The sequence below is a fragment of the Salvelinus fontinalis genome, chromosome 26 (genome assembly GCF_029448725.1).
Source record: "Salvelinus fontinalis isolate EN_2023a chromosome 26, ASM2944872v1, whole genome shotgun sequence".
NCBI classification, from domain to species: domain Eukaryota; kingdom Metazoa; phylum Chordata; class Actinopteri; order Salmoniformes; family Salmonidae; genus Salvelinus; species Salvelinus fontinalis.
In genome coordinates this window covers 41,088,607-41,232,785 of record NC_074690.1, presented here as the reverse complement: position 1 = coordinate 41,232,785, position 144,179 = coordinate 41,088,607, and the positions used below count along the sequence as shown (strand labels likewise).

The following is a 144,179-nucleotide window of genomic DNA, read 5'->3' as shown; positions in this document are numbered from 1 at the left end:
CAGTACCGTTATCTAGCTAGCTAACGTTATGTCCCAACTAGGCAGAACTAGGTTTGGATTATTTCCCTGAACTATATTATTTCCCATATATTGTATATCGTTTCCATAAAGCCAACATGGCTTTACACTCATTAACGTACGTTTCCAATCTAGAGCAGTTCTCACTTTTGTGATAATGAACTAGCTAACGTTAACTAACTAACGAACTAAGGACGGTGACCTGTCCAGACGAGATGTTACAACGAACTGAATCGTCAATGGAGGGCTTCCTCTTTATATAGCCTGCTACAGCATGCAATACTATTAACACACAAGGGGGCATAACGTTACATGTACCATACTGTAATGAAACAGCAGGGAGCAGGTCTCGAGCCCTCGACCTTCTAGCCCGAAGTCCAGCGCGCTATCGACTGTGCCGCAAAAGCAAGCTAGTGCGGTAGAGTCGATTTCCGCGCTTATAAACCCAGGGTCGTTACACTACTCCCTCCTTTCAAAGAGTGCGTCCTCGCGCTAGCCTGCGACTCTACGTCTTACAGGAATGCGCTCACCGGCCAAGCACACGCACTGTCGTGGATGCAAGGTTTGATCACTTCTGACACCAATGTAATGAAACAGCAGGGAGCAGGTCTCGAACCTTCGACCTTCTAGCCCGAAGTCCAGCGAGCTATCGACTGTACCGCAAAAGCATGCTCGTGGGGTAGAGTCGATTTCCGCGCTTATAAACCCAGGGTCATTACAATACTATCCCATTTTGGAAACGTTACATGTACAATACTATCCCATTTTGGAAAAGTTACATGCACAATACTATCCCATTTTGGAAACGTTACATGTACAATACTATCCCATTTTGGAAACGTTACATGTACAATACTATCCCATTTTGGAAACGTTACATGTACAATACTATCCCATTTTGGAAACGTTACATGTACAATACTCTGCGATTTTGGAAACATTACATGGACAATACTATCCCATTTTGGAAACGTTACATGTACAATACTATCCCATTTTGGAAACGTTACATGTACAATACTATCCCATTTTGGAAACTTTACATGGACAATACTATCCCATTTTGGAAACGTTACATGTACGCCCCCTTGTGGAGGGAAATTAATATCTTAGATGGTAGCAGTAGATGGGATTCAAATGCATAATGGTATTAATACAGTGTCTAGACTACCTCTTTTGTATAAATGCCTTTTAGAATTCAAACACAGTATTGCCACGCATCAAAGTGTTGCGTATAATCTTTCAAGTCAGCCTGATAAAATATTGAACAATTTGTGTACAAAGATATCTTGAAATGTGATATTAGGCCTGTATGGCAGAATTGTGTTGGCTAGTGCTTTCTCCAATATGTTGTTCTATTTTGCATTCAATTGTATGTCGATGCCATTTATCTGTTAATATTTATTTAATATATATTTTTTAATGCTTGTAAGACTATTCTTTGACACATTTTCTCTTCCTTTGAAATTCTTATCGGACAGAACATGGACACAATGCAATTGGGATCAAGAAGAAGGTACAGATATGTTGTAGGACAGCTGCCTTTATGTCCGTGACATGGTATGCCTATGCACCAATCATCTGTTTCTTCATAAACATAGGTGTGCATGCTTATATAAAACTACAGCTGAACAGTTGTTCTGTTCTTTGTTAATTGTATGTGTATTAATCTTTTCTTACTTTTGTTGACACAGATTTCACCGCTCTTCACTCCTTTACTGCACATCGGCGGAAATCCATTTCACGATGAGAGTGAAATCCCGCTGGTCTTTGATGGGGAGAACATCCACACTCTCGAGGACGTCCCCATGGGACTTGGGGCTCTGCTAGGGAAGTATTTTTTATTTTCCCTTAAATTTCCCCAAAATGTCAGAAAAACACAAACAAAAAATAATTTAGTCAGCCACCAATTGTGCAAGTTCTCCCACTTAAAAAGATGAGAGAGGCCTGTAATTTTCATCATAGGTACACTTCAACTATGACAGACAAAATGAGAAAAAAAATCCAGAAAATCACATTGTAGGATTTTTAATGAATTTATTTGCAAATTATGGTGGAAAATAAGTATTTGGTCACCTACAAACAAGCAAGATTTCTGGGTCTCACAGACCTGTAACTTCTTCTTTAAGAGGCTCCTCTGTCCTCCACTCGTTACCTGTATTAATGGCACCTGCTTGAACTTGTTATCAGTATAAAAGACACCTGTCCACAACCTCAAACAGTTACACTCCAAACTCCACTATGGCCAAGACCAAAGAGCTGTCAAAGGACACCAGAAACAAAATTGTAGACCTGCACCAGGCTGGGAAGACTGAATCTGCAATAGGTAAGCAGCTTGGTTTGAAAAAATCAACTGTGGGAGCAATTATTAGGAAATGGAAGACATATAAGACCACTGATAATCTCCCTCGATCTGGGGCTCCACACAAGATCTCACCCCGTGGGGTCAAAATGATCACAAGAACGGTGAGCAAAAATCCCAGAACCACACGGGGGGACCTAGTGAATGACCTGCAGAGAGCTGGGACCAAAGTAACAAAGCCTACCATCAGTAACACACTACGCCGCCAGGGACTCAAATCCTGCAGTGGCAGACATGTCCCCCTGCTTAAGCCAGTACATGTCCAGGCCCGTCTGAAGTTTGCTAGAGAGCATTTGGATGATCCAGAAGAAGATTGGGAGAATGTCATATGGTCAGATGAAACCAAAATAGAACTTTTTGGTAAAAACTCAACTCGTCGTGTTTGGAAGACAAAGAATGCTGAGTTGCATCCAAAGAACACCATACCTACTGTGAAGCATGGGGGTGGAAACATCATGCTTTGAGGCTGTTTTTCTGCAAAGGGACCAGGACAACTGATCCGTGTAAAGGAAAGAATGAATGGGGCTATGTATTGTGACATTTTAAATGAAAACCTCCTTCCATCAGCAAGGGCATTGAAGATGAAACGTGGCTGGGTCTTTCAGCATGACAATGATCCCAAACACACTGCCCGGGCAACGAAAGAGTGGCCTCGTAAGAAGCATTTCAAGGTCCTGGAGTGGCCTAGCCAGTCTCCAGATCTCAACCCCATAGAAAATCTTTGGAGGGAGTTGAAAGTCTGTGTTGCCCAGCAACAGCTCCAAAACATCACTGCTCTAGAGGAGATCTGCATGGAGGAATGGGCCAAAATACCAGCAACAGTGTGTGAACCTTGTGAAGACTTACAGAAAACGTTTGACCTCTGTCATTGCCAACAAAGGGTATATAACAAAGTATTGAGAAACTTTTGTTATTGACCAAATACTTATTTTCCACCCTAATTTGCAAATACATTTATTAAAAATCCTACAATGTGATTTTCTGGATTTGTTTTTCTCATTTTGTCTGTCATAGTTGAAGTGTACCTATGATGAAAATTACAGGCCTCTCTCATCTTTTTAAGTAGGAGAACTTGCACAATTGGTGGCTGACTAAATACTTTTTTGCCCCACTGTATGTTCTTAAGTTACTGTGTTCTGGGGATAAGAGAAGTTGGGGTGAAGTTACCAGGGCCGGTCATAAAGATGGCAAACTTCCTAACATAACTAAGTGGATAAAATAAATCTGTATTTAGCTTCACATCTACAATATTGTTAGTTTACCTTTGATTCATTTATAATGTATGTTGTTTTTATTGTACATCATTTTTTATTTGTTTTAAATGTCATGAAAAGCACTATACAAAGTAAATGTATTATTTATTATGGTCTGACATTTCTACAGAAATATTGCAATTTTGTAATGTGTTTTGTTTGGTAAATATTAATTCACATTTGTGGTGCCACTAAATAAACAATTCATTATTTAAATCAAAATTGTTGTTATTATTAAAATATGTTTTTATGATGGGGGGAGGGTAGACAGGGTTCCCCCACAGTTTCAATTTGAAGAACCCTTCAGATTCTCCGGAACCTTTACTTTTTAGAGTGTATATTGATGAAAGTCACCTTGTCCGAGAGACATTTACATAGTTATACACAGCCCAATTTGTGTTGACTATTTTGGGGCGAAATAGCGACCACAACAGACAGACCTGATATCGCCCAAAATTCGACGTCCTTGGACGTCATGTGCTGAGTGGGTATGACCAAAGTTATTCTATTTAGCTACACTTTGTAGTACATTTTTACACTATATTAAATGTTTCTGATGCCACATCGCCCGTTTTCAAAGGGAGTCGTTGCTTTTTAGGGGCAGTCGCTTTTAGGTTTTTGAATGAAAGTATTTTCTCAACTGCGATACCAACTCCAGTCAGCAGATGGCGATGTGCGTCTCAGGTGATTCTGCCACTGTGACCTATAATCTAGTGGACGGGACGCTTCTTCAACATCAACAGCTAGTCAGCCACCTGGGTTCACTCTAACTTTATGGAAAAAGGTTTATTCAATAAATCTAGCAACTCCTCTCATACTGGGAAAATACAGGAATACACACTTAGAGCCTCCTCAATGGGCCGTTTACACCTCCAAGGTGCCCCCCTCACACAGGAATACACACTCAGAGCCTACGAGGCTTTTCTAAAAACGACACTTTACGTGTTTAGCTCACCTCTTTTTTAAAAACTAGGTTTGAGATTTGGTATCCACTCGTATCGCTGCCTCTCAGATCAAAGGTGGGTCCATCTGCTCCATTCCCAAAGTGTGGTCTCCGAGATCCCAAGTTTGAGGGATCCCTGGTGCACCATTTCCCAGGTCGTCAGGAGCGGTCACCAAGTGAAGATTAACATCCCCAAATGTGGTTAATTTCTTTCATATCAAATGAGGAGAGAAACTTATAACTCACACAAGTCTGAGTTATTCTTAAACTAAATCTATATTCATTTATTTATAAGGGAGCAGGTCAATACAACACACACACACATATAAAGTGAATTGAGTGCTCTACAATAATGATGGCTGGTCGATGAATCACCCCCAGATGATTCGTTGAGAGCCACGAGTCAAAAGTACAAAGGTCTTTCAACTTACATGATGAACAACAGATGTATAGAACAGGTCACAAGTTTAGGATTTGTATGAGAGATATTTATAATTCTCAGCAGACAGTATCTGCTGTAAAAACAGTACTCTTTGTGTAGAGATCAGGGCCTGGCCCTGGGGTCATCTCTCCCTGGTACCATATAGAACAGAAACATTAACTCATGCTCTGGAATGCGGTCTCTTTAGGTTTTGTAACCCAAAAGACATTGTAAATCTCCTGTCAGTGTGATATCCCAGAGGCCAATCCTCAGTAGAACACAGACACAATAGTTTGAAGAACCCTCTATTCTGTTGCATAAAACAACCATTTGATGCAATAAAAGTATTATAAAATAATCTTGCAGTTTTGCTCTCACAGTGTCCACTGAAAGTTGACTAGTAACAACAACTGGGAGATAAAAGACACCCACCATGAGACCCACTAAATCTGCTCAAGAAGAGGCAAACAAAAGAAAAACCCACAACAAACTTAAAAAAGAGAAGCAAATAAAAACGATAGCGCAACTAAAGGTGTTGACTCTCCACATCTATCAACACAACTGGAGCACTGGGCCAGACACTCTTCAATAGAACCTGGACCAGCTCAGGTGAAACACCTTTCCTCTAACGAGATGGACAAGCCAGCACAGGTGTAACACATACTGACTAACGAGGTGACACCAATCAGTGCACCCTACGTGCTAACAAGCTATACGTGCTAACGAGCTATACGTGCTAAAGTCCAACCTAAAAATATAAATGGAAAAACCAAAGACTGTAACACCTTCCCCCTTAAGAGAATGCTTAACAGAAAACAACTTCAATTTCACATTATAATCAACTACAATGCTTCACCTTCACCAATATAAACATGGTGACTACTGGCTGTGAACAATTAAAAACAAGAAAAATATATATTTTTTCCCCCCACTAGATTCTAGAACTCTCGTCTTAACTCACTTGTGATATATTGAAAACCTAAACATAAAATGTGCTATATACACAAACATCTGCCACAATAATCATGTTACTTGTATTTTTTAAACAAGCACCTTATAAACTGCACAAGCACCAGCAACGCTGTTGTTTTGACAAGTAGCCATAAATCACTGATATTGATTAGGTTGTACGTGCTGTTGAAACTAACACAACTAAAAAAACACATGGAAATGGGAGATATCTTTTACCTCACTGGTTAGAGGACAGTCAGCTACATTTTGGAGTGATGCATTTAAATGTAGGGGCCGCTAAAGAAAGAAATGCAACACTTATTTGTCATCTCTCATCGATATCATGTTGAAATCATTTGTGCGAGAGGAGGGAGGTGAAGTTCCACATCCTGTTAAAACTAACAGCTCAAAAACCACACGGAATCTGGGAATAATGTAAACATCACTGGTTAGAGGACAATTTGTAGAAAACAGCTAGCTACAATTTGAAGTGTTGCATTTTGATTCCAGTGGGTCACCAACATGTTAAGTGTAACACAACACAACTTTCAATTCAGAGCCTGGATTTTCCCCCTGAGGCTAATATCCATATCATGTTGAAATCAATTGATAAAGGGGCAAACATTTAGGCTTCTACATTGTGACATTATTAAAACACTCCTACAATGTTAAAACATTCTACATTGTGACATTAATTAATTGATATCATGAAACAACTCTTTCATGTACGTACTTTCTGATATTTGATCTGAGATCTTTTATCAGATTATCTCTGGTCACAGCGAAGAGATTTCTCTCCTGTGTGTGTTCTCTGGTGTTGTACCAGGCTGTTTGACTGAGGAAAACTCTTCACACATCAATTAGAGCTATACGATTTCTATTCTGTGTGTGTTCTCTGGTGTACAGTCAGCTGCCCAGATGTAGCAAAACTCTTCACACATTGATGACAGCTATAAGGTTTCTCTCCTGTGTGTGTTCTCTGGTGTACTGTCAGACCCGTAGATGAAACAAAACTCTTTCCACATTGATTACAGCTATAAGGTTTCTCTCCTGTGTGTGTTCTCTGGTGTACTGTCAGAAGGCTAGATGTAACAAAACTCTTCCCACATTGATCACAGCTAAAATACTTCTCTCCTGTGTGTGTTCTCTGGTGTACTGTCAGATCACCAGATTGAACAAAACTCTTCCCACATTGATCACAGCTAAAAGGTTTCTCTCCTGTGTGTGTTCTCTGGTGTATCTTCAGATGGCTAGATTGAACAAAACTCTTCCCACATTGATCACAGCTATATGGTTTCTCTCCTGTGTGTGTTCTCTGGTGTGATATCAGGTTGCTTAGCTGAGTAAAACTCTTCCCACATTGAGTACAGCTAAAAGGTTTCTCTCCAGTGTGTATTCTCTGGTGTAGAGTCAGATTGCTGGACCTAGCAAAAATCTTTCCACATTCATCACAGCTATATGGTTTCTCTCCTGTGTGTGATCTCTGGTGTGATATCAGGCTGCTTAGCTGAGTAAAACTCTTCCCACATTGAGTACAGCTAAAAGGTTTCTCACCTGTGTGTGTTCTCTGGTGTGATATCAGGCTGCTTAGCTGAGTAAAACTCTTCCCACATTGAGTACAGCTAAAAGGTTTCTCTCCTGTGTGTATTCTCTGGTGTAGAGTCAGATTGCTAGACCTTGTAAAAATCTTCCCACATTCATCACAGCTATATAGATTCTCTCCTGTGTGTATTCTCTGGTGTACAGTCAGAAGGCAAGATAAAACAAAACTCTTCCCACATTGATCACAGCTAAAAGGTTTCTCTCCTGTGTGTATTCTCTGGTGTCGAGCAAGATTGCTAGATCTAGTAAAAATCTTCCCACATTCATCACAGTTATATGGTTTCTCTCCTGTGTGTGTTCTCTGGTGTGATGTCAGGCTGCTTAGCTGAGTAAAACTCTTCCCACATTGATCACAGCTATATGGCTTCTCTCCTGTGTGTGTTCTCTTGTGTAGAGTCAGATTTCTAGATGTAGTAAAAATCTTCCCACATTCATCACAGCTATAAGGTTTCTCTCCTGTGTGTATTCTCTGGTGTGATATCAGGCTGGTTGAATGACTAAAACTCTTCCCACATTGAGTACAGCTATAAGGTTTCTCTCCTGTGTGTGTTCTCTGGTGTATCTTCAGATGGCTATATTGAACAAAACTCTTCCCACATTGAGTACAGCTGTAAGGTTTCTCTCCTGTGTGGATTCTCTGGTGAATTTTAATGCCTGATGAGGTGAATCTCTTCCCACAGTCAGAGCAGCAGTGAGTTCTCTTCCCTGTGGATATCTGCTGGTGTTTCTTGATGTGTTCTGATCTGGAGAGACTCTTCTCTGCTTCGTCAGCATCATGAGGTTGTTGAGGCTCCCCAGAGGATCCACAGTAGTCCCGTCTATCTCCTGTGTGAACAACAAAGTCAGACAGATGGTTAAAGGCCCACAACAGCAGAATCCACTGTAAAAGGTGATGCCAACAGCGTAGCCATGATGTTGTACAACAATTGACATCTGATGAATGTTACAATTATTTGACAATTGTCTTAAAATGAGCAACAATATTCAAATTTAGTCTTGTTTTCACATTAGTAGTAAAATCGATGATGGTAGGCTAGAAATAATTTAAAGTTGTTGAAACCCTAAGCAATGAGCCATACGACTTTTGGTCTCCAATATAGGACAATTTCTGTGTTTGCTAAAATTGCGGCACATTGTCAAAGCACACACAATTTGAAACTCCTCCCTGCTAATGAGGAAACCGCTAGTTATGGATGTACTATATCTGGTAATGAGGAAACCACTAGTTATGGATGTAGTATATCTGGTAATGAGAAAACCACTAGTTATGGATGTAGTATATCTGGTAATGAGGAAACCGCTAGTTATGAATATAGTATATCTAGTTGTAGAAACTCCTCCCTGCTAATGAGGAAACCATTAGTTATGGATGTAGTATATCTGGTAATGAGGAAACCACTAGTTATGGATGCAGTATATCTGGTAATGAGGACACCGCTAGTTATGGATGTAGTATATGTGGTAATGAGGAAACCGCTAGTTATGGATGTAGTATATCTAGTTGTAGAAACTCCTCCCTGCTAATGAGGAAACCGCTAGTTATGGATGTAGTATATCTAGTTGTAGAAACTCCTCCCTGCTAATGAGGAAACCACTAGTTATGGATGCAGTATATCTGGTAATGAGGACACCGCTAGTTATGGATGTAGTATATGTGGTAATGAGGAAACCGCTAGTTATGGATGTAGTATATCTAGTTGTAGAAACTCCTCCCTGCTAATGAGGAAACCGCTAGTTATGGATGTAGTATATCTAGTTGTAGAAACTCCTCCCTGCTAATGAGGAAACCACTAGTTATGGATGTAGTATATCTGCCTGGAACAGAAATGGTGAGCGAAGAATTTCGTTTTCACAATGTATTCTGAATATTACAGAGCAAGATCAGGAGTGCTACTCAAGGAAACTCACATTAAGCTCTGTCGCTATTTACTAATTCACCACCGTGGGAGAAAACTCAGGGGAGTTCTCATAGGCTGACAGCAAAAATAGCCTCCATTTACAGGTTGCTTATGAGTGAGAATTTCACACTACCTTTAGATTTAAATTGTAAGGCTCGTTTGAATCTCCAACTTAACTTTGTGTTATTGTCACAAATCAACTGCTTTATACTTAAAACACTTCAACCAGTAAAATGCTCTTTGGCGTTGCCATCGCCCTGACAATGAGGGTTTGTACACTAAGTGTTTAACAAATTGGCCCATAACTTCACCTAACAACAACATAGACCTACTGTAGAACCCATAACATCACCGAACAACAACATAGACCTAGGATTATATATAATTTAATATTTCGGGTGAAACATGGAAACGAAAATGTATTTGTCATGACATTCAATAACCTGATCACCAGATAATTTTGTGAATGTTGATGGAATTTATATGAATGACTAGAATAATCCACTCTGAACCTTGAAGCCGTATAATCGTATGAGTATGAAATTGATTAGAATTATGTATGACCATAGTCTGTACAATATGTCTATAAACCTTATTTGAATAACAGACAGACAGTCTGAGCAAGATTCAGTGCCGACCTTGGCTGGGCCCACAGAGTACTTCCCAGTCTCCCTATCTTGAAGGAGGAGGGGGAGTAAGTCTCACAGAATCCCCTAATCTTTGTCGGCTGGGTAGCAGGACATTGTGTGCTAAGACTGGTGAGAAAGTGTGTGTGTATGGCTGTGTTAGTGTGAATGTGTGTGCGTGAGAAGCCAGTATAAAATGAATTGTTTTGTACAATAGAGCAGTGCGCAATACATTTTCTAACTATTGTAGCTGGGCCTCCGTCTGATTCATTTCAACCAGTTTCCTACAAATTCTGTGTTTCAGGCTGAGTAGTTCATTGAATTGGGTTTATGAACATTGAGAACATAATTCTCGTGACAGTGAATAATCCCACTAGGCTACTCTGTAATGGTTGTCATTCTAAATGTCCTGAATAAAGGAAAATAGCTCTGTGTGTTTTACAACAGCCTATCCATCAAGGAACAGTTCTCTACACAATATGAGCTAAGTATCTCTGTGTCCAAACAGACTAACGAGACCCTACTGTAAATCAAGCAGACAATAACACACTATAAACATCAATTTGTTAGGGATGTTGGATTCAACATGGAGCATGGCATAACTGTCTTTACCAGAGTAATGAATGAAGAAGCACTTTGGTTGTTGTTGCATGTCGTGATATTTGTCATTTGACTGTCATTCAGAAAATGATTTCCTGGATCAGCTGATGATAGTTGAACATGTGACTAACAAAACAGCTACAGTATTAAGTATTATGTGTAATTATTGAAAACCGCGTAAATGAGAGTATCCATTTGGGTGTTGTCAATAAAGTTAAGGTGACTCTCGGTTAGAACCATTGGATTTTGCAGACTGAAATGATTTAGTATTTCTGTGCCCATGAAAACTGTTTTCCCAGCGTAACATAAGGAGACACTAAATGATACATAGTTCGAGTGCATTTCAGAATACAAAAAACTGTCTGACAGCAAGATCCAGTATTTAAGTTGAAGTTCATCATATGACAAGCTTAACGTTATGACTATAACTACTGCTCACTGAAAGAGGGAAACTAGGTACAACATACTATTAAATCCACATGTTATGCCTATAACTACTGTTCCCTGAAGGAGGGAAACTAGGTACAACTTACTACTAAATCCGTGCCTCACTGGAAGCCCTACCTTCCACAGGTGATGAGCGTGAGGCTCAGATTTATTCCTTCAATTTAATACCGCTCTTCACGGACCCAGGAAAGGGGCGGGAACAAACAGGTGTTGTACCTTGTTTCCCTCCTTCAGGGAAGAGTAATTATAGTCATAAAGTTACACTCCCTTTCAGTTGGTCAACTTCGGTACAACATACTATGGGGAAATACAATCATTCCCCATGCCGACCCAAACGGATACTAAAGGAAACGGCCCGTGGCAGATCACCCAGACCTTACCCCGCAAGATGCGTCAGTTTTGTCAATTTATTAATTGTCTTTTGTTTGAAACACTCCTGTCAATGTTGAGTAAGGACGCACACCTGATTACGCATATAGAAGTAGGATTAGTCTACCTGTTCTGCGTGCAAATGTAGGCCTATGAATGTGCCCATTTGGGGATGTCTGATAGTATTTCTGATTGTCTTAACGCACCACCACTAATGAGTTGTGGAGCTTCTCAAAGTAATTTTTGCTTCACCTCAAACAGCAAGTAAAAGTCTAATCAAAATAATTGCGAATGACAATAGTTCCTCAAAGTATTTTCATAAAATATTTCCAGCTCTCCCCCTTTCGATAACCCCTCGGCATAAAAAGGAAAAATGTAATGTTCTGATCCAGTGGAAATGTCATAAAAAAAACGGATTACTTCTTATCCTTTGCACAAATAGCCAACAGCTGTGTCTGTCCCGAACTCACTGGCCGGGAAACTCTGAGGGCCCAGAATATTTTATACAATATTGCAAGCTTGCTATCTCGAGTTTTGGGCCGACCCAGTTGATAGTTGATACAATGTTTCAAGTTCGTTGTAGACAGGCCATGTGCAGCAAATGTGATTTATAGGATATTTTCTACCTGCAGGCTGCAATGTTTTTATTTGTTGACTTTATGTAGACTATTTTTACATAGTTGGCAATGGCAACAGAAGTTACTTTTAGATTTGTATAATTTTCTTTTAGATTTAGATAGAATGTAGATTAATCACAGACAATGATTTTGAGATACTATTATAAATTAAATGAAACTGTTCCAGTAAAATGTATCTATGAAAATCGTAACTGGCACACAGATCAGTAGAAATGGTAAGATAACTTGGCACTCCAAATGGAGGTTGCAGACCGCTGGTGTAGTCCATTACCGGAAACTTCAGGCGCATAACGGCAGAATTGTTCTCCTTCTGGTTAGGTTATCTTGATCTCTGGCTCCCTCGAGTCATTTGTGTGTCTTAATTATTTGATCAAACAGCGTGCTTAAAGCATCAGACCAGTTCAGTACATATAGTTGATTTTATTAAAACACATGGGTTGTGTCTATATATGGAAACATACACATAACATTTCAACCAATCGATTGGTAAAAAGAACAGACGACTCTTGTTTGACCAATATTTATTTTAGTTGTGGACAGCACTATAACACGATTATGGGGCTACTGAGTGGTGCAGCGGACTAAGACACTGCATCTCAGTGCTTAAGGTGTCACTACCAGACACCCTGGTTCGAGTCCAGGCTGTGTCACAACCGGCCGTAATTGGGAGTTAAATAAAGGTAACGTTTTTAAAATGAAATAAAACAGTTCATTCAGGAAGTTCAGACCCCCTCCACATTTTGTTATGTTACAGCTTTATTTTTAAATGGATTTAAACAAATAGATTAATGAGGATTCTACACACAATAATGAAAAACTGAAAACAGGTAAAAAACAGAAATAACTTATTTACATAAGTATTCAGACCCTTTGCTATGAGACTCGAAATTGCTTTCAGGTGCATCCTGTTTCCATTAATCATCTTTGAGATGCATCTACAACTTGTTCGGAGTCCACCTGTAGTAAATTCAATTGATTGGACATGATTTGGAAGGCACACACCTGTATATATAAGGTCCCAGAGTTGACAGTGCATGTCAGAGAAAAAAACAAGCAATGAGGTCGAAGGAATTGTCTGTATAGCTCCAAGACAGGATTGTGTCGAGGCACAGATCTGGAGAAGGGTACCAACAAAACAAATGCTGCAGCATTGAATGTCCCTAAGAACACAGTGGCCTCCATTATTCTTAAATGTAATACTCTTCCTAGAGCTGGTCACCTGGCCAAACTGAGCAATTGGGGGAGAAGGGCCTTGGTCAGGGAGGTGACCAAAAACATGATGGTCACTCTGACAGAGCTCCAGAGTTCCTCTGTGGAGATGGGAGAACCTTCCAGAAGGACAACCATCTCTGCAGCACTCCACCAATCAGACCTTTATAGTAGAGTGGCCAGACGGAAACCACTCCTCAGTAAAAGGCACATGACAGCCTGCTTGGAGTTTGACAAAAGGCAAACTGGCTTGATGAAACAAAGATAGAACTCTTCGGCCTGAATGCCAAGCGCCACGTCTGGAGGAAAACTGGCCCCATCTCCACAGTGAAGCATGGTGGTGGCAGCATGATGCAGTGGGGATGTTTTTCAGCAGCAGGGACTGGGAGACTAGTCAGGATCGAGGGAAATATTAACGGAGCAAAGTGCAGAGAGATCCTTGATGAAAGACCTGCTCCAGAGCACTCAGGACCTCAGACTGGGGGCAAAGGTTCACCGTCCAACAGGACCACGACCCTAAGCACACAGCCAAGACAACGCAGGAGTGGCTTCGGGATAAGTCTCAATGTCCTTGAGTGACATAGCCAGAGCCCGGGCTTGAGCCTGATCTAACATCTCTGGAGAGACCTGAAATAGGTGTGCGGTGATGTTCCCCATCCAACTTGACAGAGCTAGAGAGGATCTGCAGAGAAGGATGGGAGAAACTCCCCTAATGCAGATGTGCCAAATAAATTAGCAAAATGAAAGGGGGAAAAAAATAATCAATTTTAGAGTAAGGCTTTAACGTAACAAAATGTGGAAAAAGTCAAGGGGTCTGAATAGTTTCAGAATGTACTGTATACAGCAACACCTCCCCCATAACCTTTCCTGTCTTTTCTGTAGATGTTATATCCCTGTATTGCTACTGCTGTATCAAAGGAATTATCTCAGTGAGTTTCAGAGATGAACAATACAGTGCAGCCAAGTAAACAAAAACGTTTTCAAAGAAAAACTATTCCAGAAAATGTCAAAGCGTATATAACGCCCGTCCAAGAGACTATCGACCAATCGAGTTCACATTGTCATGCTGTGACAAGCAGTTCCTAAGCAAATTCTCACAAAAATCCCTTCTTTAAGCTGTTTTGGCTGCAAGGGGCAGTATTGAGTAGCCAGATAAAATGGGCCCATTTCAAACGGCCTCGTACTCAATTATTGCTCGTACAATATGCATATTATTATTACTATTGGATAGAAAACACTCTCTAGTTTCTAAAACCGTTTGAATTATTTATCTGGGTGAAACAGAACTCATTCTGCAGCACATTTCCTGACCCGGAAGTGGAAAGTCTGAAATCGATGCTCTGTTCTTCTTCCTGCCTGTAAATGGGCACAAGACCTATTAGTATACATGCACATACACATGTCATACACCTTCCTCTGGGTGTCAAGAGGCTGTGAGAGAAGAAATTAGTTGATTATCTTGGTCTGAGATGGAACACATCATCTTGGAATGACGTGTCCACCATTTTCGGTACTCTGAAGAGCGCGAGCTGGACAGTCGGATTGCCTTTTGTTTAGCTGCCGTTATAGGCGACTACAATCTCCGGCTTTGATTTTATTTGATACATGTCACCATATCATCGTAAAGTATGTTTTTTCAATATGGTTTCATCAGATTATTGAATTTTTTTTCGGGAGTTTTGCCGTGTTCCGTTCTCTTCCGTTTGTTGACACGGAGAGTGTCGTGCCACCCGGCTAGCGCGCTTGCTAAATGAAGAGGGAAAGTGTCTGTTCTGAATCCAAACAACGACTGTTCTGGACAAAGGACACCTTGTCCAACATTCTGATGAAAGATCAGCAAAAGTAAGACCCAATTTATGATGTTATTTCATATATCTGTCGTAGTCGCCGGCGCCCAAGTGTTTCTGGCTATTGTGCTAAGCTAATATAACGCTACATTTATTCCCCGCTGTAAAACACTTATTAAATCGGAAATATTGTCTGGAATCACAAGATGCCTGTCTTTCAATTGCTGTACACTATGTATTTTTCAGAAATGTTTTATGATGAGTAATTAGGTATTTGATGTTGGTGTCTAAGTTTTATGGCTGCTTTCGGTGCAATTTCTGACTGTAGCTGCAATGTAAACTATGATTTATACCTGAAATATGCACATTTTTCTAACAAAACATATGCTATACAATAAATATGTTATCAGACTGTCATCTGATGAAGTTGTTTCTTGGTTAGTGGCTATTTATATCTTTATTTGGTCGAATTTGTGATAGCTACTGATGGAGTAAAAAACTGTTGGAGTAAAAAAAGTGGTGTCTTTTGCTAACGTGGTTAGCTAATAGATTTACATATTGTGTCTTCCCTGCAAAACATTTTAAAAATCGGACATGTTGGATGGATTCACAAGATGTGTACCTTTCATATGCTGTATTGGACTTGTTAATGTGTGAAAGTTAAATATTTAAAAAATATATATTTTGAATTTCGCGCCCTCCACTTGAGCTGGCTGTTGTCAAAAGTGTACCGGCGTCGGGCTGCAGCCATAAGAAGTTAAAGTCAGGGTATGAGTCGAAAAACATGCCTATTTTCCTACGTATGTATTATCATGATTGCAAAGCCATACGATATTACAGAGAACAAGTTAATTATCTCACATCTTTGAAAATATTTATAATGTGGTGCTTCTTGTTCACAGAGGGTAATTCATGCCAATGTTCTTTTCCTTAAGCTGTTAATACGAATCGAAAGAAGTTTCCAATATCATCATTTCTTAAAGTATTTCTGATGATAGCAAGTGAGTGATACACAAGCTAGGTCTATTTGAAACATTGCCATCCCATTGCAGCATTTACCAGCCACCAGGTTCAGAAGCTTTAAAACCACATAAAAAATATTTAAAACCCAATTCTATTTTTGCCCAACGTTAAGATATAAATTATTCAAACTGAACATAATTCATGCTGGTTATTTTTGTATGCTATTTTAATTTTGGAGTCATAGTTTTGGAATAGTTTTCATTTTTCAGGTTTGTTGTTTTATTTCAGTTTACTAAATAGTTTTCCCCTAATTACTTTTTCTATAATAAGCATGGAGGTTTCCCCTATCAACCAGTCATAGGCACTGGCAAAAAAGCGCCTCGTAACCTAGCTGGGAACGGGAGAGACGGAACCCTTTTGTGGAAACAGACAGGGGCGATTTACAATCAAATCTAATTCCCAGGAATGGGGTTCATATGAACCACAGAGACTGTGTGTGGAATAATAACATGGCCGTGTCCAACCCTGCTTGTTCCCTCAACTCCGCTACCAACCACCAATCTCCAACAGGGCCCTTAACCTGTATCACTAGACACCTCATAGTGAGCTACAGGTAGGAATCAGCAATGAATCCCAATAATGAGACACCTCTGGGGAGGGGTGTCAGCAACATGAAAACAAATATATATATAGTGTTTTTTACAAATCCGTCAAGACACCAACTTCGACTTTACCTTGAAATGCTTTACTTACAAGCCCTTAACCAACAGTGCAGTTCAAGAAGAAAATATTTACCAAGTAGACTAAAATAAAAAGTAATAATAAAAAGTAATATACACAGGGGGCACCGGTACCGAGTCAGTGTGGAGGCTATATACAGAGGGCACCGGTACTGAGTCAGTGTGCGGGGGTACAGGCTAGTTGGGGTAATCTGTACACGTAGTGACTATGCATTGGTAACAAACAACCAGTGAGTAGCATCAGTGCACAAAAGGGGGGGGGTGGGGGGGTCAATGTAAATTGTCCGGTGGCGATTTTATGAATTGTTCAGCAGTCTTATGGCTTGGGGGTAGAAGCTGTTGAGGAGGCTTTAGGTCCTAGACTTGGCGCTCCGGTACTAGTTACCGTGTGGTAGCAGAAAAAACAGTCTATGACTTGGGTGACTGGAGTCTCTGATAATTTTGTGGGCTTTCCTCTGACACCGCATATTATATATGTCCTGGATGGCAGGAAGCTTGGCCACAGTGATGTACTGGGCCGTTCGCACTACCCTCTGTAGTGCCATACGGTCAGATGCCGAATAGTTGCCAAACCAGGTGGTGATGCAACCGGTCAGGATGCTCTCCATGGTGCAGCTGTATTACATTTTGAGGATCGGTGGACCCATGACAAATCTTTTCAGACTCCTGAGGGGCAAAAGGTTTTGTTGTGCCCTCTTCACGACTGTCTTGGTATATACCCACGTGTGTGATTTAAAGATAAACTGAGGTCCACACTCCAGTCCAGTTGATGGTAGTAATGCACCTTAAAGTTGGTTGCCAACTGCCATATAAAGTCCAAAGAAGAAAAAGAAGCCTGAAGGAAAGAGAAATGACGAGAAACTAATTATGTTTACCTTTTGGGGCGTCGCGACTGGTTACCGATTTTGATGTGATATGAAAGTATTGTGTGAAATTATTTTGATGTGATATGAAAGTATTGTTTGAATTATTTTGATGTGATATGAAAGTACAGCAATTTATGTTTCTAGAAACGTATCGCAATTGAGAATCGATTCACATTTAGATGTAATATTTGACTATTTTACCTGCCAGAGCCAGTCTACCTCTGAAAATAACATACAGTCCTTGGACCTTGAGGGGGGCAGCAATCAGCAGTAGAAACAATAACAAAGCGTACTCCCTGTTTCGGTAAAAAGCTGAGGGATGGGGATGGAGAATTGCAACCATCCATGATATCAACATTATAGTTTTAACCATGTTTTGAGAAGATACAGTGTTGTTTATATTTACTGACAAACATTGGAGTAAAGAAAAACTTATATTTTGGGTTGATGGGGTACAACAGTTGAACTAAGCTCATGAGGCATTTCTAAGTGATTTCTACAAGAAACAATGGGTACATATCATTAATGTACAAGTCCCAAAATGGATGTAAAAACTGCTGATTGCCCCTTTAAGACTACATAATGGGCTAATCTAATAGGAGATATTGAGGACTACAGTATTTCAGGCATTGTCATTGGATGCATTTGATCAATTGTTAAGGTTTTGTTGATGGTCCACTCATAATGTTCTACACGTTACAGTGTAGCTTCAGCCATTCCTACATAACAACATTAAAGTGTAGAACCCCTTTACTGCATATTGGTTCGACGACTGCAGAGACGGTACTTACTGGTGTTAAACAGATCTCCAACCTCCTCTTCTTCCTCCTTCTCCTCTTTCAATGTGACAGTCATCTCCCCCACCTCCTCTTTCACTCCAAAAACGGCATCCCCCTCTTCTTTTACTGTAACATCCTCCTCCTCTTTCACTCTGAACGTGTCTTCCTCTTCTTTCACTGAAACGGCTTTCTCTTCTTCATTCACAGTAACATCCTCCTCTTCCTCCTCCTCTTTCACGAAAGCTTCTATCTCCGTCCAGCAGACCCCCTCTTCTTTAGCAGGAGAGTAACTTAGTGAACTCATGGTCGGGGATGTTAGCTAGCTAGCATTAGCGACTAGCCTAGTTCTAAGCTAATTTAGCAAACCAGCTAGCTGACAAACAACGTAAATATATAATTAAATGGGCCAACAAGTACATACGACAGAAGTGTGTTTAAAACACATCGACTAATATACACCAAAACAGTGTAAAGAGCGTGAATGTTGTAACTATGTTTGCTAGAAAACTACCGAGGTGTCTGACTAGCTGTTGTTGTTGAAGGAGCGTCCCGTTCACTAGATTACACGTTACACTAGCAGAATCGCCTGAACCTAAAATACGCACATCGCCATCTGCTGATTGGAGTGGGCAACGCAGTTGAGGAACCAAAAGTTAATTTTTTATTTATTTCATAAAAGTTTAATATTATATTAAGTCATTCAAAGAGAAGCATGTGTTGATTGATTCATTTTTAATGAGTGAGAATTTAAAACAAACTTTACACTCATTTACACTCATTTGCACATTTGCATTGAACCATACTTCGGACATGGATCATTTTGACCCCAGAGGCATATCTTTTATCATAGCCAAAATGTGGTTTATTCAATTCTTCCAATCTTTCATGACTTTGTCAATCAACTTGTTCTTAATAAATCTAAATCATGGTTTAGTGTTTCTGTATCAATATGGTTGTTTAACAAATTCAAATCCTTTGGAGTCATTTTGACCCCAGCCAAAAGCACCTTTGATAAATAGGATGTTTATTTCAAATCAAAATCAAACAACATTTTATTGGTCACATACACGTGTTCAGCAGATGTTATTGCAGGTTTAGCAAAATGCTTGTGGTTCTAGCTCCGACAGTGCAGTAATATCTAAAGTAATATCTAACAATTTCACAACATATACCCAATACACACAAATCTAAGTATTTGAATCTAGGTTTCTCTGTAGACGTGATCCATCCCAACAGAGGGAGGAGGGGCACCTGTATCAGTGGTTTTGACCAGACACCTGCAGACACACAGTATAGTGCCTCTCATGTACTCTCCTAAGATTGGACTTTTCTATATCACATGACTGTGTACAAAACTGCCAGAGGTAGAAAACTCTGCCCATGGTATACAGTGCATTCATTAAGCATTCAGACCCCTTCACTTTTTCCACATTTTGTTACGTTACAGCCTTATTCTAAAATTGAATAATGTTTCCCCCTCATCAATCTACACACAATACCCCATAATGACAAACCAAAAACAGTTATTTTTAAAAACATTTTTGCAAAAGTATTTACTTAAGTATTCAGACCCTTTGTTATGAGACTTGACATTGATCTCAGAAGCATCCTGTTTCCATTGATCTTCCTTGAGATGTTTCTACAACTTAATTGGAGCCCACGGGTGGTAAATTCAATTGATTGGACATGATTTGGAAAGGCACACACCTGTCTATATAAGGTCACACAGTTGACAATGCATGTCAGAGCATTAACCAAGCCCCGAGGTCAAAGGAATTGTCCATAGAGCTCTGAGACAGGATTGTGTCGAGGCACAGATCTGGGGAAAGGTTCCAAAAAATGTCTGCAGAATTGAAGGTCCCCAAGAACACAGTGGCCTCCATCATTCTTAAATGGAAGAAGTTTGGAACCACCAAGACTCTTCCTAGAGCTGGCTGCCTATCCAAACTGAGAAATCGGGGGAGAAGGGCCTTGGTCAGGGAGGTGAACAAGAACCCGATGTTCACTCTGACAGAGCTCTAGAGCTCCTCTGTGGAGATGGGAGAACCTTCCAGAAGACCTTCCACAATCATCTCTGCAGTACTCCACCAATCAGGCCTTAATGTAACAATGATTAAATTGTCAAAAAATTTATTTCAATGGACAATTCTGTGAACTGTTTTGTGAAAGGTGTCGGCTAGAGATGACATGCAGGAGCTTGCAGGGATTATTAGTCTTGCACGTCGTCTACTTTGATGCTAATTAGCATTTTAGAATCCGAGAGTAAAGAGACACAAATATATTGATACAAGTATTTGTATTTATTATGGATCACCATTAGTTCCTGCCAAGGCAGCAGCTACTCTTCCTGGGGTTTATTAAGGATCCCCATTAGATCCTGCCAAGGCAGCAGCTACTCTTCCTGGGGTTTATTATAGATCCCCATTGGTTCCTGCCAAGGCAGCAGCTACTCTTCCTGGGGATATTATGGATCCTCATTAGTTCCTATCAAGGCAGCAGCTACTCTTCCTGTGGTTTATTATGGATCCCCATTGGTTCCTGCCAAGGCAGCAGCTACTCTTCCTGGGGTTTATTATGGATCCTCATTAGTTCCTATCAAGGCAGCAGCTACTCTTCCTGGGGTTTATTATGGATCCCCATTGGTTCCTGCCAAGGCAGCAGCTACTCTTCCTGGGGTTTATTATGGATCCCCATTGGTTCCTGCCAAGGCAGCAGCTACTCTTCCTGGGGTTTATCATGGATCCCCATTAGTTCCTGCCAAGGCAGCAGCTACTCTTCCTGGGGTTTATTATGGATCCCCATTGGTTCCTGCCAAGGCAGCAGCTGCTCTTCCTGGGGTTTATTATGGATCCCCATTAGTTCCTGCCAAGGCAGCAGCTACTCTTCCTGGGGTTTATTATGGATCCCCATTGGTTCCTGCCAAGGCAGCAGCTACTCTTTCTGGGGTTTATTATGGATCCCCATTAGTTCCTGCCAATGGAGCAGCTACTCTTCCTGGGGTCCAGCAAAAATAAAGGCAGTTATACCATTTTAAAAACATTACAATGTCATATTCTTTTTACATGGCATTGTAGATTTTAGCGGTATACAGGATGTATTTTGGATGTTTTCAGTGTCTTTTTAACCCTTTCAGACAATGGATTAATCGCACAGACTAGGTTTATACACAATGCTGGCTGAGGAACGAGTAAAACATAACATATTATTTCCTAACCATTCACAATGCTGGCTGAGGTACGAGTAAAACATGACATATTATTTCCTAACCATTCACAATGCAGGCTGAGGTACAAGTAAAACATGACATATTATTTCCTAATTGTTATAAAATCCCCACTCCTTTATCAACTAGTCTCCCACTGTTTAACCAGAATAACATGAGTTGTGTCCTTTAAACTGTTAGACTGTTAGTCCATAATCATATTCAGCTACTTATATGTCATGTATTGTCATGTTATGTTCTCTATAATGAAACATCTCCAAGTGAAATAAAGTTAATAAGATACTCTTAATAGACATTAAATAAAAAATGGTTGTTCAGAAATCATTAATTATCATGTTGCTCTCATGAAATGAACAAAATATTTCACAATCATTACCACTGCTGCTATTCACATAGAATAATTACAAGGATCATATTTCTCAGTTGCATTGACCTGCAGACATCAGATACCACCTCTCCCTTATGCACATGTGACTGAAAAGTAACCAATCACAAAAATCTCATTGTCCTATGCTATTGGTTACAGTAAGACATGGACCTATGTTATTGGTAGGTCTTATTTGATCAAATAAGTTACTTCTCCACAAAATGTTGTTCAGATCAATAACTTTCAGCCAGTAGGTCCAGCCTCTTTCTTTCCACTCTAAAAGTAGAGGGATGGAAAAGTGTTTTACCAGTGAACAGAGCTAGTAAAGGGAACCAATGAGGCCTGATAAAAACACATTTATTGTTTCAGCCAAAACATCAGAGCTAGAAATCATCCATTTTCTTGGTATTTATTATGGATCCCCATTAGCTGGGCTCCTGTATTTATCCCCATTAGCTGGGCTCCTGTATTTATTATGGATCCCCATTAGCTGGGCTCCTGTATTTATCCCCATTAGCTGGGCTCCTGTATTTATTATAGATCCCCATTAGCTGGGCTCCTGTATTTATTTTGGATCCTCATTAGCTGGACTCCTGTATTTATTATGGATCCCCATTAGCTGGGCTCCTGTATTTATTATGGATCCTCATTAGCTGGGCTCCTGTATTTATTATGGATCCTCATTAGCTGGGCTCCTGTATTTATTATGGATCCCAATTAGCTGGGCTCCTGTATTTATTATGGATCCCCATTAGCTGGGCTCCTGTATTTATTATGGATCCCCATTAGCTGGGCTCCTGTATTTATCCCCATTAGCTGGGCTCCTGTATTTACCCCCATTAGCTGGGCTCCTGTATTTATTATGGATCCCCATTAGCTGGGCTCCTGTATTTATTATGGATCCCCATTAGCTGGGCTCCTGTATTTATTATGGATCCCCATTAGCTGGGCTCCTGTATTTATTATGGATCCCAATTAGCTGGGCTCCTGTATTTATTATGGTTCCCCGTGAGCTGGACTCCTGTATTTATTATGGATCCCCATTAGCTGGGCTCCTGTATTTATTATGGATCCCCATTAGCTGGGCTCCTGTATTTATTATGGATCCCCATTAGCTGGACTACTGTATTTATTATGGATCCCCATTAGCTGGGCTCCTGTATTTATTATGGATCCCCATTAGCTGGGCTCCTGTATGGATCCCCATTAGCTGGGCTTCTGTATTTATTATGGATCCCCGTTTGCTGGACTCCTGTATTTATTATGGATCCCCATTAGCTGGGCTCCTGTATTTATTATGGATCCCCATTAGCTGGGCTCCTGTATTTATTATGGATCCCCGTTTGCTGGACTCCTGTATTTATTATGGATCCCCATTAGCTGGGCTCCTGTATTTATTATGGATCCCCATTAGCTAGGCTCCTGTATGTATTATGGATCCCCATTAGCTGGGCTCCTGTATTTACTATGGATCCCCATTAGCTGGGCTCCTGTATTTATTATGGATCCCTATTAGCTGGGCTCCTGTATTTATTATGGATCCCCATTGGCTGGGCTCCTGAGTGTAGCAGCGGTCTAAGGCACTGCATCTCACTGCAAGAGGCGTCACTACAGTACCTGGTTTGAATACAGGCTGTATCACATCCGGCCGTGATTGGGAGTCCGAGAGGAGTCGCAAGGCAGCAGCTACTCTTCTTGGGGTCCAGCAAAGTTAAGGCAGTTTATACCAATTTTAAAAACATTACAAAACATTCACCGATTTCAGAACTCACTGCGTGAGTACCAACCAATGAGGTATATAAACCCTGGATTGTGCATGCTATGTATTGGCCAATGAGAGGCTCTGAAGCCACCGGTCGGCCATATTGGTCCTCCCCAGTAGAAGCTTCAGTACTCCAGAGGAATTCTACAGGACAAAATTACATTTAAAAAAAAATTATAGTGGTAAAAGTAACAGTACTTTCTAAAAAATTATAAACATTAAAGCAATATATATTTTTTAAATGTTAAATGTTTATGCTGTACACCCACACACACAGTCCCCCCCCCACACACACACACACACAACCCAGCAAACTCCTTTTCACATTTTCTAAATGTCCGATATGGAACGCTCTGTGTGCATGTGCTATATAAGAACCTTTTGCAATGATGAATACTGTGTTCTACTACCCAGGTCTGGTGTTGGAGATCATTCTACACTCTGTGGATCTCCTGCATGTATTTTCTGATGTTTAATCAGACCACTTGAATGAGAGTATCTCTTGTCACATTGATCACAGCTATAAGGCTTCTCTCCTGTGTGTGTTCTCTGGTGTTGTGTCAGGTTTCTTAGGGAAGCAAAGTTCTTCCAACAGTCAGAGCAGTGGTAAGATTTGTCTCCTGTGTGTGTTTGTTTATGTTCAGTCAGATAAGAAGTTCTACCAAAGCTTTTCCCACATTGATCACAGCTATAAGGTTTCTCTCCTGTGTGTATTCTCTGGTGTCTATTGAGGCTGCTTGACTGAGTAAAACTCTTCCCACACTGATTACAGCTATAAGTTCTCTCTCCTGTGTGTACTCGCTGGTGTATAATCAGTTGATCAGCTTGACTAAAGCTTTTCCCACACAGATCACAGCTTATGAGACTTATCTCCTTTGTGTGATGTCTGATGTAGCTTCAAAGTCTGTGATGTTGAAAAGCTTTTCCCACAATCTGAACAGTGGTGAAGCTTCTCTCCTGTGTGTGTCCGCTGGTGTGTTTTCAGATCACTTGAATGAGTAAACCTCTTCCCACATTGATCACAGCTATAAGTTTTTTCACCTGTGTGTACTCGCTGATGTATTTTCAATTCTTATGAAGATTTGCAACGTTTCCCACAGTGAGAGCAGCAGTGAGGTTTCTTCCCTGTGGGTCTCTGATGGTGTTTCTTGAGGTGTTCTGATGTGGAGAGACTCCTCTCTGCCTCGTCAGCATCATGTTGTTGTTGAGGCTCCCCAGAGGATCCAAGATAGTCACGTCTCTCTCCTGAGTGAACGACAAAGTCACACAGTCATTGTAGTGAATGTCTAAATGCTTTTACAAACTTTTTTGACAATTATCTTCTACCATTAATAAGATAGTCAAGAGAGCAACAATAGTCATTATTTGGTCTCTGTGTCCAGTCTGAAGGACGTTAGAGGTAGTTTTAACAGTAGTCATTATTTGGTCTCTGTGTCCAGTATGAAGGACATTAGAGGAAGTTTCAACAATAGTCAATATTTGTCTTATTTTTCACATTAGTAGTCGATGACTTTAGGCTTAATTAATTTTAATTAATTTTAGGCCTACAATAAGTTATTACAGTTGCTGAAACCTTCAGCAGTGATCCAGACGACTTTAGGTCACCAATATTATTAATGGTATTATTTGATTGAGATTTAAAACAGAGTAAAACCACAGCAAATAAAACCACATCAAATATGGATCAATCAACTATATTATGTTATACTAATACAAGTTGCTCAGAGAAAGAGATTTAGTTTAACAAGTAATACAAAAATATCTCCAATAGGAGTCAAAATGATTGGCACCTCTGTTTTCAATACTCCGGCAGCACCCTCCCGATTTCAATATTACAGCACACACACCCCCCACGCCCCCTTGCCAGAATAATGACAGCCTTTTTCTAACATGTTTTATGATTTGGAGAACACATTGGGATCTTAGACCATTCCTCCATACAGAATCCTTCCAGATGTTTGATGGGTTCTAGAACACATTGGGATCTTAGACCATTCCTCCATACAGAATCCTTCCAGATGTTTGATGGGTTCTAGAACACATTGGGATCTTAGACCATTCCTCCATACAGAATCCTTCCAGATGTTTGATGGGTTCTAGAACACATTGGGATCTTAGACCATTCCTCCATACAGAATCCTTCCAGATGTTTGATGGGTTCTAGAACACATTGGGATCTTAGACCATTCCTCCATACAGAATCCTACCAGATCCTTCATATCCTTCATCTGTGATTATGGACTGACCTATTCAATTCAACCCACAGGTTTTCATTGGGGTTCAAGGCCCCAGAGACTGAGATGGCCATTGGAATATTTAGATTTTGAATGCTTAGCAGGACAGGAAAATGGTCCAATTCCCACACTTATCAAAAGAACATTCCTGGTCATCCCTACTGCCTCTGATCTGACAGACTCAATGAACACAAGTACTCAGTTTGTAAATTATGGCTATCCATAACTTTAAAAAAGAAAAAGTAAATGGTGCCTTCTGGTTTGCTAAATATAAGGAATTTGAAATAACATACTTTTACTTTTGATATTTAAGAATATTTAAAAACAAATACTTTTAGACTTTTACTCAAGTAGCATTTTACTGGGTGACTTTCACTTGAGAAATGTTCTATTAAAATGTATCTTTACTTTTACTCAAGTATGACAATTAGGGCCTCCCGGGTGGCGCAGTGGTCTAGGGCACTGCATCGCAGTGCTAACTGCGCCACCAGAGTCTCTGGGTTCGCGCCCAGGCTCTGTCGCAGCCGGCCGCGACCGGGAGGTCCGTGGGGCGACGCACAATTGGCATAGCGTCGTCCGGGGTAGGGAGGGTTTGGCCGGTAGGGATATCCTTGTCTCATCGCGCTCCAGCGACTCCTGTGGCGGGCCGGGCGCAGTGCGCGCCAACCAAGGGGGCCAGGTACACGGTGTTTCCTCCGACACATTGGTGCGGCTGGCTTCCGGGTTGGAGGCGCGCTGTGTTAAGAAGCAGTACGGCTGGTTGGGTTGTGCTTCGGAGGACGCATTCGACCTTCGTCTCTCCCGAGCCCGTACGGGAGTTGTAGCGATGAGACAAGGTAGTAATTACTAGCGATTGGATACCACTAAAATTGGGAGAAAATGGGATAAAAAAAAATAAATAAAAAAAGTATGACAATTAGGTACTTTTCCCACCACCATAGCACCGCCTGGTGGGCGTGGTCAAAGAGCTCTATTTTCATGTCATCTGACCATAGCAGCGCCTGATGGGCGTGGTCAAAGAGCTCTATTTTCATGTCATCTGACTATAGCACCGCCTGGTGGGCGTGGTCAAAGAGCTCTATTTTCATGTCACCTGACCATAGCACCGCCTGGAGTTTGATAAATGGCACTCGGATTGGAACCAGTGCTTTTGGTCAGATGACATGAAAATAGAGGTCTTTGACCACGCCACCAGGGCAACACATCCGCCCGATTCACCTGCCTCTACCTCAAGACCTCTGCTTCACAACGTGACCTCCCTCCTTCACAACGTTCCAATGGGTTGAGCCACCCAAAAGGTACCTCTTGAATGGCTCCATCTGAGACATTTCGAGCTAAATGTGGAGTGAGTTCACTGCACGTTCTAAACTCACTTACAGATTGGATCATAACCCTAAAAGTAGCAGAGATCCCACTCTCTAAACGGAGCAGAGATTCCCCTCTCCGGACGGAGCAGAGATTCCCCTCTCCGGACGGAGCAGAGATTCCCCTCTCCGGACGGAGCAGAGATCCCACCCTCCGAACGGAGCAGAGATCTCACCCTCCGAACGGAGCAGAGCTCCCACCCTCTAAACGGAGCAGAGCTCCCACTCTCGAAACAGAGCAGAGATCCCACTCCTCTCAACGGAGCAGAGATCCCACTCCTCTCAACGGAGCAGAGATCCCACTCCTCTCAACGGAGCAGAGATCCCACTCCTCTCAACGGAGCAGAGATCCCACTCCTCTCAACGGAGCAGAGATCCCACTCCTCTCAACGGAGCAGAGATCCCACTCCTCTCAACGGAGCAGAGATCCCACTCCTCTCAACGGAGCAGAGATCCCACCCTCTCAACGGAGCAGAGATCCCACCCTCTCAACGGAGCAGAGATCCCACCCTCTCAACGGAGCAGAGATCCCACCCTCTCAACAGAGCAGAGATCCCACCCTCTAAACGGAGCAGAGATCCCACCCTCTAAACGGAGCAGAGATCCCACTCTCTAAACGGAGCAGAGATCCCACTCTCTAAACGGAGCAGAGATCCCACTCTCTAAACGGAGCAGAGATCCCACTCTCTAAACGGAGCAGAGATCCCACTCTCTAAACGGAGCAGAGATCCCACTCTCTAAACGGAGCAGAGATCCCACTCTCTAAACGGAGCAGAGATCCCACTCTCTAAACGGAGCAGAGATCCCACTCCTCTCAACGGAGCAGAGATCCCACTCCTCTCAACGGAGTAGAGATCCCACTCTCTCAACGGAGCAGAGATCCCACTCTCTCAACGGAGCAGAGATCCCACTCTCTCAACGGAGCAGAGATCCCACTCTCTCAACGGAGCAGAGATCCCACTCTCTAAACAGAGCAGAGATCCCACCCTCTAAACGGAGCAGAGATCCCACTCTCTCAACGGAGCAGAGATCCCTCTCTCTCAACGAAGCAGAGATCCCTCTCTCTAAACGAAGCAGAGATCCCTCTCTCTAAACGAAGCAGAGATCCCTCTCTCTAACTTTGATATGCCGTAGAGTATTTTATGTTTAAAACATTTTTAAAATGTTACTAATAAACACACAAAATATCAATATTCATGTTTAGATATTTCTGTATTCTACAGACAAAACATTATGGAGTCTTAAAGGAAGCGTAGGTAAGGCCAAAATGTCATAAATATGCCAACTTTGATTAATTATTTCTAAAATAAACTTTTAAATACAAAATGTCGAATATACACTGCTCAAAAAAATAAAGGGAACACTTAAACAACACAATGTAACTCCAAGTCAATCACACTTCTGTGAAATCAAACTGTCCACTTAGGAAGCAACACTGATTGACAATAAATTTCACATGCTGTTGTGCAAATGGAATAGACAAAAGGTGGAAATTATAGGCAATTACCAAGACACCCCCAAAAACAGGAGTGATTCTGCAGGTGGTGACCACAGACCACTTCTCAGTTCCTATGCTTCCTGGCTGATGTTTTGGTCACTTTTGAATGCTGGCGGTGCTCTCACTCTAGTGGTAGCATGAGACGGAGTCTACAACCCACACAAGTGGCTCAGGTAGTGCAGTTCATCCAGGATGGCACATCAATGCGAGCTGTGGCAAAAAGGTTTGCTGTGTCTGTCAGCGTAGTGTCCAGAGCATGGAGGCGCTACCTGGAGACAGGCCAGTACATCAGGAGACGTGGAGGAGGCCGTAGGAGGGCAACAACCCAGCAGCAGGACCGCTACCTCCGCCTTTGTGCAAGGAGGTGCACTGCCAGCGCCCTGCAAAATGACCTCCAGACCTCGACCTCCTTCTTTCACAGTAACATCCACCTCCTCTTTCACTCTGAATGCGTCTTCCTCTTCTTTCAAGGTAACAGCCTCACCCCCAACTTCTTTTTTTTACGATAACAGACACTTCTTCCTCCTCCTCTTTCACGACAATGTTCAGCCCCAGAGCTTATTTCTCCGTCCAGCAGACCTCCTCTTCTTTAGCAGGAGGAGAGTAGCTTAGTGAACTCAAGTTCGCAGGTGTTAGCTAGCTAGGCTAATGCTAACTTAACCAGCCCGCTAGCTGAATAATAACAACAACACCGTAAATATGCAATTAAATCTGATAACTAACTAAACGACAGAAGAGGGTTTAAAACACAGTGGCTAATATACACGAAATAGTCTAAAGAGCTTTATTGGTTCGGCTATTTTGGCTAGCAAGCTACCGAGGTGGCTGACTAACTGTTGCTGCTGTTGAAAGAAGCGTTCCGTCCATGTCACGTTCTGACCATAGTTCTTTTGTGTTTTCTTTGTTTTAGTGTTGGTCAGGACGTGAGCTGAGTGGGCATTTTATGTCGTGTGTCTAGTTTTCACGTTTCTATGTTTAGCTTGATATGGTTCTCAATCAGAGGCAGGTGTTAGTCATTGTCTCTGATTGGGAACCATATTTAGGTAGCCTGTTTTGTGTTGGGTTTTGTGGGTGGTTGTCTTCATGTCTTCGTGTGTCTGCATCAGACTGAACTGTTTCGGTTTTTCAAATTTGTTGTTTTGTATTTTGTAGTGTTTTTCGTCTTTATTAAACATGTTGAACACTAACCACGCTGCGCTTTGGTCCGATCCTTTCTCCACAGAAGAAAGCCGTTACAGTCCACTAGATTATACGTCACATTAGCAGCATCGCCATAAAGTCCTATACCGCCATTCGTTGACTGGAGTGGGTAACGTAGTTGAGTAAAATCTCTATTTAATTTTCAGACAAAAACTTAAAGGGTAGGAAGCATTAGTTTTTACTCACCAGTGTAACAACACAGTGTGGTTACAGACTTAGTAACTTTGTTGTAGTCATTCTTACTGACATCTGGAATCTATCTATTATGGATGTTGGGGATTTTCCCTGATATCATTCTGTATGTCTCTGCTCTTTTGATCTGCAGTCACGTTTTAGTTGGGTTTTGTTAGTTGGCTTCTAACTGGTCTCCATTAGTTGGGCTCCAGCTCGCTGACCATAGCTAGTTGGCTAAATAGCTAATGTTATCTGGCTGGCTAAGATAACTGCATATAATAACATTCTTTGATATTTGGTTATATGGTGTTATGTACTTCCAAAACTGTGAATTAGTTTAATCACTCAAGTGATGAGTGCAAACGATTTGAAGTTATTTCTGTTGCAGTTTACATCATAGGGAATAGGCTGGTCCTCCATATTACATCACACCTGACTTTGGCATTCTTTGGAATTCTGATTGGTTTTATGTAAAAGCTGTAACTTTGCATTGGGACTTAAAAAATATTTCATTTGATATTTTATAAACAATACAAAACATACACATACAAATTACAATATCATACAAACATTAACTACATCACACCTGCCCAGACCCACTAGAACACACCCCCATCTCCATTAACTACATCACACCTGCCCAGACCCACTAGAACACACCCCCATCTCCATTAACTACATCACACCTGCCCAGACCCACTAGAACACACCTTCATCTCCATTAACTACATCAAACCTGCCCAAACCCACTAGAACACACCCCCATCTTCATTAACTACATCACACCTGCCCAGACCCACTAGAACACACCTCCATCTCCAGCGCCTGCATCACTCTCCGCCACACATCAAAATACACCATTTGATTTCTCTCTATCCCCCAGACACTAGACTAGTCTCCCACTCCCTGCCGCTGAAAAACATCCCTACAGCATGATGCTGCCACCACTCTACCATAAAGGCCTAATTGGTGGAGTGCTGCATAGATGGTTGTCCTTCTGGAAGGTTCTGTTTCGCGTTGTCTTTATGGGCTATTGTGTGTAGATTAATGACGATTATTGTTCCTTTTTTCACTGGCTGCATTTACTGGCTACATTCACTAGCACCATTGTTCTTATGTAATATAACCATATACAATGTCTTAAAGTGATGGACTGTGCCATCCCCACGGCCTCCGCAATGGATCAGTCCACTATGACAGACCTCCGCAATGAATCAGTCCACTCAGACAGGAGCCTCCCAATGGATCAGTCCACTCAGGCAGGAGCCTCCCAATGGATCAGTCCATTCAGACATGAGCCTCCCAATGGATCAATCCACTCAGACAGGACCCTCCCAATGGATCAGTCCACTCAGACAGGAGCCTCCCAATGGATCAGTCCAATCAGACAGGAGCCAATCAGACAGGAGCCAATCAGACAGGTGCCAATCAGACAGGAGCCAGTGTCTTGCGCACCTCTATTTTTTTCTTTGTATACATTTGAGAATCTCAGTTGACCAACAGCCTTTCAACCAAACAAACAACCAGTCCACTAAATGGGGCCAGTTCCAGAACAGTCTACTAAATGGGGTCAGTCCTAGTACAGTCTAGTAAATGGGGTCAGTCCTAGTACAGTCTACTAAATGGGGTCAGTCCCAGTACAGTCTACTAAATGGGGTCAGTCCTAGTACAGTCTACTAAATGGGGTCAGTCCTAGTACAGTCTACTAAATGGGGTTAGTCCCAGTACAGTCTACTAAATGGGGTCAGTCCTAGTACAGTCTACTAAATGGGGTCAGTCCTAGTACAGTCTACTAAATGGGGTCAGTCCTAGTACAGTCTACTAAATGGGGTTAGTCCCAGTACAGTCCACTAAATGGGATCAGTCCCAGTACAGTGTAGTCTACTAAATGGGGTCAATCCTAGTACAGTCTACTAAATGGGGTCAGTCCCAGTACAGTCTACTAAATGGGGTCAGTCCCAGTACAGTGTAGTCCACTAAATGGGGTCAGTCCCCGTACAGTCGACCAACAGCCAAACAACCAGTCTACTAAATAGGGTCAGTCCTAGTACAGTGTAGTCTACTAAATGGGGTCAGTCCCAGAACAGTCCACTAAATGGGGTCAGTCCCAGTACAGTCGACCAACAGCCAGTCAGCCAAACAAACAAACAGTCTACTAAATGGGGTCAGTCCCAGTACAGTCTACTAAATGGGTTCAGTCCTAGTACATCTACTAAATGGGGTCAGTCCCAGTACAGATACCTATATGGGGTCAGTCCCAGTACAGTCTACTAAATGGGTTCAGTCCTAGTACATCTACTAAACGGTGTCAGTCCCAGAACAGTCCACTATATGGGGTCAGTCCCAGTACAGTCGACCAACAGCCAATCAACCAAACAAACCACCAGTCTACTAAATGTGGTCAGACCCAGAGCAATCTACTAAATGGGGTCAGTCCTAGTACAGTCTACTAAATGGGGTCAATCCTATTACAGTGTAGTCTACTAAATGGGGTCAGTCCTAGTACAGTGTAGTCTACTAAATGGGGTCAGTCCTAGAACGGTGTGGGAGGTTCCGTCGGGCCCTAGGACTTCCCAGGGGATTTACTGACTGCATTCGCTAGTTCCATCGGGCCCTAGGACTTCCCAGGGGATTTACTGGCTGCATTCACTAGTTCCATCGGGCCCTAGGAGTTCCCAGGGAATTTACTGGCTGCATTCGCTAGTTCCATCAGGCCCTAGGGGTCTGAATACTTTCTGAAGGCTCTGTAGATACATGTGGTGTAAATCAAGGGGTCTGAATACTTTCTGAAGGCTCTGTAGATACATGTGGAGTAAGTCAAGGGGTCTGAATAGTTAACATGTCAAAAGGCCATCCCCAAGCCAAGCTGGGTAACGTGTCAAATGGCCATCCCCAAACCAAGCTGGGTAACGTGTCAAATGGCCATCCCCAAGCCATCTCTACAGATCGTGTCCCACCCAAGGGACGGTTGAGCTAATGTGCGCTAATGCGATTGGCATGAGGTTGTAAGTAACAAGAACATTTCCCAGGACATAGACATATCTGATATTGGCAGAAAGCTTAAATTCTTGTTAATCTAACTGCACTGTCCAATTTACAGTAGCTATTACAGTAAAAGAATACCATGCGATTGTTTGAGGTATTCACAGTTATGTACTTGAAAAGTTATTAATATTCCAATTAGGTACATTTGGGCAGTCTTGATACAACATTTTGAACAGAAATACAATGGTTCATTGGATCAGTCTAAAACTTTTCACATACATGGCTGCCATCTAGTGGCCAAAATCTAAATTGCGCCTGGGCTGGAATAATACATTATGGCCTTTCTCTTGCATTTCAAAGATGATGGTACAAAAAAAATACAAAATAACGGTTGTTTTTTTCTTTGTATTATCTTTTACCAGATCTAATGTGTTATATTCTCCTACATTGATTTCACATTTCCACAAACTTCAAAGTGTTTCCTTTCAAAAGGTATCAAGAATATGCATATCCCTGCTTTGAGTCCTGAGCTACAGGCAGTTAGGCAAAAAATTGGGCGGCTCCTTAAGAGTTAACTGTTGAAATTAAAGATCCCAGAATATGTCAATACACACAAAAAGCTTAATTATCTCAAATGTTGTGAACACATTTGTTTATATCCCTGTTAGTGAGCATTTCTCATTTTCCAATATAATCCATCCACCTGACAGGTGTGGCATATCAAGAAGCTAATTGAACAGCATGATCCTTACACAGGTGTACCTTGTGCTGGGGACAATAAAAGGCCACTCTAAAATGTGCAGTTTTTTCACACAACACAATGCCACATAAGTTTTGAGGGAGCGTGCAATTGGCATGCTGACTGCAAGAATGTCCACTAGAGCTTTTGCCAGAGAATTGAATGTTAATTTCTCTACCATAAGCCACCTCCAACAGAGGATTTGGCAATAAATCCAACCGGCCTCACAACCTCAGACCATGTGTAACCACGCCAGCCCAGGACCTCCACATTCGGCTTCTTCATCTCCTGGATCGTCTGAGACCAGCCCCCCATACAGCTGTTGAAACTGAGGAGTATTTATGTTTGTAATAAAGCCCTTTTGTGGGAGAAAACGAATTCTGATTGGCTAGACCTGGCTCCCCAGTGGGTGGGCCTATGCCCTCCCAGGCCCACCTATTGCTGTGCCCCTGACCAGTCATGTGAAACCCATAGGTTAGGGCCTAATGAATGTGTTTTAATTGACTCATTTCCTTCTATGAACTGTAACTCAGTAAAATATGTGAAATTGTTCCATGTTGCGTTTATTTTTGTATATATATTCCAAACTCTGACATTGCTCAATCTGATATTTATTTTTATATTTAATTTTATATTTTGTTACGTTTTACTGCATTGACTGTTGGATCTATGAACGTAAGCATTTCATTTCGCTGCAGGTGCGATAACATGCGCTAAATATGTGTAGATGACAAAGACCATTTGATTTGATTGATGTGCTTGTTTTCATTACGTAAATGCTTCAGAATTCACAAAAAGTGACGTTATAGAATCTCATAGAACACAACGTATCCGATCTCCTAAGCCTGTGTTCACCACAGACCTTATTTTCCGTGTTTTTCCAAAAACTATTAATTTCCCCATAGGCTTTGTCCAACGAACCATGGCAGAGTTAGTGCCTACAAAAAGACGCCATTAATATTTGTCTCTGTTAGCGTCTTTCAGCGATGCCTTCAGGTTGACTGAACGTTTGCTACGTTGTGGAACGGTTTGTGCTGAACAACACGGTTTGCCAAAACGTTATTGTACGTTCTTGAACAGACTTTGAGATACGTTTGCTCCATTCGATGGGTGTGCGACTTTAATCAATGAGTGATGTATTTAAAAGGAGCTGTGCATTTTAACACACAACCCAACACCTCCCCGTTTTTCCAACTGATCGTTCAATATAGTACCGTTTTTGTTCGATTGAACGTTGTTTTACGTTTGTATGTACTGAACGCAGCCCCGTCGACGTTGCCAGTGTGACGTGTAATCTAGTGGACGGGACGCTTCTTCGAGAACAACAGTTAGTCAGACACCTGGTTAGCGTGCTAGCCAACATCGCAGAAACATTGAGGCCCTTCAGACCATTTCAGTGTCTATTTGCCACTGTGTTTAGAACACACTTCTGTCGTATCTACTTGTTACCCCATTTAATGGCTAAATTAGCCTAGTCCTAAGCTAATGCTAACTAACACCCCCGACCACGAGTTCACTAAGTTACTCTCCTCCTGTTAAAGAAGAGGATGTCTGCTGGACGGAGAAATAGGGTCTTTGGCTGAACGTTGTTGAGGAGGATATCACAGTAAAACAAGAAGTAGAGTATGAACCTGTTAGTGAAAGAAGAAGAGAAAGACGCGTTCAGAGTAAAAGAGGAGGAAGTGAACGAGGAGGATGCAGTTTTTGGAGTGAAGGAGGAAGAGGAGGAGACTGAAGATCGGATTAACACCAGTAAATACAGTCTTAAACATAACGTTAACAATGGATCAATGCATCCAATCTAGAGGCGAAAGAAACACACACTTGTTTAGGTGAGGTGCTGGCTAGCAGAGTATAACACCTGTTTAGGATAGCTGTTTAGGAGAGGTGCTGTACTGCGCCGCTGTAACTCGGCGTTGTGTGTGGTTGATTGAGACTATAGACGTGGACTTTGGAGATCAGGTAGTTTTAATTAAGCAGAATTCACTCTGCATCCAAAAGAAAATAAAACATTTGTATAGCACATATGTTCGGCGAATCGTCGCCTCTTTCTCTCATAGTGCATCAAAATGATTTTCGAATACAAAAATTAGTACAGCCTCTCCTTATTATACATCAACACAAAACATATATTTTACATAGATAAAACCACATACCTGCATCCAAAAGAAAATAAAACATTTGTAGAGCACATATGTTCTGCGGCAGGGTACCTAGTGGTTAGAGCGTTGGACTAGTAACCGAAAGGTTGCAAGTTCAAATCCCCGAGCTGACAAGGTACAAATCTGTCGTTCTGCCCCTGAACAGGCAGTTAACCCACTGTTCCTAGGCCGTCATTGAAAATAAGAATTCGTTCTTAACTGACTTGCCTAGTTAAATAAAGGTAAAATAAAAAATCGTCGCCTCTTTCTACAACAGATGCACAATACAAGGGACTGGGATCATTCGAGGAGCTAACCATCGTTCACACATACAATAGCCTGCTAATACCTTAGCTAGCTATTAACCACATGTTGAATTCAGAATGTTGATATCATCCTAAAAAGTACAATTACAAGTACATCTTAACAATAGCATCCACTTATGAGTAACCTCTAAATATACAACATTATACATGAACAAAACACTGTGTGGATGACTTGGTGCTTAAAAGAATCAAACTTTTCTGAAGACGACAGAAAGTGTGCCTACCTCTCATAGTGCATCTAAATGATTTGAGCACGAGCACGCAGGGCAAAACGTAAGTACACACTCCCCTACTCCCAGGATGCAGACATGCATAATAACAAATCAACATGCCATTTTAATATATGAACCTGGTGAAATTCACACAGTACTTTAACAACTGTTAAATGAAGGCTACCTGTGTCCTGCGTAACTTCATGAGGATGGACACTAGGACCAGGAGGGGATCTGCAGCTCGCCGCCGTGTCCCAGAGGAGGAGTCTGCTGCTCTGCAGGATGTTTCAAGGATGGAGTCCAACAACGCAGCAAGAGAGGCAATCCGTGTGCAGGAGATCTTCACCTCCTACTTCATCAAAGAGGGTGCTGTTCCCGGGCAACACCATAGACTACACTATGCACAACCAAAGGCTCTTTTAATTCACATTGCCATAAGAGTATTCTTCCATTTACTTAGCTATGTCAACTGCAGTTATTCAATCCACAGTTTCTCTCCTTTTGATTTCTACTTCTCAGGTGAGTGCTGTTTAGGTAAGGGTGTGATGTCTGTGCAAAAACAAAACAGGCTATTTTAAATCACCCATATTGAAAACATTTAGAACAATTAGACACCCTATAACCCACACCTACACACTCATGTATCAATCTGATTGATGGATTGTGTTGTGCAGGTTCAGGTGTATAACTGCGGCTCCTTCCATTTTCAAAGAATATGCAAGAGGGCCAACCATGGAGAATAGTAAGACACTTCATTATTTCTATAACTACACTATGTTGTTTGTCCTTGTGTGTCTGTTTTTCAGCATAAAGTACTCTGTACTCTGTAGCCACTTAGTGTGGCCTCACACCAGGTGAGGCCACACACAGATTCCTGTTGAACACTGTCGCTTTAACTTCTCTAGGATAGGGGGCAGCATTTTCACGTTTGGGTGAAAAGCATACCCAAATTCAACTGCCGGCTACTCATCCCCAGAAGATAAGATTTGCATATTATTAGTATATTTTGATAGAAAACACTCTGAAGTTTCTAAAACTATTTGAGTCATGTCTGTGAGTATAACATAACTTATTTAGCAGGCGAAACCCCGAGGACAAACCATTTTTATTTTTATTTTTTAGGTCATTTTTCTTTCTGCGTTTTGTTTCGTGCCTGCGGTGTTGAAATATGCTTCTCTCTCTTTGTTTACTATGGTGCTAGCTCAGATAATAGCATCGTTTGCTTTCACCGAAAAGCCTATTTGAATTCTGACATGTTGGCTGGACTCACAACCGATGTAGCTTTAATTTTGTATCTTTCATGTGTGATTTAATGAAAGTTTGATTTTATAGTAATTTATTTGAATTTGGCGCTCTGCATTTTCTCTGGCTTTTGGCCATAGAAAATGGCCAGATTTTTTTTTTTTATATATATATATATAGCTTTTGGCCAGATTTTCGGATATAAATATGAACTTTACCGAACAAAACATATATGTATTGTGTAACATGAAGTCCTATGAGTGTCATCTGATGAAGATCATCAAAGGTTAGTGATTCATTTTATCTCTGTTTCTGCTTTTTGTTACTCAACTGTCTTTGACTGGAAAAATGGCTGTGTTTTTCTGTGGCTATGTACTGACCTAACATATTCGCAAGATGTGCTTTCGCCGTAAATCCTTTTTGAAATCAGACATGTTGGCTGGATTCACAACCAATATAGCTTTAATTTGGTATCTTTCATGTGTGATTTAATGAAAGTTTGATTTTTATAGTAATATATTTGAATTTGGCGCTCTGCATTTTTACTGGCTTTTGGCCAAGTGGGACGTTAGCGTCCCACATATCCCAGAGAAGTTTTAACTACCTTATTTTCTCAATAACAGTCTCTCTTCTTCACTTCATCCCTCTCTCCCTAAATCCTCTAGGTCACAGGTGTCAAACTCATTCCACGGGGGGCCGAGTGTCTGCGGGTTTTCGCTCCTCCCTTATACTTGATTGATGAATTAACATCACTAATTAGTTAGGAACTCCCCACACCTGGTTGTCTAGGGCTTTATTGAAAGGAAAAAACAAAAACCTGCAGACACTAGGCCCTCCGTGGAATGAGTTTGACACCCCTGCTCTAGGTTCTATCAGCTGTGTCGGTGAACCCCTCCTGTATCTGAACTGGCTACAAAGAGGGCACAGCATGATCAGAGGTGAGAGGTCTCTTTGTCAGGTCAACATGAAGTATTATTAAAGAGATGCTTTACATTGAAATACAGATAGATGCAGTAGTCCCATAGATAATGATCCCAGGTCAGTTTATATTATACATGAAGTATTATTAAAGAGATGCTTTACATTGAAATACAGATAGATGCAGTAGTCCCAGAGTTAATGATCCCAGGTCAGTTTATATTATACAGGAAGTATTATTAAAGATGTGATTTACATTGAAATACAGATAGATGCAGTAGTCCCAGAGTTAATGATCCAAGGTCAGTTTTGCATTTCACCTCCTGATTGATGAAAACACAAGGCTTAAACATGCTCTCTCTCTCCATCTGTCTCTCATCTGCAGGTATGTTTGGATGTTAGAGGATGCCAACCCGCAGTCCCATCATCGCCACCTACCCCGCTTTTAAGATAACCTTTGGGCCGACTAGAGACACTATTATGTAATTGTGATGAACTGTGAGAATATTTAGGTAGCACTGTGATTCATTAATCATGTGCTGCCTTCCCTGCTCCTATGTGCTTACCTCTTTCCCTTTCTGTCTTTTACACCTCTCCCGCCACCTCTTTCTTCCTCTGTTTTTATAATGCACAACAGATGTGCATTGAAGTACAGATTAAACTTGTATTTATAACACTTGGATACTGAGCTTTTCAATAAAGTGTTTCACATTCTCTACTGGTTGAAATGAAGTGTAATTTGATGAAATACTCCATACTCCTGTGTTTATCAGATGAATGCAGATGAAGGGCATTAGATGTTGAGATGAACCGGTGTTATTTACATGATGCATAGGAAGTGTAGTGTACTGTTTTTTAAATTCTATTTCTGTATACATGAATTAACTAGTAAAATCCTGTTTCTAGTCTATTAGTTACAATGTGTAAACATTGATGTCCCAGAACCAAGATTGGTAAACTCTGTTAAAGTGTATAATTGTAATACATACATGCAGACACAGCGTCATTCAAAGAATGGAATTTGATACTCCTGGTATTGGATATGACTGAAAAATAATCTCAAAGACATTCATACCTAAACAGCACCTTTATTTGCCAAGGTAGAGTACGTGATCAGTGAATATATTAAATGTACAGGCTACAATGTGGGGATCTCATGCATGGTAATAACTACATGTATATACGACTTGCATCCTTGGTACAACATGATATTATATTCTACTCAATCCATAGGCTTCATTAATGTCATTCAGGCTGTTTTGAAGTTGATACAACTGGCTATGATAGCTGAGGTTCATAGCTAGGTTCTGAACTAATATGTATACCAAACGTTTGGGTCCATACACAGATCGGCTAGATAGCTAGCTACACATCCATAGGCATACAGGGATTTTAATTATCCACTGCACAATAAGCAAGAACATAGCTAGCTACGTTATTTCATCTATCTGCATGGCAAATATCAACAAGGCAAGCTTACAAAATTGTACATTCAATTTGCAGTAAATTCTTCAGCTAGCTAGATTCTATACATCCACTGTTTCACAAAACGACAGCCTGGTTTGCTGGTTGTTTCAGGAGTCCCTAAAACAACCAGAATTACAATTTCAAACTCATGTCACAACACCCATAAAGATAGCCAGCTAGCTGGCTAATGTTAGACAGCTGAGGGATGGGGGCTGGAGAAATGTAACCACTCTCAAATTCATAGAGAAAGCTATTGTATCAACCTTAACCCAAAACCTAGGGACCTCATCAAGAAGTTTCCAACATCTTGGTGTAACAGTTATAAGGTGTTGGCTTGACAGTCAGTGGACCCAGGTTTGAGTTCAGCTCAGGGCTACCCCCTGAATTCACTACACTCTGAATACAAGGACTGGCCATCCATGATATCATAATGATAGTTTAACCAGGTTTCTAGGCTATATAGTATGTTCTAGAATTCATCCATGATATCATAATGATAGTGATAAGAGAATTATGTTCTCCAGGTACATAACCCAATTTAATATATTACTCAGTCTGCAAACCAGAATTTGTAAGATCCTGGTCGTATGAAACAGACGTAGGCTCAGCTAAAATAGTCAAAAAGGTTTATACACGGGAATGTTCTAAAGTCAAGAATACAAAACAATACATTTTATACTGACTTCTCACACCCACACATTCACACAACCATACGCACACACATACACACAACCAGACGCACACACACGTCCTGCTACCCAGCCGCCAAAGATTAGTGACCTTGTCCTTGAGTCATACTCCCTGTTCTCTCCCAAATCTCTAGTCAGGTCGGCACCAAGCTCAGACAGTCTGTGTTTAAAATACCATTTTGTCTTTAACCTAATTCTGACGAGGACTACACATTTATTGAGTATGATTTTATACATTCTAATCAATTCCATAGAATTATATGTTTCAGGGCGGAATATTCTAATCATTCAATTAACAGATCATTTTCACCTAACAGAGAGTTTAACCAGGTTTCTAGGCTATATAGTATATTCTAGAATTCATCCATGATGTCATAATGATAGTTTAACCAGGTTTCTAGGATATATAGTATATTCTAGAATCCATCCATGATGTCATAATGATAGTTTAACCAGATTGAGGCTATATAGTATATTCTAGAATTGCCGGTGAAGATTTCCTGTGGGGGCAAATTGTTAGAGCTTTTAAGTTATTGTATAATTTTCAGCCTATTTTTTTCACTCCATTACATTAAAGGCGAAACATACCCTAGATTCAATGACATTAATGAATTGGTTTGAAATTTTTGTTTTAAACCCTTCTCAAAGTTGGTGCCTTGACGGATTTGTAAAAAAACGGTGTATTATAAAACTTTATATTATTGAACCTTTATTTAACTAGGCAAGTCAGTTAAGAACAAATTCTTATTTACAATGACGGCCTACCCCAGACGATGCTGGGCCAATTGTGCGACGCCGTATTGGACTCCCAATCACGGCCGGTTGTGATACAGCCTGGAATTGAACCAGGGTCAGTAGTGACACCTCAAGCACTGAGATGCAGTGCCTTAGACCGCTGCACCACTCTGGAGCCCAACATTGACTAACGTTGGTTAGCATGCATAACTTCTGGTGATTGAAGCTTACTTGTGTTCCCCCGGTGTTAGGGCAACACCTTTCTTATTTTATATTCATGTTGTAGAGAGAAGCGGGGGCATCTGTCCTCCTCAGATGAGGAAGCAAACCCCCGAGCATCTGGCGATGGGTATCCCCGGAGTGAGGAATCTTAGCACGGGTCTGAGCAACCAGTGAGTTGCTCCACAAAAACATTACTGTGACGATATTTTGTTTTATTATGGCAAATGGAGTACTACGTCAGCCTTTGCCAGAACCCCCTGTGCCAAGTTTTCTTGACTCATACCCTGACTTTTTAAAAGGGATTTCGTGGCAATTAGCTTAGGAACCGCATGACAACTTGAACACTATTGTTCGACTGTCTCTTGGACAGGCGTTATATGTTTTTACATTTTCTGGAAAAGTTTTTATTTGAAAGTGTTTTTGTTTACTTGCCTGCCTATTGAATTTGGAAGGCACTGTACTGTTCATCTCTGAAACTCACTAAGATAATTCCTTTTGATACAGCAGTAGCAATACAGGGATATAACATCTACAGAAAAGACAGGAATGCTTATGGGGGAGGTGTTGCTGTATGCAGCACATTCGGAAAGTATTCAGACCCCTTGACTTTTTCCATATTTTGTTACGTTAGTCTTATACTAAAATGTATTAAATTGTTGTTTTTCCCCAATATACACAATACCCCATAATGAGAAAGCAAAAACAGGATTTTAGAAAATGTTGCTAATTATTCATAGTGTTCATAAGTATTCAGACCCTTTACTCAGTACTTTGTTGAAGCACTTTTCGTAACGATTACCGCCTTAAGTCTTCTTGGGTATGAACAAGCTTGGTACACCTGCATTTGGGGAGTTTCTCCCATTTCTTCTCTGCAGATCCTTTCAACCTCTGTCATGTTGGATGGGGAGTTTCACTGCATGGATTTTTTCAGAGATGTTTGATTGGGTTCAAGTCTGGGCTCTGGCTGGGCAACTGAAGGTTATTCAGAGACTTGTCCCAAAGCCACTCCTACGCTGTCTGGGCTGTGTGCTTAGGGTTGTTGTCCTGTTGGAAGGTGAACCTTCGCCCTAGTCTGAGGTCCTGAGCGCTCTGGAGCAGGTTTTCATCAAGGATCTCTCTGCACTTTGCTCCGTTCGTCTTTCCCTTGATCCTGACTAGTCTCCCAGTCACTGCTGGTGAAAAACATCCACACAGCATCATGCTACCACAACCATGCTTCACCTTTTGGATGGTGCCAGGTTTCCTACAGATGTGTGTCTTGGCATTCAGGCCAAGGAGTTCAATCTTGGTTTCATCAGACCAGAGAATCTTTCTCACAAATCTAAAAGTAACTATTATTGCCATTGCCAACTGTCTAAAAAATAGCCTACATAAAGCCAACAAATAAAAACATTGCAGCCTGCAGGTAGAAAATATCCTGATTTAAAAAATAAATCACATTAGCTAAGCATGGCCTGTTGACAACGAACTTGAAACATTGTATCAACTATCAACTGGGTTGGCCCGAAACTCCTGATAGCAAGCTTGCAACATTGTATAAAATAATCTCGGCCGTCAGAGTTTCCCACGCCAGTGAGTTTGGGACAGACGCAACTGTCGGCTATTTGTGCAAAGGATAAGAGCATTACATTTTTCCCTTTTATGCCGAGTGGTCATCGAAAGTGTGAGAGCTGGTAATCTTTTACTAAAATACTTTGAGAAACTATTGTCATACTCAATTGAATTTGATTAGACTTTGTTTACTTGCTGTTTGAGGTGAAGAAAAATTACTTTGAGAAGCTCCACAACTCATTAGTGGTGCAGCGTTAAGACAATCAGAAATACTATCAGACATCCCCAAATGGGCACATTTATAGGCCTACATTTGTGTGCAGGCCAGGTAGACTAGTCCTACTTCTATATGCGTAATCAGGTGTGTGTCCTTACTCAACATTGACAGGAGTGTTTCAAACAAAAGACAATTAATAAATTGACAAAAATTGACAAAACGCATCTTGCGGGGTCAGGTCTGGGTGGTCTGCCACGGGTCGTTTCCTTTAGTATCCGTTTGGGTCGGCATGGGGAATGATTGTATTTCCCCATAGTATGTTGTACCGAAGTTGACCAACTGAAAGGGAGTGTAACTTTATGACTATAATTACTGTTCCCCATGCTAATTTAAGGAATAAATTGAGCCTCACCCTCATCACCTGTGGAAGGCGGGGCTTCCAGCGATGCACCGATTTAATAGTATGTTGTACCTAGTTTCCCTCCTTCGGGGAACAGTAGTTATAGTCATATGTGTGGATTTAATTGTATGTTGTACGTAGTTTCCCACCTTCAGGGAACAGTAGTTATAGTCATAACGTTATGCTTGTCATATGATGAACTTCAACTTAAACACTCGATCTTGCTGTGGGACAGTTTTTTGTATTCAGATCTCTGAAATGCTCTCTAACAACGTAACATTTAGTGTCTCCTTATGTTACGCTGGAAAAACAGTTTTCATGGGCACAGAAATCCTAAATCATTTCAGAGTTTGCTAAATCCAATGGTTCTAACTGAGAGTCACCTTAACTTTATTGACAACACCCGAATCGTTACTGTCATTAACGCGGGTCTTCAATAATTACACAATACTTAACACTGTAGCTGTTTAGTTAGTCACATGTTCAGCTATCATAAGCTGATCCAGGAAATCATTTTCTGAATGCCAGTCAAATGACAAACATCACGACATGCAACAACAACCAAAGTGCTTCTTCATTCATTACTCTGGTAAAGGCAGTTATGCCGTGCTCCACGTTGGATCCAACATCCCTAACAAATTGATGTTTATATTGTGTTAGTGTTTGCTTGATTTACAGTAGGGTCTCATAAGTCTGTTTGGACACAGAGATATTTAGCTCATAATGTGTAGAGAACTGTTCCTTGATGGATAGGCTATTGTACAACACACACAACTATTTTCCTTTATTCAGGACATTTAGAATGACAACACATTACAGAGTAGCCTAGTGGGATTATTCACAAAATTATCTGGTTATGAAATGTCATGACAAAGCCATTTTAGTTTCCATGTTTCACCTGAAAAATTAAATGATGTATAGTTCTAGGTCTGTGTTATTGCTAGGTGAAGTTATGGGTCCTACAGTAGGTCTATATTGTTGTTTGTTGAAGTTATGGGTCCTACAGTAGGTCTATGGTATTGGTATAACTAGTGGTTTCCGTATTAGCATGGAGGAGTTTCTGCAACCAATTCGCGTGTGCATCGCCCTCATGCGCCAATTTTAGCAAACACAGAAAGGAGGCCAAAAGTCGTCTGGCACACTGCTAAGGATTTCAACAACTTGAATAACTTATTTCTAGCCTACAATCATCGATGTTACTACTAATGTGAAAACAAGACAAAATATGACTTGTTGCTCACTTGACTGTCTTAAGATAATTGTAACATTCATTACAGATGTCAATTGTTGTACAACATCATCTATCATGTTGGCATCACCTTTTACAGTGGATTTCTACTGTTGTGGCCCTTCAACCATCTGTCTGGCTTTAGGAGAGAGACGGGACTACCATGGATCCTCTAGGGAGTCTCTACAACATCATGAAGCTGACGAGGCAGAGAAGAGTCTCTCCACATCAGAGCCCCTCAAGAAACACCAGGGATGTTCATCTGCCATTGTGCTGATTATTTGGATTAGACACTATTCAACTATTCAATCATGTCTTGTTTTGGAGTCAGATGGATGTCTAAATCCACTGCCCATTTCCACAGGTGTTCTTTATAAAATATGAAATAAAGTGCTGATTCTTTGAATGAAGTATAGTGTCTTTTTGGGTCAATGAACATTCCCTGTTTGTCTTTTTATTTGGTTGTTACTCTAAGTTAGTCTGATTTTGCACAATCACTGTCTGGCTGACAGTCTGTGAACTGAGTCAATCTAATACCCACAGAATGAAAGTTGTGGGTATTTAATTCTGCAAAAATTATTTTATTTAACCATGTTGAAGGAGACCAGATTAGACTCATAATGAGGCTGACCACGTTGAAGGAGACCAGATTAGACTCATAATGAGGCTGCCCATGTTGAAGGAGGCCAGATTAGACTCATAATGAGGCTAACCATGTCGAAGGAGACCAGATTAGACTCATGATCAGTGGTGGAAAAAGTACCCAATTGTCATATTTGAGTAAAAGTATAGATACCTTAATAGAAAGTTACCCAGTAAAATACTACTTGAGTAAAAGTCTAAAAGTATTTGGTTTTAAATATACTTAAGTATCACAAGTCAAATTCCATATATTAAGCAAACCAGACAGCATCATTTTCTTGTTTTTTTATTTACGGATAGCCAGGGGCACACTCCAACACTCAGCCATCATTTACAAACGAAGCATTTGTGTTTAGTGAGTCCATCAGATCAGAGGCAGCTGTCACACCCTGGCCATCTTTGTTATCATTATTATTTTAGTTAGGTCAGGGTGTGACATGGGGAAGTTTGTGTGTTTTTGTATTGTCTAGGGTGTTGTATGTTTTAGGGGGTTTAGTAGAGTAGATGGTTTAGTGTTCAGTGTAGGTATCTAGGAAAGTCTATGGTTGCCTGAATTGGGTCTCAATTAGAGACAGCTGGTTATTGTTGTCTCTGATTGGGAGCCATATTTAAGGCAACCATAGGCTTTAGCTGTTTTGTGGGGAATTGTCTATGTCAGAGTGTTTAGTGTCAGCACTTATGTTTGTATAGCTTCACGGTCGTCTGTTTTGTTGGTTTGTTTTGTTTTTCCTTCTTATAATAAAAAGAAGATGTTTTTTTCACGCGCTGCGCCTTGGTCCTCTCTCTCTCCCATTGACGATCGTGACAGCAGTAGGGACGACCAGGGATGTTCTCTGTTTAGTGAGTCTGTCAGATCAGAGGCAGTAGGGATGACCAGGGATGTTCTCTGTTTAGTGAGTCTGTCAGATCAGAGGCAGTAGGGATTATCGGGGATGTTCTCTGTTTAGTGAGTCCGTCAGGTCAGAGGCAGTAGGGACGACCAGGGATGTTCTCTGTTTAGTGAGTCCATCAGATCAGAGGCAGTAGAGACGACCAGGGATGTTCTCTGTTTAGTGAGTCTGTCAGATCATAAGGCAGTAGGGATGACCAGGGATGTTCTCTGTTTAGTGAGTCTGTCAGATCAGAGGCAGTAGGGATGACCAGGGATGTTCTCTGTTTAGTGAGTCTGTCAGATCAGAGGCAGTAGGGATGACCAGGGATGTTCTCTGTTTAGTGAGTCCGTCAGGTCAGAGGCAGTAGGGATGACCAGGAATGTTCTCTGTTTAGTGAGTCCGTCAGGTCAGAGGCAGTAGGGATGACCAGGGATGTTCTCTGTTTAGTGAGTCCGTCAGGTCAGAGGCAGTAGGGATGACCAGGGATGTTCTCTGTTTAGTGAGTCTGTCAGATCAGAGGCAGTAGGGATGACCAGGAATGTTCTCTGTTTAGTGAGTCTGTCAGATCAGAGGCAGTAGGGATGACCAGGGATGTTCTCTGTTTAGTGAGTCTGTCAGATCAGAGGCAGTAGGGATGACCAGGAATGTTCTCTGTTTAGTGAGTCCGTCAGGTCAGAGGCAGTAGGGATGACCAGGAATGTTCTCTGTTAAGTGAGTCTGTCAGATCAGAGGCAGTAGGGATGGCCAGGGATGTTCTCTGTTTAGTGAGTCTGTCAGATCAGAGGCAGTAGGGATTACTGGGGATGTTCTCTGTTTAGTGAGTCCGTCAGGTCAGAGGCAGTAGGGACGACCAGGGATGTTCTCTGTTTAGTGAGTCCATCAGATCAGAGGCAGTAGAGACGACCAGGGATGTTCTCTGTTTAGTGAGTCCGTCAGATCATTGGCAGTAGGGATGACCAGGGATGTTCTCTGTTTAGTGAGTCTGTCAGATCAGAGGCAGTAGGGATGACCAGGGATGTTCTCTGTTTAGTGAGTCTGTCAGATCATAAGGCAGTAGGGATGACCAGGGATGTTCTCTGTTTAGTGAGTCTGTCAGATCATAAGGCAGTAGGGATGACCAGGAATGTTCTCTGTTTAGTGAGTCTGTCAGATCAGAGGCAGTAGGGATGACCAGGGATGTTCTCTGTTTAGTGAGTCTGTCAGATCAGAGGCAGTAGGGATGACCAGGGATGTTCTCTGTTTAGTGAGTCTGTCAGATCATAAGGCAGTAGGGATGACCAGGGATGTTCTCTGTTTAGTGAGTCTGTCAGGTCAGAGACAGTAGGGATGACCAGGAATGTTCTCTGTTTAGTGAGTCTGTCAGATCAGAGGCAGTAGGGATGACCAGGGATGTTTTCTGTTTAGTAAGTCTGTCAGATCAGAGGCAGTAGGGATGACCAGGGATGTTCTCTGTTTAGTGAGTCTGTCAGATCATAAGGCAGTAGGGATGACCAGGGATATTCTCTGTTTAGTGAGTCTGTCAGGTCAGAGACAGTAGGGATGACCAGGGATGTTCTCTGTTTAGTGAGTCTGTCAGGTCAGAGGCAGTAGGGACGACCAGGGATGTTCTCTGTTTAGTGAGTCTGTCAGGTCAGAGGCAGTAGGGACGACCAGTGATGTTCTCTGTTTAGTGAGTCTGTCAGGTCAGAGGCAGTAGGGATGACCAGGGATGTTCTCTGTTTAGTGAGTCTGTCAGATCATAAGGCAGTAGGGATGACCAGGGATGTTCTCTGTTTAGTGAGTCCATCAGGTCAGAGGCAGTAGGGATGACCAGGAATGTTCTCTGTTTAGTTTGTCCGTCAGGTCAGAGGCAGTAGGGACGACCAGGGATGTTCTCTGTTTAGTGAGTCCATCAGGTCAGAGGCAGTAGGGATGACCAGGAATGTTCTCTGTTTAGTTAGTCCGTCAGGTCAGAGGCAGTAGGGATGACCAGGGATGTTCTCTGTTTAGTGAGTCCATCAGGTCAGAGGCAGTAGGGATGACCAGGAATGTTCTCTGTTTAGTGAGTCTGTCAGACCAGAGGCAGTAGGGATGACCAGGGATGTTCTCTTGATACGTGCTGAATTGAACCATTTTCCTGTCCTGCTAAGCATTCAAAATGTAACGAGTACTTTTGGGTGTCATGGAAAATGTATGGATTTAAAAGTACATTATTTTCTTTTAGGAATGTAGTGAAGTAAAAGTAAAAGTTGTCAAAAATAAAAATGTTAAAATAAAGTACAGATATACCAAAACAAGTACTTGAAAGTACTTTTACTTAAGTACTTTACACCACTGGTACTGTGTTACATATGCTCTCTCCTCCTCAATGCCATTTACTAGACCAGGTACTGTGTTACAGCTGCTCTCTCCTCAATGCCATGAACTAGATCCAAAGCCCTCTCCTCCACGGTTTCCCCAACCTAAACTCACTGAGATGAGGTCCAAGGCCCTCTCCTCCACGGTTTCCCCAACCTAAACTCACTGAGATGAGGTCCAAGGAGGTGAAGTCTAATAGAGGTGGTTTGGTTAACCACATGAGTAACCTTGCCTGAAGACATGTTAGGTTCCCAAGCACTTTAAGTTGGTGTCCATGTTTCATGGAAAGAGACAGTAAAGTTAAGCCCAGAGTGTGCCAGGTGGACATTGGGTTGATTCTGAGCCTGCCAATGTGCCAGGTGGACATTGGGTTTGATTCAAATCCTGCCAGTGTACCAGGTGGACATTGGGTTTGATTCAGACCCTGCCAGCATGGCCATAAATGTATTCCAGGGTCAGTAACTTATAAGCACTGAACCACCCCAGACCTTTCATGCATGACTAAAAACACCTAAGTATTAGATTTACTGCCATGGTCTAGTTTGTCACTGCATCAGACACCATTCACAATGCTGGCTGAGGTACGAGTAAAACATTACATATTATTTCCTAATTGTAAAAATTCCCCACTCTTAAAAAAAAAGATCTGAAATGGCAAGGCTTTAGTTCAGTGGGCTACTCCATTGTTGAGGAAAGCAGGGGAAGCTACTCCATTGTTGATGAAAGCAGGGGAAACTACTCAATTGTTGATGAAAGCAGGGGAAGCTACTCCATTGTTGAGGAAAGCAGGGGAAGCTACTCCATTGTTGATGAAAGCAGGGGAAGCTACTCCATTGTTGAGGAAAGCAGGGGAAGCTACTCCATTGTTGAGGAAAGCAGGGGAAGCTACTCCCTTGTTGATGAAAGCAGGGGAAGCTACTCCATTGTTGAGGAAAGCAGGGGAAGCTACTCCCTTGTTGATGAAAGCAGGGGAAGCTATTCCATTGTTGAGGAAAGCAGGGGAAGCTACTCCATTGTTGAGGAAAGCAGGGGAAACTACTCAATTGTTGATGAAAGCAGGGGAAACTACTCAATTGTTGATGAAAGCAGGGGAAGCTACTCCCTTGTTGATGAAAGCAGGGGAAGCTACTCCATTGTTTATGAAAGCAGGGGAAGCTACTCCCTTGTTGATGAAAGCAGGGGAAGCTACTCCATTGTTGATGAAAGCAGGGGGAGCTACTCCATTGTTGAGGAAAGCAGGGGAAGCTACTCCATTGTTGATGAAAGCAGGGGAAGTGTTGTGAGTTACAGAACTGCCTGAGATGTGGGGGAAGGGAAGCAGCTCACTGATTGGCTGTAGTGACAAGGGTCCCTCCAAAAATCTATCACTATTCCCCCAAATCTACCACTAATAAGCCAAGCCTCCACAGACCCTGTCTTGTATTGACAAACAGAACAAATATTTAGACATTCAAATGTCATTTTAAATAGCTCAATTCAATCCAGCTGGGCCTTTTTAACACCGCCAGTTGTTCCTGCTGTAGATGTTATGCCTTTGTACAGATCTAGGATCAGTTCTCCTCCACAATACATATTCAGTACCGGTCAATTGTTTGGACACACCTACAAATTCAATGTTTTTTCTTTATTTTAACTATTGTCTACATTGTAGAATAATAGTGAAGACAACGCAACTGTGGAATAACTCATATGGAATCATGTAGTAACCAAAAAAGTGTTAAACAAATCAAAATATGTTTTATATTTGAAATTCTTCAAAGTAGCCACCCTTTGCCTTGATGACAGCTTTGCACACTCTTTGCATTCTCTCAACCAGCTTCACCTGGAATGCTCTTCCAACAGTCTTGAAGGAGTTCCCACATATGCTGAGCACTTGTTGGCTGCATTTTCTTCCGTTCTGATTCATCCCAATCCCATCTCATAGGCATAGTTGTGTTGTCTTCACAATTAACTCTAATTAACTTTTCTTCTGCAGCAGAGGTAACTGGGTCTTCCTTTCCTGTGGCAATCCTCATGAGAGCCAGCTTCATCATAGCGATTGATGGTTTTTGCGACTGCACTTGAAGAATCTTTCAAAGTTCTTGAAAGTTTCCGCATTGACTGACCTTCATGTGTTAAAGTAATGATGGACTGTCATTTCTTTTTGCTTAGTTGAGCTGTTCTTGCCATGATATGGACTTAGTCTTTCAGCAAATAGGGCTATCTTCTGTATACCACCCCTACCTTGTCACAATACAACTGATTGGCTCAAATGCATTAAGAAAGAAAGAAATTCCGCAAATGAACATTTAACAAGGCGCACCTGTTAATTGAAATGCATTCCAGGTGACTACCTCATGATAGATAGATGATAGGAGATAGAATGATGGTCAAAAGATAAAAGTCAAAATAAAACATAATAAAAAGTACATTTGAATGACACTAAGTGGCAACTAATGCTGGTTTGCCTGAGGCTGATGCCGTGCAGGTGTTGGTACACATGCATATACACACACTCACTCAAATAAACACATACAAGAACACACACATACATGTAATAGTGCCAGACATGCACTCAAACATATACAGTTGGCATTGCTGTTATGATTTTAGTTGTCCTTGTTTTAAATTTATTATTTTGTTTTATAATTTTTTTGCATTGTTGTTTGCTGTTTTCTTCTGTCTTTTCCTTTTTTCTCTTTAGCTCATTCTCTTGGTTGTTGGTGCATTGTGGGGTTCTTGGGGTGGGGAATGGAATTAATTGTTTTTTCTTCCTGAGGGGGGACTGTGGGAGGGGTCTCGAATGGTTGGGGATCTTGGAGGGTACGGGTTCACGTTTTTTGGCCTGGTGGTAGATTGGTCAACGTGCCCTTGAGCAGGTGCATTGACCCTGGATGCTTCTGTGTGTCGCTCTGAATGGGAATCTTTTGGGTGACTGGTATGATGTAGTTGTTGAGCGGCTTCACTGCAAGTATATTATATGTTTAGAATATTCAATAAATATTCAATAAATAAAATAATTAAAAAAAACGTTTGCAAGCTTGAGCTAGATATCGACCTACCGTGACCTTCCTGGTCCCGTCTCTCAAGTCAGTGAGTCAACACAGGAAGGAGCAATGGATGGATAGTTAATTTATTTCCAAAGCTGCAATGATGGGACACACACAGTATGGATGAATGATCAGTAGTGACGGGATATAAATAGCACTCCCACAGCAATTCTCCATAAATCTGCGCTATAAAATACTAACAAAAAAACAGTTGAAATGTCTATCAAAGTCATTGTGATCGTATAGTGGATTTAACAATTCCTACTAATTCATAATTTACTATAATAAAATGAACACATTGTTTCCATGTGTCTCATATTCACTACATCCATTTTAGTATCAAAATATATCAAATTAACCTGAAAATTACTCAATGTCTCCCTCTGGTGGTGAAGAAGTATAATACACCTAAACTAACAAAACCGGGCTAATAAACTGAATGGTGTTCATGGGTTTTTAAAACATATACTTTATTAATTTGTCATAAATTACCTGCATTGATGAGACACACAGTGTGGATGAATGATCAGTAGTCGACAGGATAAAAATAGCACTCCTAAAGAATATACATTTTCCAGTTTGCTACCAACTTGAAAGAGGGAACTTTAGCATAAAACCCACATGGAAAACTGAGATTCAGCAAATAACATATAAAGAGAGGCTTATTTGAAACTTAACCAACAACAGTAGTTACTAAAATATAAATTGCTAACGTATGATTTAAAAGGTGGATTTTATGATGTAATGTCAACTTTATACATTTCTATCCCAGGACCACTCAATTTTCAAATTCTCCAAAAGCATGCTGTGGATTACCCAGAATCCCATACCTTTATCACTGAGTGTATTACACTGGGTGTAATGTAAACACACGAGCAGCGCAGCGGTCTAAGATACTGCATCTCAGTGCTAGAGGCGTCACTACAGACCCTAGTTCAAATCCAGGCTGTATCATAACAGGCCGTTATTGGGAGTCCCATAGGGCAGCGCACAATTGGCCCAGCATCGTTTGAGTTAGGGTTTGGCCAGGGTAGGCCGTCATTGTAAATAAGAATTTGTTCTTAACCGACTTCCCTAGTTAAATAAATGTTAAATATATATACAAAATGATAAGTTAATAAATATGCAATAACGCAAAAACATAACTGTTTGTACTTACAGGTAACCACATCGTGACTACAACTAGCTTAGTAAGTCTTTATCCACACTGTAGTTTTACACTGGTGAGAAAAAACGAATGCTTCCTTTGACTTGTTGTCTGAAATTAAATATACATTTTATTCAACTGCGTTACCCACTCCAGTCAGCGGATGGCGGTGTGGGAATTTAAGGCAACGCTGTGTGACGTATAATCTAGTGGACGGAATGCTTCTTTCAACAGCAGCAAAAGTTAGTCAACCACCTCGGTGGCTTGCTAGACAAAATAGCCGAACCAATAAAGCTCTTTAGGCGCTTTAGTGTTTATTAGCCACTGTGTTTTAAACACACTTCTGTCGTCCGTTTTAATTTCATATTTACGGTTGTTGTTATTAGTCAGCTAGCGGGCTGGTTAAGTTAGCATTAGCCTATCTAGCTAACATTCCCGACCATGAGCTCACTAAGCAACTCTCCTCCTGCAAAAGAAGAGGGGATCTGCTGGACGGAGAAAACGGGGCTGTGGCTGAACATTGTGGTGAAAGAGGAAGAGGAGGATGTCACAATAGAAAAACAAGTAGAGGTTGAGGCCGTTACAGTGAAAGAAGAAGATAAAGACGTTACAGTTAAAGAAGAGGAAGACTCGTTCAGAGTAAAAGAGGAGGAGGATGTTACAGTAAAAGAAGAGGAAGAGAAAGAGGAGGATGCATGTTTTGGAGTGAAAGAGGAGGATGGGGAGATGACTGTCACAGTGGAAGAAGAGGAGGAAACTGAATATCTGGGCTCGGTTTCACAAAGGCATGTTAAAGCGTCCAATGGTTCTAACGATGAACGGGCCCTGATTAACACTAGTAAGTACTGCCTTAAATACAGAGGCATAAACTCTGCAGTTGTGGAACTGATGTGCGGTGTTAAAGGGGAACTATGCAATTGCTACATCCATATTTAGACTTTTTAAATGTGTTTATTTATAGCCATTGATTCTTCAAGAATATAACACATGCCTCATGAGCTTAGTTCAACTGTTGTACCCCATCAGAACCCCAAATAAGCTTTTTTTACTCCAATGTTTAGAAACAATGTAAACCAACACTGTAGCCTCAACATGGTTAAAACTATAATGTTGATATCATGGATGGTCAATCCTTGCATCCATAGGTCTGTCTATGAATTTGAGAGTAGTTACATTTCTCCAGCCCTTTCTCCCTCCATCTTATTACCAAAACAGTGGTGGAATGACAGCTTTGTTATTGTTTGAACTGCAGATTGGTTGGTTGATTGTGTGGCTTTTTTAAAGGGGAAACCTAGGATTTAAGCAGCTGATGGATGGGGGCTGGAGAAATGTAACCACTCTCACATTCATAGAGAAAGCTATTTTAGCAACCGTAACCCAAAACCTAGCGACCTCGTCAAGAAGTTCAGACAGCTTGGCGTAACAGTTATAAGGTGTTGGCTTGACAGTGGACCCAGGTTTGAGTCCAGCTCAGGGCTACCCCCTGATTTGACTACACTATAAATACAAGGACTGACCATCCAAAAGGTCAAAATGATCGTTTTAGACAAGATTTCAAGGCTATACAGTGCTTTTTTACAAACAATGGTGTTTTACGAGCTTATGCTTTGGTTTCTGATGGGGTAATACAGTTGAAACATTTGAGGCATTTACAAGTTATATTCTTCAAGAATCAATGGTTATATAGTAAATGGGTCTTTCTATAACTGCCAGTGTAGATTTCCTGTGGGGGTCAAATTGTTAGAGCTGTTAAGTCATTAGCTGTGTTAGAATACTCACACTAACCATACTATTTGTGATGTTAATTGAGTATATAGTATGCTTATTGGTCATAGTATGATATACTTAGTATGCCAAAAGTTCCCGGATGTCGTACTAAATTCGGCAAAATATGACGTATACACACAGTACGTTATGGCCCATAATGCAATTCTTCAGGAAATGGGCGTGGCTTCACATCGTTTTCAGATTTGAAGAAAATGTCGGAAAATATGCAGCCGAAGTCCAACGAGAGTCGATACAAATTCATTACTTTATCTGATTATGACAAATGTTAAGAAAATGCTGAGCAATGTAATAAAGTAACGACTTTTCAAGTAAGTTACCTTACACGATATGCTGGCTGACAATTTGTTAGCATGTTATTACAGCAGTATGTACCGGTATGTTAACTAGCAACCTAACGTTAGTTGGCTACTTATACATCAAACTTGCCAGTATATGAACTATATTCTAACTAACTACCCAACCTTTATTTACTTGATTATTCACGTCATTCTTAGCTTAGCTAAATGGTATAGTCGTTGTGCTTTCTCAATGGACTTTTGGGTGCTTTCATAAATTCACTCTGGCTATCTACTCCGATTTCAGAGCTCTCTCGTCTGTGTACCAGATCAAATCAAAAAAAAAATGTTCCATACACATGGTTAGCAGATGTTAATGCGAGTGTAGCGAAATGCTTGTGCTTCTAGTTCCGACCAAGCAGTAATATCTAACAAGTAATCTAACAATTTCACAACAACTACCTTATACACATAAGTGTGAAAGAATGAATAAGAATATGTACATATATATATATGGATGAGCGATGGCCGAACGGCATAGGCAAGATGCAGTAGATGGTAGAGTACAGTATATACATATGAGATGAGTAATGTAGGGTATGTAAACATTATATAAAGCGCGGCATTGATTAAAGTGACTAGTGATACATTTATCACATCCAATTATTAATTATTAAAGTGGCTAGAGATTTGAGTCAGTATGTTGGCATCAGCCACTCAATGTTAGTGATGGCTGTATAACAGTCTGATGGCCTTGAGACAGAAACTCTCAGTCCCAGCTTTGATGCACCTGTACTGACCTCGCCTTCTGGATGATAGCGGGGTGAACAGGCAGTGGCTCGGGTGGTTGTTGTCCTTGATGATCTTTTTGGCCTTCCTGTGACATCGGGTGGTGTAGGTGTCCTGGAGCGCAGCAAGCAAAGAAGTTGTTTAGTTTGTCTGGGAGCAAGACATCGAGGTCCGCGACGGGGCTGGTTTTCTTTTTGTGGTCTGTGATTGACTGTAGACCCTGCCACATACCTCTGTTTTCTGAGCCGTTGAATTGCGACTCTACTTTGTCTCTATACTGATGCTTAGCTTGTTTGATTGCCTTGAGGGGGGAATAGCTACACTGTTTGTATTCGGTCATGTTTCCGGGTCGCCTTGCCCTGATTAAAAGCAGTGGTTCGCGCTTTCAGTTTTGCGCGAATGCTGCCACCAATCCACGGTTTATGGTTGGGGAATGTTTTAATAGTCGCCGTGGGTACAACATCACAGATGCACTTGCTAATTGTTTTTTTTCACCTTTATTTAACCAGGTAAGCTAGTTGAGAACAAGTTGTCATTTACAACTGTGACCTGGCCAAGATAAAGCAAAGCAGTTCGACACATACAACAACACAGAGTTATACATGGAATAAACAAACATACAGTCAATAATACAGTAGAAAAGTCTATATACACTGTGTGCAAACGAGGTAAGGCAATAAATAGGCCATGGTGGCGAAGTAATTACATTTATAGCAATTAAACACTGGAATGGTAGATGTACAGAAGATGAATGTGCAAGTAGAGATACTGGGGTGCATTGGAGCAAAATAAATAAATACAGTATGGGGATGAGGTAGTTGGATGGGCTATTTACAGATGAGCTATGTACAGGTGCAGTGTTCTGTGAGCTGCTCTGACAGCTGGTGCTTAAAACCTGTTTGGGATAGGGGGCAGCATTTTCACTTTTGGATGAAATGCGTGCCCAGAGTAAACTGCCTGCTACTCTGTCCCAGATGCTAATGTATGCATATTATTAGTATTATTGGATAGAAAACACTCTGAAGTTTCTAAAACTGTTTGAATGATGTCTGTGAGTGTAACAGAACTCATATGGCAGGCGAAAACCTGAGAAAAATCCAACCAGGAAGTAGGAAATCTGAGGTTTGTAGTTTTTCAAAGCTTGGCCTACCGAATACACATTGTCTATGGGGTCAAGTTGCACTTCAAGGCTTCCACTAGATGTCAACTTTCTTTAGAAACTTGTTTCAGGCTTCTGCTATAAAGGAGGGGGGAATGGGAGCTGAATGAGTCAGGTGTCTGGCAGAGTGTCTCAGGCTCATGACGCGCGGTCCCGACAGAGGATTTTCTCATTCCAGTGCTTTTCTACAGACAATGGAATTCTCCAGTTGGAACATTATTGAAGTTTCATGTTAAAAACACCCTAAAGATTGATTCCATACATCGTTTGACATGTTTCTACGACCTGTAACGGAACTTTTCGAGTTTTTGTCTGGACGTAGTGCTCGCGCCTCATGAAGATGAACAACAAGTGGCTATTTGGACATAAATGATGGACTTTATGGAACTTTATGGAACAAATCAGTCATTTATTGTCGAACTGGGATTCTTGGGAGTGCATTCTGATGAAGATCATCAAAGGTAAGTGAATATTTCTAATGTTATTTCTAACTTCTGTTGACGCCAACATGGCGGATATTTCTTTGGCTGGATTGGGGTCTGAGCGCCGTACTCAGATTATGCATTTTTCGCAAAGTTTTTTTGAAATCTGACAGCGGTTGCATTAAGGAGAAGTCTATCTTTAATTCTGTGAATAACACTTGTATCTTTTATCAATGTTTATTATGAGTATTTCTGGGATTTGATGTGGCTATCTGCAAAATCACCGGATGTTTTGGAATCAAAACATTACTACACGTAACGCACCAATGTAAACTGAGATTTTTGGATATAAATTTGCACATTATCGAACAAAACATACATGTATTGTGTAACATGATGTCCTATGAGTGTCATCTGATGAAGATCATCAAAGGTTAGTGATTCATTTGATCTATATTTCTGCTTTTTGTGACTCCTATCTTTGTCTGGAAAAATGTCTGTGTGTTTTTTTGACTTGGCTCTGACCTAACATAATCATATGTTGTGCTTTCGCTGTAAAGCCTTTTTGAAATCGGACACGATGGGTAGATTAACAAGAAGTTTATCTTTCATTTGCTGTATTGGACTTGTTAATGTATGAAAGTTACATATTTCTAAAAAATGTTGTCGAGCGGAATGTTGTCGAGGCGTTCCGCTAGCGCTAGAAACGTTAAAGCTAGTGAGGGAGATATGAGTCCCCAGCTTCAGTGATTTTTGCAGTTTGTTCCAGTCTTTGGCAGCAGAGAACTAGAAGGAGAGGCGGCCAAAGGAAGAATTGGCTTTGGGGGTGACCATTGATATACCTGCTGGAGCGCGTGCTACGGGTAGGTGCTGCTATGGTGACCAGTGAGCTGAGATAAGGTTACCTAGCAGAGACTTGTAGATGACCTGGAGCCAGTCTGGCACACTACTTAGAGTTTCAACAACATGAATAACTTATTTCTAGCCTACAATCATCGATGTTACTACTAATGTGGAAACAAGACAGAATATGACTATTCTTGCTCATTTTAAGACAATTGTCAAATAATTTTAATATTCATTAGACTTCAATTGTTGTACAACATCATGGCTACGCTGGCTACCCTTTACAGTGGATGTCATGTTGTGGGCCTTTAACCATCTGTCTGACTTTGTTGTTCACACAGGAGAGAGACGGGACTACCGTGGGTCCTCTGGAGAGCCTCAAAAACATCATGATGCTGACAAGGCAGAGAAGAGTCTCTCCACATTAGAACACCTCAAGAAACACCCGCAGAGATCCACAGGGAAGAGAACTCACTGCTGCTCTGACTGTGGGAAGAGATTCACCTCATCAGGCATTAAAATTCACCAGAGAATCCACACAGGAGAGAAATCTTATAGCTGTGATCAATGTCAGAAGAGTTTTGTTACATCTAGAGTTCTGACAGTACACCAGAGAACACACACAGGAGAGAAATCTCATAGCTGTAATCAATGTGGGAAGTTTTTTTTTACATCTAGCCATCTGAAGATACACCAGAGAACACACACAGGAGAGAAATCGTATAGCTGTGATCAATGTGGGAAGAGTTTTGTTCAATCTGGCAATCTGACAGTACACCAGAGAACACACACAGGAGAAAAATCTTATAGTTGTGATCAATGTGGGAAGAGTTTTGTTACATCTAGCGTTCTGACAGTACACCAGAGAACACACACAGGAGAGAAACCGTATAGCTGTAATCAATGTGGGAAGAGTTTTGCTTCATCTAGTGGTCTGACAGTACACCAGAGAACACACACAGGAGAGAAACCTTATAGCTGTGATCAATGTGGGAAGAGTTTTGTTCAATCTGGCAATCTGACAGTACACCAGAGAACACACACAGGAGAGAAAACTTATAGCTGTGACCAGAGATAATCTGATAAAAGATATCTGATCCAATTTTAGAAAATACATACATGAAGGAGTTGTCTCATGATATCAATTAATTAATGTCACAATGTAGAATGTTTTAACATTGTAGTGGGAGTATTTTAATAATTTTAATGATAATATTGCAGGAGTTTCCTCTTGAAATCAGACATGTGTGGTAAGGACAACTTGGTTGCTAAATGTCTCAAGGGTGGGCAGTCAAAACGTTTTGTGTTTAGCCAGTGAGTTACCATGGATCACAAACTCCTATTGGAGGTTGAGTTTTGTTTGGGCTTGTTCCAAGGGGACAAGAGTTCTAGAATCTAGTGGGGGAAAAAGTTTTTTCTAGTTTTTGATTGTTGACAGCCTGCAGACACCATGTTTATATTGGTGAAGGTGAAGCTTTGTAGTTGATTATAATGTGAAATGGAAGTTGTTTTCTGTTGGTGGTAAGCTTTCTCTTAAGGTGTTACAGTCTTTGGTTTTTCCATTTATGTTTTGAGTTTGGACGGTAGCAAGTATAGCTCGTTAGCACGTAGGGCGCACTGATTGGTGTCACCTCGTTAGTCAGTATGTGTTACACCTGTGCTGGCTTGTCCATCTCGTTAGTGGAAGGTGTTTCACCTGAGCTGGTCCAAGTTCTATTTAAGAGTGTCTGGCCCAGTGCTCCAGTTGTTTTGATAGATATGGAGTGTCAACACCTTAAGTTGCTCCACCTTTTTGGTTTGCTTCCTGTCTTTAAGTTTGGTGTGGGTTTTTGTTTTGTTTGCCTCTTCTTGGGCAGATTTAGTGGGTCTAATGGTGGGTGTCTTTCAGGTCCCCGTTGTTGTTACTAGTCAACTTTCAGTGGACACCTCCATAGTGTCTTTCAGAGCCCCTCCTATATTAATTATGTGCTCATTAGAGTTTTAGTTGGTAACCTTCTGTTTTTTTATCCTCTTATGTTTGTGTACAAAATATTTCTGTTTATTTTCATTGTTTTAATGTTTTTTCCTGTGAAGCCATTGTGTTGAATCCATGTCTGAAATGTGCTGTGTAAATAAAGCTTGATTTCATTTGAACATATTGCAAAACAAATGAACCCAATGACTGACAATCAACAGACTCTTGCGAAACCAATGAACAAATATGTGCAAAAGCAACACGCATCTTGGTCCATCTTATTATGAAAAACAGTATAAATTCAGCATCTTCCACTGTGTCAAAATAGTGCATGTTTAGTATCACTTTTCAACCAACACAGTGCATTTGTTGAAATCAACAATACGTCAAAGGATTCAACTACTGAAAACTGAAACAAACAAATAGATCAAACACATCAATCCCACTTTTCCAGCCTGCTGAAGCCGTGGTGGAGTGGTAAACACCACCCCCGGCTCTACCAGGCGATTGAGGTGATCTCCCACAGCTCTGCTTATGTCATGTTCTGTGGCCTTGCCGTTCCATTTCTTGACTGCCCCTGCAACACAGAAACACATTTAGTAAAATTATATAAAACTCTCAAAGTAATGGATATGGAGCATCTATGGCCTCAGTTACACCTGGCACCTAAATGTGACTTCTCTCATCCGATCACTCCAAGCTGCATTAGGTTCAGATCTACCAGGATGGGCCTTTGACATAGTCTGGACGCAGTCAGGCCACTGAATATGCATAAGCAATGTAAAGAGGTGGGGAAAAATACATTTTACACATATTACCTTCATAATAAATAAAATTGTATTGGTCACATACAGGTGCTCAGCAGATGTTATTGCGAATGTAGGCAAATGCTTGTGCTTCTAGTTCCGACAGTGCAGTCATATCTAACAATTTCACAACAAATACCTAATACACACAAATCTAAGTAAAGGAATGGATTTATGAATATATAAATATATGGATAAACAATGTCAGAGCAGCATAGACTGAGATACAGTTTATACATATGAGATGAGAAATGCAAGATATGCAAACATTATTAAAGGGACAATGATTTCATGATGCCTGTTTAACAGTCTGATGGCCTTGAGATAGAAGCTGTTTTTCATTCTTTTGGTCCCAGCTTTGATGCACCTTTACTGACCTCGCCTTCTGAATGATAGTGGGGTGAACAGGCAGTGGCTCGGGTAATAACAAAGAACAAATATGTGTGCCTAAGGGGAAATTAACTTTCATACAGCCAGAAGGGTTGAGAAATTAAATATCAGTGGACAATTTGCACAAATGTAATGAACATAGATGATGGAACATATTCCCTTTTGCTGACGTGATGAACCGCTAATGGGACGTAAATATTTACCATCTAAACCAGGGGTGTCAAACTCATTCCACGGAGGGCCTAGTGTCTGCAGGTTTTTGGTTTTTCCTTTCAATAAAGCCCTAGACAACCAGGTGTGGGGAGTTCCTAACTAATTAGTGATGTTAATTCATCAATCAAGTACAAGGGAGGAGCGAAAACCCGCAGACACTCGGCCCTCCGTGGAATGAGTTTGACACCTGTGATCTAAACCATGTGTGACCTCTCACCTCTCTGGCTGTAGAAGTGTTCTTCCTAACCAGTCCCTCAACAGTTCTCTGACTGAGCTCCACCCTCACTGGGTCTTCAGAGGAGAGGAAGGCTGAGGAGGGATGGAAGGATGAATGGATCAGTCAGTCGATAAAGTGTAGAGCTGCTGTCTATGCTGTCTGACAAAATCACTATTTTAGTAGTTTATTAAAGTAAATAAGGTTTTATGACTGCTGAATGCCAACTATCAATCACTTAGATCATGTATTTTCAGGTAGAGATACATCCTTGGGATGTCCCTAGCCCATTGAAGTTAACATTTAAAATTGTTAAGGAAGGGTTTAGGGTAGGGATGTCCCCGGGGCGGCAGGGTAGCCTAGTGGTTAGAGCGTTGGACTAGTAACCGAAAGGTTGCAAGTTCAAATCCCCGAGCTGACAAGGTACAAATCTGTCGTTCTGCCCCTGAACAGGCAGTTAACCCACTGTTCCTAGGCCGTCATTGAAAATAAGAATTTGTTCTTAACTGACTTGCCTAGTTAAATAAAGGTAAAATAAAAAAAAGGATCCCAGATAGCATTGACCACTGTGCATTCTGCTCTCTTTTACATAGCAGGTGATGGGTTCTGACTTCTGAACTTGACAATATAAAATATCCTTATTCATGTCACTGTTTGAGAGAGGGGAATGTAGAACGTTTACATTCTGTCAGAATGTGTTATTGTTAGTCGTCAGGGATCCTATGGAAGGAGAAGGGCTACAGTCTGGTACAAGTCAACAGGACAGCCGTGAGGTGGGGAGAAGGGCCATAGTCTGGTACAAGTCAACAGGACAGCCGTGAGGTGGGGAGGAGAAGGGCCACAGTGTGGTACAAGTCAACAGGACAGCCGTGAGGTGGGGAGAAGGGCCATAGTCTGGTACAAGTCAAAAGGACAGCCGTGAGGTGGGGAGGAGTGAGATATTTAGGCCGAGGTCGGGTCAGATGAAGTGAGGAAGAACTGATATCACAAAAGTTCTGCCTAGCAACAGAGATGTAAGGAGGAGACTCAGCATAGGAGAAAGGGTTAAATACCAGCGCTTGTGTGAATATGTCTTGGTCTTATGCAGCTGTGTGACTCAGTGGGTGAATAAACTTGGTTTGAGATTTACTTATCTTCTGAGTTTTTACTCTTTATTTAGAACTTAACTCAGGTGTAAAAGAAACACAGACAAGACAAGTAGGTGCACAGTGGATTATGGTCATTGTAGTTAATTACAACGTTTTATGCGCTAAACTATGTAGAATATTGGCCAGCTGGAAACTACATCACACAGTTCAGTCTGGGTCTGATTTATCTCTAGAAAAACTACAACTCCCTACTACATCACACAGTTCAGGCTGGATCTGATTTATCTCTGTGCAATGTTGTGAGGTAAAAATCATGTTAACCTATTTCAGTTGATATGACTTCGGAAGGATCTCTTTAGGGTTGAGAAGTTTATATGTATGTTTGTGTGGGTGTGCAACCATACACCCTCTCGACAGACAGGCCAAAGGTGCTTGGCCCAATTCAGGGAACCGTTGATCTACTTCAGAGGAACTGTGTCTAGAGTGATTTCCTGTTGTTTTGACACCTCACTGGAAAACTAGAATAACTAGCTGTTGCTGCAGAACGAGACGACCAATTCATAGTTAGTTTGTGTCTCGTTCTCCACACACTTACACATACCAAGATCACGTGTTTTCTACATGCACACGATAGTTTGACAGTTCAACGTCAGTTCACCGTCTCACCTCATACTGTATTGGAGCAGCAGCAGCTGACTGCCCAGTTCAACATCAGTTCACCGTCTCACCTCATACTGTATTGGAGCAGCAGCTGACTGCCCGGTTCAACATCAGTTCACCTTCTCATCTCATACTGTATTGGAGCAGCAGCAGCTGACTTGATCGTTGATGCTAATCATCATGTTTGATTCTAAGAGTAAATAGAGCCGACTCCACTCTAAAAATGAAGGGTTCAACTGGAGTTGTTCTCAGATCCCCTAAGAACCGCAGGGTTCTTGGTCAATGAAAAACTGCCCCAAAAGGTTCTTCAAATCACTTGTTAGAAGGTGGGTTCATCGAGGAACCTCCGTTGTTGCTGGACTTCTTCTGGGAACTGACAACGCTGGTGGCAAGTATGGATGCGACAACAGTTAAAAAGGTTAAGTTGGGTTGATGTTTGGCTCTGAATATGTCTCGAAATAATTTATATAATAATATAACATACTAATGAATAACGAAGACAATTATGGTTTCCTGTGAATAGCTTCCATAACGTAAATATTAGAAAGACGGGTTTGACTGTCGGCGTTGTATGAGCTACAGTACAGTACCGTTAGTTAGCTAACGTTATGTCCTAACTAGGCACAACTAGGTTTGGATTATTTCCCTGAACTATATTCTTTCCCATATATTGTATATCGTTTCCATAAAGCCAACATGGCTTTACACTCTAATTAACGTAAGTTTCCAATCTAGAGCAGTTCTCACTTTTGTGTTAATGAACTGGCTTTCGTTAACTAACTAACTAATTTACTAACTTACTAAGGACGGTGACCTGTCCAGACGAGATGTTACAACGAACCGAATCGTCAATGGAGGGCTTCCTCTTTATATAGCCTGCTACAGCACGCAATACTATTAACTCACAAGGGGGCATAACGTTACATGTACAATACTATCCCATTTTGGAAACGATACATGTACAATACTATCCCATTTTGGAAACGATACATGTACAATACTGTAGCGACCCGCACAGACAGCTGTGTGTTATGTGTTAGGCTAGGAGGTGGTTGTGTTGCACTTACCAGTACACAGTGTTCGCGGGGTCCGACATGCCAATCAACCTGCTATCTGCCAATCACGGGAATGCCTGGAATGTTCTGATGCCGGGCGGTTAGCGGAGTGGCGTGGAGGGGGGTTGGGCAGGGGGATGGAGCATTGGAAGTTATTAAGAACAGGTTTAGCCTTTGTTCTCTCTCTTACTTCTGGCCTTCAAACGAGGTTATCTTTCATTTATTTGTCGTGGGCTTCGGCCAAACAGTAGCCTGTGTAAAGTTGGGTTAATAAACCGTCAATTCGTAAACTCAACCCTCTGTCTGGACAATTGTTCCTTTATGATCTAGTCAGGTAAGTAAAAATGTTGATAAAAGTTATCCAGCTAGCTAACGTTAGCTGACTTCTGTGGCTAGCTACCGTAGGTGAGAACGGGGTTGAAAATGCTTCGAGAGAATCCGAAGGTGGAGGTAGGGGACGATTGTGGCCAAGGAGGTGCGTGTGCATGGACGTCGGAGGATCTGGCTGAGGAGATCGCCAGGGCGTTGGAGCCCAGAGGCCGCTTGAGGGAGGAAGTTAGAGTGATGGCGGAATAAGCGGGCATGAGTGCCTCGTCGACTGTGCTTCGCTCGGATTCTGTTGGGCGCACCGAATGGGTGACGTCGACGCGGCGGGACGAGGAATCTGGGGCTCAGGATGTAAACAAACATGGCGGCGCCCGGTTCCCGGCTGCGTCCGTATCAGTTAAGACCCCGAAGTATTCCGGTAAGGCGGATTGGGAAGCTTTTCATGCTCAGTTTGAACTGTTAGCTCATTTTAGGGGGTGGTCGAATGAAGATAGGGCACTGCAGTTGGCTTTATTTCTCACGGATGATGCTCTGGCCTGTTTGATATTGATTAGCCCCGAGGACACGTGATTATGGTGCTTTAGTGGGAGCACTGAGGAGGCACTATGGACAGTTTGTACAGCCCAGGCTACTGCCCGAGCTAGCACGGGACCTGTTCATACAGGCGCTCTCCTACGGAGCTGTGCATACAGACCCAGCTGGCTCATCCTGAGTCATTGCAGATAGCCTTGGAGAGGGAGCTGGTGTGGGCTGGGGCTTTGGTGGGGGTGCAGGGAGACACACCCTCTGTGCGAGCTGGGGGGCAGAGCAGCCCGGAGCCGGAAAAGCCTGCATGGGTGGCTGAAATGACAGAAGTAATTCGTGCTGTGTCGCTACAGGCGGCACGAAACACGCGCCCTGGTCCCAGGCTATCTGCGCCGGGATTTCCCCATGTCCACCAGAGCTCAGGGAAACGGCTCGGGGTCCGCATAGACCGGGTAGTGCGGACCCCTAGTTTTCTATCCCAACCACCATCTTCTTCAGGAGGAGCCCACCGGCACAGACGGGGAAGCAAGGCTCCACTTCCCCCAGAAGCAGACGAGGGCAAGCGGATGGAGCCTGTTGTTGTGGTGGGCCGGACCTGTGTTGTGGACTTTTGTCATGTCCCTGTCACTGTGGAGGGGGTGCCCTGCTCCGCCCTGGTGGACATTGGGTCCACAGTAACCCTGGTGAGGCCAGATATTGTGCCAGGTTGGACTCAGTCTGAGCCCACAACTGTGCAGCTCCGCACAGTCACAGGTGAGCTGGCACCCATGAAAGGGAAGGGAATAATGACTCTGACAGTAGGGGGCAGGACTGTGTGTCATCCTGTGTGGGTGGCGACTGTGCAGGACCCTTGTATCCTGGGGTTGGACTTTCTTAGGAGCACAGGCTGCCAGTTAGACCTAAATGGGGGCACACTGAGCTTCCAGGGAGGGCCGGAAGTCACCATGGCCCCCCCTAATGTCACATTCACTCAACCCAACAAACCCTTCACTCCAACAGTTAAAGCAGCAGAGACTCATGGCTGCCCCCCCTCCCCCACATCTGTGTGTGACTTTTCCACAGCCCCCCTGTCACCTATGGCTGTGTGTTGCATTCCCCCAGCTACCTCTACGACACAGCCCTCTGTGAGCACGGGCCGCGCCACCCCAGCCCAGCTACCCCAGATGGGAGAGGAGAGGACACTGTCTGCAGTGAGGGAGATATGGGGGAGGAACTGTGTTGGTCTTGACCCCGAGCAGCAGGAACGGTTGTGGCAGTTGCTGTTTGAATTCAGAGACAGCTTTGCGCTGAGTGAGGAAGAGGTGGGTCAGACTCATCTGGTGCAGCATGAGATCGACACCGGTGATGCTCGACCCATCAAGATGCGTCCCCGCCGTATCCCGCTGGCACGCCAGGAGGCGGCAGACAAGGCTGTGTTGGAGATGCAGCGGGAAGACTTCATCGAGCCCTCAGACAGCCCCTGGGCGGCGCCAGTCGTCATGGTTCCCGAAGAAGGGGGGCAAGCTGAGGTTCTGTGCGGACTACAGGCGGCTGAATGAGGTAACCAGGAAGGACTCATACCACGTATCGATGAGTCGCTGGACCTGGTTAGGGGGTCCTCCTGGTTCTCCTCACTAGACCTCTGCAGTGGCTACTGGCAGGTGCCCCTCTCCCCAGAGGCCAGAGCCAAAACGGCATTCTCCACTAACAGAGGACACTGGCAGTTCAAGGTCCTGTTCTTTGGCCTGTGCAACGCTCCAGCTACTTTTGAGCGTTTGATGGACAGGGTGCTGGATGGCATCCCCTGACAGCAGTGTCTGGTATACCTCGATGACATCCTGGCCCATGGCAGCTCCTTCCAGTCAGCCCTGGGGGCGCTACGGCATGTGCTGGAGAGGGTGGCTGCCGCAGGTCTGAAGCTCCACCCCGAGAAGTGCCACTTCATGAGGAGAGAGGTGTCCTTCTTGGGCCACCGAGTGGGGAAGGAGGGGATCAGCACCGTGGAGGACAAGGTGGAGGCTGTCAGAGACTGGCCCACCCCCACCGACCAGCGTCAGCTGAAGCGCTTCCTGGGCCTCGTACTACAGGAGGTTTGTACGGGGCTTCTCAAGCGTCGCTGCTCCCCTGAACCGCCTGCTGCTGAAGGACAAGGCTTTCATTTGGACAGTGGAGTGTGAGGAGGCCTTCAACACCCTCAAACGTGCACTGATCGAGGCCCCCATGCTCGCCCCCCCCTGACCTCAGCTTGCCCTTTATCCTGGACACAGGCGCGAGCAATGTGGGCATGGGTGGGGTGCTGGCCCAGGTGGGGCTAGAGGGGGAGAGAGTGGTGGCGTACTTCAGCAAAACATTTGACAAACATGAGCGCCGCTACTGTGTCACCCGGCGGGAGCTCTTGGCTGTTGTATCTTCTGTCAAACACTTCAAGTACTACCTGGGTGGCCTGCCCTTTACTGTAAGGACTGACCACTCTGCTCTCCAGTGGCTCATGTCTTTCAGAGAGCCAGAGGGGCAGGTGGCACGCTGGTTGGAGGAGCTTCAGCCGTACAACTTCACAGTGGTGCACAGTGCAGGGGCACGCCACTCCAATGCCGACGCCATGTCCTGTCGGCCCTGTACTGCAGACGGCTGCCGCCACTGAGGCTGTGCTCCTGAGTACTCATGGGGGGGTGGGGACTGGACACTTTGGGGTCACAAAAACCCTCCGCCGCCTCCGTCAGGGCTTTTACTGGGGGCAGCACATCAGGGATGTGGAGGACTTTTGCCGCCGCTGTGACAACTGCACAGCGAGAAAGGGCCCCCCAGGCCGCTCATGCTCAGCTCTAACAGTTCCCAGTGGGGGCTCCCATGGAGAAGGTGGGAGTGGATGTAGTTGGGCTGTTCCCCACCACAGACAGTGGAAACCGCTGGGTGCTCACGGCCATGGACTATTTCACAAAATGGCCTGAGACCTATGCTCTGCCTGACCAGGAGGCAGAGACCATCGTCGACGCCCTGACAGTGGGGATGTCCAGCAGGTTTGGAGCTGCGGAGTCCATACACAGCGACCAAGGCAAAAACTTTGAGTCCCGTGTGTTCGCCACCATGTGTGAGGCTGGGTATGCACAAGACCAGCACTACTCCTCTCCATCCTCAAAGTGATGGCCTTGTGGAGCGCTTCAACAAAATGCTTGGACAGCAGCTGGCCCTCGTCTCTTCCAAACACGGGACAAGCACCTGCCTAAGGTCCTCATGGCATGCCGCTCCGCTGTCCAAGACTCAACCTCCTGCACGCCTGCCATCCTCATGCTGGGGAGAGAGATCCGCACCCCTGCGGAGATGGTGTTTGGTCGGCCCCTGGATAGCCCTCATGTTACCCCGGGGCCAGAGTATGCCCGGAGACTCCAGGACCGCCTGGAGACAGCCCACACCTTCGCCAGAGAGCAGCTGGTGAATGCAGGTGGGAGGCAGAAGAGGAACTATGACGTGCACACCCGGGGAAGGCACTTTGTGGCTGGGGAGCTGGTTTGGGTCTACAGCCCCCTAAGGAAAAAAGGCAGATGCCCCAAGTTGGACAGTCACTGGGTGGGACCCTGCAGCGTCCTGGAGAGGGTAGGGGAGGTTGTTTACCAGGTGCAGCTTCCTCCCAGGGGGAGAAAGGTGACACTGTACTGGGACAGGTTAGCCCCATACAGAGGGGCCTCTTCTCCCCAAACCCCAGGAACCCCCACAATTCCCCTCTCTGGCAATGACATTCTCCAGGCACCCACCCCCAGGTGCCGCAGACAAGGCTCCAGACAGCCCACTCCCCCTGTCTCCCCCCCTGTGTCACCGCGTGGTTCCCCAGAGCCACGGACTGTATTACCCGTTCCTGCTTCCTTGTCCCCCATATCCCTGCCTTCATCCCCTGGTTCCCAGAGGGGCACTCTGCAACCATCACGGCCACGCAGGCAAAGGAGACCTCCGGGTCACTTCAGAGACTTTGTTTGTTCCCTCGGGGACGAGGGACTTTGTGGTGGGGGGGCTGTGTAGCGACCCGCACAGACAGCTGTGTGTTATGTGTTAGGCTAGGAGGTGGTTGTGTTGCACTTACCAGTACCCAGTGTTTGCAGCCGGTTGATTAGCATGTCAGACCCTATCTGCCAATCACGGGAATGCCTGGAATGTTCTGATGCCGGACATCTGGCGGGGTGGCGTGGAGGGGGGTTGGGCAGGAGGATGGAGCATTGGAAGTTAAGACCAGGTTTAGCCTTTGTTCTCTCTCTTACGTCTGGGCTTCACAAAAGAAGGTCACGGTTGGCTTGTAGGTTATCTTTCATTTATCTGGCGTGGGCTACGGCCAAACAGTAGCCTGTGTAAAGTTGGTTGTAGATATGTTGTAGGACAGCTGCATTTGAAGTGTACATTTAACCTACATCAAATCAAATTTTATTTGTCACATACACATGGTTAGCAGATGTTAATGCGAGTGTAGCGAAATGCTTGTGCTTCTAGTTCCGACAATGCAGTAATAACCAACAAGTAATCTAACCTAACAATTCCACAACTACTACCTTATACACACAAGTGTAAAGGGATAAAGAATATGTACATACAGATATATGAATGAGTGATGGTACAGAACGGCATAGGCAAGATGCAGTAGATGGTATAGAGTACAGTATATACATATGAGATGAGTAGTGTAGGGTATGTAAACATAAAGTGGCATAGTTTAAAGTGGCTAGTGATACATGTATTCCATAAAGATGGCAAGATGCAGTAGATGATATAGAGTACAGTATATACATATGAGATGAGTAATGTAGGGTATGTAAACATTATATTAAGTGGCATTGCAGTCAATACAAACTGACATCTATTAGCATACAAATGTGTGCAAATTATCTTTTCAGATCTTCTCAGAAATGAATCAAGGCCATGGAATGGATATAGACAAAAAGAGAATTCAAGGACTATCAGAGGTAGAGGTGAGGCAGGGGTGAGGACATCATCCTGCTATTCTGACAGTCCCTGAAGGACAATACAGAAGAGGTACTTGCTCTTATTCCTTCCCTTTCTCTAATGTATTTTGTGATAAAATTAGCAAGTGTAGTAAGATCATTGCTTTACTTTACTAGGACTGGAGACCACAGCAGCGATTCTTCTCTTGCCCGACCTCTTCAATGAGGATCCGAGTGGCCTTTATGTCTGTGACAAGGTATGCCTATGCACAAATCATCTGTTTCTTCATAAACATAGGTGTGCATGCTTATATAAAACTACAGCTGAACATTTGTTCTGTTCTTTGTTAATTGTATGTGTATTAATCTTTTCTTACTTTTGTTAACACAGATTTCACCGCTCTTCACTCCTTTACTGCACATCGGTGGAAATCCATTTCACCATTAGAGTGAAATCCTGCTGGCCTTTGATGGGGAGAACATCCACGCCCTAGAAGACGTCCCCATGGGACTTGGGGCTCTGCTAGGGCTGTATTTTTTTTATTTTCCCTTAAATTTCACAAAAATGTCAGAAAAACACTTATGTTAAGTTACTGTGTTCTGGGGATAAGAGAAGTTGGGGTGAAGTTACCAGGGCCGGTCATAAAGATGGCAAACTTCCTAACATAACTAAGTGGAGAAGATATACACACTAACGCTGAAAAATCTGTATTTAGCATCAAGTCTACAATATTGTTAGTTTACCTATGATTCATTTTTAATGTATGTTGTTTTTATTGTACATCATTATTTTTATATATATTTGTAAATGTCATGAAAAGCACTATAGAAAGTAAAATGTATTATTTATTTATTGCAATTTTGTAATGTTTTGTTTGGTAAATATTAATTCACATTTGTGGTGCCACTAAATAAATAATTAAGTCAATATTGGTATTAAAATATATTTTTATAAGGGTGAACAGGGAGTTAAAAAATGAACCCCAAAAGGTTGTTTGAGGAACCATTATAAGGGGTTCTTCAAAGAACTTATAGGGGTTCACACAAAAGGTTCTTCAAATAACTTTTAGGGGTTCCCCCACAGTTTCAATTTGAAGAACCCCTAAAGGATACTCCAGGAACCTTTTACTTTTTAGAGTGTATAAAGATAAAACCATGTCCGAGAGACATTTACATAGTTATACACAGCCCAATTTGGGATGATGGGGCGAAATAGCGTCCACAACAGACAGACCTGATATCGCCCATAATTCGACGTGCTTGGACGTCACGGGCTGAATGGGTATGACCAAAGCTGTTCTATTTAGCTACATTTTTACACTATAATAAATGTTTCAAAGGGAGTCGTTGGTGTTTTTAGGGGCAGTCGCTTTTTAACATTTGAAAGTATTTTCTCAACTGCGATACCAACTCCAGTCAGCAGATGGCGGTGTGCGTCTTTCATATGATTCTGACACTGTGACGAATAATCTAGTGGACGGTACGCTTCTTCAACACCAACAGCTAGTCAGACACCTCGGTACTTTGCTAGCCAAAATAGCCGAAACATTGAAGTTCTTTGGATTTTGTCGGTGTATAGCCACTGTGTAATCAACACAATTATATCGTATCTACTTTTCATTTCATATTTAAGTTGTTGTTAGTGAGCTAACTTAGTTGGCTTGATAAATTAGCCCAGCACTACGCTAATGCTAGCTAACGTTAGCTATTATCCCCGACCATGAGCTCACTAAACTTCTCCCCTCCTGCTAAAGAAGAGGGGGTCTGCTGGACGAAGAAAGAAGCTCTGGGGTTGAACATTGTCGTGAAAGAGGAGAAGGAAGAGGAGGATGTCACAGTAAAAAAAGAAGTAGAGAGTGAGGCAGTTACAGTGAAAGAAGAAGATAAAGACGTTTCAGTGAAAGAAGAGAAAGACGTTTCAGTGAAAGAAGAGGAAGACGAGTTCAGAGTGAAAGAGGAGGAGGATGTTACAGTAAAAGAAGAGGGGAAAGAGGAGGATGCAGTTTTTGAAGTGAAAGAGGAAGGAGAGGAGGAGACAGAAGGTCAGATTAACACCAGTAAATTCTAATATTTAATAACGGGGGCACAAACTCTGCAGTTGTTGAACTGATGTACACAAACATGGTTTTAAAGCAGCAATGTTTTTTGTTTTGCATACATTTTAAAGTGAAAAATCAGAGTCTGGTGTAATTCCGTTACTGTGGAATTGCCCAGCTCCTAACTATACTCAACATAAAATATAAATGCAACATGCAACAATTTCAAAGATTTTACTGAGTTACAGTTCATAGAAGTCAATTGAAATAAATGCATTAGGCCCTAATCTATGGATTTCACGACTGGGCAGGTGCGCTGCCGACTGGGGAGCCAGGCCCAGACACTGGGGAGCCAGGCCCAGCCAAGCGGAATGAGTTTTTCACACTAAAGGGCTTTACTACAGACAGAAATACTCCTCAGACAATCCCGCATGAATCATGGGACCAACACTTTCCATGTTGCGTTTATATTTTTGTTCTGTATAAAAAGCAGTTTATCTGGCAGGACAGTGTGGTGTGTAGTGATGTGTTATGGAGGCACTTTGTTGATTCTTGATGTTCACTTGTACAACTGTTCATCATTACTATTGTATTTAAATGAATTATTTTAACACATTGGTTAAAAGACTCTTGTCACAAAAATGTAATTACATGGAGCAATATACCACATTACTTCATACTTACATTTCTTGTGTTACAAACATTGCCAAGCATGCTCATTTGTTTCTTGTTGTTGGGATTTTTGGTGTAGTCATTCATGGCAAAAAGAAATATTTGGCCTGGTAAAGAATCAGTGGTGTGTATTTTCTTTCATCTGCCTGCTACAGTGGCTGGTATATTCTTTCATCTGGCTGGTGGACCAAAATCAAACTAAAACATTTGTCAAAGTTTGTAAAAACATTTAAACATTCACTACTTTGATGTTCACACAGGAGAGAGATGTGACTATCGTGGATCCTCTGGGGAGCCTCAAGAAGCTGACGAGGCAGAGAAAAGTCTCTCCAGATCAGAACTCCTCAAGAAACACCAGCAGAGACCCACAGGAAAGAAGTCTCACTGCTGCTCTGACTGTGGGAAACGTTTCAAATCTTCATCAGAACTTAAAAAACACCAGCGAGTACACACAGGAGAGAAGCCTTATAGCTGTAATCAATGTGGGAAGAGTTTTACTCATTCAAGTAATCTGAAAACACACCAGAGAACACACACAAGAGATAAGCCTTACAGCTGTGAACAGTGTGGCAAGAGTTTTACTCAGGCAAGCAACCTGGTATCACACCAGAGAACACACACAGGAGAGCAGCCATATAGCTGTGATCAGTGTGGCAAGAGTTTTACTCAGTCAAGCAACCTGGTATCACACCAGAGAATACACACAGGAGAGCAGCCATATAGCTGTGAGCAATGTGGGAAAAACTTTTCTCGGGGAGAACGCCTTAAAGAGCACCAGAGAACACACACAGGAGAGAAGCCTTATAGCTGTGATCAGTGTGGCAAGAGTTTTACTCAGTCACGCAACCTGCTATCACACCAGAGAACACACACAGGAGAGCAGCCATATAGCTGTGAGCAATGTGGCAAGAGTTTTACTCAGTCAAGCAACCTGGTATCACACCAGAGAACACACACAGGAGAGCAGCCATATAGCTGTGAGCAATGTGGGAAAAGCTTTTCTCGGATAGAACACCTTAAAGGACACCAGAGAACACACACAGGAGAGAAACCTTATAGCTGTAATCAGTGTGGGAAGAGTTTTACTCAGTCAAACAGCCTGAATAGACACCAGAGAACACACACATGATAAAAATCATATAGCTGTAATCGGTGTGGGAAGAGTTTTACTCAGTCAAACAGCCTGGTATCACCAGAGAGCTCACAGAGGAGACAAATCTTACCACTGCTCTGACTTTGAAGAGCTTTGCTTCCCTAAGAAACCTGACACAACACCAGAGAACACACACAGGAGAGAAGCCTTATAGCTGTGATCAATGTGACAAGAGATACTCTCATTCATGTGGTCTGATTAACATCAGAAAATACATGCAGGAGATCCACAGAGTGTAGAATGATCTCCAACACCAGACCTGGGTAGTAGAACGCAGAGTGTGGAATGACCTCCAACACCAGACCTGGGTAGTAGAACACAGAATGTGGAATGATCTCCAACACCAGACCTGGGTAGTAGAACACAGAGTATAGAATGATCTCAATCACCAGACCTGGGTAGTAGAACACAGTGTAGAATGATCTCCAACACCAGACCTGGGTAGTAGAACGCAGAGTGTGGAATGACCTCCAACACCAGACCTGGGTAGTAGAACACAGAGTGTAGAATGACCTCCAACACCAGACCTATATACATCAAATCACATTTTATTTGTCACACACACTTGTTTAGCAGATGTTATTGCGGGTGTAGCGAAATGCTTGTGTTTCTAGCTCCAACAGTTCAGTAATATCGAACAAGTAATATCTAACAATATACACAATCTAAAGGAATTGAATTAAGAATATATAAATATTTGGACGAGTGATGTCAGAGCGGCATAGACTAAGATACAGTAGAATAGGATAGAATACAATATATACCTATGAGATGAGTAATGCCAGATATGTAAACATGCAGGAGATGTTTGTTCATGTGCAACTCTGTGTTGTTGTTTTTGTCGCTTTGCTTTGCTTTATCTTGGCCAGGTCGCAGAACTTGTTCTCAACTGACTGAAATAAATTTGGGGAAAAATAAAAACAATAATACAAAAATGTTAGAGCAGTATAGACCTAGTCTTCATTATATACATCCACATGATGTATTGTTACACCATGTAGGAGCAGTATAGACCTAGTCTTCATTATATACATCTACATGATGTATTGTTACACCATGTAGGAGCAGTATAGACCTAGTCTGTTCATTATATACATCCACATGATGTATTGTTACACCATGTAGGAGCGGTATAGACCTAGTCTGTTCATTATATACATCCACATGATGTATTGTTACACCATGTAGGAGCAGTATAGACCTAGTCTGTTCATTATATACATCCACATGATGTATTGTTACACCATGTAGGAGCAGTATAGACCTAGTCTTCATTATATACATCTACATGATGTATTGTTACACCATGTAGGAGCAGTATAGACCTAGTCTTCATTATATACATCTACATGATGTATTGTTACACCATGTAGGAGCAGTATAGACCTAGTCTTCATTATATACATCTACATGATGTATTGTTACACCATGTAGGAGCAGTATAGACCTAGTCTGTTCATTATATACATCCACATGATGTATTGTTACACCATGTAGTAGCAGTATAGACCTAGTCTGTTCATTATATACATCTACATAATGTATTGTTACACCATGTAGGAGCGGTATAGACCTAGTCTGTTCATTATATACATCCACATGATGTATTGTTACACCATGTAGAAGCAGTATAGACCTAGTCTGTTCATTATATACATCTACATAATGTATTGTTACACCATGTAGGAGCAATATAGACCCAGTCTGTTCATTATATACATCTACATGGTGTGTTGTTACACCATGTAGGAGCAGTATAGACCTAGTCTTGTTCATTATATACATCTACATGATGTTTTGTTACACCATGTAGGAGCAGTATAGACCTAGTCTGTTCATTATATACATCTACATGATGATGTGTTGTTGCATCATGTAGGAGCAGTATAGACCTAGTCTGTTCATTATATACATCTACATGATGTATTGTTACACCGCGTAGGAGCAGTATAGACCTAGTCTGTTCATTATATACATCTACATGATGTAATGTTACACCATATAGGAGCAGTATAGACCTAGTCTGTTCATTATATGCATCTACATGATGTATTGTTACACCATGTAGGAGCAGTATAGACCTAGTCTGTTCATTATATACATCTACATGATGTATTGTTATACCACGTAGGAGCGGTATAGACCTAGTCTGTTCATTATATACATCTACATGATGTATTGTTACACCATGTAGCAGCAGTATGGAGGTACAGTGGGGGACAAAATTGTTGACACCCTTGATAAAGATGAGATAAACAACTCTATAAAATAAAGAATTCAAATACTGAGCTATGTTGTAGGTCAAAAATAAAGGAAATTATATTATTTTATACTAATACAATTGCTCATAGAAAGAGATATAGTTTAACATGTAATTCTCAAAAGGTAGGGGTCTGAATTATTGCCATCCATGTTTTAAATACTCCAGCACCCTCCCCTCGGGAGGATAACGACACTGAAATGTTTTATGAGATTAGAGAACACATTGGGTGGGATCTTAGACCATTCCACCGAACAGAATCTCTCCAGGTCCTTTGATTTATTTTCTCTGCGCTTATGGACTACCCTGTTCAATTCAAACCACAGGTTTTCAATGGAGTTCAAGTCTGAAGACTGAGATGGCCATAGAAAAATGTTGATTTTGTGCCCAATTAACAGTTTCTTCGTGGATGTTGATGTGTCTTGCTGGAAGATCCACTTATGGCCAAGTTTCAGCCTACTAGCAGAGAGGTAACCAGGTTTTGGGCTAAAATATCCTGGTAGTGGGTAAAGTTTATTTATTTATTTTATACAGTATTTCTTGCTCATCTTTATCAAGGGTATCAATAACTAGATGCTTATTTTGATATCTAGTTATTTGACTGGATCAGAAATACAGATGTGGAGTAGATGTAGAGTTTGTTTTAAATTCTCATAAAAAAACTAATCAAACAACACTTGTTGCTTTTTGTACGTGTTGATATAATATTCATATTTAATGGAGAAAAAAAGCGTTTCCCTAAACTGCTTTATAATGTTATAATTAAATTAAGAAAAAAAGTTTTCCCTCCTCAACTGCGTTTACTCACTCCAGACAGCAGATGGCGATACTGCACCTGTACATAGCCCATCTATAAATTAGCCCAAACAACTACCGCTTCCCCTACTGTATTTATTTATTTTGCTCCTTTGCACCCCATTATTTATATCTCTACTTTGCACATTCTTCCACTGCAAATCTTCTATTCCAGTGTTTTACTTGCTATATTGTATTTACTTCGCCACCATGTCCTTTTTTGCTTTTACCTCCCTTATCTCACCTAATTTGCTCACATTGTATATAGCCTTATTTTTCTACTGTATTATTGACTATGTTTTTTTTTTACTCCATGTGTAACTCTGTGTTGTTGTATGTGTCGAACTGCTTTGCTTTATCTTGGCCAGGTCGCAATTGTAAATGAGAACTTGTTCTCAACTTGCCTACCTGGTTAAATAAAGGTGAAATTAAAAATACATATAAAAAAAAAGATGTGTCATTGATGCGATGTTTCTAGTGTGACGTATAATCTAGTGGACGGAACGCTTCTTCAACAACTGCAGCCACCTCTGTAGCTCGATAGCCAACACAGTCGGAACATTCAAGTTCTTTAGACAATTTCGTGGTTTATTTGCAACTGATTTAAACATACTTATGTGGAAACAACTAGCTAACCTACTATTTCATTTAATATTTACATTGTAAGTCAACTAGCGGGCTGGTTAAGTTAGTATTAGCCTAGCTAGCTATTATCCCCCACCATGAACTCACTAAGCTACTCTCCTCCTGCTAAAGAGGCGTTCTGCTGTACGGAGAAAGAAGCTTTCGTGGAAGAGGAGGCTGTTGCAATACAAAAACAAGTAGAGGGTGAGGCTGTTACCGTGAAAGAAGAAGAGAAAGACGTTACAGATAAAAACACCTTCAGGGTGAAAGAGGAAGAGGATGTTACGCTTCGAACACACCGATTGCGTCATTGCATCACTGCTGCATAACATTTTGCGCAGCTAGGCAACTATACTGATGCAGGTACCTTTTGCAAATGGTCGCATGCGGTTGGACACATGGAGGAGAGAATCATTTTCGCAGTGTCCTCAAAACCGTGTCTTTTTGACACAACTGCTGACAGCTACAGGGACATAAACACAAAAAATGCTGCTTGGAGACAAGTGTCCACAATAGTAGGATTGCCAGGTCAGTTTAGTAGTGAGCTTGTGCTAGATGTGGCTAGTTAGCGTTAGCGTTAGCTTGCTAACCTAGCCAATGAGGTGTGTGTGAAAGAGTCAAATAAATTATGCTAGTTACTACCCCTGATAACTTTACCAAATGTTCATGTTTGAAAGAGTGTGAATGCTAGATAAATAGTAATGGAAATGGTAGATACTACTGTTGCCTGTCATATTCATCTTTTGATCTGAAATACAAATTCCATGAGTAAACAGCAAGTATTACCAACTTTACCACACTGTTCCTATATTTATGCCACTAACTACACTATACAAGCAGTATTTAGTTAACATAAATCTCACCTTTTATGGTGTTCTATTATGTTAAGCTTGTATGTGTTGTTTTTCTCTTCCCTTCCAGAGATGGAGTCAATTTAGCAGACCAGCTCACAGAAAGGACAGGAAGAGGAGAGGAAGGACAGGAAGAGGAGAGGAAGGACAGGAAGAGGAGAGGAAGGACAGGAAGCGGAGTTGTCTGGTTTTTGTTTTGACCTCCCTCATTGTACCTTTCTTTTCACACACGTCAGTTCTGTTTAAATTCAGTCAATTCATAAAGTCATTTGTTTATAAAGTCTTAGGATAGCATTCATTATTAGTGTTACATAGATTTCTGAATTGAAACTCATACAGAGTTTTCACAGATGCTCTTGGTGTCTTACGAGACTAAAGGTCAATATATTTATTTCCTTTAAAACCACTTGAAAACCAGGGTGTTGAAACTTTTTGTGAAGTTATGTTCCATCGACTGGTCCATGACGTCCAGGGGCCATTTGTTTGTTTAGCTGTGTTATGGCTACATATTATTTCCTTTTTCAGAGACACACACACACACACACACCTCTTCATACCTCAGATCTCCAGTGCCCTGCCCTCTCTCTCTTTATGGCCATGTCTGAAGTTCCCCTACTACGTCTAGGCTTTATGAGTAGTCCCTTTAATGGTCTGCAGTTGTGCCAAAAATACATGCTCTTGTTGTTCTCTTACAGATTACAGGCTACACGTTCATTTTATTTATTTTTTACACGCACATACACACCTCTTTCAATAGTTCAATTTTTTGAAACATCTTTACAACACACATACCTGTCATGTTCTTTCCTGTACATGAATACTTATTAAATTATAATGTTTTCATAGTCAGTTGTTTCATATCTAATTTAGACTTAATCTGTTTATTTCTTCCCTACACCTTTGCAGATCTAAGACAAGATGAACGTAAAAACACATTCTCTTCCTAATTAGTTTTTTTTCCACCTGTATTTTGTCAGGCCAGTGAACATGGTGGTAAACTGTACTATTTGTATGGACCCTAGGTTACCCTTTCCCTTTGTTATCATACTAACTGTATGTCGTATAACCTTAATTAGTGCTCCCGCTCACCTGATGTACCATGCCAGGTGTGTATAATACTGACGTTAATGGGAGAGGGAAGGGGTTATTAAGGTGTGGTCTTTACTCCCAAATGTCACTTAAATATAGCTTCCAAATGAAGAGAGACAATGATACATAAAGTGATGTATCCACGGTGGATGGTTCTTAAATGGTTCTTAAAATAACCTTTATGTTAGGGGGCTCTTAAAAGAGCAGTTTCACTCCACGGCATACTGCCATGGGACTTCACCTGCTGGCGATGAGAAGTAGGTGGTCAGCTTCTCCCTCACCTGGAGTGCCTGTCTGGGGGCGTTGTTGGCACCTGCCATGGTGACATCAGGAAGGTGACCATTTACCGTGCCCATCTCCATCCGGAGCGGCTCCTGAAATGACCTCCGCAGGTAGTTGTGGAGAACACATGTGGCCTTCACGCAGGCATCGACATTTGAGGGGCTGAGACCAAGCACTCTCCGATACATTCTCCATCGGGCTGCCAGAATCCCAAAGGCGCATTCAACAACTATCCTTGCTCTGGACAGTCGTTTGTTAAAGATCCTTACAGGCTTTGGCAATGGCAGCTGGCGTCCAGCGTAGGGCCTCATGAGGTTGGGTCTTAAAGGGAAGGCCTCATCGCCGACGAAGATGTGGGGAACAGGTCCCAGGTCTTCAGCCCCAGGGAGTGATGCAGGTGGTGGAATATCCAGGGTGCCATCCTGAAGTGCCTGGCCAAAGGCAGAGTCCCGGAGGGTCCCGCCATCACTTCCCTTGCCGTAAGCACCAACATCGACAACACGGAAACAGTTGATGGCATCTACTACAGCCAAGAGTACAACTGAATATGTACCCTTGTAGCTGTAGAATTGCGAACCTGAGCACGGTGGAGCCTGGATTACTACATGTTTCCCGTCAATGGAGCCAAGACAGTTGGGGAAATTCCACCTCTCCAGGAACTCGGCATTCAAGGCTCTCACAATTAATTTGCAAGGCAAATGCAGCGTTCCATTGGAAATGAATGTACTTCTGGTGTATCGAAACGCAAGACACAGTCGGTGTGTTCGAAGCGTTACTGTGAAAGAAGAGGAGGAGGATGCAGTTTTTGGAGTAGAAGATGAAGACGTTTTTGAAATGACGGATGAAGAGGGGGAGATTACTGTCACAATAGAGGAGGACGAAGAAGAGAAGACTGGAGATCTGATTAACACCAGTAAATACAGTGAGTACTATCTTCTAAAACAGGGACATTGATCTGATTAACACCAGTAAATACAGTGAGTACTATCTAATAAAACAGGGGTATTGATCTGGGCATTCTACACTTGAATATGTTTTTGTACTGTCGTAATTGTTCATGACTTCCTCCAGTGATTTTTTAAAAACTTTTCCCGTTGAAAAGTGATATATAAATACAGTAAAGTATAAACACACTAAAGGGAAACAAATAAATGTTTTGAGCAAATTAGTGTTTTTTTAGACAACTGCAAACTTGAAGGAGTGAGTGATGTCATAGTAAAGCATTCAAGGAGTTGGCTTGATGGGAAGTAGTGACTTCATCCAATAGGGGACAGATCTTCATGCAAATATTCACTATTCTTTTTAAAATCCTTCCTGTTCTGTCAAGTTGGTTGTTGATCATTGCTAGAAAGCCATTTTCAAGTCTTACCATAGACTTTCAAGACGATTTAAGTCCAAACTGTAACTAGGCCACTCATGAACATTCAATGTCATCTTGGTAAGCTCCTCCAGTGTAGATTTGGCCTTGTGGGTTAGGTTATTGTTCTGTTAGTACAGTTTTTTGTATTCAGATCTCTGAAATGCACTCTACCTACGTAACATTTAGTGTTTCCTTATGTTACGCTGAGAAAACAGTTTTCATGGGCACAGAAATAGTAAATAATTTCAGGGTTTGCTAAATCCAATGGTTCTAACCGAGAGTCACCTTAACTTTATTGACAACACCCAAATGGATACTGTCATTAACGCAATTCTTCAATAATTACACATAATACTTAATACTGTAGTTGTTTAGTTACAATCACATGTTCAACTATCATCAGCTGATCCAGGAAATCATTTTCTGAATGACAGTCACATGACAAACATCACGACATGCAACAACAACCAAAGTGCTTCTTCATTCATTACTCTGGTAAAGACAGTTATGCCGTGCTCTTTGTGGGATCCAACATCCCTAACAAATTGATGTTTATAATGTGTTATTGTCTGCTTGATTTACAGTAGCGTCTCGTTAGTCTGTTTGGAAACAGAGATACTTTACTCATAATGTGTAGAGAACTGTTCCTTGATGGATAGGCTATTGTACAACACACAGAGCTATTTTCCTTTATTCAGGAAATTTAGAATGACAACACATTACAGAGTAGCCTAGTGGGATTATTCACAAAATGATCTGGTGATCAGGTTATGAAATGTCACGATAAAGACATTTTAGTTTCCATGTTTCACCTTAAATATTAAATGATTTATAGTCCTAGGTCTAGGTTGTTGTTTTGGGTCCTACAGTAGGTCTATGTTGTTTTTAGGTGAAGTTATGGGTCCGACAGTAGGTATATGTTGTTGTTAGGTGAATTTATGGGTCCTACAGTAGGTATATGTTATTGTTAGGTGAATTTATAGGCCAATTTGCGTACACTTAGTTTACAGACGTTCATTGACAGACTGGTAGCAAAGCTTGCCAAAGAGCATTTTACTGGTTGAAGTGTTTTTTTTAAGTATAAAGCAGTTGACTTGCGACAACACAAACATTATACACTGCTCAAAAAAATAAAGGGAACACTAAAATAACACATCCTAGATCTGAATGAATGAAATATTCTTATTAAATACTTTTTCTTTACATAGTTGAATGTGCTGACAACAAAATCACACAAATTATCATTGGAAATCAAATTTATCAACCCATGGAGGTCTGGATTTGGAGTCACACTCAAAATTAAAGTGGAAAACCACACTACAGGCTGATCCAACTTTGATGTAATGTCCTTAAAACAAGTCAAAATGAGGCTCAGTAGTGTGTGTGGCCTCCACGTGCCTGTATGACCTCTCTACAACGCCTGGGCATGCTCCTGATGAGGTGGCGGATGGTCTCCTGAGGGATCTCCTCCCAGACCTGGACTAAAGCATCCGCCAACTCCTGGACAGTCTGTGGTGCAATGTGGCGTTGGTGGATGGAGCGAGACATGATGTCCCAGATGTGCTCAATTGGATTCAGGTCTGGGGAACGGGCGGGCAAGTCCAAAGCATCAATGCCTTCCTCTTGCAGGAACTGCTGACACACTCCAGCCACATGAGGTCTAGCATTGTCTTGCAATGCTAGAGGAGGAACCCAGGGCCAACCGCACCAGCATATGGTCTCACAAGGGGTCTGAGGATCTCATCTCGGTACCTAATGGTAGTCAGGCTACCTCTGGCGAGCACATGGAGGGCTGTGCGGCCCCCCAAAGAAATGCCACCCCACACCATGACTGACCCACCGCCAAACCGATCATGCTGGAGGATGTTGCAGGCAGCAGAACGTTCTGCACGGCGTCTCCAGACTCTGTCACGTCTGTCACGTGCTCAGTGTGAACCTGCTTTCATCTGTGAAGAGCACAGGGCGCCAGTGGCGAATTTGCCAATCTTGGCGTTCTCTGGCAAATGCCAAACGCCCTGCACGGTGTTGGGCTGTAAGCACAACCCCCACCTGTGGACGTCGGGCCCTCATACCACCCTCATGGAGTCTGTTTCTGACCGTTTGAGCAGACACATACACATTTGTGGCCTGCTGGAGGTCATTTTGCAGGGCTCTGGCAGTGCTCCTCCTGATCCTCCTTGCACAAAGGCGGCGGTAGCGGTCCTGCTGCTGGGTTGTTGCCCTCCTACGGCCTCCTCCACGTCTCCTGATGTACTGGCCTGTCTCCTGGTAGCACCTCCATGCTCTGGACACTACGCTGACAGACACAGCAAACCTTCTTGCCACAGCTCGCATTGATGTGCCATCCTGGATGAGCTGCACTACCTGAGCCACTTGTGTGGGTTGTAGACTCCGTCTCATGCTACCACTAGAGTGAGAGCACCGCCAGCATTCAAAAGTGACCAAAACATCAGCCAGGAAGCATAGGAACTGAGAAGTGGTCTGTGGTCACCACCTGCAGAACCACTCCTTTATTGGGGGTGTCTTGCTAATTGCCTATAATTTCTACCTGTTTTCTATTCCATTTGCACAACAGCATGTGAAATGTATTGTCAATCAGTGTTGCTTCCTAAGTGGACAGTTTGATTTCACAGAAGTGTGATTAACTTGGAGTTACATTGTGTTGTTTAAGTGTTCCCTTTATTTTTTTGAGCAGTGTATTAGGCAGGGCATTCAAACGAGACTTACAATTTTAATCCAAAGTATTGTGAAATGCACTCATAAGCAACCTGGAAATGGAGGCAAATTTTTCTTGCAGCCTGTAAGTTTTCCCCCACTGTAGGCAATTAATGAATAGTGACACAGAGCTTAATGTGAGTTTCCTTGAGTAACACTCCTGATCTTGCACTGATAGTGCGCTGTAATATTCAGAATACATCGTGAAAAACTACAATCTTCGCTCACCATTTTTGCTCCAGGCAGATATACTACATCCATAACTAGTGGTTTCCTCATTACCAGATATACTACATCCATAACTAGTGGTTTCCTCATTAGCATGGAAGAGTTTCTGCAACCAAATTGTGCGCGCATTGCCCTCGTGGCGCAATTTTAGCAAACACAGAAAGGGGCCTATATTGGAGACCAAAAGTCATCTGGCACAGTGCTTAGGATTTCAACAAGACAAAATATGACTATTCTTTCTCATTTTAAGATTCATTACATATGTCAATTGTTGTACAACATCATAGCTACGCTGTTGGTATCACCTTTTACAGTGTATTTCTGCTGTTGTGGGCTTTTAACCATCTGTCTGACTTTGTTGTTCACACAGGAGAGAGACGAGACTATTGTGGATCCTCTGGGGAGCAGGGTGCTCATTAGTCTTTCAGTTGTTAATCTTCTATTTTTTTTCCTCTTTTGTTTGTTGTGTAGGAAATATTTCTGTTTAATTTCATGTTTTTTTATTTGTTTTTTCCATTGTGTTTCGTCCATGTTTGAAATGTGCTATATAAATAAAGCTTGATATGATTTGAACATATTGTAAAACAAATTAATCCGATGACTGACAAGCAACAGACTCTTGCTAAACCATATTACAAATATGTGCAAAAGCAACACATATCTTGGTCCATCTTAGTATGAAAAACAGTATAAATTCAGTATATCTTCCACTATGTCAATATAGTGCATGGTATGTAAGTTTAGTATCACTTTTTCACCAACCCAGTGCATTTGATGAAAATGATTTTTTTTTAAATCAACAATACGTCAAATGATTCAACTACTGAAAACTGAAACAAACAATTGGATCAAACAGATCAATCCCACTGGACATTGGGTTTAATTCAGACCCTGCCAGTGTACCAGGTGGACATTGGGTTTGATTCAGACCCTGCCAGTGTGTCAGGTGGACATTAGGTTTGATTCAGACCCTGCCAGCATGGCCAGATATGTAACTTATAACCACGGAACCAACACAGACCTTTCATGCATGACTAAAAACACCTAAGTATTAGATTTACTGCCATGTTGTAGTATGTCACTGCCTCAGACACCATTCACAATGCTGGCTGAGGTACGAGTTAAACATGACAAATTATTTCCTAACCATTCATAATGCTGGCTGAGGTACGAGTAAAACATGACAAATTATTTCCTAACCATTCACAATGCTGGCTGAGGTACGAGTAAATCATGACATATTATTTCCTAATTGTGAAAAAATCCCCACTCCTTTATCAACTAGTCTCCCACTGTTTAACCAGAATAACATGAATAACATGTCCTTCAAACTGTTAGAATGTTAGTCCATAATCAACTATTCTCTCACTGTTTAAACAGAATAACATGAGTTGTGTCCTTCAAACTGTTAGACTGTTAGCCCATAAAAGCATATCAGCTACTGAGATGTCATGTATTGTCATGTCATGTTCTCTATAATGAAACATCTCCAAGTGAAATAAAGTTGATAAGATATTCTTAATACACATTAAATAAAAAAGGGTTGCTCAGAAATCATTAATTATCATGTTGCTCTCATGAAATGAACAAAATATCTGAATAATTGCAAGGAACATAGAATAATTGCAAGGATCATATTTGCATGTTGCACATGGACCGTAAGAAATCCTGAATGTATTGAAATGGCTGCAGGGAATGTGTTAATTCATAACCCATAATTTATACCTTTTGCTTGAAAGGGGCGGTTTTAGGCAGGCTGGCACGCTCCCTGACCTTACTTCTTACTTGGCAGGAACTAATGGGGATCCATAATAAACCCCAGGAAGAGTAGCTGCTGCCTTGGTAGGAACTAATGGGGATCCATAATAAACCCCAGGAAGGGTAGCTGCTGCCTTGGCAGGAACTAATGGGGATCCTTAATAAACCCCAGGAAGAGTAGCTGCTGCCTTGGCAGGAACACAGTCATGTGATATGTGGTATAGAAAAGTCCAATCTTAGGAGAGTACATGGGAGGCACTATACTGTGTGTCTGCAGGTGTCTATCTGGTCAAAACCACTGATACAGGTGCCCCTCCACCCTCTGGTGGGATGGATCATATCTACAGAGAAACCTAGATTAAAATACTTAATTTTGTGTGTGTTGGGTAAAAGTTGTGAAATTGTTAGATATTACTTGTTAGACATATTACTGCACCGTCGGAGTTAGAAAAACAAGCATTTCACTAAACCCGCAATAACATCTGCTAAACATGTGTATGTGACCAATAAAATGTGATTTTGATTTGAAATAAATGTCCTATTTATAAAAGTTGCTTTTGGCTAGGGTCAAGATGACTCCAAAGGATTTGAATTTGTTAAAATTCCATATTGATACAGAAACATTAAACCATGATTTAGATTTATTAAGAACAAGTTGATTGACAAAGTTATGAAAAATTGGAAGAATTTCATAAACCACATTTTGGCTATGATAAAAGATTTGCCTCCGGGGTCAAAATGAACCATGTCAGAAGTATGGCTCAAGGCGAATATGTAGTGGGTGTAACCTTTGTTTTAAATTCTCACTCATTAAACACGAATAAATCAACACATGCTTCTCTTTGAACGACTTAATATAATATTAACCTTTTATGAAATAAATGAAAAATACAATTTTGGTTCTTCAACTGCGTTACCCACTCCACTCAGCAGATGGCGATGTGCGTATTTTAGGTTCTGGAGATGCTGCCAGTGTGACGTATAATCTAGTGGACGGGACGCTCCTTCAACAACAACAGCTAGTCAGACACCTCGGTAGCTTTCTAGCCAACATAGCTACAACATTCACGCTCTTTACACTGTTTTGGTGTATATTAGTCGCTGTGTAATCAACACAATTATATCGTATCTACTTTTCATTTCATATTTAAGTTGTTGTTAGTCAGCTAACTTAGTTGGCTTGATAAATAAGCCTAGCACTACGCTAATGCTAGCTAACGTTAGCTATTATCCCCGACCATGAGCTCACTAAACTTCTCCCCTCCTGCTAAAGAAGAGGATGTCTGCTGGACGGAGAAAGAAGCTCTGGGGTTGAACATTGTCGTGAAAGAGGAGAAGGAAGAGGAGGATGTCACAGTAAAACAAGAAGTAGAGGGTGAGGCAGTTACAGTGAAAGAAGAAGAGAAAGACGTTTCAGTGAAAGAAGAGGAAGACGCGTTCAGAGTGAAAGAGGAGGAGGATGTTACAGTAAAAGAAGAGGAGGAAGAGAAAGAGGAGGGTGCAGTTTTTGAAGTGAAAGAGGAAGGAGAGGAGGAGGAGACAGAAGGTCAGATTAACACCAGTAAATACTAATATTTAATAACGTGGGCACAAACTCTGCAGTTGTTTTACTGGTGTACACAAACGTGGTTTTAAAGCAGCAATGTGTTTTGTTTTGCATACATTTTAAAGTGAAAAATCAGAGTCTGGTGTAATTCCGTTACTGTGGAATTGCCCAGCTCCTAACTATACTCAACATAAAATATAAATGCAACATGCAACAATTTCAAATATTTTACTCAGTTACAGTTCATAGAAGTCAATTGAAATAAATTCATTAGGCCCTAATCTATGGATTTCACGACTGGGCAGGTGGGCTGCCATAGGCCCACCCACTGGGGAGCTGAGCCAGGCCCAGCCACTGGGGCGCAAGGCCCAGCCAATCGGAATGAGGTTTAAAAGGGCTTTATTACAGACAGAAATACTCCTTAGCCCCCCCTCAGACAATCCCGCATGAATCATGGGACCAACACTTTCCATGTTGCGTTTATATTTTTGTTCAGTATAGGAACACATAGGAACAGATAGGAACACATGTCAGCGTAGAGCCCTGAACTATAATAAGTCAGCAGTTTATCTGGCAGGACAGTGTGGTGTGTAGTGATGTGTTATGGAGGCACCTTGTTGATTCTTGATGTTCACTTGTACAACTGTTCATCATTACTATTGTATCTAAATGAATTATTTTAACACATTGGTTAAAAGACTCTTGTCACAAAAATGTAATTACATGGAGCAATATACCACATTACTTCATACTTACATTTCTTGTTTTACAAACATTGCCAAGCATGCTCATTTGTTTTCTTGTTGTTGTGGTTTTTGGTGTAGTCAATCATGGCAAAAAAAATATTTGGTCTGGTAAAAAATCAGTGGTGTGTATTTTCTTTCATTTGCCTGCTACAGTGGTTGGTATATTCTTTCATCTGGCTGGTGGACCAAAATCAAACTAAAACAAGACTTGGAAGACATTTGTCAAAGTTTGTAAAAACATTTAAACATTCACTACATTGACTGTCTGACTTTGACGTTCGTACAGGAGAGAGATGTGACCATCGTGGATCCTCTGGGGAGCCTCAACAACATCATGAAGCTGATGAGGCAGAGAAGAGTCTCTCCACATCAGGACACCTCAAGAAACACCATCAGAGATCCACAGGAAAGAAACCTCACTGCTGCTCTGACTGTGGGAAACGTTTCAAATCTTCATCAGAATTGAAAAAACACCAGCGATTACACACAGGAGAGAAGCCTTATAGCTGTAATCAATGTGGGAAGAGTTTTACTCAGTCAAGCCACCTTGTATCACACAAGAGAACACACACAGGAGAGAAGCCTTATAGCTGTGATCAGTGTGGCAAGAGTTTTACTCAGTCAAGTAGCCTGGTATCACACCAGAGAACACACACAGGAGAGCAGCCATATAGCTGTGATCAGTGTGGCAAGGGTTTTACTCTGTCAACCAACCTGGTATCGCACCAGAGAACACACACAGGACATCAGCCATATAGCTGTGATGTATGTGCGGATAGTTTTACTACATCAAGCCAGCTGGTAGTACACCAGCGAGTACACACAGGAGAGAAACCATATAGCTGTAATCAGTGTGGGAAGAGTTTTACTCAGTCAAACAGCCTGAAATCACACCAGAGAACACACACAGGAGAGAAGCCTTATAGCTGTGATCAATGTGACAAGAGATACTCTCATTCAAGTGGTCTGATTAAACATCAGAAAATGCATGCAGGAGATCCACGGAGTGTGGAATGATCTCCAACACCAGACCTGGGTAGTAGAACATGTTGGAGATTATCCAGTCATCTGATGATTCTCAGTACCTATACTGTTCTCTTTGAAGTAGAAAGAATAATCAATATAAGTTTAAATATTAGACATGTGTAAGCAGAATGAAGGCTGAAGCTCATGTGAGTGTAGAAAGCTGGATCAACTTAGAATTGACCATTGGACATGTAAAAAACAGAACATAAACATAATCTGTGTAGATGAGGCAAGGTAAACCAACAAGACGTGTCTGGTCTGGTCTGGGCCATGTCTGATCTTGTGAAGGCTACTGGACACACACATGGGTTAATCATACATAGACAACATCGGCCTGAACTTGTGAAGACCTTTGGACAGGAACATTAGCTAATCAGTGATAGGCAACAGTAGGAGTATGCATGTCACGCCACCAATAGAATCTATGCCCCAATGTCTGAGCCAATAAGAGAATGGAAACTAAGTAAGACAAGATTCATAAAGTGGAGTGACGTTATGTAAGGGTAAGACTGTATAAAAACCAAGCACTAAGAATGAAGAGTCATTTGTTCCATGGAATTGCTCGGCTTCTGTTGCTTTTGTAATAAAGTCTAATTGAATTTACAAGCTCCGGTATCTGAGAAGTATTTGATTCAACATTTTCCACAACAAACACAGAGTGTGGCATGACCTCTAACACCAGACCTGGGAAGCAGAACACAGTGTGTGGAATGATCTTCAACACCAGACCTGGGTAGTAGAACACAGTGTGTGGAATGATCTCCAACACCAGACCTGGGTAGTAGAACACAGTGTGTGGAATGATCTCCAACACCAGACCTGGGTAGTAGAACACAGAGTGTGGAATGACCTCCAACACCAGACCTGGGTAGTAGAACACAGAGTGTAGAATGATCTCCAACACCAGACCTGGATTGTAGAACAGTGTAGAATGATCTCCAACACCAGACCTGGGTAATAGAACACAGAGTGTGGAATGACCAACACCAGACCTACAGTTGAAGTCGGAAGTTTACATACACTTAGGTTGGAGTCATTAAAACCCGTTTTTTCAACCACTCCATTAATTTATTTTTAAGAAACTATAGTTTTGGCAAGTCGGTTAGGACATTAACTTTATGCATGATACAGGTAATTCTTCCAACAATTGTTTACAGATTATTTCACATATAATTAAATGTATCACAATTCCACTGTGTCAGAAGTTTACATACACTAAGTTGAATGTGCCTTTAAACAGCTTGGAAAATTCCAGAAGATTATGTCATGTCTTTAGAAGCTTCTGATAGGCTAATTGACATCATTTGAGTCAATTGGAGGTGTACATGTGGATGTATGTCAAGGCCTACCTTCAAACTCAGTGCCTCCTTGCTTGACATCATGGGGAAATCAAAGAAATCAGCCAAGACCTCAGAAAAAAGATTGTAGACCTCCACAAGGTCTGGTTCATCCTTGGGAGCAATTTCCAAAAGTCTGAATGTACCACGCCATATCTGTACAAAGAATAGTATGCAAGTATAAACACCACGGGACCAAGCAGCCGTCATACATTTCAGGAAGGAGACGCGTTCTGTCTCCTAGAGATGAACGTACTTTGGTGCGAAAAGTGCAAATCAATCCCAGAACAACAACAAAGGACCTTGAGAAGATGAAAGGCTGCTCAGCAAAGAAGAAGCCACTGCTCCAAAACCTCCATGAAAAAGCCAGACTACGGTTTGCAACTGCACATGTGGACAAAGATCATACTTTTTGGAGAAATGTCCTCTGGTCTGATGAAACAAAAATAGAACAGTTTGGCCATAATGACCATCATTATGTTTGGAGGAAAAAGGGGGAGGCTTGCAAGCCGAAGAACACCATCCCAACCGTGAAGCACGGGGGTGGCAGTATCATGTTGTGGGGGTGCTGTGCTGCAGGAGGGCTGGTGCACTTCACATAATAGATGGCATCATGAGGACGGAAAATTATGTGGATATATTGAAGCAACATCTCAAGACATCAGTCAGGAAGTTAAAGCTTGGTCGCAAATGGGTCTTCCAAAAGGACAGTGATCCCAAGCATACTTCCAAAGTTGTGGCAAAATGGTTTAAGGACAACAAAGTCAAGGTATTGGAGTGGCCGTCACAAAGCCCTGACCTCAATCCTATAGAAAATTTGTGGGCAGAACTGACAAAGCGTGTGGGAGCAAGGAGGCCTACAAACCTGACTCAGTTACACCAGCTCTGTCAGGAGGAATGGGCCATAATTCACCCAACTTATTATGGGAAGCTGGTCGACGGCTACCCGAAACGTTTGACCCAAGTGAAACAATTTAAAGGCAATGCTACCAAATACTAACTGATTATATTTAAACTTCTGACCCACTGGGAATGTGATGAAAAATAAAAGCTGAAATAATTCTCTCTACTATTATTCTGACATTTCACATCCTTAAAATAAAGTGGTGATCCTAACTGACATAAGACAGGGAATTTTTACTAGGATTAAATGTCAGGAATTGTGAAAAACTGAGTTTAAATGTATTTGGCTAAGGTGTATGTAAACTTCCGACTTCAACTGTATATACATCAAATCACATTTTATTTGTCACATACACATGTTTAGCAGATGTTATTGTGGGTGTACCGAAATGCTTGTGTTTCTAGCTCCAACAGTCCAGTAATATCTAACAATACACACAATATAAAGGAATGGAATTAAGATTATATAAATATTTGGGCGAGTGGTGTCAGAGCAGCATAGACTAAGATACAGTAGATAGTATAGTATACAGTATATACATATGAGATGAGTAATACATAGACTAAGATACAGTAGAATAGTATAGAATACCGTATATACATATGAGATGAGTAATACAAAGACTAAGATACAGTAGAATAGAATACAGAATATACATATGAGTTGAGTAATACATAGACAGATACAGTAGAATAGGATAGAATACAGATATACATATGAGATGAGTAATACATAGACTAAGATAACGTAGAATAGGATAGAATACAGTATATACATATGGGATGAGTAATACATAGACTAAGATACAGTAGAATAGGATAGAATGCAGTATATACATATGAGATGAGTAATACATAGACTAAGGTACAGTAGAACAGTATAGAATACACTATATACATATGAGATGAGTAATACATAGACTAAGATACAATAGAATAGAATACAGTATGTACATATGAGATGAGTAATGCCAGATATGTAAACATGCAGGAGATCCATGAAGGAAAGCTAGTGATGGTGCTCAGTGACGTTGTTGCAAATGTTGGGGAATAACCAATCACGATGAGGGATCATCAACTGTGAACGCTTTAGCAAGCTGGAGACAACCATGGAGAATGTGAATGCAGGATACATCAAGCGTTCCAATGGTAAAACATTTGATTTAGTTACATCAAGTGTTCCAATGATAAAACGTTTGAGTTAATTTTGTCCTGACACGGCACCAATATGTCGGAGGAAATACCGTTCGTTCACCTGACGACCGAGGTCAGCCTGCAGGCGCCACAAGGAGTCGCTAGAGCGCGATGAGCCAAGTAAAGCCCCCCCCGGCCAAACCCTCCCCTAATCCCGACGACGCTTGGCCAATTGTGTGCCGCCCTATGGGACTCCCGATAACAGCAGGTTGTGGTACAGTCCGGGATCGTAGTTACGCCTCTAGCACTGTGATGCAGTACCTTAGACCGCTGCACCACTCGGGTCTATAGTGACACCTCTAACACTGCGATGCAGTACCTTAGATCGCTGTGCCACTCGGGCATAACCTTTTTTTTAACCAATTCTGATGGTTGTTAAAAGTGGAATTTTGACATTATTACCGTTATATCAACACACTCAACACGCCCAACACCCCAAACTATCAATCTCTTTGGCACCATAGACATCTAGTGACCACTTGAGTCCATGTGACCAAACATTCCTGAGGCTGAGTCTCAAATAGTCGCCTGTCCCTTTTAATAGCCGGGCAATGGCACACATAGCAAATACATTTTGGGTCTAAATTAAAGGAGCTACAATTATAATTTACTTACATGTTTTAAATAAAATCTCCATAATATCTGCGTTAATAGTGTTTCACAATATACCTAAATAAAAAAAGAAACTCGATATTCTATTGTGTTATTGACTGTATGTTTGTTTATTCCATGTGTAACTCTGTGTTGTTGTTTTTGTCACACTGCTTTGCTTTATCTTGGCCAGGTCGCAGTTATAAATGAGAACTTGTTCTCAACTGGCCGACCTGGTTAAATAAAGGAGAAATAAATAACACATAATAATACATAAAAATGTAGGAGCAGTATAGACCTAGTCTGTTCATTATATACAGTGGGGCAAAAAAGTATTTAGTCAGCCACCAATTGTGCAAGTTCTCCCACTTAAAAAGATGAGAGGCCTGTAATTTTCATCATAGGTACACTGTACACTTCAACTATGACAGACAAAATGAGAAAAAAAAATCCAGAAAATCACATTGTAGGATTTTTTATGAATTTATTTGCAAATTATGGTGGAAAATAAGTATGTGGTCACCTACAAACAAGCAAGATTTCTGGCTCTCACAGACCTGTAACTTCTTCTTTAAGAGGCTCCTCTGTCCTCCACTCGTTACCTGTATTAATGGCACCTGTTTGAACTTGTGATCAGTGTAAAAGACACCTGTCCACAACCTCAAACAGTCACACTCCAAACTCCACTATGGCCAAGACCAAAGAGCTGTCAAAGGACACCAGAAACAAAATTGTAGACGTGCACCAGGCTGGGAAGACTGAATCTGCAATAGGTAAGCAGCTTGGTTTGAAGAAATCAACTGTGGGAGCAATTATTAGGAAATTGGAGACATACAAGACCACTGATAATCTCCCTCGATCTGGGGCAGGATCTCACCCCGTGGGGTCAAAATGATCACTAGAACGGTGAGCAAAAATCCCAGAACCACACGGGGGGACCTAGTGAATGACCTGCAGAGAGCTGGGACCAAAGTAACAAAGCCTACCATCAGTAACACACTACGCCGCCAGGGACTCAAATCCTGCAGTGCCAGACGTGTCCCCCTGCTTAAGCCAGTACATGTCCAGGCCCGTCTGAAGTTTGCTAGAGAGCATTTGAATGATCCAGAAGAAGATTGGGAGAATGTCAGATGAAACCAAAATAGAACTTTTTGGTAAAAACTCAACTCGTCGTGTTTGGAGGACAAAGAATGCTGAGTTGCATCCAAAGAACACCATGTGAAGCATGGGGGTGGAAACATCATGCTTTGGGGCTGTTTTTCTGCAAAGGGACCAGGACGACTGATCCGTGTAAAGGAAAGAATGAATGGGGCCATGTATCGTGAGATTTTGAGTGAAAACCTCCTTCCATCAGCAAGGGCATTGAAGATGAAACGTGGCTGGGTCTTTCAGCATGACAATGATCCCAAACACACCGCCCGGGCAACGAAGGAGTGGCTTTGTAAGAAGCATTTCAAGGTCCTGGAGTGGCCGAGCCAGTCTCCAGATCTCAACCCCATAGAAAATCTTTGGAGGGAGTTGAAAGTCCGTGTTGCTCAGCAACAGCCCCAAAACATCACTGCTCTAGACGAGATCTGCATGGAGGAATGGGCCAAAATACCAGCAACAGTGTGTGAAAACCTTGTGAAGACTTACAGAAAACGTTTGACCTCTGTCATTGCCAACAAAGGGTATATAACAAAGTATTGAGATAAACTTTTGTTATTGACCAAATACTTATTTTCCACCATAATTTGCAAATAAATTCATAAAAAATCCTACAATGTGATTTTCTGGATTTTTTTTTCTCATTTTGTCTGTCATAGTTGAAGTGTACAGTGTACCCATGATGAAAATTACAGGCCTCTCTCATCTTTTTAAGTGGGATAACTTGCACAATTGGTGTCTGACTAAATACTTTTTTGCCCCTCTGTACATCTACATGATGTATTGTTACACCACGTAGGAGCAGTATAGACCTAGTTTGTTCATTATATACATCTACATGATGTATTGTTACACCACGTAGGAGCAGTATAGACCTAGTCTGTTCATTATATACATTTACATGATGTATTGTTACACCACGTAGGAGCAGTATAGACCTAGTCTGTTCATTATATACATCTACATGATGTATTGTTACACCATGTAGGAGCAGTATAGACCTAGTCTGTTCATTATATACATCTACATGATGTAATGTCACACCATGTAGGAGCAGTATAGACCTATTCTGTTCATTATATACATCTACATGATGTATTGTTACACCATGTAGCAGCAGTATGGAGGTACAGTGCTGGACAAAATTGTTGACACCCTTGATAAAGATGAGATAAACGACTCTATAAAATAAAGAATTCAAATACTGAGCTATATTGTATGTAAAAAATAAAGGGAAATTATATTATGTTATACTTATACAATTGATAAGAGTAAGATATTTAGTTTAACATGTAATTCTCAAAAGGTAGGGGTCTGAATTATTGGCACCCATGTTTTCAATACTCCAGCACCTTCCCCTTGGGAGGATAATGACACTGGGGTGTTTTATAAGATTAGAGAACACATTGGGTGGGATCTTGACCATTCCTCCAAACAGAATCTCTCCAGGTCCTTGATTTATTTTGTCTGCGCTTATGGACTACCCTGTTCAATTCAAACCACAGGTTTTCAATGGAGTTCAAGTCCGAAGACTGAGATGGCCATAGAAAAATGTTGATTTTGTGCCCAATTAACTGTTTTTTCGTGGATGTGTCTTGCTGGAAGATCCACTTATGGCCAAGTTTCAGCCTCCTAGCAGAGAGGTAACCAGGTTTTGGGCAAAAATATCCTGGTAGTGGGTAAAGTTTATTTATTTATTTTATTCATACAATTTGCTCATCTTTATCAAGGGTATCAATAACTAGGTGCTTATTTTGATATCTAGTTATTTGACTGGATCAGAAATACAGATGTGGAGTAGATGTAGAGTTTGTTTTAAATTCTCATAAAAAACATCTGAACTAATCAAACAACACTTGTTGCTCTTTGTACGTGTTGATATAATATTCATATTTAATGGAGAGAGAAAAACGTTTCCCTAAACTGCTTTATAATATTATAATTCAATGAAGAAGAAAATAAGTTTTCCCTCCTCAACTGCGTTAACTCACTCCAGACAGCAGATGGCGATATGTGTATTTCATGCGATGTTTATAGTGTGACGTATAATCTAGTGGACGGAACGCTTCTTCAACAACTGCAGCCACCTCTGTAGCTTGCTATCCAACAAAGTCGGAACATTCAAGTTGTTTAGATAATTTCGTGGTTTAATTGCCACTATGATTTACATATACTGACGTGGAAACAACTAGCTACCCCATTTAATATTTACAGTGTAAGTCAACTAGCTGGCTGGTTAAGTTAGCACTAGTCTAGTCGCTAATGCTAGCTAGCTGTTATCCCCGACCATGAGTTCACTAAGCTACTCTCCTCCTGCTAAAGAAGAGGTCTGCTGGACGGAGAAAGAAGCTCTGGTGAAAGAGGAGGATGTTACAATACAAAAACAAGTAGAAGGTGAGGCTGTTACTGTGAAAGAAGAAGAGAAAGACGCCTTCAGAGTGAAAGAGGAGGAGGAGGATGTTACAGTGAAAGAAAAGGAGGAAGATGCAGTTTTTGAAGTGGAGGATGAAGTGAAAGAAGATGAAGACGTTTTTGGAATGAAGGATGAAGAGGGCGAGATTACTGTCACATTAGAGGATGACGAAGAAGAGAAGACTGGAGAACTGTTTAACACCAGTAAATACAGTGAGTACTATCTTATAAAACAGGGACATTGATCTGATTGACACCAGTAAATACAGTGAGTACTATCTAATAAAACAGGGACATTGATCTGACCAGTAAATACAGTGAGTACTATCTAATAAAACAGGGACATCGATCTGACCAGTAAATACAGTGAGTACTATCTTATAAAACAGGGACACAAACTCTTCAGTTGTTGATCTAATGTGTGATTTTTAAAAGGGCATTCTACACTTGAATATGTTTTTGTACTATATGAATTGTTCATGACGTCCTCCAGTGATTTAAAAAAAAAAAACGTTTTCTGTTGAAAAGTGAAATATAAATACAGTAAAGTATAAACACACTAAAGGGAAACAAATAAATGTTTTGAGCAAAATAGTGTTTTTTTAGACAACTGCAAACTTGAAGGAGTGAGTTTTTATTTTATTTTACCTTTATTTAACTAGGCATGTCAGATAAGAAAAAAATCTTATTTTCAATGACGGCCTAGGAACAGTGGGTTAACTGCCTTGTTCAGGAGCAGAACGACAGATTTTTACCTTGTCAGCTCGGGGATTCAATCTTGCAACCTTTCGGTTACAAGTCCAATGCTCTAACCACTAGGCTACCTGCTGCCCCAGGAGTGATGTCATAGTAAGGTATTCAAGGAGTTGGCTTGATGGGAAGTCGTAATGTCATCCAATAGGCGACTGATCTTCATGTGAATATTCATTATTCTTTTTAAAATCCTTCATGTTCTGTCAAGTTGGTTGTTGATCATTGCAAGAAAGCCATTTTCAAGTCTTGCCATAGACTTTCAAGACGATTTAAGTCCAAACTGTAACTAGGCCACTCAGGAACATTCAATGTCATCTTGGTAAGCTCCTCCAGTGTAGATTTGGCCTTGTGGTTTAGATTATTGCCCTGTTAGTACAGGTTTTTGTATTCAGATCTCTGAAATGCACTCTACCTACGTAACATTTAGTGTCCCCTTATATTACGCTGGGAAAACAGTTTTCATGGGCACAGAAATCCTAAATAATTTCAGAGTCACCTCAACTTAACCTTAACACCCAAATCGATACTGTCATTAACGCAGTTCTTCAATAATTACACATAATTCTTAATACTGTAGCTGTTTAGTTACAGTTACATGTTCAAGTATCATCAGCTGATCTAGGAAATCATTTTCTGAATGACAGTCACATGACAAACATCACGGCATGCAACAACAACCAAAGTGCTTCTTCATTCATTACTCTGGTAAAGACAGTTATGCCGTGCTCCATGTTGGATCCAACATCCCTAACAAATTGATGTTTATAATGTGTTATTGTCTGCTTTATTTATAGTAGGGTCTCATTAGTCTGTTTGGACACAGAGATACTTAGCTCATAATGTGTAGAGAACTGTTCCTTGATGGATAGGCTGTTGTACAACACACAGAGCTATTTTCCTTTATTCAGGACATTTAGAATGACAACACATTAGAGTAGCCTAGTGGGATTATTCACACAATTGATCAGGTTATGAAATGTCATGACATAGATATTTTATTGTCCATTATTTATAGTGTCTGTTGTTGTTAGGTGAAGTTATGGGTCCTACAGTAGGTCTATGTTGTTGTTAGGTGAAGTTATGGGTCCTACAGATCGATAGTGTGCTGTAATATTCAGAATACATTGTGAAAAACGAAAACTTCTGCATTAAATGGAGGCATTTCGACAACCATATTTCGTTAGCATTGCCCTCCTGACGCAATTTTGTTAAACACAGAAAGGGTCCTGTGTTGGAGACCAAAAGTCGTCTGGCACACTGCTTAGGATTTCAACAAGTTTAATAACTTATTTCTAGCCAACAATCATCGATGTTACTACTAATGTGAAAACAAGACAAAATATGACTTGTTGCTCACTTGACTGTATTAAGACAATTGTCAAATAATTGAACAGACTTCAGTTGTTGTACAAGTTCATGGGTATGCTCTGGGCTTTTACCTAAAAGAAACAGTGGATTTCCGCTGTTGTGGGCCTTTAACCATCTGTCTGACTTTGTTGTTCACACAGGAGAGAGAAGTGACTATCGTGGATCCTCTGGAGAGCCTCAACAACATCATGATGCTGACGAGGCAGAGCAGAGTCTGTCCACATCAGAACACCTCAAGAAACACCAGCAGAGACCCACAGGAAAGATATCTATCTGCTGCTCTGACTGTGGGAAAGATTGCAAATCCTTATCAGAACTTAAAATACACCAGCGAGTACACACAGGAGAGAAACCTTACTGCTGCTCTGACTGCGGGAAACTTTTCTCAAGATCAAATTCACTGAAAGTACATCTGAAAATTCACACTGGAGAGAAATCTCATCGCTGCTCTGACTGTGGGAAACGTTGCAAAGATTCATCAGAACTTAAAATACACCAGCGAGTACACACAGGAGAGAAGCCTCACCACTGTTCAGATTGTGGGAAAAGCTTTTCAACATCACAGACTTTGAAGCTGCACCAGAGAACACACACAGGAGAGAAACCTTTTAGCTGTGATCAATGTGGGAAGAGTTTTACTCAGTCAAGCTGCCTGAAATCACACCAGAAAATACACACTGGAGAGAAACCTTATAGCTGTGCTCAATGTGGGAATTGTTTTGTTACATCTAGCAACCTGATATCACACCAAAGAACACACACAGGAGAGAAATCTTATAGCTGTGATCAATGTGGGAAGCGTTTTGGTACATCTCAAAATTTGATGATACACCAGAGAACACACACGGGAGAGAAGCCTTATAGCTGTGCTCAATGTGTGAAGAGTTTTACTACATCTAGCCATCTGACTGTACACCAGAGAAGACACACAGGAGAGAAACCTTATAGCTGTGATCAATGTGGGAAGAGTTTTGTTTCATCTGGCCCTCTCGCTAAACACCAGAGAACACACACAGGAAATAAACCTTATAGCTGTGGTGAATGTGGGAGGAGTTATACTACATCTAGCAATCTGATTGTGCACCAAAGGACACACACAGGAGAGCAGTCTTTTAGCTGTGATCAATGTGACAAGAGATACTATTATAAAAGATCTCTGACTAAACATCAGAAATTACATGAAGAAGTTGTTTCATGATATCAATGAAATAATGTCACAATGTAGAATGTTTTAACATTATAGTAGGACTATTTGAATAATGTCACAATGTAGAAGCCTAAACGTTTGCCCCCTTATCAATTGATTTCAGCATGATATGGATATTAGCCTCAGGGGAAAATCCAAGCTCTGATTTGAAAGAGTACTATTTATGTGATTTAACAAAAAGTGACTAACAAAAAAAGATTCGTTAGAGTTGTGTTACACTTACCGCGTTGGTGACCCACTTGAATCAAAATGCAATACTTCAAAATGTAGCTTGCTGTTTTCTACAAGTTGTCCTTTAACCAGTGATGTACACATTATTCCCAGATTCCGTGTGGTCTTTGAGCTGTTAGTTTTAACAGAATGTGCAACCTCATCTCCCTCGGCACATTTGATTTCAACATGATATAGATGAGTGATGACAAATAAGTGTTGTGTTCCTTTGTTTAGCGACCCCTAAATTTAAATGTATCACTCCAAAATGTAGCTGACTGTCTTCTGCAGGTTGTCGTCTAACCAGTGAGGTAAAATATATCTTTATATATATTGTAATATGATTACTATTGTGCAGATGTTTGTGTAGATAGTACATTTTATATTTAGGGTTTCTATATATCACAAACTGTTTCTGCATATTGGTTATTGATTTGAACACGTTAAAACTGTGTTTTGACATTTGGGCTATCCCACCAAAATAGCAAGATGTTGTTGACAAGACGTCCAATATACGTTCGGTTTTAGTTGGAAAGATGTCGTTTTGTCAGTGACTTGAAAACAACTTATTTTCAACGTACTTGCAGCCTATACACATGGACGCAGAAAAATAAATTGGCCAATAATCCATTTTATTACGTCACTCCAGTATTTCTTGACAAAACTCAAATGCTAATTGTCTTCAGGGGTGAATTGTACAACTGAATGCGTCTTCCACATTTAACCCAACCCCTCTGAATCAGAGAGGTGCGTGGCGTTGCCTTAATCGACGTCCACGGCGAGTTAACTGCCTTGCTTAGAATGACAGATTTTTACCTTGTCCACGGCAGGTTAAAACCTGTTAAGGATACGCCCCTTTTTTCAATTTTGACCTAAAATGACCCAAAACTAACTGCCTGTAGCTCAGGCCCTGAATCAAGGATATGCATATTTGTGCTACTAATTGAAAGGAAATACTTTTAACTTTGTCGAAATGTGAAAGGAATGTAGGAGAATATAACAGAATAGATCTGGTAAAAGAAAATGCAAAGAAAAAAACAACCGTTCTTTTGTATTTTTTTTGTACCATCTTCTTTTGATATGCAAGACAAGTTTGAGACTGATCCAATGAACCATTGCATTTCTGTTTAAAAAAATAATAATCAAGACTGCACAAATGTGGCTAATATGTTTATTAATAACGTTTCATGTTCAAAATTATGCACTCACCTCAAACAATAGCATGGTATTCTTTCACTGTAATAGCTACTGTAAATTGGACATTGCGGTTAGATTAACAAGAATTTAAGCTTTCTGCCAATATCAGATGTGTCTATGTCCTGGGAAATGTTCTTGTTACTTACAACCTCATGCTAATCGCATTAGCCTACGCTAGCTCAACCGTCCCATGGTATGGTGCAGCATGGAATAATAAAAACATGTATCTTTTGTCAGGTTGGATGTTTGAAATATGAGGTGATTTGAGTCGTGCTTCTTCAGTAGTGGCAGGTAGCCTAGTGGTTAGAGCGTTGGGCCAGTAACCAAAAGGTTGCTGGATCTAATCCCGGAGCTGACAAGATAAACAGCTATCTATTTAAGGGACATTTCTGGTTTTCTTGATGGGGAACGTAACAACAAACAATGTAGTAAAACAATCTTATATTTTGGGTTGGATATTGTATCCAATTGTTAATATTTTAATCAATGTATTATGGCATTTCCTTAGAATGCTCATTAGTCTTTCAGTTGTTAATCTTCTGTTTTTTATCCTCTTATGTATGTTGTGGTAAATATTTGTTTATTCCTGTGAAGCCATTGTGTTGCATCCATGTCTGAAATGTGCTGTTTAAATAAAGCTTGATTTGAACATATTGCAAAACAAATTAACCCAATGACCAACCAATCAACAGACTCTTGCTAAACCAATGACCAAATATGTGCAAAAGCAACACGTATCTTGGTCCATCTTAGTATGAAAAACAGTATAAATTCAGTATATCTTCCACTATGTCAAAAGAGTGCATGGTATGTACGTTTAGTATCACCAACACCACCCCCGGCTCTACCAAGCATTTCGCTACACTCGCATTAACATCTGCTAACCATGTGTATGTGACAAATAAAATTTGATTTGATTTGATTTTTTACCAGAGGCTTGAGGTGGTCTCCCACAGCTCTGCTTATGTCATGTTCTGTGGCCTTGCTGTTCCATTTCTTGACTCCCCATGCAACACAGAAATAAACACATTTAGTCATATTATATACAACGCTCAAAGTAATGGATATGGAGCACCTATGGCCTCAGTTACACCTGGCACCTAAATGTGACTTCTGTCATCTGATCACTCCAAGCTGCATTAGGTTCAGATCTACCAGGATGGGCCTTTGACATAGTCTGGACGCAGTCAGGCCACTGAATATGCATAAGCAATGTAAAGAGATGTGGGGAAAAGTACATTCTACACAAATTACCTTCATAATATCAAAGATCAAATGTGTGTGCCTGAGGGAAAATTAACTTTCATATAGCCAAAGGGGGTGAGAAATTGCACCAATATCAGTGGACAATTTGCACTAATGTAAATGAACATGGATGATAGAACATATTACCTTTTGCTTACGTGATAACCCGCTAAGGGGACATAAATATTTACCATCTAAACCATCTGTGACCTCTCACCTCTCTGGCTGTAGAAGTGTTCTTCCTAACCAGTCCCTCAACAGTTCTCTGACTGGGTCTTCAGAGTAGAGGAAGGCTGAGGAGGGATGGAAGGATGAATTGATCAGTCAGTCAATAACATGTAGAGCTGCTGTCTATGCTGTATGACAAAATTACTATTTTAGTAGTTCATGACTGGTGAATACCAACTATCAATCACTTAGATCATATATTTTCAGGTAGAGATACATCCTTGGGACGTCCCTAGCCCATTGAAGTTGACATTTAAAATGGTTAAGGTAGGGTTTAGGGTAGGGATGTCCCAAGGATCCCAGATAGCATTGACCATTGTGCATTCTTCTGTCTCTTTTACGTAGCAGGTGATGGGTTCTGATTTCTGAACTTGAAAATATTAAATATCCTTATGTGAAATTGAATAATAATGTATGTTGATTCTAATATGATGTACAATATGTCATGAAGTTTCTATATGACAACAATAGTGTAAAATGTTTAATATGTCATATACTATTTTTTAACAGTTTCACTAATTAATTTTCATTAACTTAATCAATATGACACACCCCTCACTATTGTCATTGGTTACACTAATTGCACTGTTTTGTCTACATAACCTGGTTCAAGTATTCATGACATCACCCTGAGGAAGGCACAGTGATGCCAAAACGTTGGTAAATACCCATTAAATTGCTGGGAGTTTATACATGAAGTGTGCAACTTTATTTTGATAGTTTATAGTTTATTCGCCGTTAGTCAGCAACTCCACACAAACAATTTTTATGGGTGTGCGCCAGCTCATGTTTTTTAAGGGTAGGTAACAACACATCCGCCTTTCTGGGGCCCCTCAAGGGTGCGTGCTCAGCCCCCTCCTGTACTCCCTGTTCACTCATGACTGCACGGCCAGGCACGACTCCAACACCATCATTAAGTTTGCCGATGCCACAACACTGATCACCAACAACTACGAGACAGCCTATAGGGAGGAGGTCAGAGACCTGGCCGTGTGGTGCTAGGAAAACAACCTCTCCCTCAAAGTGATCAAGACGAAGATGATTGTGGGCTACAGGAAAAAGAGGACCGAGCACGCCCCCATTCTCATTGACAGGGCTGTAGAGGAGCAGGTTGATAGCTTCAAGTTCCTTGGTGTTCACATCACTAACAAACTAGAATGGTCCAAGCACACCAAGCCAGTCGTGAAGTGGGCACGACAAAACCTATTCCCCCTCAGGAGACTGAAAAGATGTAGCATGGGTCCTCAGATCCTCAAAAGGTTCTACAGCTGCACCATTGAGAGCATCCTGACTGGTTGCATCCCTGCCTGGTATGGCAACTGCTCTGCCTCCGACCACAAGGCACTACAGAGGGTAGTGTGTACATCACTTGGGCCAAGCTTCCTGCCATCCAGGACCTCTTTACCAGGCGGTGTCAGAGGAAGCCCCCCCCCCCCCCCCCCCCTCTGCTATCATCTATGCATAGTCACTTTAATAACTCTACCTACATGTACATATTACCTCAATTACCTCGACTAACCGGTGCCCCCGCACATTGACTCTGTACTGGTACCGCCTGTTTATAGTCTAGATATTGTTATTTAACTTCTGCTCTTTAATTACTGGTTCCTTTTATTTCTTATTCTTATTTGTACTTTTTTTAAACTGCGTTGTTGGTTAGGGGCTTGGAAGTAAACATTTCACTGTAAGATCAAATTCAATTTGGTTTGATAGACCCATTGTACAGAATGAATGACTGACTGCCCAGTTCAACATCAGTTTACCGTCTCACCTCATACTGTAATGGAGCAGCAGCAGCTGACTGCCCAGTTCAACGTCTTATCTCATACTGTATTGGAGCAGCAGCAGCTGACTGCCCAGTTCAACATCAGTTCACCGTCTCACCTCATACAGTATTGGAGCAGCAGCAGCTGACTGCCCAGTTCAACGTCTCATCTCATACTGTATTGGAGCAGCAGCAGCAGCAGCTGACTGCCCAGTTCAACATCAGTTCACCGTCTCACCTCATACAGTATTGGAGCAGCAGCAGCTGACTGCCCAGTTCAACATCAGTTCACCGACTCACCTCATACTGTATTGGAGCAGCAGCAGCTGACTGCCCAGTTCAACATCAGTTCACCGACTCACCTCATACTGTATTGGAGCAGCAGCAGCTGACTGCCCAGTCAACATCAGTTCACCGTCTCACCTCATACTGTATTGGAGCAGCAGCAGCTGACTGCCCAGTTCAACATCAGTTCACCGTCTCATCTCATACTGTATTGGAGCAGCAGCAGCTGACTTGATCGTTGATGCTAATCAGCATGTTTGAATCTGAGAGTAAATAGAGCAGACTCCACTCTAAAAATGAAGGGTTCAACTGGAGTTGTTCTCAGATCCCCTAAGAACCGTAGGGTTCTTGGTCAATGAAAAACAGCCCCAAAAGGTTCTTCAAGGAACTTGTTAGAAGGTGGGTTCATCGAGGAACCTCCGTTGTTGATGGACTTCTTCCGGGAACTTCGCAATTACAACTGAAAACGCTGGTGGCCAACTTTTTAATTGTTGGATGCGACAACAGTTAAAAAGGTTAAGTTGGGTTGATGTTTGGCACTGAATATGTATCGAAATAATTTATATAATAATATAAGATACTAATGAATAACGAAGACAATTATGGTTTTCTGTGTATAGCTTCCATAACGTTACTATAGCTAATTAACGTAAATATTAGAAAGACGGGTTTGACCGTCGTCGTTGTATGAGCTACAGTACAGTACCGTTATCTAGCTAACGTTATGTCCTAACTAGGCAGAACTAGGTTTGGATTATTTCCCTGAACTATATTCTTTCCCATATATTGTATATCGTTTCCATAAAGCCAACATGGCTTTACACTCTAATTAACGTAAGTTTCCAATCTAGAGCAGTTCTCACTTTTGTGTTATTGAACTGGCTAACGTTAACTAACTAACTAAGGACTCTCCATAGCTACTCCAGCAGCTCCAAACATACTCCCAGCAGAACAAAAAATTAACTATAGATCTTTGTGAGGAACTATAGATCTCTGTGAGGAACTATAGATCTCTGTGAGGAACTATAGATCTCTATGTTACTATCCAAACTTCAGATTAACACTCAGTCACACAAGTCTCATATCACAGTCACACAACTCTCATATCACAGTCACACAACTCTCATATCACAGTCACACAATGCTATTCCCAAACATACCTAATCAATTAGTTGTTTATCAACAATATTTTCCCATTTCTATATCATGGTTAGTTCCTAGGATAATGCAAATCATACATTTACATCTTTCAATACTTCTAAAATGGGGTACATGTTTAAAACAATTACAGGCGCACCTTACTACACTGCTCAAAAAAATAAAGGGAACACTTAAACAACACAATGTAACTCCAAGTCAATCACACTTCTGTGAAATCAAACTGTCCACTTAGGAAGCAACACTGATTGACAATAAATTTCACATGCTGTTGTGCAAATGGAATAGACAACAGATGGAAATTATAGGCAATTAGCAAGACACCCCCAATAAAGGAGTGGTTGTGCAGGTGGTGACCACAGACCACTTCTCAGTTCCTATGCTTCCTGGCTGATGTTTTGGTCACTTTTGAATGATGGCGGTGCTTTCACTCTAGGGGTAGCATGAGACGGAGTCTACAACCTACACAAGTGGTTCAGGTAGTGCAGCTCATCCAGGATGGCATATCAATGCGAGCTGTGGCAAGAAGGTTTGCTGTGTCTGTCAGCGTAGTGTCCAGAGCATGGAGGCGCTACCAGGAGACAGGCCAGTACATCAGGAGATGTGGAGGAGGCCGTAGGAGGGCAACAACCCAGCAGCAGGACCGCTACCTCCGCCTTTGTGCAAGGAGGAGCACTGCCAGAGCCCTGCAAAATGACCTCCAGCAGGCCATAAATGTGCATGTGTCTGCTCAAACGGTCAGAAACAGACTCCATGAGGGTGGTATGAGGGCCCGACGTCCACAGGTGGGGGTTGTGCTTACAGCCCAACACCGTGCAGGAAGTTTGGCATTTGCAAGAGAACACCAAGATTGGCAATTTTGCCACTGGCGCCCTGTGCTCTTCACAGATGAAAGCAGGTTTTACACTGAGTACATGTGACAGACGTGACAGTCTGGAGATGCCGTGGAGAACGTTCTGCTGCCTGCAACATCCTCCAGCATGACCGGTTTGGCGGTGAGTCAGTCATGGTGTGGGGTGGCATTTCTTTGGGGGGCCGCACAGCCCTACATGGGCCCGCCAGAGGTAGCCTTACTGCCATTAGGTACCAAGATGAGATCCTCAGACCCCTTGTGAGACCATATGCTGGTGTGGTTGGCCCTGGGTTCCTCCTAATGCAAGACAATGCTAGACCTCATGTGGCTGGAGTGTGTCAGCAGTTCCTGCAAGAGGAAGGCAATGATGCTATGGACTGGCCCGCCCGTTCCCCAGACCTGAATCCAATTGAGCACATCTGGGACATCATGTCTCGCTCCATCCACCAACGCCACGTTGCACCACAGACTGTCCAGGAGTTGGCGGATGCTTTAGTCCAGGTCTGGGAGGAGATCCCTCAGGAGACCATCCGCCACCTCATCAGGAGCATACCCAGGCGTTGTAGGGAGGTCATACAGGCACGTGGAGGCCACACACACTACTGAGCCTCATTTTGACTTGTTTTAAGGACATTACATCAAAGTTGCATCAGCCTGTAGTGTGGTTTTCCACTTTAATTTTGAGTGTGACTCCAAATGCAGACCTCCATGGGTTGATAAATTTGATTTCCATTGATAATTTTTGTGTGATTTTGTTGTCAGCACATTCAACTATGTAAAGAAAAAAGTATTTAATAAGAATATTTCATTCATTCAGATCTAGGATGTGTTATTTTAGTGTTCCCTTTATTTTTTTGCTGTTGAAACTAGCAGAGGATCCATGATAGTCCCGTATCTCTCCTGTGTGAACAACAAAGTCAGACAGATGGTTAAAGGCCATCAACAGCAGAATTCCTCTGTTTGAGGTAAAGGGTGATGCCCAGAGCATACCCATGAAGTAGTACAACAATTGACGTCTGTTAAATTTGACAATTAAGAAGGTCAAGATAGCAACAATAGTGATATTTTGTCTTGTTTTCACATTAGTAGTAACATCGATGATTGTAGGCTAGAAATAAGTTGTTCAAGTTGTTGAAATCCTAAGCAGTGTGCCAGACGACTTTTGGTCTCCAATATAGGCCCCTTTCTGTGTTTGCTCAAATTGCGGCACGAGGGCAAAGCACACGCAATTTGGTTGCAAAAACTCCTCCCTGCTAATGAGGAATCCGCTAGTTATGGATGTAGTATATCTGCCTGGAGCAAAAATGATGAGCAAAGATTTTAGTTTTTCACAATGTGTTCTGAATATTACAGCGCAAGATCAGGAGTGCTACTCAAGGAAACTCATATTAAGCTCTGTGTCTATTCACTAATTCACCACCGTGGGGGAAAACTCAGGGGATTTCTCATAGGCTGACAGCAAAAATAGCCTCCATTTCCAGGTTGCTTAAAAGGGCATTTCACATTCAATATGGATTAGAATTGTAGGCCTTGAATCACCTGCTTAATATGTTTGTGTTATTGTCGCAAATCAATTGCTTTATACCTAAACACTTCAACCAGTAAAATGCTCTTTGGCTAGCTTTGCCATCAGCCTGACAATGAGGGTTTAAACTAAGTGTTTAACAAATTGGCCCATAACTTCACCTAACAATAATATAGACCTACTGTAGGACCCATAACTTCACCTAACAATAATATAGACCTACTGTAGGACCCATAACTTCACCTAACAATATTATAGACCTACTGTAGGACCCATAACTTCACCTAACAACAACATAGACCTACTGTAGGACCCATAACTTCACCTAACAATAACATAGACCTACTATAGGACCCATAACTTCACCTAACAACAACATAGACCTACTGTAGGACCCATAACTTCACCTAACAACAACATAGACCTACTGTAGGACCCATAAATCCACCTAACAACAACATAGACCTACTGTAGGACCCATAACTTCACCTAACAATAACATAGACCTAGGATTATAAATAATCTAATATTTCAGATGAAACATGTAAACTAAAATGTCTTTGTCATGACATTTCATAACCTGATCACCAGATAATTTTGTGAATAATCCCACTAGACTACTCTTTATTGTGTTGTCATTCTAAATGTCCTGAATAAAGGAAAATAGCTCTGTGTGTTGTACAACAGCCTATCCATCAAGGAACAGTTCTCTACACATTATGCGTTAAGTATCTCTGTGTCCAAACAGACTAACGAGACCCAACAGTAAATCAAGCAGACAATAACAATATAAACATCCATTTGTTATGGATGTTGGATCCAACGTGAGGCACAGCATAACTGTCTTTACCAGAGTAATGAATGAAGAAGCACTTTGGCTGTTGTTGCATGTCGTGATGTTTGTCATTTGACTGGCATTCAGAAAATGATTTCCTGGATCAGCTGATGATAGTTGAACACGTGACTAACTAAATAGCTTCAGTATTAAGAATGTGTAATTATTGAAGAACCGCGTTAATGACAGTATCCATTTGGGTGTTGTCAATAAAGTTAAGGTGACTCTCGGTTAGAACCATTGGATTTAGCAAATTCTGACATGATTTAAGATTTCTGTGCCCATGAAAACTGTTTTCCCAGCATAACATAAGGAGACACAAGATCCGTCAATTTTGTCAATTTATTCATTGTCTTTCATTTGAAACACTCCTTTCAATGTTGAGTAAGGAAGCACACCTGATTACGCACATGACCTCGTGCATGGCCAGTCCTTGTATTCATAGTGTAGTGAATTCACGGGGTTTCCCTGAGCTTAACTCAAACCTGGGTCCAGTGACTGTCAAGCCAACACCTTATAACTGTTATGCCAAGATGTCTGAACTTCTTGACGAGGTCCCTAGGTTTTGCGTTAAGGTTGATACAATAGCTTTCTCTATGAATTTGAGAGTGGTTACATTTCTCCAGCCCCATCCCTCAGCTGTTTATCAAACCAAGTCTCTGGGCAGCCATTTTGTTTCTGTTTAAATACTAGGTTGTCCATTTTAAAAAGCCACACAGCAATCAACCAATCTGCAGTTGAAACAATAACAAAGCTGTAATTCCACCACTGTTTTGCTAGTAAGATGATGGATGGGGCTGGAGAAATGTAACTACTCTCAAATTCATAGACAGACCTATGGATGCAAGGACTGACCATCCATGATATCAACATTATAGTTTTAACCATGTTGAGGCTATACAGTGTTGGTTTACATTGTTTCTAAACATTGGAGTAAAAAAAGTTTATTTGGGGTTCTGATGGGGTACAACAGTTGAACTAAGCTCATGAGGCATGTGTTATATTCAAGAATCAATGGCAATAAATAAATAATTTAAGAGTCAAAATATAGATGTAGCAATTGCAGATTTCCCTTTTAACACCAAACATCAGTTCAACAACTGCAGAGTTTGTGCCTCTGTATTTAAGACAGTACTTACTATTGTTAATCAGGGCCCGGTTTCTCAAAACCATCTTATGGCTAAGTTCAGCGTTAGCCATAAGATGGATGCCTTAAGATAAGATTGGATGCCTTAAGATGCGTTTGGGAAATCAGGCCCATATATCCAGTTTCCTCCTCTTCGTCCTCCTCCTCTTTCACTCCAAAAACTGCATCCTCCTCTTCTTTTACTGTAACATTGTTAAAATATTTTATCAAGTTTTAAGATAAATGATTCAATAATTCTACCCAGAAACTTAACCATTAGGATTAGAGCATGGACAACGGGTAATTAAAAATGATAACCATTGGGGAAGAAAGGAATGTATGTGCGTGCCGAAAGAAAGCAAAGAGACTCCTTAACCTATGTTTGAACCGACCCAGCTATAACTCTGGGTTATGAGAGAAGTATAAAAGGAATGTTTTTGTATATGCACGGGAGAGCTCTCGCCAATAAAATTGTATCTGACTAATTGTGAGATGGGAATTCTGTCTGTTTCATTTAAACCACAACTTTACAACCTCTGGGGTTCAGACCTAAAAAGATAATTGCAATTTATGAACATTAATTACTAAATTACATAACAAACATCCTCCTCCTCTTTCACTCTGAACATATCTTCCTCTTCTTTAACTGAAACGTCTTTCTCTTCTTTAACTGAAACATCTTTCTCTTCTTTCACTGAAACGTCTTTCTCTTCTTTCACTGAAACGTCTTTCTCTTCTTCTTTCACTGAAACGTCTTTCTCTTCTTCTTTCACTGAAACGTCTTTCTCTTCTTCTTTCACTGAAATGTCTTTCTCTTCTTTCACTGAAACGTCTTTCTCTTCTTTCACTGAAACGTCTTTCTCTTCTTCTTTCACTGAAACGTCTTTCTCTTCTTCTTTCACTGAAATGTCTTTCTCTTCTTTCACTGAAACGTCTTTCTCTTCTTTCACTGAAATGTCTTTCTCTTCTTTCACTGAAACGTCTTTCTCTTCTTTCACTGAAACGTCTTTCTCTTCTTCTTTCACTGAAACGTCTTTCTCTTCTTCTTTCACTGAAACGTCTTTCTCTTCTTCTTTCACTGAAATGTCTTTCTCTTCTTTCACTGAAACGTCTTTCTCTTCTTTCACTGAAACGTCTTTCTCTTCTTCTTTCACTGAAACGTCTTTCTCTTCTTCTTTCACTGAAATGTCTTTCTCTTCTTTCACTGAAACGTCTTTCTCTTCTTTCACTGAAATGTCTTTCTCTTCTTTCACTGAAACGTCTTTCTCTTCTTTCACTGAAACGTCTTTCTCTTCTTCTTTCACTGAAACGTCTTTCTCTTCTTCTTTCACTGAAACGTCTTTCTCTTCTTCTTTCACTGAAACGTCTTTCTCTTCTTCTTTCACTGAAATGTCTTTCTCTTCTTTCACTGAAACGTCTTTCTCTTCTTTCACTGAAATGTCTTTCTCTTCTTTAACTGAAACGTCTTTCTCTTCTTCTTTCACTGAAATGTCTTTCTCTTCTTTAACTGAAACATCTTCCTCTTCTTTCACTGAAATGCCTTTCTCTTCTTCTTTCACTGAAACATCTTTCTCTTCTTCTTTCACTGAAATGTCTTTCTCTTCTTTAACTAAAACATCTTTCTCTTCTTCTTTCACTGAAACGTCTTTCTCTTCTTCTTTCACTGAAACGTCTTTCTCTTCTTCTTTCACTGAAATGTCTTTCTCTTCTTTAACTGAAACTTCTTTCTCTTCTTTCACTGAAACGTCTTTCTCTTCTTCTTTCACTGAAATGTCTTTCTCTTCTTCTTTCACTGAAATGTCTTTCTCTTCTTCTTTCACTGAAACGGCTTTCTCTTCTTCTTTCACTGAAACGTCTTTCTCTTCTTCTTTCACTGAAACGTCTTTCTCTTCTTCTTTCACGGTAACAGCCTCACCTTCCACTTGTTTTAGTATTGTAACAGCCTCCTCTTCCTCCCCCTTTTTGACGAGAGCATCTTTCTCCGTCCAGCAGACCCCCTCTTCTTTAGCAGGAGGAGAGTAGCTTAGTGAACTCATTGTCGGAGATGTTAGCTAGCTAGGCTAATGCTAATTTAACCAGTCCGCTAGCTGAATAGTAACAACAACACCGTAAATATTAAATTTAATCGGATAACTAACTAGACGATAGAGGTAGTTTTAAAACACAGTGGCTAATAAAACACAGTGGCCTCCCGGGTGGCGCAGTGGTCTAGGGCTGCGCCACCAGAGTCTCTGGGTTCGCGCCCAGGCTGGGCTGGGTTCGCGCCCAGGCTCTGTCGCAGCTGGCCGCAACCGGGAGGTCCGTGGGGCGACGCACAATTGGCATAGCGTCGTCCGGGTTAGGGAGGGTTTGGCCGGTAGGGAAATACTTGTCTCAGTATGTAAAAAAAAAAAAATGTAATAAAATGTATACACTCTACTGTAAGTCGCTCTGGATAAGAGCGTCTGCTAAATGACTAAAATGTAATGTAAATGTAATATACACTAAAGCGTCTAAAGAGCTTTATTGGTTCAGCTATTTTGTCTAGCAAGCTACCGAGGTGGCTGACTAACGTAAACTCACGTAAACTCGTACATCGCCTTGGTCCGTACAATTGCCCTTATTTTAGCGCCCCAAAACGTAATACTTCCAGATCAACTGTAATGTCAATACCATTGTAAAGCACAATTTCTCCCCTTTCCAACAAAATAAATTACATGACCTAAACGCAGCCCGTTTCTGCATAATTCAAGCAGGCAATGAGCCCCTTCGGGTCTTTAAAAAAAATTGCGGGTGGGGAAGAGAAACTAATACATGAGAGTGAGAAGGAGAGATATTGTGTGGGAAAATAGCTTTTTGTCACTCGATCTGTCCCAACTTATCACCTTATCGCCACTAAAATGTAAATAAAACACTATAAAGAGCTTATATAATGCGTCATTACATACCTATTTGAAGGTTTGTGTCGAATTTTATGTATATAATAATATATATATATATATATATATATATATATATATATATATATATATATATATATATATACAGTACCAAACTAGTTGAGTTTAGTGTAAAGGCCTGTTGGTTAAAAGTTCAGAAATAGTGACACATTATTGATACTCATTCATGGGTGTAAAGGCCTGTTAAGAGTTCAGAAATGTCTGCTTCTGCTTTTTCCATGTGTCCAGAGAGGAACACATCTGGTGTTGTCAGGTTTCTTAGGGAAGTAAAGTTATTCCTACAGTCAGAGCAGTGGTAAGGTTTGTCTCCTGTGAGTGCTCTCTGGTGATACCAGGCTGTTTGACTGAGCAAAAATCTTCCCACACTGATTACAGCTATAAGGTTTCTCTCCTGTGTGTGTTCTCTGGTGTCATTTAAGGTGTTCTATCTGAGAAAAGCTTTTCCCACATTGCTCACAGCTATATGACTGCTCTCCTGTGTGTGTTCTCTGGTGTGATACCAGGTTGCTTGACTGAGTAAAACACTTACCACAATGATCACAGCTATATGGCTTCTCTCCTGTGTGTGTTCTCTGGTGTGATACCAGGTTGCTTGACTGAGTAAAACGCTTGCCACATTGCTCACAGCTATAAGGCTTCTCTCCTGTGTGTAATCTCTGGTGTGTTTTCAGATTACTTGAATGAGTAAAACTCTTCCCACATTGATTACAGCTATAACGCTTCTCTCCTGTGTGTACTCGCTGGTGTTTTTTTAAGTTCTGATGAAGATTTGAAACGTTTCCCACAATCAGAGCAGCAGTGAGATTTCTTTTTTGTGGGTCTCTGATGTTGTTTCTTGAGGTGTTCTGATCTGGAGAGACTTGTCTCTGCCTCATCAGCTTCATGATGTTGTTGAGGCTCCCCAGAGGATCCACGATGGTCACATCTCTCTCCTGTGTGAATGTCAGTCAGACAGTCAATGTAGTGAATGTTTAAATGTTTTTACAAACTTTGACAAATGTCTTCTAAGTCTTGTTTTAGTTTGATTTTGGTCCACCAGCAAGTGTAGCAGGCAGAGGACAGAATATACCAGCCACTGTAGCAGGCAAAGGAAAGAATATACCAGCCACTGTATCATGCAGATGAAAGAAAATACACACCACTGATTTTTTACCAGGCCAAATTTTTTTTGCCCATGAATGACTACACCAAAAATCACAACAAGAAAACGAATAAGCAGCTTGGCAATGTTTGTAAAACAAGAAATGTAAGTATGAAGTAATGTGCTGAGGAGTATTTCTGTCTGTAATAAAGCCCAGTTTAGAAAATGCTGTCATACTGCTGTGCTGATAAACATTTACAATACATGTTTAACATTTAACATGTTTAACGATTGGCTGGGCCTGGCTCCCCAGTAGGTGGGCCCATGGCAGCGCACCTGCCCAGTTATGAAATCTATAGATTAGGGCCTAATTTATTTATTTCAATTGACTTCTATGAACTGTAACTCAGTAAAATCTTTTACATTGTTGCATTTATATTATTGTTCAGTATAGTTAGGAGCTGGGCAATTCCACAGTAACGGAATTACACCAGACTCTGATTTTTCACTTTAAAATGTATGCAAAACAAAAAACATTGCTGCTTTAAAACCACGTTTGTGTACAAATATTAGTATTTACTGGTGTTACTCTGACATACTTCTAAATTATAATGTACAATCGTATCTTTTCTCCTTTTTCTTTCTACAGAATCCTAAAACTCACTAGCTTCTAGAACTCTCGTCTTCCTAAAACTCACTAGCTTCTAGAACTCTCGTCTTCCTAAAACTCACTAGCTTCTAGAACTCTCGTCTTCCTAAAACTCAATAGCTTCTATTCCACTTGGAACGAGTCCAAACAAAACTCATCTCCAATACGGAAACAGGTGCAGTCAAAATAAATTGTGATCAAATGTACACCCCTTTGTTAATATGTATTGGCAATAATTCACTTAATGGTGAGGCATGGAATATAATAACTGTATCTTTTGTCAGTCTGAATGTTTGAAATATGAATTCGTGATTAGTCATGCTACTTCAGTAGTGGAATAAAGACAATTAGCACTTGAATGTTGTAAAGAAATACTGGAGTGATGTAGGATTGTTAATAAAATTGATTACAGACCAATTTATTATACTGCGTCCATGTGTATAGGCTGCAAGTACATTGAAATTAAGTTGTTTTCAAGTCATTGACAAAACGACCAGAAAATACATATTTTCAACTTTCACTTTCAACTACAAACGAACAGATATTGGATGTCTCGGGCATAGTCTCATTTTCAATGACATTTTGCTATATGGGATAGCCCCATTGTAAAAACACAGTTTTAACATGTCCAAATCAATAACCAATATGCAGAAACAGTTTGTGATATATTCAAAACCTAAACATAACATATGCTATATACACAAACATCTGCCACAATAATCATATCACTTGTATTTTTTTAAACAAGCACCATATAAACTGCACAAGCACCAAAAACGCAGTCGTTTTGACAAGTAGCAATAAATCACGGATATCGATTAGGGGGGAAATCAGTTATACGTGCTGTTGAAACTAACAACTAAAACAAAACATGGAAATGGGAGATATCTTTTACCTCACTGGTTAGAGGACAACCTGCAGAAGACAGTCGGCTACAATTTGGAGTGATCCATTTAAATGTAGGGGTCGCTAAACAAAGGAACGCAACACTTATTTGTCATCACTCATCGATATCATGTTGAAAGCATTTGTGCCGTGAGGAGGGAGATGAGGTTGCACGTCCTGTTAAAACGAACAGCTCAAAAAACACACGGAATCTGGGAATAATGTGTACATCACTGGTTAGAGGACAATTTGTGGAAAACAGCTAGCTACATTTTGATTCAAGTGGGTCACCAACGCGGTAAATGTAACACAACTCTTTTTTTGTTAGTCACTTTTTGTTAAATCACATAAATAGTACTCTTTTCAATTCAGACCCTAGATTTTTCCGTGAGGCTAATATCCATATCATGCTGAAATCAATTGAACAAGGAGCAAACGTTTAGGGTTCTACATTGACATTATTAAAATACTCCTTCTACAATGTTAAAACATACTACATTGTGAGATTTTATTTCATTGATATCGTGAAACAACTCCTTCATGTATGTTTTTTCTGATGTTTGATCAGAGATCTTTTACTAGAGTATCTCTTGTCACATTGATTACAGCTATAAGGTTTCTCTCCTGTGTGTGTCCTCTGGTGTATAGTCAGACTGCTAGACGTAACAAAACTCTTCCCACATTGATCACAGCTATAAGGCTTCTCTCCTGTGTGTGTTCTCCGGTGTGATATCAGGCTGAATGACTGACTAAAAGTCTTCCCACATTGGTTACAGTTATACGGTTTCTCTCCTGTGTGTGTTCTCTGGTGTTTAGTCAGACTGCTAGATGTAACATATCTCTTCCCACATTGATCACAGCTATAAGGTTTCTCTCCTGTGTGTGTTCTCTGGTGTGATTCTAAACATCCTGAAGAAACAAAACTCTTTCCACAGTCAGAGCAGCTTAAAAGTTTCTCTCCTGTGTGTGTTCTCTGGTGTTTAGTCAGACTGCTACATGTAAGATATCTCTTCCCACATTGATCACAGCTATAAGGTTTCTCTCCTGTGTGGATTCTCTGATGAATTGTAATGCCTGCTGAGGAGGTGAATCTCTTCCCACAGTCAGAGCAGCAATGAGATTTCTTCCCTGTGGTTCTCTGTAGGTGTGTCTTGAGGTGTTCTGATCTGGAGAGACTCTTCTCTGCCTCGTCAGCATCATGAGGTTGTTGAGGCTCCCCAGAGGATCCACGATAGTTCCGTCTCTCTCCTGTGTGAACAACAAAGTCAGACAGATGGTTAAAGGCCCACAACAGCAAAAATCCACTGTAAAAGGTGATGCCAAAAGCGTAGCCATGTTGTACAACAATTGACGTCTCTAATGAATGTTAAAATTATTTGACAATTGTCTTAAGACAGTCAAGTGAGAAAGTCCTATTTTGTCTTGTTTTCACATCAGTAGAAACATCGATGATTGTAGGCTAGAAGAAAGTTATTAAAAGTGCTGATATGAGTGCATTTCACACTACTTTTGGATTATAATTATAAGTCTCGCTTGAATGTCCTGTGTATTACTGTGTTATTGTTGCAAATCAACTGCTTTATACTTAAACACTTCAACCAGTAAACTGCTCTTTCGCTAGCTTTTCCATCAGCCTGAAACTGATGGTTTGTACACCAAGTGTATGCCAAAATTAGAGGTCGACCGATTAATCGGGGCCGATTTCAAGTTTTCATAACAATCGGAAATCGGTATTTTTGGGCACCGATTTGACGATTTTTTTATTTTTATTTTTACTTATTTTTTATACACCTTTATTTAATCTTTATTTAACTAGGCAAGTCAGTTAAGAACACATTCTTATTTTCAATGACGGCCTAGGAACGAGGCAGAACGACAGATTTTTAACCTTGTCAACTCGGGGGATCCAATCTTGCAACCTTACAGTTAACTAGTCCAATGCTCTAACACCTGATTACATTGCACTCCACGAGGAGCCTGCCTGTTGGCAAATGCAGTAAGCTAAAGTAAGTTGCTAGCTAGTATTAAACTTATCTTATAAAAAACAATCAATCAATGACTGTCATTGCTCCAATGTGTACTTAACCATAAACATCAATGTCTTTCTTAAAATCAATACACAAGTATATATTTTTAAACCTGCATATTTAGCTAATAGAAATCCAGGTTAGCAGGCAATATTAACCAGGTGAAATTGTGTCATTTCTCTTGCGTTCATTGCACGCAGAGTCAGGGTATATGCAACAGTTTGGGCCGCCTGGCTCTTTGCGAACTAATTTGCCAGAATTTTACGTAATTATGACAACATTGAAAGTTGTGCAATGTAACAGGAATATTTAGATTCATGGATGCCACCCGTTAGATAAAATACGGAACGGAATAAACGTTTTGTTTTCGAGGCGATAGTTTCCGGATTAGTCAAAGGTATATGGTTTAGAGAGAAATAGTCGACGCGTTATAATTCCTGTAATAACTTGCGGCTGAATTTGAAAGGGTTTCCTTCGTTATTTTACCGTTCATTTCTTCCATAGAGAATGTCTTGATCTACTTCAAATAAGGTCTGTGTTTCGTGCAGGCTTAAACCGCCTCGACGTTTTGATACCCGTGTAAATCTCACTAGGATAAGGTAACGTTTGTCAACATATTTTCATAAATCCACTCTACAATTTTTTTTTTAATCTTGGCTTATATTTAGCCAATATTGATCAGAGTTACCTTGTCCTATGGATATCTACACAGTTATAAAATTGGCACGGTGATGTAAGCCTACACGAAACACAGATCTTATTGTGAATCTAAAAATAACCTATGCAATAAATGAAGGAACCGCTTTTCAGATTTTGCTAGGTGTCATGGGAATTATGACTCGCACTTTGGTTGTCAATTCTTACCATGCCCATTATTAAAATAGGATTTCTTGCATATAGAAATTAAGGTTTTTGTTTTCAACATCCATCACAGGTAACTTAAACTCTATTTTTATTCAAACAGTTGAGAGTATTTGTCTCCTAAGCAGACTTCAGTATCATTGTCACTTCAGAGCTGTGTGCGTGTGTGTGTATTTATGTATTATATTAAGTTAAAATAAGTGTTCATTGTTCATTCAGTATTGTTGCAATTGTCATAATTACAAAAATGTGTGTGTGTGTGTGTATGATATATATATAAAAAATAAATAACAAATAAATAACAAAATCGTCCGATTAATCGGTATCGGCTTTTTTTGTCCTCCAATAATCGGTATCGGCATTGAAAAATCATAATCGGTCGACCTCTAGCCAAAATGGCCCAAAACTTCACCTAACAACATAGACCTACTGAAAGACAAATAACTTCACCTTACAACAACGACCTACTGTAGGACCCATAACTTCACCTAACAATAATATAGACCCATAACACTGGACTATATATAATAATACAGTAGGACTTTTGTCCCAGAAAAAAAAGAAAATGTTATTGCTTCTTTAATCAGCACAACAGTTTTCAGCTTTGCTAACATAATTGCAAAATGGTTTTCTACTGATCAATTAACCTTTTAAAATGATAAACTTGGATTAGCTAACACAACGAGCCATTGGAATACAGGAGTGATGGTTGCTGATAATGGTCCTCTGTACGCCTATGTAGATATTCCATTATTATCACATTTATATTCATAAAAATGATGAATATGAAACATTTAGGTACATATACAGTTGAAGTCATAAGTTTACATACACCTTAGCCAAATACATTTAAACTCAGTTTCACAATTCCTGACATTTAATCCTAGATAAATCCCCTGTCTCAGGTCAGTTAGGATCACCACTTTATTTTAAGAATGTGAAATGTCAGAATAATAGTAGAGAGAATTATTTATTTCATCTTTTATTTCTTTCATCACATTCCAAGTGGGTCAGAAGTTTACATACACTCAATTAGTATTTGGTAGCATTGCCTTTAAATTGTTTAACTTGGGTCAAACATTTCAGGTAGCCTTCCACAAGCTTCCCCCACTATGTTGGGTGAATTTTGGCCCATTCCTCCTGACAGAGCTGGTGTAACTGAGTCAGGTTTGTAGGCCTCCTGGCTCGCACACACTTTTTCAATTCTGCCCACAAATTCTCTATAGAATTGAGGTCATAGCTTTGTGATGGCCCCTCCAATACCTTGACTTTGTTGTCCTTAAGCCATTTTGCCACAACTTTGGAAGTATGCTTCTGTCATTGTCCATTTGGAAGACCCATTTGCGACCAAGCTGTAACTTCCTGACTGATGTCTTGAAATGTTGCTCCAATATATCCATGAATTTTCCTGCCTCATGATGCCATCTATTTTGTGAAGTGCACCAGTCCCTCCTGCAGCAAAACACCCCCACAACATGATGCTGCCACCCCCATGCTTCACGTTTGGGATGTTGTTCTACATCTCCCCCTTCTTTCTCCAAACATAACGATGGTCATTATGGCCAAACAGTTCTGTTTTTGTTTCATCAGACCAGAGGACATTTCTCCAAAAAGTATGATATTTGTCCCCATGTGCAATGGTGGTTTTGGAGCAGTGGCTTCTTCCTTGCTGAGCGACCTTTCAAGTTACGTCGATATAGGACTCGTTTTACTGTGGATATAGATACTTTTGTACCCGTTTCCTCCAGCATCTTCCCAAGGTCCTTTGCTGTTGTTCTGGGATTGATTTGCTCTTTTCGCACCAAAGTACGTTTATCTCTAGGAGGCAGAAAACGTCTCCTTCCTGAGCGGTATGACGGCTGCTTGGTCCCATGGTGTTTATACTTGCGTATTATTGTTTGTATAGATGAACGTGGTACCTTCTGGATTTGGAATTTGCTCCCAAGGATGAACCAGACTTGTGGAGGTCTACAATCTTTTTTCTGAAGTCTTGACTGTTTTCTTTTGATTTTCCCATGATGTCAAGCAAAGAGGCACTGAGTTTGAAGGTAGGCCTTGAAATACATCCAAAGGTACACATCCATTGGACTCAAATGATGTCAATTAGCCTATAAAAAGCTTCTAAAGCCATGACATAATTTTCTGGAATTTCCAAGCTGTTTAAAAGGCACAATCAACTTAGTGTATGTAAACTTCTGATCCACTGGAATTGTGATACAGTGAATTATAAGTGAAATAATCTGTCTGTAAACAATTGTTGGAAAAATTACTTGTGTCATGCACAAAGTAGATGTCCTAACCGACTTGCCAAAACTATAGTTTGTTAACAAGAACAAGTTTCTATAAAATGGACAGACTAGGTCTTTACTGCTCCTACATGGTTTAACAATACATCATGTAGATGTATATAAATGAACAGACTAGGTCTATACTGCTCTAACATGATGCAACAGCACAGTGCATTCGGAAAGTACTCAAACCCCTTCACTTTTTCCAAATTTTGTTACGTTACAGCCTTATTCTAAAATGGATTTAAAAAAAAATAATTAAATACTCCATCTACACACAATACTCCATAATGACAAACCAAAAACAAGTTTAGATTTTTTTGCTAATTTATTAAAATAAACTGAAGAATCTACATAAGTTTTCAGACGTTTACTACGTACTTTGTTAAAACACCTTCTGGAGTATGACGCTACAAGCTCGGCACACCTGTATTTGGGGAGTTTCTCCCATTCTTCTCTGCAGATCCTCTCAAGCTTTGTCAGGTTGGATGGGGAGCGTCGCTGCGCAGCTATTTTCAGGTCTCCGATCGGGTTCAAGTCCGGGCTCTGGCTGGACCACTCAAGGTTATTCAGAGACTTCTCCCGAAGCAACTCCTGCGTTGTCTTGGCTGTGTGCTTAGGGTCATTGTCCCTTTGGTAGGTGAACCTTCACCCCAGTCTGAGGTCCTGAGCTCTCTGTAGCAGGTTTTCATCAAGGATCTCTCTGCACTCTGTTCATCTTTCCCTCGATCCCGACTAGTCTCCCAGTCCCTGCCGCTGAAAAACATCCCCACAGGATGATGCTGCCTCCACCACGCGTTACGCCAGGTGAGCCGCTTGGCAGTCAGGCCAAAGAGTTCAATCTTGGTTTCTTCAGACCAGAGAATCATGTTTCTCATGGTCTGAGAGTCTTTAGGTGCCTTTTGGCAAACTCCAAGCGTGCTGTCATGTGCCTTTTACTGAGGAGTGGCTTCCGTCTGACCTCTCTACCATAAAGGCCTGATTGGTGGAGTGCTGCAGAGATGATTGTCCTTCTGGAAGGTTCTCACATCTCCACAGAGGAACTCTGGAGCTCAGTCAGAGTGACCATCGGGTTCTTGGTCACCTCCCTGACCAAGGTCCTTCTCCCCCGATTGCTCAGTTTGGCCGGGCGGCCAGCTCTAGGAAGAGTCTTGGTGGTTCCAAACGTCTTCCATTTAAGAATGATGGCGGCCACTGTGTTCTTGGGGACCTTCAATTCTGCAGACATTGTTTGGTACCCTTCCCCAGATCTGTGCCTCGACACAATCCTGTCTCTGAGCTCTACGGACAATTTCTTCAACCTCATGCCTTGGAATTTGCTCTGACATGCACTGTAAACTCTGGGACCTTATATAGACAGGTATAATCCTAAACAATATGATTTCATGTGGCACAAAACAAAAACTCAAATTCTCTTTCAAAATATAAGTCAGAATACAGCCTTTCTATTCTCTCATGTGATTTCAGGTTCTCTGACTGGGAAAATGTCCTTCCACACAGAGAGAGAGCAGTGATAGGGCTTTTTCAGTGTGTATTCTCTCATGCTCCTTCAGGCTCCTTAACCAGATAAAACTCTTTCCACACTGGGAGCATTGGAAAGGCTTTGCTCCTGTGTTTATTCTCTCATGAGCTTTAAGGTCTCCTACTCGTTTAAATCTCTTTTCACATTGGAAGCAGTGGTATGGCTTTTCTCCTGTGTGTGTCCTCTCATGGCGTTTTAGGTTCCCTAACCAGCGAAAACTATTTTCACAATGGGAGCAGTGCTGTTGTCTCACTGTTTTGGGCGTCTCTGGGTCTGGTTCCCCTGAAGGACTCTTCCTGCTGTCATAGTGAGAGTCTGCTCTTTCTCCTGTCAATGACAAACAGCATCTAGTTATACAGAGACCTAAATGAAACCTCCACGTGATAAAACTGTCTTCCTATGAGGTTTAATCTAGACTAGATCCCTCAATAAAAGAGCAAAACTGGTCATCACAGAGTGGCTGTAGTGCTTCGTAGGCTGGGTAAATCCATTTGAATTCAATACATTTTTGACAGCATCCCGTTTGATTTTTAAAAAAGCTTTCCTTACATGTTTGCATATGGAAGAAGTGGTAAAAAAGTGACTTTTTGTAACTGAATGCAAAAACATTAATGAGATATACAGTATTAGTCAAAGTTTGGACACACCTAGTCATTCATGGGTTTTTCTTTATTTTTACTATTTTCTACATTGTAGAATAATAGTGAAGACATGACAACTATGAAATAACACATATGGAATCATATAGTAACCAAAAAAGTGGTAAACAAATCAAAATATATTTTAGATTCTTCAAAGTAGCCACCCTTTGCCTTGATGACAGCTTTGAACACTCTTGGCAGTGTCTCAACCAGCTTCACCTGGAATGATTTTCCAATAGTCTTGAAGGAGTTCCCACATATGCTGAGCACTTGTTGGCTGCTTTTCCTTCACTCTGTGGTCCAACTCATCCCAAACCCTTTCAATTGGGTTGAGGTCAGGTGAATGTGGAGGCCAGGTCATCTGATGCAGCACTCCATCACTCTCCTTTTTGGTCAAATAGCCCTTACTGCTGAGGACTGGGGTAAAGTCATTTTCTCTGATGAATCCCAATTCCGATTGTTTGGGGCATCTGGAAAAAAGATTGTCCGGAGAAGACAAGGTGAGCGCTACCATCAGTCCTGTGTCATGCCAACAGTAAAGCATCCTGAGACCATTCATGTGTGGGGTTGCTTCTCAGCCAAGGGAGTGGGCTCACTCACAATTTTGCCTAAGAACACAGCCATGAATAAAAAATGGTACCAACATCCTCCGAGAGCAACTTCTCCCAACCATCCAGGAACAGTTTGGTGACGAACAATGCCTTTTCCAGCATGATGGAGCACCTTGCCATAAGGCAAAAGTGATAACCAAGTGGCTCGGGGAACAAAACATCGATATTTTGGGTCCATGGCCAGGAAACTCCCCAGACCTTAATCCCATTGAGAACTTGTGGTCAATCCTCAAGAGGCAGGTGGACAAACAAAACCCCACAAATTCTGACAAACTCTCAAATTCTCCCAGAAGTTAATTGACAGCATGCCAGGGCGGATTGCAGAGGTCTTGAAAAAGAAGGGTCAACACTGGAAATATTGACTCTTTTCATAAACTTCATGTAACTGTCAATAAAAGCCTTTGACACTTATGAAATGCTTGTAATTATACTTCAGTATTCCATAACATCTGACAAAAATATCTAAAGACACTGAAGCAGCAAACTTTGTGGAAATTAATATTTGTGTCATTCTCAAAACTTTTGGCCACGATTGTAGATTGATGAGGATTGTTATTTATTTAATCCATAGTAGAATAAGGCTGTAACGTAACAAAATGTGGAAAGACTTTAGTGACATAAATAAGGGGTTAAAGACATGTAAAAAATATAGATATAATTTTATTTTATATATATATATATCTCAGATACAGGACAGACACTTCAGAACAAACTTCCTTTTGATGTTTTGGGGGACACAATGTTACTATGGTTACTGTTGTTCCATGTTGTGAATGTTATCCAATGTGTTACTATGGTTACTGTTGTTCCATGTGTTTCTACAGTACTATACTGGGAAAACCCTTCATGTTGGAGGGTGTTTCTACAGTACTATACTGGGGAAGCCCTTCATGTTGGAGGGTGTTTCTACAGTACTATACTGGGGAAGCCATTCATGTTGGAGGGTGTTTTGCCTTTGACACTCCAGCAACTGTTTCCAGTGTGTTAGTAGGGGGTCTCATTCATATTGGGAAATTATTTGGCTGGAGGGAAGGTTGTGCCAAATCCTGTCGTTTGTAAGGAACTCAGAATTGAGGAACCTGATGGGTTATCAGAAAAGTACCCTACAGTGTTCCCAGTATGTGCCGTTACACGTGCTCTGTCTAAGAGAGTCACCGGGAGCAAGTCTAGTGTTGAGGATGTCAGCGATCCCACCATGGTCGATCTGTCTGAGACGTTTATGGGTGATCCTGATTTTGGTAAATCTCCAGAGTTGACCTCTCCTTTGAAAACCCCAAAGGTGAGAGTTTGTAGAACCTCTGAATGAAGAGAGGATCCCTACAGTTGACACTTTTATGTCTAGGAAGCAGTAGCTTGCTGAACAGAGTAAAGATGTTTCTAGGAAGCAGCTGATTGATGAACAGAGTAAAGATGTTTCTAAGAAGCAGCAGCTTGCTGAACAGAGTAAAGATGCTTCTCAGAAGCAGCATATTGCTGAACAGAGTAAAGATGTTTCTAGGAAGCAGCTGATTGATGAACAGATTAAAGATGTTTCTAGGAAGCAACTGATTGATGAACAGAGTAAAGATGTTTCTCGGAAGCAGCATATTGCTGAACAGAGTAAAGATGTTTCTAGGAAGCAGCTGATTGCTGAACAGAGTAAAGATGTTTCCCTCTCCCCTCTTTTTGCTGAGATACATCCAGAAGAGGAGTTTAATTAAGTTTGTGTGGGTAATTTTGTATGCTCTCGTTGGCTGGCCCTCACTACATAATCGCCATCAAACCCACTGGCTCCAGGTCATCCATAAGTCTTTGCTAGGTAAAGTCCTGCCGTATCTCAGCTTACTGGTCACCATAGCAACACCCATCCGTAGCACGCGCTCCAGCAGGTATATTTCACTGGTCATACCCAAAGCCAACACTTACTTTGGCCGCCTTTATTTCCAGGTCTCTGTTGCCAATGACTGGAAGGAATTTCAAAAATCACTGAAGCTGGAGTCATATCTCCCTCACTAACTTTAAGCATCAGCTGTCTGAGCAGCTTACCGATCACTGCACCTGCACACAGCCAATCTGTAAATAGCACACCCAACCTCCTCATCCCCTTATTGTTATTTATCCTCTTGCTCTTTTGCACCCAAGTATCTCTACTTGCACATCATCATCTGCACATCTTTCACTCCAGTGTTAATGCTAAATTGTAATTATTTTGCCTCTATGGCCTATTTATTGCCTTACCTCCCTACATTTGCACACACTGTACATAGATTTTTATTTTTTTATTTTATTTTGTGTGTAACTGTGTTGTTGTTTTTGTCGCACTGCTTTGCTTTATCTTAGCCAGGTCGCAGTTGTAAATTACAACTTGTTCTCAACTGGCCTACCTGGTTAAATAAAGGTTAAAAAAAAATACTCTAATTAATACATGCTTTAACAGAAATGAATGTAACCAAATGACAGGAATTAACGGTACATTTACTACTGGTGACATTTGTAATGGGGAATTGATATAATAAACTCAATCTAAGGGCAATCAATTCAAATCAAGTTTATTTTATACAGCCCTTCGTACATCAGCTAATATCTCGAAGTGCTGTACAGAAACCCATCCTAAAACCCCAAACAACAAGCAATGCAGGTGTAGAAGCACGGTGGCTAGGAAAATCTCCCTAGAAAGGCCAAATCCTAGGAAGAAACCTAGAGAGGAACCAGGCTATGAGGGGTGGCCAGTCCTCTTCTGGCTGTGCCGGGTGGAGATTATAACAGAACATGGCCAAGAATTCACACAATGAAACAATGAAGGAGCAAGAATTGGTGGAAGCCAGCGGAGGACATTCTGAAGAGAGACTCACCTATATCTTCACCACACAACCCCCCCCCCCCCCCCTTCTTGTCTCAACATTTTAAATAATACTCAAGATACATTATCTTCACACATATTTGAAATGCTTTTCACTGACAGCCGAACCTCAATAATCAGTGAAGCCTATTGCCACACACACTGCCCAAATAGGCATAAGCCTACAAGCTTGTGGTTTGAAACCATATACAGGTCTTTTTTCAAAGAAGCTAATGATCCCTGATTCCTCTGTGGCAACGTCATGCTGGTAAAGTATTTATTTCTGTATAGACAGGAGTAATTATACAATTTGGGCAAATTTATTTCAATTTATTTACTTGTTGGACCCACCACTATGCCATTTCTCTCCTGTTCTACTGGACCCACCACTATGCCATTTCTCTCCTGTTCTATTAAACCCACCACTATGTCATTTCTCTCCTGTTCTACTGGACCCACCACTATGCCATTTCTCTCCTGTTCTATTAAACCCACCACTATGTCATTTCTCTCCTATTCTACTGGACCCACCACTATGCCATTTCTCTCCTGTTCTACTGGACCCACCACTATGCCATTTCTCTCCTGTTCTACTGGACCCACCACTATGCCATTTCTCTCCTGTTCTATTAGACCCACCACTATGCCATTTCTCTCCTGTTCTATTGGTTTTCATATCAACTTTATTCCGTTGTCCAGAAACGAAAGGCACAAACTGCTTCATTACAGGAGTTCCACGTTCTGTTCAGATCCATTACCCTCATCTAAATGTGATTTCTGTCATTCTGAGCACCGTGGGTGAACAACCCTAATGGGTTATGCACCCAAGATGTGTCTAGTAAAGTTCTCAAAAGGCCAGTAAATTAAAATCTTCCCCGTCACGGAAACCCTGGTAGCATTATAATGGGCGTTACTGAGCGAGATCAGTGACATCACCCAAACTGGCCGTAGATCTCAATGTGATGTGGACAGGAAGCTACTAAAATGTCGTAAATAAAACATCTAAATATCTCAAATTAATATTTTAAAGAAATCAAAAGGAGAGGAATATGTGTAGAGCGGATGAAAAAGGAGGGGATCCCACAGTAGTTGTCAGCAGATAGACCCTTCTCAAATATATATGTTAAGTCACTTTTTGGAAACGGAACGGAGAAAACAAGGGGTAGCTTGCTCTCTACGTCGTCTGAGTCTAGACATATCAGTCATCATCCTAGGGCCCTCCATGAAGAGTTATTGACGAGAGAACTCCGAATATCAAAAGTTAAAAACAAATTGAAGGCGGTACTTACTGGTGTTAATCAGATCTCCTATCTCCTCCTCTTCATCTTCCAATGTGACAGTAATCTCTCCTTCCTTCTTCACTCCAAAAACGACATCCTCCTCTTTATCTACCTCCTCTTCTTTCACAATAACATACTCCTCCTCCTCCTCTTTCACTCTGAACGTGTCTTCCTCTTCTTTCACTGAAACAGCCTCACCCTCTACTTCTTGTTTAACTGTGACATCCTCCTCTTCCTTCTCCTCTTTCACGACAATGTTCAGCCCCAGAGCTTCTTTCTCCGTCCAGCAGACCCCCTCTTCTTTAACAGGAGGGGAGTAGTTTAGGGAGCTCATGGTCGGGGATGTTAGCTAGCTATCATTAGCGACTAGGCTAGTGCTAACTTAACCAGCCAGCTACTATAGCTGACTAATAAAAACAACGTAAGTACGAAATGAAATAGGTTAACAAGTAGATACGACAGAAGTGTGTTTAAAATACAATAGCTAATATAGACCAAAAGCGTATAAATAGCTTGAATCTTTCCGCTATGTTGGCTAGCAAGCTACCGAGGTGGTTGACGAGATGTTTATGAAGAACCGTCCACTAGATTATACGTCACGCACACGATTCAGACCCTGCCAGTGTGCCAGGTGGACATTGGGTTGATTCAGACCCTGCCAGTGTGCCAGGTGGACATTGGGTTTGATTCAGACATTGCCAGTGTGCCAGGTGGTCATAAGGTTTGATTCAGACCCTGCCAGTGTGCCAGGTGGACATTAGCTTTGATTCAAGCCCTGCCAGCATGGCCAGAAATGTATTCCAAAACTGGCAGCATCGCCTGAACCCCAGCTGTTTAGTTGTGGTTGTTGTCAGTGACTTTGTTAGTTCCCTCTTCTATTTAAGTGACATTTTGGTTTTCTTGATGGGGAACGTAACAACAAACAATGTTGTAAAACAAGCTTATATTTTGGGTTGGATATTGCAGTCAATATTTTAATCGATGGCATTTCCAGGATGCTCATTAGTCTTTCAGTTGTTAATCTGCTGTTTTTTATCCTCTTAAATTGAGTGCTAAATATTTCTGTTTATTTTCAATGTTTTTTATTTGTTTTTTCCTGTGACGATGATCCATGTCTGAAATGTGCTGTATAAATAAAGCTTTGATTTGAACATATTGTAAAACAAATTGAACCCAATGACTGACCAATCAATAGACTCTTGCTAAACCAATGAAAAAATATGTGCCAAAGCAACACATATCTTGGTCCATGTTAGTATGAAAAACAGTATTAATCCCACATTTCCAGCCTGCTGAAGGCGTGGTGGAGTGGTAAACACCACCCCCGGCTCTACCAGGGGCTTCAGGTGGTCTCCCACAGCTCTGCTTATATCATGTTCTGTGGCCTTGCCGTACCATTTCTTGACTGCCCCTGCAACACAGAAAGAAACACATTTAGTCATATTATATAAAACACTCAAAGTAATGGATATGGAGCATCAATAGCAGGGCTCGGGAACCTATGGCTCCCGAGCCAGGTGTGGCTCTTTTGATGATTGCATCTGGCTCGCAGATTTAAAAAAAAAAAAAAAAAAAAAAAGTGAGATTTTTTTATTTATTTTTTATTTATTTGATCCCCTTTTCGCCCCAATTTTCGTGGTATCCAATCGCTAGTAATTACTATCTTGTCTCATCGCTACAACTCCCGTACGGGCTCGGGAGAGACGAAGGTCGAAAGCCATGCGTCCTCCAAAGCACAACCCAACCAAGCCGCACTGCTTCTTAACACAGCGCGCCTCCAACACGGAAGCCAGCCGCACCAATGTGTCGGAGGAAACACCGTGCACCCACCCCCCTCGGTTAGCGCGCACTGCGCCCCGCCCGCCACAGGAGTCGCTGGAGCGCGATGAGACAAGGATATCCCTACCGGCCAAACCCTCCCTAACCCAGACGACGCTAAGCCAATTGTGCGTCGCCCCACGGACCTCCCGGTCGCGGCCGGCTGTGACAGAGCCTGGGCGCAAACCCAGAGACTCTGGTGGCGCAGCTAGCACTGCGATGCAGTGCTCTAGACCACTGCGCCACCCGGGAGGCCTATTCTCACTTGTTTTAATCCATCCATCGATTTTTCACTGCTCATGTACTGTTCAGGGCTGCAGGAGCAATTGTCCATTATTTTTATTAAATGATACTGGCCTACGTTGGCCGTTGCTAGGTAAAAGAGGTAAACGCCTCCTTTTGAATCAGTCTGCTCGGTCATTAGCTCAAACCTAACCCTTCGACGAAGAAGATGGCGAAAAGAAAAAAAGATGACGAGTATCGTACATTTCAGGACAAATGGACCGAAGAATTCGCCTTTGTGGAGAGAGCAGGTTCTGCGGTGTGTCTAATTTGCAATGACAAAATTACATCGATGAAACGGTTGAATGTAAATCGGCACTTCGACAAATTCAGAGGCTTATTATACTGACATTTAGTTGAATTCACTTTTAAAATATACTATATGGCTCTCACTGAAATAAATTTCCAAATTATTTGCTTTCATGGCTCTCTTAGTCAAAAAGGTTCCCGACCCCTGATCTATAGCCTCAGTTACACCTGGCACCTAAATGTGACTTCTGTCATCCGATCACTCCAAGCTGCATTAGGTTCAGATCTACCAGTATGGGCCTTTGACATTGTTTGGACGCAGTCAGGCCACTGAATATACATAAGCAATGTAAAGAGAGGCGGTGAATGAGTGGGTAAAAGTACATTTGACACAAATGACCTTCATAACAACAAAGAACAAATGTGTGTGTCTGAGGGGAAATGTACTTTTATACAGCCAAAAGGGGTGAGAAATTACACCAATATCAGTGGACAATTTGCACTAATGTAAATAAACATGGATGATGGAACATATTCCCTTTTGCTGACATGATGAACCACTAAGGGTACATGAATATTTACCATCTAAACCATGTGTGACCTCTCACCTCTCTGGCTGTAGAAGTGTTCTTCCTAACCAGTCCCTCAACAGCTCTCTGACTGAGTTCCACCCTCACTGAGTCTTCAGAGGAGAGGAAGGCTGAGGAGGGATGGAAGGATGAATGGATCAGTCAGTCAATAAAGTGTAGAGCTGCTGTCTATGCTGTCTGATAAAATTGCAATAGATTCCACTCCTTCATCAATACAAGCAGTGAACATTTGAAATTCACCCTCACCTTTGATGCGCATGAAACAAGTTATCTGGACATTTTGATAAAGAGGGAGGGGGTGGCTTTTGCACAGACCTATACAGGAATCCATATAGGGATAGCCAGGGATGTTATTTTGATAAGTGATGACCAGGGGTGTTCTCTTGATAAGTGATAACCATTTTTCTGTCCTGCTAAGCATTCAAAATGTAACAAATTCTTTGGGTTGTCAGAGAAAATGTATACAGTAAGTAAAATATTTTCTTTAGGAATGTATTGAAGTGAAAGTGAAAGTTGTCAAAAATATAAATAGTAAAGTACAGATACCCCCCCCCCCCCAAAAGTTATTTAAGTTCTTTACACCACTGTAAGAATACGACCCAGGATGACAACCTCTCACCCTCCCCAAACCACCCTCCCTCCAGACCAACACGTTCAATGCTTCCTTCAGTACTCCCCAAACCTCCCCTCCCTCCAGACCAACACGTTCAATGCTTCCTTCAGTACTCCCCAAACCTCCCCTCCCTCCAGACCAACACGTTCAATGCTTCCTTCAGTACTCCCCAAACCACCCTCCCTCCAGACCAACACGTTCAATGCTTCCTTCAGTACTCCCCAAACCACCCTCCCTCCAGACCAACACGTTCAATGCTTCCTTCAGTACTCCCCAAACCTCCCCTCCCTCCAGAAAAACACGTTCAATGCTTCCTTCAGTACTCCCCACTTGGTAAACAGTTTGACCACATCATTAAAAACACTGGTACATCTTGATCCACAACTGGAGAAGACGTTTAAAGAACCCCAGAGGGTCTTCTTCAGACACACCCCCAACATCAGTCAAATGGTGGTGAGGTCTGATCTTCCACCAGCGCCACGTAGTACCTTCCTAGACAATGTGTTGGACGGTAATGATAGATGTGGCCCATGTACCCAGTGTAATTTTACAGTGTTCAATCATCCTACTAATAGTATTTGTGGTCTATGCTATGTACCCAGTGTAACTTTACAGTGTTCAATCATCCTACTAATTGTATTTGTGGTCTATGCCATGTACCCAGTGTAATTTTACGAGACAAAAAAACAACTTTTCTCTGCAGGCGACAGGCTCAGGACATGGTTGATTGGCTAGCGGACCGGGTTCATTTCACTGCTAGCTGAACTGTGTCCCACTAGCCTGCCTTATTACTTGCATAACTGGTAGGACTGCTTTGCTGGATTATACTATAGCTCCCAATACCCATGTAAACCTACAGTGGGGCAAAAAAGTATTTAGTCAGCCACCAATTGTGCAAGTTCTCCCACTTCAAAAGACGAGAGAGGCCTGTAATTTTCATCATAGGTACACTTCAACTATGACAGACAAAATGAGAAAAAAAAATCCAGAAAATCACATTGTAGGAGTTTTAATGAATTTATTTGCAAATTATGGTGGAAAATAAGTATTTGTTCAATAACAAAAGTTTATCTCAATACTTTGTTATATACCCTTTGTTGGCAATGACAGAGGTCAAACGTTTTCTGTAAGTCTTCACAAGTTTTTCACACACTGTTGCTGGTATTTTGGCCCATTCCTACATGCAGATCTCCTCTAGAGCAGTGGTGTTTTGGGGCTGTTGCTGGGCAACATGGACTTTCAACTCCCTCCAAAGATTTTCTATGGGGTTGAGATCTGGAGACTGGCTTGGCCATTCCAGGACCTTGAAATGCTTCTTACGAAGCCACTCTTTCATTGCCCGGGCGGTGTGTTTGGGATCATTGTCATGCTGAAAGACCCAGCCACGTTTCATCTTCAATGCCCTTGCTGATGGAAGGAGGTTTTCACTCAAAATCTCACGATACATGGCCCCATTCATTCTTTCCTTTACACGGATCAGTCGTCCTGGTCCCTTTGCAGAAAAACAGCCCCAAAGCATGATGTTTCCACCCCCATGCTTCATAGTAGGTATGGTGTTCTTTGGATGCAACTCAGCATTCTTTGTCCTCCAAACACGACGAGTTGAGTTTTTACCAAAAAGTTATATTTTGGTTTCATCTGACCATATGACATTCTCCCAATCTTCTTCTGGATCATCCAAATGCTCTCTAGCAAACTTCAGACGGGCCTGGACATGTACTGGCTTAAGCAGGGGGACACGTCTGGCACTGCAGGATTTGAGTCCCTGGCGGCGTAGTGTGTTACTGATGGTAGGCTTTGTTACTTTGGTCACAGCTCTCTGCAGGTCATTCACTAGGTCCCACCGTGTGGTTCTGGGATTTTTGCTCACCGTTCTTGTGATCATTTTGACCCCACGGGGTGAGATCTTGCGTGGAGCCCCAGATCGAGGGAGATTATCAGTGGTCTTGTATGTCTTCCATTTCCTAATAATTGCTCCCACAGTTGATTTCTTCAAACCAAGCTGCTTACCTATTGCAGATTCAGTCTTCCTAGCCTGGTGCAGGTCTACAATTTTGTTTCTGGTGTCCTTTGACAGCTCTTTGGTCTTGGCCATAGTGGAGTTTGGAGTGTGACTGTTTGAGGTTGTGGACAGGTGTCTTTTATACTGATAACAAGTTCAACCAGGTGCCATTAATACAGGTAACGAGTGGAGGACAGAGGAGCCTCTTAAAGAAGAAGTTACAGGTCTGTGAGAGCCAGAAATCTTGCTTGTTTGTAGGTGACCAAATACTTATTTTCCACCATAATTTGCAAATAAATTCATTAAAAATCCTACAATGTGATTTTCTGGATTTTCTTTTCTCATTTCGTCTGTCATAGTTGAAGTGTACCTATGATGAAAATTACAGGCCTCTCTTATCTTTTTAAGTGGGAGAACTTGCACAATTGGTGGCTGACTAAATACTTTTTTGCCCCACTGTAGCTTACTGACAGACCAATGAGGTAAGATCCCATGTAAACATAGCTTACTGACAGATCAATGAGGTCAGATCCCAATACCCATGTAAACATAGCTTACTGACAGATCAATGAGGTCAGATCCCAATACCCATGTAAACATAGCTTACTGACAGATCAATGAGGTCAGATCCCAATACCCATGTAAACATAGCTTACTGACAGATCAATGAGGTCAGATCCCAATACCCATGTAAACATAGCTTACTGACAGATCAATGAGGTCAGATCCCATGTAAGCATAGCTTACTGACAGATCAATGAGGTCAGATCCCATGTAAACATAGCTTACTGACAGATCAATGAGGTAAGATCCCAATACCCATGTATTGCGAACAGGTCGATTGTAGCGGTAGTCGTTTCGATGGTGACGTACTATACAGTCATTTCGATGGTTAGTGGTTAGTGGTTATTGGAGTCGTGGTTTCCTGGAAGAAACCGTTGTGCATCATCTTTCAACGCTCCAGTACCTGATAATGACCAAACCTGTATCGGCTATTTGGGAATTAAACTTCAATTAACCTGAAAGCATTGCTTCATAGTAGAAACATCTGTTAGGTTGGTAAAATGTGGAAAGACCCACCTCATTGGTTAATATTCCCTGTAGTAGAAACATCTGTTGGGTGGGTAAAATGTGGAAAGACCCACCTCATTGGTTAATATTCCCTGTAGTAGAAACATCTGTTGGGTTGCTTTATGCGTGCTGTACGTTACGGCATGACACATCACGATGTAATGGAGGGTCCGTTTTTTCAACTTGTCTCCAATACTATAGAGCCATTACCATGTCGATCAACACTTGAATAGAAATGTAGTTCACGCCCCAGATTTTGAAGTCAACACAGTCGCTACAGTCCCATTCGTTTTCTTTGCAGCCTCGTTTGAATGTCGCGGTTGCGCACATTTGTACGGAATGGGGTGAATTTAAGTTAGTTTCCCCATTTAATGTCATATTTCCGCTTAGTCAGGTAACGGTAGCTGGCTTGATAAATTAGCCTATCTCTAGGCTAGTCGCTAACTAGCTAGGTTAGCTGGCTAACATCCCCAACCATGAGTTCACTAAGCTACTCTCCTCATGCTAAAGAAGAGGAGGTCTGCTGGACGGAGAAAGAGGATCTGTGGCTGAACGTTGTCGTGAAAGAGGAGAAGGAAGAGGATGATGTCTCAGTAAAAAAGAAGTAGAGGGTGAGGCTGTTAAAGAGAAAGAAGAAGAGAAAGACATTACAGTGAAAGAAGAGGAAGACGTGTTCAGAGTGAAAGAGGAGGAGGATGTTACAGTAAAAGAAGAGGAGGCAGAAAAAGAGGAGGATGCAGTTTTTGGAGTGAAAGAGGAGGAGGGGGAGATGACTGTCACATTGAAGGAGGAGAAGGAAGAACATGAACAGGAGGAGGAGACAGGCGATCTGATTAAGACAAGTAAGTACTGTCTTAAAAACAGGAGCACAAACTATTGTTGAACTGATGCGTGGTTTTAAAGCAGTGTTCTACTGAATGTTTATGCTTGAAGAAGTTATTATTGTAGGAATTGATAACTACACTGTAAGATGTGTATACCACCAAAGAGCGGGTCACCAACAAAACCTTAACAATGGATTAGCAAATTCACAACTTTAATGTCACTCAGAATTGACAAACAAGATATAAATGATATGGGATGTGTGTTGCTATAGTAACCCGTGGGGAGTGAACACCCAGACAGTGGACATCTTTGAAAACAAAACCAGGAAGGAACTTCATCGTTACCCAGAAAGGATTTGATGTTGAGATTAAAAACGGCTGCATTGGCCCTTTAATGTAAGACACATACGGTGTCACGCCCTGGCCATAGAGAGGCTTTAATTCTCTATTTTGGTTAGGCCAGGGTGTGACTAGGGTGGGCATTCTAATTTCTTTATTTCTATGTTTTGTATTTCTATGTTTTGGCCGGGTATGGTTCTCAATCAGGGACAGCTGTCTATCATTGTCTCTGATTGGGAATCATCCTTAGGCAGCCTTTTTTCCTTTGGTGTTTGTGGGTAGATGACATTGTTAGTGGCACAATAGCCCTAGTAAGCTTCACGGTCGTTTCTTTGTTTCTTGTTTTGTTGGCGACATTCTAAATAAAAGGAAATGTACGCTAGCTGCACCTTGGTCCGGTCATTTCCACCTAGACGACGGCCATGACAGACGGCTTCTTATGTGTTTTATTTATCCAACATAACTACCTTACCGTGATAGCTTTCAATTAAAATAGTCAACAAAAAAACAAAAAATAAAATAAACGGCTACATACACCCTTCTGACCACCGACTTTCATTGCAATTCATGTAAATTAAGTTAGATTTGAGTTAAATTAGGTTTTAAGAGTTTTCAAAAAAGTTATATGTACACATTTTGTGCGACATTCTGTTATTGTAAAATTCGACTGTGTGACAGACCACATTTAATTTAATATCCAACTTTTAACCTCTGAAATATAGCTGACGGGTTTGCTAATGTTGCTAGTGTAACATAGTTGTTAAATGTTGATATAACTGCTCGTAACCAAAAAGGAAAGAAATTGTACGTTTTAGATAATACATATCACGAAAACAGCTGAATGTTGTCAAACTATAGATAGATAATAGATCTCAGCCTAAAGACATGACATGATCTATTATTATAGAGCTCTGCTCAGCCTAAAGACATTATCTATTATTATAGAGCTCTGCTCAGCCTGTAAACATAACATTATCTATTATTATAGAGCTCTGCTCAGCCTATAAACATGACATTATCTATTATTATAGATCTCTGTTCAGCCTATAAACATGACATTATCTATTATTATAGAGCTCTGCTGAGCCTATAAACATGACATTATCTAGCATTATAGATCTCTGTTCATTCTAAAACATGACATTATCTATTATTATAGAGCTCTGCTCAGCCTATAAACATGACATTATCTATTATTATAGAGCTCTGTTCAGCCTATAAACATGACATTATCTATTATTGTAGAGCTCTGCTCAGCCTAAAGACATTATCTATTATTATAGAGCTCTGCTCAGCCTATAAACATGACATTATCTATTATTATAGAGCTCTGTTCAGCCTGTAAACATGACATTATATATTATTATAGAGCTCTGCTCAGCCTATAAACATGACATTATCTATTATTATAGAGCTCTGTTAAGCCTATAAACATGGCATGATCTATTATTATAGAGCTCTGCTCAGCCTATAAACATGACATTATATATTATTATAGAGCTCTGCTCAGCCTATAAACATGACATTATCTATTATAATAGAGCTCTGTTAAGCCTATAAACATGGCATGATCTATTATTATAGAGCTCTGCTCAGCCTATAAACATGACATTATATATTATTATAGAGCTCTGATCAGCCTATAAACATGACATTATCTATTATTATAGAGCTCTGTTCAGCCTATAAACATGACATTATCTATTATTCTAGAGCTCTGCTCGGCCTATAAACATGACATTATCTATTATTATAGAGCTCTTTTCAGCCTGTAAACATGACATTATCTATTATTATAGAGCTCTGATCAGCCTATAAACATGACATTATCTATTATTATAGAGCTCTTTTCAGCCTGTAAACATGACATTATCTATTATTATAGAGCTCTGCTCAGCCTAAAGACACAACATTATCTATTATTATAGAGCTCTGCTCAGCCTATAAACATGACATTATCTATTATTATAGAGCTCTGTTCAGCCTATAGCAAAACATTATATATTATTATTGTCACGTTCCTGACCTGTTTTCTGTTGTTTTGTATGTGTTTAGTTGGTCAGGGCGTGGGTTGGGGTGGGTATTCTATGTTGTGTGTCTAGTTCGTCTGTTTCTATGTTCAGCCTGATATGGTTCTCAATCAGAGACAGCTGTCAATCGTTGTCCCTGATTGAGAATCATATATAGGTGGCTTGTTTTGTGTTGGGGATTGTGGGTGGTTGTTTCCTGTCTCTGTGTTTGTGTTCTGCACCAGATAGGACTGTCTCGGCTTTCACGTTTGTTATTTTGTTATTTGTTAATGTTCATTGTTTATTGTTTGATTAAACATGTTGAACACTAACTGCGCTGCATTTTGGTCCTCTCCTTCATCCCAGGAAGAAAGCCGTTACAATTATAGAGCTCTGTTCAGCCTATAAACATGACATATATTATTATAGAGCTCTGCTCAGCGTTAAGACATTATCTATTATTATAGAGCTCTGCTCAGCTTAAAGACATGACATTATCTATTTTTATAGAGCTCTGTTCAGCATATAAACATGAAATTATATATTATTATAGAGCTCTGATCAGCCTATAAACATGACATTATCTATTATTATAGAGCTATGTTCAGCCTAAAGACATGACATTATCTATTATTATAGAGCTCTGCTCAGCCTATAAACATGACATTATCTATTATTTTAGAGCTCTGCTCAGCCTATAAACATGATATTATCTATTATTATAGAGCTCTGATCAGCCTATAAACATGACATTATCTATTATTATAGAGCTCTGCTCAACCTATAAACATGACTATCTATTATTATAGAGCTCTGCTCAGCCTAAAGACATGACATTATCTATTTTTATAGAGCTCTGCTCAGCCTATAAACATGACATTATCTATTATAGAGCTTTTTTCAGCCTATAAACATGACATATCTATTATTATAGAGCTCTGCTCAGCCTATAAACATGACATGATCTATTATTATAGATCTCTGTTCAGTCTAAAACATGACATTATCTATTATTATAGAGCTCTGTTCAGCCTATAAACATGACATTATCTATTATTATAGAGCTCTGTTCAGCCTATTAACATGACGTTATCTGTTATTATAGAGCTCTGCTCAGCCTATAGACATGACATTATCTGGTATTATTGTCACAATTCGTGTGTATAGGTGTCAGGGAAGTCAGGTGCAGGAGAATTAAACCTGGTAAAATGGAGTAATTTAATAAAACAAAACTCCAAAACCATAAATACAAAATGAACCAAATTAGGTACGAGGACCGTCGCGCACCAAATACAAACAACACTGAACATAAAACAATCTCTGACAAAGACATGAGGGGAAACAGAGGGTTAAATACACAACAGGTAATGAATGGGATTGAAACCAGGTGTGTAGGAAGACAAGACAAAACCAATGGAAAATGAAAAATTGATCAATGATGGCTAGAAGGAGAGGCATCGACTTCGGTAGAAGTCGTGACAATTATTGAGCTCTATTCAGCCTAAAGACATGACATTATCTGTTATTATGGAGCTCTGCTCAGCCCAAAGACATTATCTGTTATTATGAAGCTCTGCTCAGCCTAAAGACATGACATTATCTGTTATTATGGAGCTCTGTTCAGCCTATAAACATGACATGATCTATTATTATAGATCTCTGCTCAGCCTAAAACATAACATGATCTATTTTTTAAAGAACTCTTATGAGAGCATGATCATAATACTGTAGTCTTCTGTCTTTTTATTATAGAGCTCTGATGTAATCAAACCTATTGTTTTGATGGATTTCTTCTCATTAATCTCTTAATGGATTAATGGTAAAAAAACACTACTCAGACAACAACAAGGGAACAGAGTGTTCCATGGGTGGCGCTGTAATAAGCATTCAAAGTCTAAGGCCTTTTCTCAATTAGAGTTGCTCACCTCCTCCATCCTTTCTGGCTTTCTCTTGAAAAGGTCAAAGGTAATCGAAGAGAGGCAAACTTGATGAAAATGTGCTTGTATAAAATGACTCTCCTTCTCTAATCTTGCTTCGGCAAATTACGTTTCCACGGTGGAATCCCAAAATAAATGCATAGTGATAAAAATAAATGCTAGTTGGGTCATTCTACTATTATATATACTATACTTCTACTATTATATATTCTATACTATACTACTATATTCCTACTATTATATGTACGACACTACTATATTCCTACTATTATATAGACTATACTACTATATTCCAACTATTACATATACTACTATATTCCTACTATACTATCCTACTATATTCCTACTATCATATATACTATACTACTATATCCCTACTATTATATATACTATACTATACTATACTATCCTACTATATTCCTACGGTTATATATACTATACTATACTACTATATTCCTACGGTTATATATACTATACTATACTATCCTACTATATTCATACTACTATATATACTATACTACTATATTCCTACTATTATATATTATACTATACCACTATATTCCTATTGTTATATGTACTATACTATCCTACTATATTCCCACTATTATATATACTATACTACTATATTCCTACTATTATATATACTATAATATGCTATCCTACTATATTCCTACTATTACATATACTATACTACTATATTCCTACTATTATATATACTATACTATCCTACTATATTCCTACTATTATATATAATATAGTATCCTACTATAATATATACTATACTGCTATATTCCTACTATTATATATACTATACTATACTACTATATTCACTATACTATCCTACTATATTCCTACTATTACATATACTATACTACTATATTCCTACTATTATATATACTATACTACTATATTCCTACTGTTATATATACTATACTATCCTACTATATTCCTACTATTATATATACTATACTACTATATTCCTACTATCATATATACTATACTATCCTACTATTATATATACTATACTATCCTACTATATTCCTACTATTCGGTGCCTTTTGGACCTGTTGTTAGGTAAAGTTATGGGTCCTACAGTAGGTCTATGTTGTTGTTAGGTGAAGTTATGGGTCCTACAGTAGGTCTATGTTAGGTGAAGTTATGGGTCCTACAGTAGGTATATGTTGTTGTTAGGTGAAATTATGGGTCCTACAGTGGGTCTATGTTGTTGTTAGGTGAAGTTATGGGTCCTACAGTGGGTCTATGTTGTTGTTAGGTGAAGTTATGGGTCCTACAGTAGGTCTATGTTGTTGTTAGGTGAAGTTATGGGTCCTACAGTAGGTCTATGTTGTTGTTAGGTGAAGTTATGGGTCCTACAGTAGGTCTGTTATTGTTAGGTGAAGTTATGGGTCCTACAGTAGGTCTGTTATTGTTAGGTGAAGTTATGGGTCCTACAGTAGGTCTATGTTGTTAGGTGAAGTTATGGGTCTTACAGTAGGTCTATGTTGTTGTTAGGTGATGTTATGGGTCCTACAGTAGGTCTATGTTGTTGTTAGGTAAAGTTATGGGTCCTACAGTAGGTCGAGGTTGTTGTTAGGTGATGTTATGGGTCCTACAGTAGGTCTATGTTGTTAGGTGAAGTTATGGGTCTTACAGTAGGTCTATGTTGTTGTTAGGTGATGTTATGGGTCCTACAGTAGGTCTATGTTGTTGTTAGGTAAAGTTATGGGTCCTACAGTAGGTCTATGTTGTTGTTAGGTGATGTTATGGGTCCTACAGTAGGTCGAGGTTGTTGTTAGGTGATGTTATGGGTCCTACAGTAGGTATATGTTGTTAGGTGAAGTTATGGGTCCTACAGTAGGTCTATATTGTTAAGTGAAGTTATGGGTCCTACAGTAGGTCTATATTGTTAAGTGAAGTTATGGGTCCTACAGTAGGTCTATATTGTTAAGTGAAGTTATGGGTCCTACAGTAGGTCTATGTTATTGTTAGGTGAAGTTATGGGTCCTTCAGTAGGTCTATGCTATTGATAGGTGAAGTTCTGGACCAAGGCTGATGGAAAAACTAGCCAAATAAAACTTTACTGGTTGAAGTGTTTTTTAAGTATGAAGCAGTTGATTTGCGACAATAACAACATTATATTAATCAGGAGATTCAAACGAGCCTTACAGTTATAATCTGATAATGCAATAATATGGTAATATTCGGAATACCTTGTGAAAAACAAATCTTCCCTCGCCATTTTTGCTCCAGGCAGATATACTACATCCATAACTAGCGGTTTCTGAATTAGCAGGGAGGAGTTTGTGCAACCAAATTGCGTGCGCGTCGGGCTCGATGCGTCAATATTATTAAACACAGAAAGGGGCCTATATTGGAGACCATAAGTTGTCATGCACACTGCTTAGGATTTCAACAACTTTAACTTATTTCTAGCCGACAATCATCGATGTTACTACTAATGTGAAAACAAGACAATATGACTATTGTTGCTCACTTGACTGTCTTATGACAATTGTCAAATAATATTAACATTCATTAAAGCCTTCAATTCATTAAAGCCATCATGTTGTACAACATGATGGCTACGCTGTTGGCATCACCTTTTTCAGTGGATTTCTACTGTTGTGGGCCTTTAACCATCTGTCTGACTCTTTCATTCACACAGGAGAGAGACGGGACTATCATGGATCCGCTGGCAAACCTCAACAACCTCATGATGCTGATGAGGCAGAACAGAGTCTCTCCAGATTAGAACACCTCAAGAAACACCAGCAGAGACCAACAGGGAAGAAACCTCACTGCTGCTCTGACTGTGGGAAGATCTTTTGAAAATCATATACATTACAATCACACCAGATAATTCACACTGGAGAGAAATCTCATAGCTGTGATCAATGTGGGAAGAGTTTTATTCAGTCAAGTCATCTGAAAACACACTAGCTGACACACAGGAGTGAAATATCATAGCTGTGATCAATGTGGGAAGAGATATTCTCGTAAAAGATCTCTGATCAAACATCAGAAAATACATACATGAAGTTGTTTCATGATAAATGAAATAATGTCACAATGTAGAATGTTTTAACATTGTAGTAGGAGTATTTTAATGACGTCACAATGGCATGATAATGATGGCAAAGTTGTCTAATTACCATGTCATCGTATTTCCAGGCCACTATAGTGTCTTCTCAGATAATGGTAGCTAGCTAACTAGCCTTTTCACTGTTGTTTAAGCTGCAGTCAGAGTCACAATGTAGAACCCTAAATTTTTGTCCCCTGTTTAATTGATTTCAACATGATATGGATATTAGCCTCAGGGGAAAAATAAAGAGTACTATTTATGTGATTTAACAAAACGTTACTAACAAATAAAGAGTTGTGTTACACTCAAAATGCAACACTTCAAAATGTAGCGAGCTGTTTTCTACAAGTTGTCCTCTAACCAGTTATGTACACATTATTCCCAGATTCCGTGTGGTTTTTGAGCTGTTAGTTTCAACAGGACGTTCAACCTCATCTCCCTCCTCTCGCACAATTGAGTTCAACATGATATCGAAGT

At 41.1% G+C, this 144,179-nt stretch overlaps 5 protein-coding genes and 3 long non-coding RNA genes across 9 annotated transcripts; 5 read left to right on the top strand and 3 right to left on the bottom strand.

The window, feature by feature from the left end:
• Nucleotides 1–4,829: 4,829 nt before the first annotated feature.
• On the bottom strand, nt 4,830–19,023 carry LOC129824356 (zinc finger protein 883-like). Its single transcript, XM_055883946.1, has 2 exons — nt 18,485–19,023; nt 4,830–8,375 (listed from the first exon to the last, which is right to left on the bottom strand). The coding sequence occupies exons 1-2, from the start codon at nt 18,774–18,776 to the stop codon at nt 6,826–6,828; spliced, it is 1,842 nt and encodes a 613-aa protein (XP_055739921.1). The 5' UTR covers nt 18,777–19,023; the 3' UTR covers nt 4,830–6,825.
• Nucleotides 19,024–35,314: 16,291 nt separating this feature from the next.
• LOC129824368 (uncharacterized) lies at nt 35,315–39,571 on the top strand. The gene is made up of 2 exons (XR_008754739.1): nt 35,315–38,877; nt 39,243–39,571. It is a non-coding gene; the product is annotated as an uncharacterized LOC129824368 (long non-coding RNA).
• A 14,037-nt stretch (nt 39,572–53,608) lies between these two features.
• On the top strand, nt 53,609–60,805 carry LOC129824363 (zinc finger protein 239-like). The gene is made up of 2 exons (XM_055883955.1): nt 53,609–54,231; nt 59,014–60,805. The coding sequence occupies exons 1-2, from the start codon at nt 53,835–53,837 to the stop codon at nt 59,748–59,750; spliced, it is 1,134 nt and encodes a 377-aa protein (XP_055739930.1). The 5' UTR covers nt 53,609–53,834; the 3' UTR covers nt 59,751–60,805.
• Nucleotides 60,173–65,788, bottom strand: LOC129824366 (uncharacterized). The gene is made up of 3 exons (XR_008754737.1): nt 65,065–65,788; nt 62,253–62,344; nt 60,173–61,203 (listed from the first exon to the last, which is right to left on the bottom strand). It is a non-coding gene; the product is annotated as an uncharacterized LOC129824366 (long non-coding RNA).
• Nucleotides 65,789–72,291: 6,503 nt separating this feature from the next.
• On the top strand, nt 72,292–90,552 carry LOC129824365 (zinc finger protein 883-like). The gene is made up of 3 exons (XM_055883958.1): nt 72,292–72,847; nt 73,774–74,638; nt 89,325–90,552. The coding sequence occupies exons 1-3, from the start codon at nt 72,526–72,528 to the stop codon at nt 89,935–89,937; spliced, it is 1,800 nt and encodes a 599-aa protein (XP_055739933.1). The 5' UTR covers nt 72,292–72,525; the 3' UTR covers nt 89,938–90,552.
• LOC129824367 (uncharacterized) lies at nt 78,227–86,427 on the top strand. Its single transcript, XR_008754738.1, has 2 exons — nt 78,227–78,873; nt 79,267–86,427. It is a non-coding gene; the product is annotated as an uncharacterized LOC129824367 (long non-coding RNA).
• A 6,634-nt stretch (nt 90,553–97,186) lies between the features above and the next one.
• Nucleotides 97,187–104,325, top strand: LOC129824358 (zinc finger protein 501-like). The gene is made up of 2 exons (XM_055883949.1): nt 97,187–97,742; nt 99,791–104,325. The coding sequence occupies exons 1-2, from the start codon at nt 97,406–97,408 to the stop codon at nt 100,846–100,848; spliced, it is 1,395 nt and encodes a 464-aa protein (XP_055739924.1). The 5' UTR covers nt 97,187–97,405; the 3' UTR covers nt 100,849–104,325.
• A 12,016-nt stretch (nt 104,326–116,341) lies between these two features.
• Nucleotides 116,342–129,458, bottom strand: LOC129824364 (gastrula zinc finger protein XlCGF17.1-like). 2 transcript variants are annotated; one of them, XR_008754736.1, is made up of 3 exons: nt 128,896–129,458; nt 122,396–123,863; nt 116,342–118,086 (listed from the first exon to the last, which is right to left on the bottom strand). XR_008754736.1 is itself a non-coding variant. In XM_055883957.1 (2 exons), exons 1-2 carry the CDS (start codon nt 129,218–129,220, stop codon nt 117,377–117,379), a joined length of 1,035 nt encoding a protein of 344 aa, XP_055739932.1. In that variant the 5' UTR covers nt 129,221–129,458; the 3' UTR covers nt 116,342–117,376. The 2 variants fall into 2 exon arrangements, 1 of the variants encoding a protein (XP_055739932.1); XM_055883957.1 differs by lacking the exon at nt 122,396–123,863.
• Between the last annotated feature and the right edge of the window lie 14,721 nt (nt 129,459–144,179).

Bases quoted from the DNA above. Each gene is read 5' to 3' on its own strand.
- LOC129824356 (XM_055883946.1), bottom strand. From the start codon at position 18,776: ATGAGTTCACTAAGTTACTCTCCTGCTAAAGAAGAGGGGGTCTGCTGG. The intron at 8,376-18,484 runs GTAAGTACCGTC...TTGTTCACACAG, and splicing joins TGGAGATCTGTTTAACACCA to GAGATAGACGGGACTACTGT.
- LOC129824363 (XM_055883955.1), top strand. From the start codon at position 53,835: ATGAGCTCACTAAGCAACTCTCCTCCTGCAAAAGAAGAGGGGATCTGC. The intron at 54,232-59,013 runs GTAAGTACTGCC...TTGTTCACACAG, and splicing joins ACGGGCCCTGATTAACACTA to GAGAGAGACGGGACTACCGT.
- LOC129824365 (XM_055883958.1), top strand. From the start codon at position 72,526: ATGAGCTCACTAAACTTCTCCCCTCCTGCTAAAGAAGAGGGGGTCTGC. The intron at 72,848-73,773 runs GTCAGATTAACA...ATGTTCACACAG, and splicing joins AGGAGAGGAGGAGACAGAAG to GAGAGAGATGTGACTATCGT. The intron at 74,639-89,324 runs ATGATAAAAATC...TCAGAGATCCAC, and splicing joins AGACACCAGAGAACACACAC to AGGAAAGAAACCTCACTGCT.
- LOC129824358 (XM_055883949.1), top strand. From the start codon at position 97,406: ATGAGTTCACTAAGCTACTCTCCTCCTGCTAAAGAAGAGGTCTGCTGG. The intron at 97,743-99,790 runs GTGAGTACTATC...TTGTTCACACAG, and splicing joins GTTTAACACCAGTAAATACA to GAGAGAGAAGTGACTATCGT.
- LOC129824364 (XM_055883957.1), bottom strand. From the start codon at position 129,220: ATGAGCTCCCTAAACTACTCCCCTCCTGTTAAAGAAGAGGGGGTCTGC. The intron at 118,087-128,895 runs GTAAGTACCGCC...TTGTTCACACAG, and splicing joins AGGAGATCTGATTAACACCA to GAGAGAGACGGAACTATCGT.